The sequence below is a fragment of the Glycine soja genome, chromosome 3 (assembly GCF_004193775.1).
Source record: "Glycine soja cultivar W05 chromosome 3, ASM419377v2, whole genome shotgun sequence".
Lineage (NCBI taxonomy): Eukaryota > Viridiplantae > Streptophyta > Magnoliopsida > Fabales > Fabaceae > Glycine > Glycine soja.
Genome location: NC_041004.1, coordinates 47370066 through 47513000, shown reverse-complemented (window position 1 = coordinate 47513000; position 142935 = coordinate 47370066). Strand labels below are relative to the sequence as shown.

Here is a 142935-nt window from a genome sequence, read left to right as displayed (position 1 = left end):
TTAAATAACGAAATAGCAGTAGCAAATTAAATTTAATTGACAACGCACGAATAGTTCATTATAACATACAATAAGCACAAGAAAGAAAAATTAAGGGAAGAAAGATATAGCCTGGGTTGAAGCGCGTAAACGCTATCCTTAAAGAGAAAACGCTCCCACTGCATGGGTAAGAAATTCTGATTGCGCTCCTCTCCCAAGATACGACAACCCGTTGGTTCCGATCGTGTGCAGCGAAAGGATCCCCGAACCTTATGAACACCAATGCTCTTGCTCTCACAAAAATTAAGTTTTGTATAGGAAAAGAAAGAGATAAATTGTTGGCAGAAAGAAACCAGAGCTCTCAGTCTGTCTTTTCTAGAAAAGGGGAAAGAGATATATATAGGCATTTTGCAACAACAAAATATGACCGTTAGAAATATGACCGTTGAAAAACCAACTTACAGTTGTCACAACAAATATAACAAACTAGTTTGACTCATTAAAACAAAATCTTAAGAGAATCTAAAATAAATATTATTTTATAAAATAGAATTAATATATATTTATAAATTTTAAATTAAAACACAAATATTTACCAACATTCCCCCACATAATTTAAAAATTTTAAAGTATATTTTCTAAAAGATAATTTGTATAAAAACATAAGAGAAAGAGCATGTGATATTGTATTTCGGTATAAGGAACCTTCCGGGTTTGAGCCTTATACCTAGTGTTTATGAACTTCCATCCAAGAAAAATGTAGTGACTTGATTGTCTTGAACTACATATTCTTTAACCGGACTTTAGTACACAACCCCTACAATATTGGTGTTCAATTAGGTTCTAATCAGTGGTAGCGCGTTACACGGCCTTGCGCTTGTATCTTGTTTCGTGAGTGTCACTTAGAGATTAGCCCATATCTCACAGTGGCGGCCCCACCACCACACTCACTAGGTGAATCCTCAAAGAGTGAGTTGTGACCCTCACCCCTACAATAATTGTCATCGGATTCATTAAGAGGTATTTTTTTTTTCTAACAAAAAATACACATATATAAATACCTCAACCTTAATATTGCCACAATTTATAATACACCTCGTCATAGGAATGAGAAACGGAACAGCTCCGTCAAATTTCATTTTGGTGTACTTTAGTCAACAAACAATTTCGTTGTTACCCGTTGAACTCCATTCATGGGATCACCAATCACACGGAGACGGGTGTCCATTGTTGTAACTAAATAATGGGCTTTAATCCCATTCCCCTCGACGACTCAAGTACTTGTTGACATGTCAACCTTTTTGTAAGCGGATCCGCAATATTATTTTATGACCTGACAAAGTCAAGAGAAATGACACCATGAGAAATCAAATTTCTAATAGACTTATGTCTCACTCTTAAGTGTCTTCTTTTTTCATCAAAATTTTGCTTGTTACTTTAGATATAGCAATTTGACTATCACAATGCATTGGAATTGGAGGTATACGCTTATTTAACAATGACAAATCACATAATACATTTTAAAGAAATTCAGCCTCACTAGTAACAGTATTTAAAGCAATAATTTTTGCTTTCATGTGAAATAATAATTTGTCTAATAGATTTTCATGATACTGCACAACCAGCTAAAGCAAAGACATGACCACTTGTCAATTTTATTTCATCAAAATTAGAACTTTAATTTTGTATCACTAAATTCCTCAATTACTTTCCAATCTACCAACTGCATGTGCAATATCAGACAGGCCTAGAAAAGTTTGTCAAATGCAACAAAGAACCGATACTTTGAGAATATTTATGTGAAGAAATTCCTTTACTCAAATTTTTCTTTAACTTGATGGATGAGTCATAAGGAGTAAAAACATGTTTCGCATCAAAATAATTAAACTTCTTCAATAGCTTTTCAACATAATAAGATTGGGTAAAAAATCATACCATCATTTTTCTCTATAAGCTTAATACCCAAAATCACATCTACACAACCAAGGTCTTTCATATCAAAATTTCTAGACAATAAAAACTTCACATCATTTATGAAATTCATTTACTACCAACTACCAATATGTCATCTAGATATATAAAATGACGCATCCATTATCATCAAATTGTTTCACATACACACATTTATCACTAACATTAATTTGAAAATCATACAAAAGAATAACTTAATCAAACTTTTGTGTCAATGCTTTGGAGCTTGTTTCAAACCATACAAAGATTTAATAATTTATTTTTCAAGAAAAAATATTTTCAAAGAAAGTCACATCTCTAGACTCCATAATAATACCATTAGAAATTTCAGATACTTCTAAATTAATAACTAAGAATCTATAAGTAGTATTATGTAAAAAATATCCAACAAAATATAATTAATATTTTTTTTTCAATTTTCCTTTTCTTATTAATAGGGATATTAACCTTTACTAGACACCCCCACACTTTAAGATATTTCAGATTTGATTCTCTTTTTCTCCATAGCTCATAAAGATTTTTCTTTTGTTTATAAGGTACTCTTTTAAGAATATGACATGCAAAATATAAAGTTTCACCAAAGTGTTTATTTTATTATTTTTGTGTGTTATATTTTCACAGGCTTATCTCTTATCAATGAGTTATAAATAAAGAAACAATCAGTTAACATGTAACAACAAAATATTTGCAGTAATAATAATAACGTTAAACAATAAAAATTAAAAACCAAACAACAAATGTCCTGATTTTAAAAACTTGTGTTCACATGATCATTTGATCAAGTAAAAGATAGTTTTCTAATCATATAGGAATGAAATTAGAAGTATGCTTTTAGTTTTTCACATAAACTAATTCTAAAAGCATTTTCTCTTCAAAACCATCATTAATGAAGAAAATATATTTTAAATTTTAAATTATAAAAAAATATTTTTCAACAATCTCTCACTTATGTAAAATTTAAGGAAATGAAATACTATAATAAAACATTTTTAATAAAGCATAATACATTGTGTCTTCATCCATTAATTTTTCAGACTTACTAAAAAGGAACTCAATCATATCCATTATAGATATTTTGATACAACATCATGCTACTGTAGAAAAGACTATGCAAGAAGAAAGTGATAACGCTTTTTCTCTCTAAAACATTTTTCTCTCTAAGACTGTTGGAAAATAAAACAAAAAATGAAGGAAAATAAATATTAATATGAAGAAGATGCACAGTCTTGAATTAAATAACGAAATAGCAGTAGCAAATTAAATTTAATTGACAACGCACGAATAGTTCATTATAACATACAATAAGCACAAGAAAGAAAAATTAAGGGAAGAAAGATATAGCCTGGGTTGAAGCGCGTAAACGCTATCCTTAAAGAGAAAACGCTCCCACTGCACGGGTAAGAAATTCTGATTGCGCTCCTCTCCCAAGATACGACAACCCGTTGGTTCCGATCGTGTGCAGCGAAAGGATCCCCGAACCTTATGAACACCAATGCTCTTGCTCTCACAAAAATTAAGTTTTGTATAGGAAAAGAAAGAGATAAATGGTTGGCAGAAAGAAACCAGAGCTCTCAGTCTGTCTTTTCTAGAAAAGGGGAAAGAGATATATATAGGCATTTTGCAACAACAAAATATGACCGTTAGAAATATGACCGTTGAAAAACCAACTTACAGTTGTCACAACAAATATAACAAACTAGTTTGACTCATTAAAACAAAATGTTAAGAGAATCTAAAATAAATATTATTTTATAAAATAGAATTAATATATATTTTTTCTTTATCAAGCAAGTTGCAAATTTCCTTAACTGTTGATACCATGTTGTGTATTCATTTTGGTGTGATACGGGATAATATATTTGGATATGATGCTTCGGATCCAGCTAAATCAATGGGTGCGGCATTTGCACCTGCAATTGCATCATACATTCCTTGGGTAGCTGTTTTGGGCAACCATGACCAGGAAGGATCCCTCTCTAGGGAAGGGGTGATGAAATATATTGCTGGAATGAAAAACACTTTATCTGTAGTCAATCCTCCGGAAGTACACATAATTGATGGTTTTGGGAACTATAACTTAGAGGTTGGAGGAGTTGAAGGCACTGATTTTGAAAATAAATCAGTGCTCAATCTGTACTTTCTTGACAGTGGAGATTACTCCAAGGTTCCTTTCATTCCTGGCTATGGCTGGATCAAACCCTCTCAGCAACTTTGGTTCCAACGAACGTCTCAAAGCTTAGGGTACTCTTTTACCTGTTTCATTGACTAGCTATATTTTGGCTACTGTACATTGCATCCTAAGATCCACTAAACCATTCATCCTGTTTCTCTCTCTTTTTTTTATTTTGTTTAATAGCTGATTTTCAGTTATTTCCCTTGATAATCTTTGGATTACCTACTTACTCTTTTGTTCTGCAGAAAGCATACATGAATGGACCAGTGCCTCAGAAAGAACCTGCTCCTGGACTTGCATACTTTCACATCCCGTTACCCAAATATTCTAGTTTTGACTCATCAAACTTCACAGGTGTGAAACAAGAAGGCATAAGTTCTAATTCTGAGAATTCTGGCTTCTTCACAACATTGATTGAAGCAGGAGATGTGAAGGCAGTTTTCACTGGCCATGATCATGTCAATGACTTCTGTGGCAAGCTAACAGGTATACATCTTTGTTATGCTGGGGGATTTGGATATCATGCTTATGGAAAAGCTGGATGATCAAGGAGAGCAAGAGTGGTGGTAGTTAGCCTGGAGAAAACAGAGAATGGCCGTTGGGAAGATGTCAAATCAATTAAAACATGGAAGCGCCTTGATGATCAAAATCTAACTGGTATTGATGGTCAGGTCTTATGGAGCAAGAGCTTTGGCAGTAAGATATCTCTGGATTCTGGAATACTTGGAGAACTCTTTTTCTTGATTTTAAACTTGTGCTACAGACTGATAGATGAAATCTATATTACATATCTGAGTTGATAAAAAGATACCAGGAAACAAATAACTTTTGCTTCTTATTTAACTATCAAATTAGCTTTCTAATTACTATTACTTGATTGCCCTAGATGATGTCTAGCATAAACTACTTCAAAGTTCAGTTACTCATAGGGGTAGAATCTGTTGGCTATTAGAACACATGTCAATTAGTTACTGTCACATGGAAATATAAACAATAACTTGCATAGAAATGAGAAGGGAGGGTGATAGGATAAAAATACCAAATAGAAGAGGAAAGAAATAAAAGGAAATAGAGTGAAAAATATGTGTTGGTTGGATGGATAGAAATTAAAAGGAAAGAAGTGGACAAATTTCTCTCCATTTGTTTGGATATTTGGAAAAGAGAATGGAAAGAAATTAATAAGTTGTATGGAAAAAAATTATACTAATTAAAAAAACTTAATTTGGTTATTCCACTACTTTATAACAAAATTATTTTTTTCCAATTTTTTTATATTATAAAAAAAATTCAAATTTATAAGAAATTAAAAAAAAAAGAGGGATGATTTCTCTCCCATTTTATGTCAATTTGGGGGAAAATATTTTGGCAGGTCCAACGGAACTAACTTCTTCATTCTTCCCTCAAATAAACAATGGAAATTTAATATTTCTATCTTCATCCTTTCCATTTCCTTCCACTCGGTGTCTATAGAAACAAACAGAGGGTAAAGAGTTCGAACAACTTTAAGCAAGTGAAAAACGGTTGATATTTTCTTTTGTTTGAGGTAGTATACTAACTATGGTTTGTGTGTAACTTCATGCTTTCCGTTGCAGGTTCATCTCCTTTGATTTATTGTTTGTTCTGGTTTTGATGTAACAGGCAACCGCAGGAAAAAACAAGATGGTGGCTCTGGAGAATTTGCATGATGCAGAAAAACGTTAGTACCATGAAAGGTTATTTTTGAATGACTAATTAAATTATGTTTTATCCACATATATTTATCAAATGAACCTGTTTACTACACGTCCTATAATCAAGATTCAGAATGCAGCAATACAAAGTAGCTGGGGCAAAAGCAATATATAAAAGGGACAGAAGTTCATTAATGTCTGTTCACTCATGTAAAACCATGATGACCATGTCTTCAATTTGTTCTTACGTGCGGCCTCAACATGAAAGGTTTCTTTTAGAAGATTGTAGATGTAATGCACCATGAATTGAGAGTAGATTTCTACTTTTTTTGTATGAATATTTGTGCTTACCTAATAGTCAGGGACGGACCCACGCCTACATGAGGGGGCCTCGTCCCCTGATTTCTTCAAATTAGTTTTTTTTTTTTTTTTTTTATATTATGTCATTTTTTAAAAATAATATTAAATATTTTTTTTTTGTTTTGGAAATTTAAATATGTAAATAATATTATTTAATTATTACTTATTATTTTATATTTTAATAAAATATTTTATTCTTTTGTAATATTTATCGTAGAGAATAGAGATAATTGAATTTTTGTTTTTTCTAGATAAAACATTTTAGTATTGTTTATTTTTCTTTTAAAAAGTTTTCTTTTTATAATATGCTATTATTATTATTATTACTTTTAAAGTTATAAATAGTTGTAGTTTATAATCCAATAATTTTATTAATATTTATCAATGAGTCAAACTTTACAAACACTATATATAAGGTTGACAACTTAAATTTTGTAACACATCAAGAAATATTTTATCTTTTTATCAAAATTTTGTACCATTATGAGGTTTCAATGTGTTTTCCATTCTAATGGACAAATACACACCTACGTGCTATGTAAATCCTAGGAAAGCAAATTAGATATCAAGTTGCACTAAAAATTTGTCATAATTTACTTTTAAAGTTGTAGTCTTTGTTACAAGAAGTATTTTTCTTCTTCAATTTTTCAACTTTTTGAAAGTAAAATATTCTTCAATGGTTGTGGGTTATTATTGTCCTAAAAGATAATTTAGTGTCAAATTGAGTAGATTTTTGGAATATGATTAATAAATTTTTTCATAAGAAAAATATAAATAACATAATATAAAAAAATTATAAATTTAATTCATTAAATTTTTTGGTGAAATATAAAATTGTTCATTGTCATTTGTAATTTAGGAACTTGAAAAATATGTTTAATATCTTCTATGTAAATATATTCTTTGTTATATGTTTTTAAATCATTTAAAATATATATATAAATATTTTGTATGAATTTTAATGCTTATATATTTTATTGATTTTGGCCCATAATTGAATCTCGAGTTCGCCCCTGTTGATAGTGTGATAAAACGTTTGCTTTATGCAATTTAGCGTTTATTGCCAAGCTTGACACTGGTTGAATCAGAAGAGAAACATACTTTCCTTTTTGCACCAATGTTTGACGATGTTATAGTTGTTCAAAATGAACAGAGATAAAGGGACAGTAAATTGGTTTAAAGAAAAAAATGTTATTTAATTGTTTTTCTTGTTAATGATTTGTTAAGAGAACTAATAAAAACAATTAAATAGTGAATGTTATATTATACTGATAAAAAAAATAGTGAATGTTATATTATTATTGCTTGTATCATAAGGAATTATTTTCCTTATTAAAAATAAGTATAAATGTAAAGTAAAATCATATACTGTGTAAGAATAAAAAGATTGAATATGATATAAGTGAAGATAAGATCCACAAGTTATAACATTAAAATTTTAGATTAAAATATGATGTCAAGTTCATTTGTTTATTGGTATAAGTCTGTCGCGTTTATTTCTTTATTCTTATTTTAAAAAAAATCAATGCAGTATTCAAATATAAAATCAATAATTTTTTGTATAAAAATAAATATATTATAATAATCAAAACATTTTATAATTTATTTTAAAAAATATTATTAAGAATCTTACTCTTAAACAAATAATTTTATTGTGAACAAAAGATTATTTTTAATTACAATTAAAAAATTTCTGAAATATCTCACTTAAGATTATGTTTGATTTAGAAGATAAAAATAAAATATAAAAGGTATAAGTCTAAAAAAATATAATTTTTTTTCTAATATTATTTCATCTTTAAAATCAAAGTCATGTGAATTAAATGATTTTATTTATTTAAATGTAATTTTGATCTTAAATTGATAATTTGTATCCAGCTAAGATGAATAGTCCCACAAAATGTTTCTGATTGGTGCGCAGGGAAAATAGCAAATAAGAATATCCATTTCCAGGTAAACCTATCCAATTAGATTCCCACAAGCCACATGGCAACTCAACATCACACTCCTATCCTTTAAGATAAGACCCTGCTTTGCATTAATCATCATACATCAAACATATACACAAAAGAGCACTGACCAAACCATTTTATTTTATTTTTGAATCAAGGGTGAGGGCCTTCCATGGCTTCCGCTTGTGCTTCCTCTGCAATTACAGCTGTTGCCATCTCTACGCCGAGGCAAGTTAATTAGTTTGTCCACTTTCCCATTTGATTTATTTGCAAATATCTCTATTTTATTTATTACATGCATGTGTACAGTTCCGGGCAGAAGAATGGATCAGGAGGTTGTTTTCTTAGTGGAAGGAAATTGAGGGTGAAAAAGGAGAGAGCAGCAATTGGAGGACGATCGATGGGCACTACAGTGTGCGCAGTTGCTGAGCCTGACAGACCTCTATGGTTCCCAGGCAGCACCCCTCCTCCATGGCTTGATGGCACTCTACCTGGAGACTTCGGCTTTGACCCTCTTGGTCTTGGTAAGTCTAGTATGTCTGAGAATGAATTGAAGTTACGTTGATGGAGAAATTAAAGTGGAATTTGATTGATTGATTGATAGGATCTGACCCGGAGAGTCTGAGATGGAATGTTCAGGCAGAGCTAGTGCACTGCAGATGGGCAATGTTGGGTGCTGCTGGCATTTTCATTCCAGAATTCCTAACAAAGATTGGTGTCTTGAACACTCCTTCATGGTACTCAGCTGGAGAGCTGGAATACTTCACGGACACTACTACCCTCTTCATAGTTGAGCTCTTTTTCATTGGCTGGGCCGAGGGTAGAAGATGGGCTGACATAATCAAGCCAGGCTGTGTCAACACTGACCCCATCTTTCCCAACAACAAGCTCACCGGAACCGATGTGGGTTACCCTGGTGGCCTTTGGTTTGACCCCCTTGGTTGGGGAACCGGTTCTCCTCAGAAGATCAAGGACTTGAGAACTAAGGAGATCAAGAATGGCAGACTGGCCATGCTTGCTGTCATGGGTGCATGGTTCCAGCACATCTACACTGCCACCGGTCCTATTGACAACCTCTTTGCCCACCTTGCAGATCCTGGCCATGCTACCATTTTTGCTGTAAGTTTATTCATCACTACAACATCCTATACTAACCATTCTGCGTTTTTATTTTCTTACTCACTTTTTCTTTATTACAGGCTTTCACCCCTAAGTGAAAAGGCTAAGATCAACAATCAGATTACCAGCTGTTTGGGATGAGAGGAGTGTTTATATATGTCTGTAGAAATTAAGCTTGTAATATGGCTACTTCTATGTCATATATGCACATAATATCATAATCCAACGTGCCGACACCTATTTAAGTTTTAGATGCCATGAATGTAAGTTCAGGTAATAATCCCATTTGTGCATAAGATCATAACCCACCTTGAGTATATTAATTTCATCATTCACGGCAAAATTAATCTGAGAAAAAAAAAAAGAAGGACATTTTCTTTATTATTTAAACCTTTCTTTTTAGTTCATTAAAGGCTATTAATTAGAATTTAACCCTCTAACGTTCACGACCGACCTACTAAATATTCAATTGCTAATATTGTAGTTGGTAAATGTCACGAGTCACGATGATGGAAATCGCATCGGAATTAGCAATAATAAAAAAAGTTTAAGCAGTTGCCACTGTTTTTTCAATTTCTCAAAAAGTAAAACATTCCTTATTTCAAAAACTACATACTACAGTACAGTACAAACATTACTGTTTGGAATAGTCTCTTTTGTCATTAGGCTAAATGAAATGATAATTTTATACTTTTTAAAAAATTCATCAAACTCGTTCAACTTTTCTGATAAATAAGTTTAAATTCTGTCACAACTCATTCTTAGACTGTGGTCGGTGCATAGATTAAAATCCCCTTGGTCTGAAAATAACTAAATGGGTTACGAAAGATTCAGCATAGTCTCCCTTAAAATTAGAATAATCCATAAATCGTTTCACATGTAAAGATCAAGTTGGCTCGTGAATTTCAAGTTTACAAGGCTATGTTCAAAACAATTTGGGCTGTCAATCCAGCAAAAATGGTGTCATTCACATGGAAAGCATTTCTAGACCGAATTCCAACTAAAATGAACCTTTTTCTGATAACTTAGAGAATGAATTTGTAGATCATATGTTGTTCTCTTGTAATTTTGCATATGAAATTTGATTGAGTTGTTACTCCTGACTGGGTTTCTCAATGGTCCTACCAAAAAATCATTTCATGTTACATTCTGGTATCGAAAGGGGAAGAAGAAAAAAAAAAGGTTTAGAACATTTATTTGGTTCGGGGATCAGGGCAATTTGGCTAAGTAGGAATTAAATATGTTCTTCTTTTTTTATGAACGAGTCACAAATTCAATTAGGTACGTGTTTTATGATAGGTAATGGAATGCTATTGCTACCCTTTCTGATTAGTGTTAAATATGGGACAAGAAACTACGCTAGTTTTATTCTCTGAAAAAGGAAAAAATACAAAGTTGGATGCACAAGGCCTCCGGCCGGTTGACTGAGAAAGACAACGTACAGGAATATAAGTTTGCTTAGAGTCCTGGTTTTATGTTGTATAATCGTGTTCGTGTCATTTGAAATCTAATATAACTATATGTTCAACCCTTATGATCGAGGAGAATCTTTGAAGTCAAATAATATCATTTTTGAGTGTTTGTGTGGCTGACTTGTTGGAGTATAAGTGTAAAGTGAAATGTTATATCTTATATCGAGTACAACAAGTTAAAAGTTGAACACGATATGACTGAGAAGAAAACCCATAAATATAGACCTTAAGGTTTTAGGTTAAAGTGTGGTATGATGTTTTCTACTTTAGTTCCAAGTATAAAGACTAAAAAAAATTTAAGTTTAAGAAACTCTCTCATTACCTCACTTGTAAAGTCCCACGTTAGATAAACTATTATCTCCTATTCACTCACTTTGCTAAATAAAAAGAAGGCTATCAAACACCATAACCATCCAAAAAGATAGATCTAATAAACAAATGGGCTTAATGAAAAACTTTGGGCCTGTACTTAGTATAAAATTTCTCATAAAGCTTATTTGGTTTTTTTATTTTGTCAAATTTCTCATTTTGATTTATAAATTTTTTATAGAAAACTTGTGATTTTGGTTCAATTCCTAATTCTGTCTGAATTTTTTTATAAATTTATTTAATTAAAGTATATGAATATATTAAATATTTTATTAAAATTATCATTTTTTTTAAAATAAAGACTAGAGAGACTAGATGTCTATTTTTTTTTATGGATGAACTAAAATGGATTGAGAAAAGAATATCAAAATTTTATTTAAGTGATTATTTTTCTCTTTTTTATTAGACTTATTATTATCTGTGTTAATTATTTTATATTTTATTATTATATTATTACCACATTCTAATAATAACAACAAAATGACTTAATTTAAGTGCGACGTATTATTAATTATTATTACCCCATGAGACACAGGGAGAGGGCCCAACTAGTGACAATATTATATGCTGGATCTGGAGGTTCAGAAATAACATGTTATTCGATGAAAGAAAAAATAAAATTAATATTATCAATTTTTAAGATGGCATAACTTAGATGTCATGCTCCTAGAGGTTTCTATGTGTTTATAAGTTCATCATTTACCCAGAAAAACAAAAATCTCTTATTGGGATATGCATGTTGAACACATCTTCATAACTAAGGAACTTCTCTTCTTTTTTCTTTTTTTACCGTAAAATGCTTATCAAAAGGTTGATACAAGCATGATGTCAAAGGAATGTGAAAACTTCTCTCTTAACTATCTAAAAGTATCATCTTTCTATATTAATGACCACATGACCATTAATTATTTTTCTTTAAATTTTTTACGTTTCAAATATAATATAATATTCTTTATTTTATATTTATTATTTCTCACAAAAGAATTTTCAAAGATTTCACTTGTGATATTTAATATTATTTTTCATAAGTATTAAGCAATAAATATTATTAAACATCATATTTGTAGGAGTAAAATTACTTATATAAATAGTGTAGTTGTCATTCAAGTTGAAGCGCCCCAAAAACAGGACAATTTATAACTCACGTGGACACTGGAAATATGAGACCACCACGTTCCACGTACGTCCCAAAGTTACGACATAGATGGGTACCACTAGAGAAGCTTCGTACAGATTAGATTCTGTTGTTCCTTTCAAATTCGGTGCAATAAAACCAAAACAGACAAAAGAAGAGGAAAATACAACAAGACATGTGGACGGTGTTGGAGATAGATAGCCAAATGATCTTCATGTAACTTGAAACTAGTTTGGGTTTGGAATCAAATATACAAAAGGGTTACGACTCTCTCTCTGTCAGTGATCACTTACTATTACGGGGCCACCACCACCTTCACAACATATATCATGCATGGACATGGTCCTCAACCGCATTTATTGTGCATGCACCTCTTCCGTTATCTTATCATTCATTTTTAATATACATAGAAAACCAGCGAAACCTACAGAGAAGATCTGCCATTTTTGGGGATTACTTCTGCCTTGACTCTCCCATTCTTCAACCTGAGATGGTCCATCCTACATGCTTTTGTTTCCTATAAATATGTATTATAAATTTAAAGTAAGTTCTTCTAAAAAAGCCGAGTCTCTAAAGTCTTTTTCTGTCTAGAATATCGCATGCAGATCAATCTTATCCTCTTAATTTGTTTAATTTGATAATGACCAAATAAATATCATTAGCGATATCCGCACCGTAATAGGTCTTCTTATTTAATGTATAAATACATTAAATGATGAATCCATGCTTTTTTTCTGAGAAAAGAAACTAATATAATTCATAATACAGCTGCAACGCTCAACGCTAAAATTTTACTTTTTCTAAACTTGTAATATATCCCCTAAAACCCTCAGCCCTGATGAGTTCATATTATTGGTCTCATTAATAATATTAGGTCTTTAATATCGTAAAAGAGGGAGATTTCAACCTTTATCTGCGTGGCGTTTTTTTCTGAAAAGGTTATCCCATTTTAAGATTACAAGAGCATGTCAAATCTAAAACTTCTGTTTTGACGCAGTTTGATTTTATAGGATGAGTCAGTATAATTTTGTTAATTTGGATGTTAAGAATAGAAGTCTAAAGCTTCTATCAAATTTTTCATCATCTTAGTCAGCAATCGCTTTAGCTAATAAAGTTCATTTAAGAAATGCAATAATTTAAGGGGGGAAATGAAATGTTCCTTTCCAATGTGAAACTTTCACGAACATAAAAAAAAGAAAAGAGTTTTAGCAGGTGCTGACCATTAATATTAGCACGAACAGCTCGATCATATGGGCAAATCCTCCAATAGTACTTTCTCATTCAATTTGTTTTCATATAATAATAATTAAAGTAGTGTTATGGTGACAAAACTAAATATATAAAGGTTTATGTATTATATATGGTGAAATGGATGTGGTCCATATACATGTATATATATTGCGGTTTACTAAAATTATATATACAATGATTTGGATTGATCACTGATGGACACTGCATGCGTCCAATGATCCAATTTCCGGTTAATTAATGGAAGGCTCACATGAGAAGTAAAGGCGGAAGAACTGCCTTTACGGTACAATCAGCTGCTTTATGTTCATCGTAAATAAAAATAATAATGCAACCCCCGTCCTCCTCTTAATTAGCCCTAACGCCTACTTTTTATAGGGTGGGGGACCCTTCATCCAAAGCAATTCTAGATCTAGGACTACTAGCTGATCTTACCCATATATCCATTAGGCTAATTATATAATTAAACAAAGTTTTTACATTATTATATTTTTTTGGATAGTTATATAGTGTTATATTATTATTAATTTTTTTATAATTTTGTTACAAATAGTATTTGGTCTTTCGGCATTTTAATTGATTCGGTTAATAATTCTTCTTAAATAGGTACGAGAATTATTATATATATATGCATATATATATTCCTTAAGAAAGTTTTTATGTAAGAAAAAAAAAAGTTATAGATATTTAAGAGGGGAGGAAAAATGGCATGTGAGGACAACGAATCTCTCATCCAATTAGAGGCCTTCTAATCTTAAAAATTAAGAAAAGTATCAAATGAATTATGGGTTTCCAGTCGGTAAGAGAACGTTTTAGAAAGGAAGAATGTCACCTAGATACCTACTCTAGCTCATTAAAATATGTTATATATGTAATCCCTCAGATATAATTATGTGAATAACTACAAAAGAATTAACTTTATCTCTTCATTCATATCCAACACTTTTTTCCCAAAGAAAAACAATAATTAGAACTGCGGCACACAAATGTTTGATTATTTTTTTTTAAAACAAAAGGAAAATCAGACAACAAAATTATATGTTTAGTATTCTGGAGCGCCATGGGTCTGGTTCTTCCCATAAATGCTTACCTAAGTATTGATCACTCACAATTTTATTGTAAATACCGCAAGACTATATATATAAGGCAAGGATGAAAACTATTTGCATATGGGGGTAAGGATTCACCATATATTATAAGATATCAAGACACACCCCCCGGGGGGTCTTCGAGCAGATAACGATGTATATAATGGGAGGTGACAAGTAGCTCTAAGAAGATGAAAGAATTAATAGTGAATAGATATTCGGTGAAATTGATAGCTAGTTCAACTTTCATTTCTTGCCAAGTGTTTCATAGAGATTAGAGAACATGAAAATATTAAACTTGAGTCTGGAGAATTGAAAATTGATTTCTATCCGCCACATGAAAAAAGATAGGGCGAAATACTACCATATATAGCCGATCTTTTCACTCAAAGTATTAATTTATAATTAAAACAAAAGGGTATAAACAAGGAACTTTTGTTTTTATTTTACATATATTCACGATAATATGTCATATCCGAAAATTCATGATGATATATTAACTTTTGTACCCCATTTTACCAATAAATTATGGTTAAAAAATATAAACAAATATTTGAATTTAATTGAATGGTTAACAAAGGATAAAAAGGATCCTAGGAAAAGAAAAAGAAAAGGATTAAAAGGATGAATTAGAATAAAGTTTAAATTACTTATTTGATCTCTAATTTTGATGATTCTTATCTTTTTAGTCTTTATAATTTAAAAGTAATTTTTTAATCCTTATAATTTATATTCTAAAAGATTAAAAAAAATATTTTTAAATTACAAAACTAGAATTAAAATATAAATTATAAAAATTAAAAAAATTATTTTTGAATTAAAATAAAAAAAAATAAAAAATATGAAACTATAAGTAACAAATGAGTATCCTTCATATCCTCCGGTAACCATTCAGTTAACATAGGTTACTTAGAGGCGTGAACATTGAACCTAAGTAACCTATTCAGTCAAAAGTCAAAAACAAACTGTAGAAATAGACAGAAATAATATTGCTTCAAGAAATAGACAGAAATAATATAAAAGGTATCGGAAAACTTCAATACCGAAGATTTTCAGCATAAATTGCACAAAGTATCCGTTTTCGTTACTTTTTTATTTGTTTCTCGGGCATGTTTTCTGGCAATTTCGCTGTTTGTCCAGCCATTCGTTTTTTTTTTTTTTGTTTTATGGAATTTGAGAAAATATATAAACGTAATAAAATAGTCTCTGCTGCTGTTTTGGTTTGAAATGGTTTTTCATTGATAAGACAAATTAAATTGAAGGGGGTTAAATTAATGGATTTAATTTTAATACTAATTATGAAATTAAAATATGAAATAAGGTAGTATTCCTGCATAATTAACTATTACTGTAACTATTACGGTTGCGAGAGAGACAATTACTGTTATATGTATATATATCTTTGCAAAACCAATGAACTCATTAATTTCCATATATTCTTTTTTTAGAAGAATTTCCATATATTCTAAAAAAGAGAAAAATAGAAAAAAGAAAACAATTTGACCTATCCTCTCTCTCTCTCTCTCTCAATATATATATATAATTCCTGTAAATTAAAAAAATATATCTTTAGTCTCTCATAAATATATTATTTATTTTTTTATTCCTCCTTTATAGAATGTGTTTGGTTCTTTTTCACAAAAAAAAAAACAAAAATAGTGATTAGATGAAGAAATTTATTTTTTAGTGATTGAAGTAAATATTGTCTTATTAAAAACATATTTAAATTGTGATCCATCAATTCAATATTAAACATTAGGCATCAGTCTCTATAATATAGATAATCAAAAGTCAGTTTTCAAAAAAGTTAATAATAGCGACGAAAATATTTAATGAAGTTAACTAAAATAAATATACTCTTGCTATATAAATATATATGTTCAAATGGAATATTTCACAAAATTAATGAAGTTTTATTTACTTGTTTTTTTTCCAATAATAACAATGAAGTTTCAATCTAAAACTCCATGTTATAATTTTGTTTTCTTCCTTCAAATACATTCAAATGCAAATATTAACCAAACAAATTATATTACTAATAAAATTTACGTTGTCATAATTATCATACTGACATATATGGGGGGTAGGGGTTACTAGTCTAGTATTAGTAGTTTTTGAAAGGCACCAGTACTACCATTATACAGCCTAACTAATTAATTAGTTATATATGTTCCAAGGATTAGGATCCTTGCAGTTTCAAAATGAACTGCATGATGTGCAATTCTAAATCTCACCATTAAAATTTATTTAATTAAATTTTAAAAGATAAAATTACTATTTAATATATATATATATATATATATATATATATATATATATATATATATATATATATATATATATATATATATATATATATATATATTGGATTAGCTAGTGAAACGTTTTCATGGATAAGATCTTTTATTAAACCAACTATTTTTGGATCACTGCTTTTAATAAATTAACTATATTAGGACATCTGAAGTTCACATGGAAGCACAACCAACACATAATATATACATGACATTTCGAGCATGACAAGTATTCATAAAAATTGATTACAAGCAATCAGCTATGTATCTCTAAATCAACATATTCAGATAATGAATTCAAACTCCTGGGAGTAACATCATGGTTTTGTTTCTTTCTTTTTATTTACACTCAAACGAAGTTCTTAGTACTATTTCTCAAAATCATATTTACTATTCTTCGATATTATGCATGTTATAGAGGAGTTTTTGTATAATTTTAATTTATATATGATTCGTATGCAATAGGTAATTGAGTTAATACCTATAACTGGTTAAGGGAAAATAAATGCATTATGGTGAGGCTTGCACATATACTTTTCTAACCTGTCACAAAGAAAAGGTTCTGGAATGCTTCATTGAAAAATAATACATGCTAATTACATCAAAATTACTTATTTAACAGATATAATTATATGCATTTTCTGAAGATATATTATAGAGTAGTGATATATATATATATATATATATATATATATATATATGCGAGGCAATATATCCATTTTGCTCCTGGATTTTAGACTAAACATATATTTGAGTGCAAAATTATATATTGATGATTAATGCAAGCAACATATATTCATAACTTAAATGCTAGTGACGGAAACCTCTCCCTGAAGAATAAGCGCATGTATAGATATTGAAAAATCATACCTGCTTGGCTAAATATTCCTAAATCGCACTGATGAAATGACGAGGAACAGATCTTTAATTTATCATCGGTTAAGAAGGTGTGGTTGGGTGTTGCTTTTATTTTTCCGCTAGCTTCTGCATAAATGACCCACAGCTATCAAACATTAATAGGAAAGTAGATGAATGAATTAACATAAGGGTACCACAGTATACATCACAAGCATTGCTTCCATTCATGCACGGAATTTCAGTACGAAAGAATGGCAACCTTTATCATTGTTAACCAGCAATTTTAATATATAAAATTAATTCTATATGCATGCAAAATCCCACTATTTTATAATCAATATTAATGCAAAGTGGAAGCATAATACTTGGGATTAATCCCACTAATCAAATTTATCTCTTTAATATGTCAATGAGTCTAATTATATATATGCTCTAAATCATGTTTGACGAAATTTTTTATAGTTTATAATTGTGCCATGCCAATCCTGAAAATACTGTTATCATATTCATTCATGTTTTCACAAGTTTATAGTTAACTATCTCTTAAAGTTAACAATCAACTTAGTTATATTTCCAAAACCAGTTTTGCTAATCATTATCCTAATAATAATGGTTAATAAATTAAAGTTAAAGTTTTTTAATTGGAAATTAATATGAAGGTAACTATTAGATTTAGGTCTACCAACAATGTCAAACATAATTGGTATAGGATTGGTTAGTTTTATGACTTTAGACTAAGAAATATCTTATTTTTAGAAGGAATTTTTTTTAACTCTTTTAACTATCATTTTAAAGTCAATAGTTAACAAAACCATTTGAAAATAGGCTACATAACTGCCTAGGTGAAACTAAAACTTTCCCCTAGAGAGTCTTCAATGGTTTTATATATAACAGACAACCATGTTACTAGACATTAGCGTGTAAGTTTTCATGCATGTAAGGATACGGAATCATATAAATATTGTGGTACTAAAATCATTTCAAAATATATAGAACATACTCAAATAAGCAATCTTCATAGTGACTCTTTATGACTTAAATTTGATTCAGTTTGTGTCATTCTTCTTGAATGTCATTTTGTTTTCCTTAATATGATTATTTAAGATCATACATGACCTAACTAGGATAATCGGCGAGTGTGTAAAACAAGCAAAGGGGGAGGGAATTAGATAACTTCATATATGATGATATTTTTTTATGTTTATTGTCTGTTGGAGTTAAAACACATTAAATTCGATTATTCTAAAAAAAGTATAATTTTTAGTCTCTTTCGTACTTTATTTTCCAGCAGTTTCGATGAGTTCATCATGGATATTGACACTACCAAAGGATCTGAGATACTCTTACAATTTGGACAGAAAAGCACCACGTTCAAGTGTGTGTAGCAAAAGAAAAGTCCTACTCCTTACAGTCTCCTATATTGCTTTTGCTTTCAATTATCACACTGTGAGAACCTAACATTCCGTTTAATCTCTCCTTTTTATGCTATGAACAGTCCATTTATAATAAATGCGAGATTAATATTCAAACCTAGATAGAGACTTTAACTAATTTCCAAAAATCTCTTACACTAAATTTAAAAAAGAAAAACATGAATGAATGAAGCATATACACATATATACACACCTATACGATGAAATGCATATGCACGTGCATCCTATGAATCTCAAAGCATAATGCATCATATGGCCATTAAAACTAGCCAGACTCAACAGTGTCTAACCAGATTTCTGAGTCAAAATAAAATTTCAAATAATACACCATATATCTCAAGAAATAACGTTCCACACGAAAAATAAAACTAGAATGTTTTATTATTATTATTATCACATTTTCACTATAAATTAAAACACATAAATGAAAACCTGATATATGATCAACTCTCCAAATTAAGTTCCTTGTTTCCACACTTGTCCGAAAGTGTCAACAGACATTCTATGGTGTAGGTAATTAAATTACAAAATTGTATTTAAGTAACCAGTGACTTATCTACTTAGACGACATTTATGTGCTGAAGACTAGTCAATTAAACATTTAAATTAAAAAAGAATCAAAATCCAGAGAGTAATATAACCGAAGTCTCTTGAACAAATATATTGTATCTCTACAATTATGATAGGCATCAGAGATCAGAAACAAGTCATTGAATCCCGCTGCAAGTAATAATTAATGCGAAAAATTAGTTTGGAAAGACTTGAGATACTTACTCTTTTAACCCTTGGGAGAAGGCTAGGGGAAGAAAATCCCCACATAAGCACATCTATTTATCCAAAACCACGTTCGTGAGCAGTGCTGATGCGGACGAGAAAGTTCAAAGGGCCGGAAAGGATCATTAAATATAATATCAATACCGTAGTAAATAATAATAACAAAAAAGTAATGGGGAAATAATATATATTAATGGATGGAGCTTCAAGAAGAATAGAAAATATTCACCATTTAATTTACAGCTGTACAACTTTCTGCTCCTTATCTGCAAAGCGAAAATGCGAACTAAGAGCAGCAGTGTTGCGAACGGCATCAACCCAACAAGGCTAACAGAAACATTAGAGGATAGAAGAAAGCAACAAGCTTTTCTGTGTATCATTAAATGCAGTGAACGGAAAGAGAGAGAGTACAGTTAACAGTATGTATATACCAATGCAATATAAAAAGGGGACAGGAACCATATATATATATATATAATATTTATGATAAATTATAAATATAATATATATGTATTGTATTATACACAATTGAAAGGTCTAAGGGAGATAGCATTCTGTCTCTTGGTCATGAAACGATTTTTCATTTCCTTCAACACTCGAATCCCCAGCTAATTAATTAACGCTTCGTGCAGTTCAAAAGGTACCAAGAAGTTCAAATGCTAATTACTTATACGTACTAATTACTGATAAAAAGAAGAAGGAGGAGGAGAAGAAGAAAAACAAAGTTTGGGAGCTGATTCCCTTGTAGCCAGACGGCCAGTTGTTGAGAGAAAGAGTAAGTAAAAATGCTGCAAAGGAGAGGGTAGCTAGCCCAACTAACTTTGAAACTAAATCTTCAATTCTCCATTCATTATTGGTGGCGTTGAATATTTTATTTGATGGATCAGTGGCGATGATACTGCAAAGAGGGATCCAAATCAAACAGCAGCGAAGTCCCAGTACTGGCCCCTTTGTGATCCCCAAACCTTGCTGCTGCTGCTGCTGACGACGAAAGTGGATCTTCAAGTGGCACTGGCACTGGCACCCTCAAGCGCTGATGATGAAGAGAAGAAGAAGAAGCAGCTGTCGTCACGTGTGCTGCCGAACCCGAGGACAATTCTTTGGAATCTTCTGCCGAAGAAGCGCATTCCATGTTCACCCCAAATAGCCTTAGTCGTTTTCCACTACAATTAGTACCACCACTCGTGATGCCCCCATTCCCATGGCGATTGTTGTTGTGATGAGCAACGTTAACCGGCACAGAATCAATGATCATGGGGACAATGTTGCTCCCTCTCCCTTGCAAGTTTTGATCACCACCACCCATTGACATAGAGGACCTTAGGTAATAGAGTGAACCAGATCCCGAATTCTGGTAACCATAGTTGTTGTGATGAGTGGTAGTGGCAGCACCAAGCTGCTGGTACTGGTGTTGCTGAAAAGTGAAGAGGTTGTTGTAATTGAGATGGTGGTGAAAGTGATGATCGTGGTGGTAGCGAGGTGGCATGGTGGGAGGGAGAGAGTACAATCTGATAGAGGGAAGAAACAAAGGATCGTGATGATGAGGTGGATGAGCATGAGCATGATCGGGCCTTCTCTTCCAATCTATATACAACCGATGTCTATACAAATCCCCAAGGCCACGCTGGAAGGAGACAATGTCACCGGCATCCAGCTTCTTCTCCTTAACAAAGCGGCTCCACCCTTTTGTCATCACATAGCTCTGGCTGCTGTTCCAATAGGAATACCTGAATCGCCACACCTTCCCATTCCTGTCCTCGAAATTCAGGAGCAGACCCTTCTCGTTGGTTGAGGAGTCAAGGGGGAAGTACTTCTCCGCGTGCTGCTTCGGTATCACCAGCCTGTTCAGCTTCCCTACGTCGCTCGGTGTCGCCACTTTCTCAAACATGTGTTCTTTCTCCACTACTTGGTGAGCATGATGAACCACTCCTCCTCCTCCTTGTTGCAAATTCCCTTCCTCTTCCTCTTCCTTGCTGCTCCCTAGTGACAAGTCCATCAAGTCTAGCTTCTTTCCAAAATTGGATGCTGTATCTTGTTGGTGTAACCCTAATTAATGCCAGTGGGTGAATTGTTAATGGCATCTAGCAACAGATTCATGATGGGGAATTAATACTTATCACAAGAAAAATTGAAGAAGAAGAAGATGGTGATGATGAGATAATTAATTAAAGAAGGGCGTAGTGGTATGGTATATATAATTAATTTGTCGTGGATGGAGAAGACATTAAAAGGGATAAGGTAATAGAGCTAGCTTACTGCTGCTTTCTGATTCCCTTGTGATGGCTGCAGCTTCCTCTTCCTCCTCTTCCTCCCTGCTATCAGAATAATTACCTTTAACTTGTTGCATCAACTCCATGGACTTAATTATGGCTGACCTACCTTGAATTCTGTTAATAATAACCTCTGGATCTCAGCAAAAACAATGGGAAAGAAATAAAGAATAAAATAAAAATGAAGAAATTATTAGAATAAAGCGATCGAGGAGAGGAAGAGGGCAGGGAAAGTAAATATAAATAATAAAATCAAATATGAAAACAAATGGGCGGGTGTGAATTAATTAGATTACAAGGTCAAATAAATAAAATGAACGTATAGCTCTAGCATGAGGAAGATATTTTACCAGACCAGATTGCTGAGGCTAGCTCTAAAGAAAAACAAAAACAGGCTCGCTCTTAGTACAAAAAAATTAAAACAGTCGGTGCCTTCTTATTTGACCGCAAGCCTCCAACTCCAAACCCTAAAAGACAAGCCATATTGGAATGAATATGGGGGATTCAAAAAGGGGTCATGTTATTGTTACTGTTGACCTACAAACCATAACATGTGGAGTGAGATCGAGGGAGAGAGAGAAAGAAAGAAAGAAAGACGGGAAGAGAGGAAGAAGTCGTGCGGATTTTAGCTATAAGTATAGTTACCTCACACGAAGGTTCTTTACAACTAGGAAAAGAAGCAAAAATATTTCTTGCAACCCAGTTTTATTCTTGGGAGAGAGAGAGGGGGGGGGGGGGGATTACTACACTTACGTGGGGGCCATGAATAATGTGCCTATTGTGGCCATGTGAGCAACTTGTCGTTTTCATCATATTTGGTATAATCTGTACAGTACATATGCTTCCCGGTTGAGACCAAAAGGCCAGTTGTTCCGGAAGCAATGAGCTTAACTTAACTGTGTTAAATTTGCCCTTGCACCCTCATTTTATTGCCAAAGCAGAAAAATATATGGGGCAATGATATTGGTTAATTAATTTTTATATGGGTAAGGGCTTAACTAAGGCTAGCTAGTTATAGCAGAGAAATGCCAATATGGGGGAGAGTGTACACTTATTTATTTTTTTGACTTTTAGTGCCATTGATTGAGTGTGTTGTGGATGGTCCCCGGCCGTAAGGTAAGAAAAAGAAAAGCAAATGGCTAAACTAAGAGAAAATGAAAAACAGACCACCCTGCCCTGCAGGCGCTCTCCTGCCACTGCCTTCTCTCTATATAATATAACCTCAGCTGCCCTTACCTTCCCTTCAATTCACTTCTTTTTTCTCCTAAACAATCAGTATCTTTTAATTCTCACCCAATTATTTACTATAAACAAATGAGAGGTAATAGGTAAGAATTAGCTATCTTTTCCATGCCAACAACTTCTTCAGCACCTTAGTTCCCTTCATCTAAGTCAAGACTAAATGGCCACATTATGACCTTTTTGCCCTAGCTTTTAAGGTTATTCCAGTCTCTACTCACCATTGTACACGCGCGCGTTTCATATTTTTTTATTATGATATGAATTTTGTATTTAATAAATAAATATTTAAATTACATCATTTAAATTTAAAAGTTATAATCAACATACCCTGCATAAATGAATATTTTATTCATATATTATAAGTTCAATGATTGACTAATGTAATCATAGTCGGTTTTTTTTTTTAATTTTATATATGCCTTTGAATTATTATTTTTTAACTATTCTTGGCTCCCCACATTCTTTGAGATTAATCAATACCTTCAAACATGAAGAAATATGGGTTAGGCCCAACCCTTTGGCCTAAAAATTAGGGCTCTCAAAATTGTGGCTTAAAAAAATCAGACAAATTTGGCCTAATTAACTTGATAGGCTATGCTCAACTCAAGAATTATAAGTTCAAATACAACAACACCTATATATTTTGGTTTGATATGTTTTTTTTATATTTATTTAAATTTTAAAAATACGGTCAATTTGACCTAACCCAACGAGTTACCAACTCATAGTAGACAAATATAAAATGCAATACATAAGAAATTCAAGTAAGGTCGTGATGGATCACACAATATATTTTGACACCTCTATATAAAATAAGCATTAAGTGTTAATATCTATATATAAAAAATAACATCTCTAAAGATTTTATATAAATGTAAAAAAAATTTACCTCGATCATATTTTAGAAATTCTTATGAAAATTGATTAAATTTAGAAAACTAAATAAATTAAAAAAACACTGTATTATTTTAATTCTTTTCCATTAGGTTAGGGAAGGGGAAAAGGATTGAAGAGGGGAAAGGAAGAGAAAGGTGATATTTTGCTATATATAGCGGGATCGAACTTGTGCTTTTTTTAGGATAACTTGTGCTTGAAAGCTTATATCCATGGCTAATTAATTAAAGTGGAGTATATGATACAAGCCAGATATTTAATGTAGAATTTTAAAACATTCACCCAGAAACAGACACACACTTATGTCAGATCGATATTACACGGCCAAATTTTTTCTCTTTGATTGAGTAGATCGCGTTTAAAATTATTAATTCAGAAAAAAAAACAAGTATATCTTCATCACATTTAAGCATGGTCATCTTATTGGAAGATATACTTACACACGTACACATCGAATTATGGTCTGTAGCTATCGATCAAGACTTTGAATAGCTTAATTTCAATTATTGTTTAAAATTCCAAATGAAATTTTTTCTGTTAATTGATTAACCCTCTTTGTGCACATCAATTTATGTGTATAATAGTGTATTTAATCATGCAAAATATACTTTAATTTCCAGGCTAAATGTAGAGTCTATGCTCATGTGAAATGGTGGTCATTGATAGAAATAGGTTGAAACAACAATAAGAGGTAGTTTATTGGCGTCCTTAATAGGAGTAATTTCAATTCCTTTGTCTATCATGATCGATATGAACTGAGTGGAGTAATTTCGAACGTCGTCAGGCAGATAGAAGTTAGCCAAAGACATTATTGAGACAATTAATAGCCAGTTGCCTTCTTACATATGTAGAAACACGACCAGGTGGAAAAACATGTAACATAACCAAGAAAAATTAAGAAGTCATAAATACATTATTTGTGAGAGAGAGAGAGAGTAGTAAGCTACGGACATCCATTTGGGACTTGTTTGTTTACGCTTTGAAATGATTATATATGTATAACATGCACTGATCGAGAAAGTAACTGGAAACTCTGGGAATATATAATTAACTAATTACTACGTTAGCGCACTTCAATTTCTTTGTTTTCATTGTGCAGATCAGAGAACAGCTAGTGAAACATCCGAAAACCACAAACCCGGTTTGGATGTTTCTACTTTTCATCCTTATGCTTCTCGAAAACAGAAAAATTAGTATTATCCATGATCCTTTGATGGTTGCTTACATATAGTTATCCACCGTACAACTAATGGATATATTACATGATATCGATCTATCTAGCTCTACACATGATGATAGCTGGCTATATATGTTTATGACCAGCCATGCCAGTAATATCAAGTGGTCCAGTACTGTGCCGGTATTGTATTTCTTTGGTTGGATGGAGCCTCCAATCACCATAAATTACATATTTGCATCTATGATATAGACAAGCGAAAATATTAACATTGTCATACTCAAGTTTTAGAGATAGAATAGAACCAGAGAAAAGAGGACCAAAAAAATTGCCTTCGCCTTGGCAAGATGAATGGTGTCTAGTCACATTCCAACTACAATTCTATGCACTGGCAGGTGTGGCAGCTCACATATATAAGTGTGTGAATCCCTTTGTTGTCTCTTTTGGAACTCTCATGCTAATATTTTCAAATTAATGAAATACACTGTCATTTCTAAAGCTTCTGCTAGCTACACATAAATTAATAAAAATAAGTACTAATAACATCGTGAAATCACGTGAAAACTTGTCAATTAATCAATTAAAATTCCTGTTATCTAAAAAAAAACAACTAAAAATCCTCCTTTTATTTTTTCATTTTTATCCCTCTCATTTTATTCTTTTCAAAAGAGCTCCACTAACGAATGTCTTAAGGTCATCTCTAACATAAAAGCAATTGTGAAGCAAATACCACACCTAATGCCACACAAGAACAACGGTTCTGCACATAACAACTCTTCCTTTTCTGGTTTCACCAATTTTTAATTTATGTCGTGTGAGATGAATAGGAGATAAATAATAAAATATGAAAGTATGGAGTAGTTTATAAGATACATTGAAGAGACTTTTATAGAGTAGGAATAAAAGGTTAATATACTTAAAATAGTGAAAATGATGTGACATTAAAAAAAAGTGTTGAAAATTATATAATATAACTTTTAGTAACTCGTGAGAGTTGTTTAAAAACGATGAATTAATATAAACATGTATCTTTCATCTTCTTTTTTTTTTTTTACTTTATTTCTATTTTTTTATTTTTTCTTCTCTTTTCATTTCATTTTATTTACCACATTTGAATTGCCACTTTTTATTTCTCAATTTTTTTTCTTCCACCCCGTACATCCCACTTTAGAGTTTACATTTATCATTGTTCTTTGATTAAGTTGCCTCGAATGTATTGATTAAGAAATTAAAAATAAAAAAAATTATTAGTAATTACAATATAATCTTAATCAATTTTTTAAGTAATATAAAATTAATTATTTTTACTAAAGGGAGTAAAATGTATTGATAATATTAAATATTAATATTACACGCACTTTTATGAAAAGATAAGAAAAAAATGATCTGATTTCCTTAAAACATCAAATTAGTTGGCATTCTTCTTCTCGAAATAACATTGGAATCCCGTCTTTAATTTCCACAAATGGGATATTTGTTTTGAGAACAGAACTAGAATTAATGCAATAGAAAGAGCTAGCAACGTGAAAGACTGGTCTCATTTCTTTCTTTCCTCCTTTCATTAAATAAGGCGTGCAATGGAAAGCGGTTGAAGCCCTAATTCACTAGTCTGAATCTATTCAATTCGAAAGAGAAAGTAACAATTCGAAGGAAATATATTTCATACCAAAAATAATGAGCTAAAAGTGACTTAATCTGTTCAGTGCTTGATGTCATTAGTAATAGGTCACAATGCTTCTTTTGTATGATAATTAATTATAGCAACCTTGAATAATTTTTCCTTTCCCTTTTGTTCCCGTCTGTTAGTTTCTGGTATGAGACTGCAAACAGTTAGTAAAAACACATACCGAGAATTTCCGAGGAAATGTCACACCCCACATGCATTTGCATGCCTAGCTAGCTGCTACCTTAGCTAGATTCCGGTTAAGAGATAGATAGAGCAATTAGAATTTAGGAGCAAGCTGATGCCGCCGCCCTCACGCTTCTCTTTTTTAGTTACCAACACAATTCATTTTTAAGCCTTTAGCCCCACAACCACAACACATGTAAGAAAAATAAACATGTAAATATTGTGTCTATCACGTTTACTTATTTTATTTGTGTTACTGTTTGTAAGAAAAAAAAATTACCGCTTCAATTTAAAAAAGCAATTATCAAACTAATTAAAGAAAATAAAATTACTTTCACAAGAGACGAGATGGTGTAACATTAATAAGGATGACAATAAATTAGCAGTAGGTGGCAATTGTTGTCTTTTAAAAAATGTATATAGCTTTCTTTAATTCTCTGTATTTCTTGCAATTTGGACCACATCTTTTTTATTTTTTTATCATGATATTATTACAAAGTAATCTTCATCGAATGTGGTGATTAACTTTCATCCGAAACTTCAAGCACCATAATGTGAATATTTTCTTCTAATATGATTTCTTTCATATTCAAAGGTGAATCAGAATTTAAATCATTAATCATTTGCTTAAGGAATATAAGTACTACCTCTTGTATCAATGGTTCTTAGTCCACATTCTTCTTTATTGTTCTATCTATCATAATTATGAAAAATGGGAAAGGCATTACTAATTTAGGATATAGAGAGGTGGAACTGGAAAGAAAAAATGAGATGATAAGTGATGTCCAACCAAACTTATGGATCATTCTATTGGGGGAAAATTAGGTAATTGATTTGAGAAATATTTTATAGAAAATTAGATTTAAAAAATGAACTGACTGGATGTAACTTAATTAGTTTCTATGAAGTAAAAATAATGGCCCAAACCAAGTTAATTTGAAAGAAAGAAAAAACTTAGAAGAGGACAAGCATTTTTTTCAAAAAAAATGTCATGTGAGTTTGTGAGATTATTTTATTCAAGTTAGAATATCCCTATATATACTCTATTTATCCATAATTTTTTTCTCACAAAAAAAAGAATGTAAAATCATTAAAAGTCAAGTTTAATAATCAAAAGTTTAAATTAACATCAAAGAATTGTGTGATATACTATCTATGTATGATTAAAAAATAATAATAAAAGGCTAATAATTATTTATATATTCGTACATGAATCTTTGTTTATCTCATAAATTAGTTTTAGTTGAATTAAGAAATTATTTTTTATTAAAAAAAATCTGTTCAAAACGTTTTCTATTATCAGTTTTGGATCATTTTACCAATTTTTTAAATTGCTTAGACGGGTAACTCAACCGATTCATCTACTTTCAGACATATTAATCTAATTCAATTTTTTTATCAATGATAGTTGGTAGTTTCCTCACAATAAAATATTTTAATTTTATATAAATTGACTTCGTATATATGTATAGTCTCCCCTCTCAGGGTTTACTATGATTTTGGCTCTATATGCCAAATTTCAATACCATCCCTGTCACTTTTGTGTCCACGTTTATTCCAATTTCTGAAAATAATGTGTTCCGAATCATATGCAAATCATATTTGCAGCTAGGTCTATTCAAAAGAATTAAAGTAGACATCCGTTAATTAATCAGAAAAAGAAGTAGACATCTGTTAGTATTATTACAGCTATTTTTTTTTTTTTTGACAGAAGTATTATTACAGCTATTAGCGCATGTGGTATTTGTTAGGATATAATTAATCATATAATAAAACATAATTTCTTTATTAAGAAACACTATTCTAAAAGCTTTCACTTTATAATTATAACTTAGTCTTTTATATCAAAATAATTCAGAAACCGTGGAATCACTCTAAATTTCTATATTTTCTTTGGTCCTTAAATTTATACATTTTTAATTTATAGATTTCCATTTTGGGGTGAGGTGAAGGACTGGACCAGTTTCTAACAAGTCCTGTAAGTGCTTTAAATTGAAGGAATAAAAGGAATTAGGACACAAACCATAAATTTGTCTTGTAGAGACCAGAGAGACAACTACATATGTCATATCATTACACCACAAAAGTGTATATAGCCTGGCTAAACCAACCTGAATTTAGACTTCCTCTTCCCTTGTTCTCCTCATTTATTTCCTTCTTTTATGGACGAGTACACTCTCAAAAGTAGGCGCATTATCAGTTTTTTTAGGCGATCGTTTGCTAATAATTAAAGCCAATTATTTAAAAGTTTTAAAATTGACAGTGTAGTAATATTTGGCTTTTCTTTAACATGTTGAAAACGACCAAATTTGGTATGCTATAACGATAAATGCTGTGTAATTTTCTTAATTGGTATGCGTGTTAAGGTACGAAAGATTAATTAGTAGTAATAATCTCCAGTCTCCACATTATGGTTTCCGCTCGAGCATCAATTTTATTTCTACCACCTCATGTGCCCTAAAGTCTAAGGAATATATAGGGCTTAGCCATAGTAGGTTAACTTTGATTAAAATAATTATATACATCTGATCTCAGTTGAGGATAAGCTAGACAAATATTACTTCTTTTTCATATAATTTTTTCATTTCCCCCAATTTCCATCGTAGTAGTTTGTCCAGAAAACTTATAAGTAATGGCTAGTTCCAAATTAAATCTATTGGCTGTGATTCTAATAGTACTACTTTGTGAGTTTTTTTAAAGAATTGAACACACTAGTAGATGAACTATGTTACATGGAGATGGTAAAAGGCCTAAGATATATTTGTACGTTTTGTATCCAATTAATAGGTGGGTGGATTTTATGAGAGGGAGAGAAAAAAAAATTTTGAGATGAGCCTCCTAATTAAATGACAAAAGTATATATCAAGAAATAACAAACTTTAGTGAATATTAATGGCAAAAAATTCAACTCTCCGACATGGTGGTCCAGTCTTTCCATTTGAGTTAATAGCAAACGCTATTTTCCCACGTAACTAAAATAGTGTTGAAAACGTACGTTTTGTCAATCCATCGATCGAGTGAGGCATACGGGGATTGATTAACTGGATATTTAATTTTCTTTAACAAATTTTTTAGCATAATATCGAAGCCAATCTGGTCTTAATTCTTATGTATGATCGATTGATTGATATGTAGATATGCAAGAAAGATTTGGTGGTGGGAAATTTACTTACTATTCAAGAGAGAGAAGATAGGTTACCAAAACAGTGAAAAACTATTTAGCACAGATCAGCAATATATATACAGTAGATAGGACAAAGTGAAGGAAGGGCATGGGGAGTGTTATGAATCAATCTATCTATCACAGAGTCTGCTACCTTCAAGGAAGGGATAAAGGGAGACCACAGAAATAGGAGTGGGACCATATGTAAGGGAATGGGGACACAAGCAATTATACAAATCAACCAGATTGCTGGAAAAGGAACTTTATTCAGTGGTGGCGAGTTTACCCAAATAATTCCATTTGAGATGTATATATATAAGGGGCACAGACACAGTGTGCGTGTGTATGGTAGGGGAAGGAAGAAAGAGTACAATATATTTGCAATAGGCCAAATAATAGCAGCAGCATGCAGCTGGGCTAGGTAGCTGTAGAAGCATATGTAATGTATGTAATTACAGTTCCTTCCTTCCTTTAAAATACTAATATGTATCTACCCTCCCCTCCCTCCCTTCAATTCTAAATGAAAAAGAAACCCCACACTAGGAGTCTAGTCTCTCATTACATGGCCCTCACTACTACTACACTACCCTCGATCTGAGAAAACCGTTGGGCTTTCTTCCATGTTGGGTCGCTTTCCAATCTTCAATTGCATATAACAAGTTTAGGCCACTAGCTAGGTGCTACAGTCCCCCTTCCCTCCCATCTTCTCTATTATCATTTATTCATGTATATATTACAGTGCAGCTAGCTTATGTTGCTTTTGTTTGTTGCTTTCCACTGCAAAATTATATGAGTATAATTATGGTGGAGCCATCTGCTGAGCTGTATTCTTGCCAGCCCCAGTGCTCCTGTGCCTTTGCTTTCTGTTTCCTCATTAATATATACTTCAATATCATTTCCCTTAGCTAGCCACACCTCCAATTTAATACTATTAACAACTCTAGATGTAGGTCAATTTTCATACACACAAAAATACCATCGACCTATCTGCCTAATTCATCTTGAAATACTATTAAAGATTCAGTTCTTTCTTCACTTATGATTTCATCTTTATAAGCTGTCATTACGTTTTAGCTAGCCGTATCTGTTAAATTCATTAAGATTATTTGGTCATAAAACAGATTCAATAATTTGCGTTATTATATTTATTTTTGAGATTACTTATTTAGAAGGTACAATTTCAAACTAAAAAAAAAAAAGTTTATGTGCAGCAAATGTCATTCATAAACCAACAAAGCTTGACACAAATTATGATAGCCATTTATATTCCTAAATCAAATTATTCAAAATTTAAATCCCAATTGCTCATTGAATATAAAATAAATTGTAACGAAGATTATAGTTTATATTCCTGACAAACATCAGTCACTTCTTTTAAGGAAGATTATAGTTTATACTAATACCATGGCAGTAAGCAAAATGTCATTCATGATTAAGTTTTACGCTATTTTAATTTTAGTGGACAGATTATGTTAGTAAATAAAGTAACTCAACCCTTACTAATGGACATAATACTTACTCATGGTAAAAAAAAATTAGTGTATAACCCTTTAATCTTTGAAACTTCTAATATTAAAATTTTATTTTCTAATTACTAATATTATTTCTATCACTCCCTTTAATTAGAAAATTTACAAAAATAAAAATTTTAAGCACCAATCAAGTCGTACTCTACTCTTCTAAATTTTTCAAACTTGAGACACTTCGTAAAAATATCCACAACTTGATGTTGTGTCTTCATATAAACTAGTTTCACCTCTTTCTTGATAATGTATCCTCAAATCAAATTATTCCATGTGCCTGCTTGCTTCATTCATGAAATTGGATTCTTAGCTTGGTGGACTTATTATCAATATATAAATCTTTGTATACTCTCGTTTTGGTTCATGTTAAACTCCTTGAAGGAGTAGAAAGCTTACATGGCCTTGATCATTTTCTTCAAAATATGAAAGAAAATCATAGCTAGGTGTCCTCGTCTTTATCCTAATTTTATTGTATGCTTTCTTCATCAAATACTACATTTTTATTTACAGCAATCTTTCCATTGTTTAATGTATATAACTTGTAGGCTTTCGTACTTGCATCATAGTTAGTGAACTAAAATATATAGAACATACTAAAAGGACTGAGTTGAATAATGTTGTTAGTGAAAACTTTAAACCTTTTGTCAAATATGGAACCTTTTCAAAAACAGCCAAGGCAAAGCGCTTGAAATTGATCAAATTAAAGATCGTCTAACACAGTTTTAATTTGGCTCTAAGTTTAGTAAAGTAAGGTTTTAGCCCGAGATTATCCAAATAAGCTTAAAACAATTTTCTATAAAAAAAAAAATATAACTAAAAACTTGTGGATGTGTTAAAATGAACTTAATAGAAAACAAGTTAAAGCTTTAAAGAAAAAGTATAAACACTTATTTTTACACTGATTTACCCAAACTCTTCAAATTTAAATTCTTGAAAGATTCCTCATTAATTAAAAATTTATTACAAAATAAATATTTTATTCTATCACTTTTGGTTTACATAATATTTTTTAGGTTATCTTACACACCCTTAATCTCTTCCTAAAACTTATTAATATTTAATATTTTTTTATCGTTGAGTCACTTTTTGATTTTCTAAACAACAATTTGAATGAAATATAATTTTAAAGAAACTTTCACAAAGAAAATATTTACAATTAGATCAGATTACAAATAACTTTACAAAGTAAAAGATAATATTTTCAACACTTATGGTTGATCGTCCATAGACTTGTAAGTATTGGAGCAAATTTAGCTGCACTTCAATATCTCAGAATACTTCATTGTTGTATGTTATTCTTTATGCTTCTTTTATAGGCTTCAGAAAAGTAGTTGTGAGATTATATAGCCTTCTCAAAAAGTTTTCGTTTTCTCATAGCTAAAAAAGTTACAACGTGACAACTTAGGGTGGAGAGAAAAAGGGGTGGAGAGTGAATTTTTTTACCTACCACCAGATATTTTTTGATCATTGAGTCACTTTTGACTTTATAAACAACAATTTAAATGAAATATAATTTTAAAGTAACTCTCACAAAGAAAATATCTACAATTGAGATCAGATTACAAATAATTTTACAAAGCAAAAGATAACATTTTCAACACTTATGTTTGATCGTCCATAGACTTGTAAGTATTAGAGCAAATTTAGCTGCACTTCAATATCTCAGAATACTTCATTATATTGTTGTATGTTATTCTTTATGCTTCTTTTATACTTCTTTTATAGGCTTCAGAAAAGTAGTTGTGAGATTATAGCCTTCTCAAAAAGTTTTCGTTTTCTCATAGCTAAAAAAGTTACAACGTGATAACTTAGGGTGGAGAGAAAAAGGGGCGGAGAGTGAATTTTTTTACCTACCAGATAGTTATTTTAATTTTTATATAGAGAGAATATTGTAAAAGTTATTTCGTCTGTTTCTTTTTATTTGCCGTTTAAAATTGTTATGTAAAAATCAATAAATATAATAAATTTTCTTGATATATTCTAATAAAATAGTGGTGGAATTTTCTATTTTACTCATTTTTTTTCATTCCATAATAAATGCATGCGTAAATTAATTAAAGATTAAAAAATGAATGAGGGTTTAATTGATAAAGGAATAACCAATATGATCTTGAACTTTATTAATGATAGATAAATAAAAATAATTTTTTTCCAAAAATACGATAGTTGAAAAAAACAAAGGAAGTATATCCTATTTGTTATATTATTTGAACATATATAGATTTTTTTTACTTATAATGTATGAAAATTAAATTTTAAAATTAATAGAAGCTATAGTAAAAGAAATCGATGACACAAAGTTAACGTGAACATATGCATATTTATAATAAATAAAATAATTTTTTCCACTCTCAAAATATCTTAGAAGTTTCTCTCATGTAACCAATATATATATATATATATATATATATATATTTCTTACAATTTTTTATCAGTAAACAAATGTAATAGCTTTACAATTATCATAGCAACGTACTGCCTTTTGATGAATGTTCGGTAATTTAGTCTATTTTCTTTCCCAATTATTTATAAGTTGAACCCCAATACGGACAACCCAACCATCGTCCGACGACGGGATGATTATAAATTTAAGATCTTATTTTAAGGGTAAAAGTCAAATTACACTGTATTTTATAACCATTATTATCCTGTATATGTTTGTTGAAAATAAATTGCTAGTACTTACTTTCATCGAAAGGCTATGACAAGTCATGTATATGTATAAATTGCAAGAACTTAAAAGTTATTGAACATTATAACTTTACATGCCTAGCTATCTAACTAGACTACTCCTTTAGTTCTTTGGTGTCCTATGAATTATATATATATATATATATATATATGGCTTTGCTTTTTATTCAAAGATATAATGATCGAAAACTATCATGTCAGATAATGGTGGTCCAACAAATGTGTATAATAATGTCACACATAGAAGGTGACCTTATACATAAATTATTGCACTACACGAATTTATTTATTTATTTAAGGTTTTGGGGGAAAATTTTGTATCCGTGACTCAAGACATATGGGACATCATACAGAAGTTGAAACATAACCATCTCAAAGATAAAGGCTGCATTCAGTTATTTTAGTACTTAAACAAATCAAATAAAGATTTTTTATGGGTGTACTAGCATTTCTTTTAAAGTTGTCAAATGAATATCCACCACTGAACTAGTGCAAGATTAAAAAAAAATAATAATAATAATAATGGGGAGCCACGCGGACTTGCATGATAAACGTACTCAAATATTGGCTGAAGATAATATACTTCATCGATCATTACGTGCTTTTTTCCATGTAATTTTATTGCAACAATATTTAAAGGTTTGATAGTAGTTCTAGGGGTGGATTTGACAGATTGCGGTGGATAATGGTAAACTCGAGACAGCAACACTTTGATAGCATGCAGATGCAGACAAGGAGCTGGCCGGAGGAGCATTTGTGGATGCATCTCTGGGTCTGCCACTGATCATATATAGAGAGTTTTGTTTTGTGGGTTTGGGTAGAGGATATATAGGTATTTTCTAAGGGTGGGTACCCTTCTACCCATGTCACATATCCTCTATCTTAATGAAAATACTTTATTTGCTAAATTCATGGATTCCTTTGTTCCAATCCCCACTTGTGTATTTTTTTTTTTACATGATATTATGTTTTTTTCTTCTTTTATTCTATTCAAAAAAATCTAAATCTCACATTAATCAAAAAATAAAGTTATATAAAATTATATATATGACAGATAATTTTCACCTTTTAAATTAGTTTTTGGGATTGAGTTAAACCTAAACTCACATTCTAAGATTCTAAGATATTTGATTCATAAAACATGTATCTTTATTTATTTATTTGACTTATTTTTTTCCTTATAAAATTAAAATAATGACTTAAATATGTTTTTGGGATTTTTTTTAGTTTTTTAAATTAAATTTTGTATTTTTTTAGTCTCCAAACTCGTAAATGTTTTTTAGTCCCTCTTAACCAATTTTTGGCAGTTTAAATGTAAATTTGTGACAATTTTTTATCACACGAGGGGTTAAAAGAATTAAATTTAAAAAAGATAAATTTTTTAATTTAAGAGACTAAAAAATTATTTAAATATAAAAGAATTAATATTGTAATAACATGGACATGTTTAATCTACCTACATGCATGTTGCCACATATATAGCAGACTATTGAATTAACAATTTTTCTTATTTTGTAGCATTCCAATTGATGAAATAATGTGACAATGATCACTTGGACTTGCGCAAACTTATAATAGTATGTTATGTAACAAATCATATGAACTCAACTTAAAGGAAGTCTGATTTTGGCTATTCAAATTTTATTAAGTCAATTATGTTGTTTTATTTTTAAAATTAAAAAATCTGGTTTTATTCATAATTTTCTTGTCCCTTCGATCAAGGGACATATTTGATAGGAGAATTTTCAAAATTGATTAAAATTATGTTTGCTTAGTTATAAACATTCTTAAGAATATTTACAAATGTTTCTTTGGAATCAAATATTTTTATATTTACTTTCAATGGAAATTTTTTAATATATAATTTTTTATTCAAAAATACCCTTTTAGTAAAATAACTTCATTATTAGTTACAATACTTTAAAAATTTATTATTTAATTTTTTAAATAATATCTTATCATAAGAAAATCTTTATTATTTCTTAAATAAGGAAAAATATGAAAATATTTTTTTGTAACTTGAACCCGGTGTTTTCTTGGTCCTATACTTATTTTCAAATGCAATAGAGAAATCAAAATATGTTTGAATAACTTTTGTTTTGTTGTAGAAATAGTTTTTATAATTTGAAATTATGAAATATACTACTGTGACTATTAATATTTTTATGTAGTTTTAAAAATGAACAATTCTTCATTCTCTTTACTTTAGATTTCTTTTACTCTTTCCACTTAAATATTGTTTAAACCTTGAGACAATACAATAACCTTAAACAATTTGTTAATCAATGCTTTGATTATATATCTTCAAAGAATTAAAAATAAAAAGTACTTAAAAAAATACAATGTTCGATTTATTAAAAATTAAAATTAAAATTTATAAAACAATTGATATTTTAAAAATTATAATAATTGTATTGATAATATTTATTAATATTTTATCCCTAAATTTAATTATTTATTATGTTTAATTGGAAATGTTTCAAAATTCCATATAATTAGACGAGCCAGTAAAGGTATTGCAATTTTGTCTTTTTTGGATAAAATTTGATGATTTGATTATTCAAAACAATTTGATTAATTTATTTTTTCAAATTGAAAAAAAATGAAATAAAAATTTAATTAAATTGAATTAATAATAAAAAAATTATACTGTTATTCAATTATGAATTATCATATATTATAACATTGTTAACTTTTATAATAATTAGTTAAAAACCTTAAGATAATATATACCAATTAACCTCCAGTAGCCACATGAATATTGATCAAGAATCATAAATAATATAGTTGTTTTAAACTATCTAATAATCCCTCAAATCATTAACTCAAAATTTGTAGAATTAAAACTTTAAATAATTTCTTTATTTATATAATATTTAACCTTTTCATTAATATTTAATAACGTGAGAATTCACACTTCTAGTATAACAAATAGATTAAGGGATGAATAAGTGATTGATTGATACGAAAATTATACTTTAATTTGCCTGATTTGTTTGCGTTTGGTGTGTGGATGATATTAAAGCATAGTAGACATGCAAGTTATATTAGGTAAATAAAGTGAGAGTGAGACCATCAAATGCCAAGTGTGCAGTGCAGAGCAGGGAAAGGGACAATATGCATCATGCATGGATCGCCGACCACCTGATATATATACATCAAATAAAACTTTTTATGCCATCAGATGAATGCGTGATCCACATGCACTCTCAAAATTATTATGGCTTTCTCTCTCTTGGACTCACAAGTCACAAAATCATGGCATTTTCAACTATTCAGATTACATGTTTTTCTTTTTATATGTTTTTGGCCTTTTTTTACTTTTGCATGTGAATTCATGTTCCCATTGGAATTGGATTTATACAGTTCCTTGTCTTTTGGGGAACTTCTAATAATAAAGATAAAATTTTGTACATGGGTACCACTCCTTCATATAAAATGCATGCGTATATGGAATTAGCACATATACCCAGTTACATTCAATTATACTAGGGGAAGAGAGGCACGGAGTGGCTTCCTAAAGTTTTTAAATAATAAAAAAATAAAATTTAAATACAGTTAATAAAAATGATAGAATAAAAAATAATATAAAAATAGTGAGAAATTAATGTAAGTTTAAAAAATGAAATTAATTTAAGAAATCATTTAAGGATAAAATTATCCAATAAAATACCAACATCAAATAAGATGATTCTCACTATTAATAATAATTATAGATAACGCATTACTCTTAAGGCAAATTAAACACGTAATAACAAATTAGCTAATGTGAATTGATAAAAATACTTTTTCATAAATGGACGTGGTAGTCGTATAGCAATTTATATAACATTTTTTTGTTTATCTCTCTTCCATCCTATAATTCTATATATTACATTTTAGATTCAAATTTTTTTTTTTTCTCTCAATCTCTTGGTTGTACAGTTACAAGTATAATTCTTTCATAAATATCTTAATACTATAATTTCTCTTTGATTGTGTGTGATTTGGATTTGTCAAGTTTTTTTTTTTAATTTAGTTATTCTATTTTAAATTCAGTAAGGTCAGTTTATTTACAATTTTAAATTCTCATTTTTCATTTGCATAGTTGAGTTTTCTCATAATTGTGGGACTCGGGAACGCTCATAACTCACAAGTCAAAACTGAGTGATGTTGGGTTGGGGCCCATTATAAAGCCTGTGGAGTGGAGAACACACCATCCGTTTAATATCTACTGGTGGCAATTTCTATATACACTCCCTACGATTATTAAATATACTCCGATTATGTGTTGCAGAAACAGAAGCATAAATTATTGAAATCCAGAAGGGCAAACCTTTTGTTCTAGCCTTTGATTGTTCTGGCCTGTCATGTCATGTTTTAATTTGGCACTTCTCTGTCTCAAGGTTGGTACGTGGTGATGATTGGAATGGATGAGTAGAGTATTTGATTTTTTAATGGAAACTATAAAATAGTCAACAACATATCAGTATTGGGTACTTTCCCATGTGTACCTGTAAGGAGTGGTAATTAGTCCCTTAAAATAAATGGCATTAGTATTAGGAGAAAAATCTAAAGTTGAATTTGGAGGTCTGGTATGGCGTTGTAAACCTGTTGGAAACAGACACCGTTCACATTACCTTAGAAGTCACATTTTATTGCATGTCATTGTTTTAAATGTGAAAATATTGTCACCTTGTACTTATTCAAGTTGTAATTTAATCTGGTCCTTCTAGTACCAGTAAATTTGATTAAACTGCTAGCAAGTCTGAAAATTGGATATGGCATATTCTCATTTTTTATTTACCATTTTGGTTTGTAGTTGTACACTGTTCTGTTATTTGTGATACAAGGCTGGTCCACTATCATATAGTCTTGGCCTTACTTTGCCAAAGTCATTCTACAAGTATCCCAAATGACATATGAACAAAGTAAATAGAAGCAGTTAAAAGCCAACAAAACAGTGAAAACGCCAATTATCACTCCCAAAGTGCAATAAAATTAAGAGTAACTCACTCAATTATGTAATGCAATATGTTTTTGAAAAATCAGGAAACAATATTCGCATCGAGTGATTTGATGGCATTATTCCACAGTCCACAAAGACCATGACCATGACCAATGGGTGATGCTCTCATGCCAACACCCACTTGCTCAGCGCTGACCCTAAGAACAAAGGCAATCACCCACTTGTCAACCAAATATGCCACCGTGAAATTGTTGTGACAACGATTCCAATTAGTGCCCATTCCGTTCTTCAATTGTTATTCCTATTTGTTGATCCAAAGAAAGACATCAGTCAATTATTCAACTTCATCATTCTTTCTTTTACATGATATAATATTCTTCTAGAATTATACTTATTGTCACAAACAATAACGAATCATCATCCTCATTCAAATTCTAAACAACTCATTGATTTCTGCCATGTTCATATCCGAATTAATTGGCCATGCTACCATTATTATTTTATTATTCTTAATCATAAATTATTATGCTTAGTAGTTGTATGTTTTTATGTATTAATGCATTGTAAGAACACTGGTCCAACATCTCAAAAATAAATTTATATCACATTTTAATCAAAAACTTTAAAACTTAAATTTATAAATCTTTTTCTTATTTTCTCATTTTTACCAAATATGAGATTTCATTATATATTTATATTCCAACACTTTTTTTTAAAATTAATTGATTTTAATTTTACAAGTCTAGTCTTTTCTGTTTAAGTTTAACTATTAATGTTATTTCTTATTTAAATTAACCATACATGTATTTCCTTTAATTTTAAATATTTTTTTTTACATTTCAAAATTTCATTTAAATAAAAATGTGTTTTATTTATATTATATATATACTGATCACTTACTAATTATTATAAATATGTTGAATTCAAGGGCTTAAATTTAGTAATTAACTTATAATTTTTTGGAAGTCTATTAGATTAGATTCATATGCAGGAAAAAAATAGAACACATTCATACAAATGAATTAGATTAGTTTCGACTATACATATTTTTCAGCTGGAGCTAATCGGGTGGACGATACCCGACCCATTAAAATAATCATATCCGGTAATGGTGGTTAAAAGAACATCTAAGCTTAAAATAAATCTCTTAATCATTAATGGATAATAAATTAATTTGACCAAAGTTTTATCTTCTATGAATCAAATAAGGATAGATTTTTTTTTCTTAAATATAAAGGATAGAGTTTTCTTCCCTCCCATGTCCTTTCTTTTAAAAAAATATTTTCTTTTCGTTTCTTCTTCCTCTATTGAATAAAATAGAATCTTAAAGAAAAAATAAATAAAGTGGTTGACGAAAGTCATGTCATATCTTTCGTATAAATATTTTGTGAAATAAAATTGTATTAACCAGTATTTTTAACGAGGCAGAATCTTCTCTTGAATGAGAGGATATTTATCATTTCTCATTTATTTTCTTTCTTCGTGATAGATAACTTTATTCTTATGATATTATAAAATTTTATATTATTAATTACTTAAAAATACATTAATATTATTTTTCATTAAACATTTCCTTTCTAAAATAAATTATCATTAAATTTCTAAAAAAACTATCTTTAATCTCATATTTAATTATTTATATTTTAAAAATAATTATTTTTTAAGTTTTTAATCAAACACAATGACATCATATAATTTATGTAGCTTTTATTTAATGAGACAAAACTTTGGTGTTGTATAATTTGATATTTTTTATTCAAGTTTTAATTATTTGTGTTATTTATTTAATTAATCGCATACTATTTATTTTAATATTTAAATACTTATTAATTAGTCGTTATTTCGAGTGGTACTGAGTCAAAATCTTAACGAAAATTAATTATTGATAGAGTTGGTGCACAATTCGTACCAATATGATTAAAAGAAAATTAAATATCTTTATTAAAAAATCCTCAATTTGAAATAATAATTCCTTCTAAACCTAGAGTAAAAAATCAGATTATATAATAATAATGCCAACTATTAGAAATCAAGTATTTTCATGTAAAAAAAAGAAAAAAAGAAATCAAGTATTTTTCCTACATCAGTATTAGAAGTTAAGTAATTATTTAAACGTTAAAAAATCTCCATCTTTCAAAAAATAAAAATCTTCAAATTGGTTGTTAAATATTAGTAAAATATATCACATAAACTATTTAAGAAAAAGAGTAATACTTAAGAGACTGAATTGATAATTTAGTTTTTAAATTTAAAACATATTTACACATTTACATTTATATAATATAAAGATTAAAATTTTAGTAATTTTCAAATTTTTTGAAGTCTCCATTTATCGTACTAGATTAAATTAAAAATTTTAGACTATAGTAGTATTAGATTAAATAGTAAAGTAAATTATACTTATTCTCATGAGATTTGTTCTTATTAATACATCCCATTTTCCTTATTTTTTATATTATTTTGTGTCCATAAGAAAAAGTCACCGTAACTTTTTTACACCAAAGAAAGAGTAGTCATTGTAACGATTTACACTTAAAAGGCTTAATGTAAACAAATCTAAAAATTATGGAGTTTTCTTAAGATTAAAAAATAGAAAAACATCTAATGTAACAACGACAAACTTAAAAGAAGTTTGTATAATTTATTCTATACTAGATTTTAAATCAATGCGATGCACAATGTTAATTTTAATTATATATTTTATATTGATATTCAATAGTGTTTTTGTAAAAGAAAATATACATAATAGAAAGCACGTAATTTTAAAATATATTTTTACAAAAATTTTAAAATATTTAATAGTATATTATTGATTACATTAAAATGAGAAAGACTAATATTACTGAGCAGAATACATTAATGAATTTTTTATGGTTGTAAAAATGATTAATTAAATTTGTATAAATGATGATATGTATTTTAATTAATTTTATTTATTACGTGAAAATATTAAATATATTCACAAAATGTTGATACACAAATTAGTTATAATTTAGTCCTAATATTTTTAGGACTAATTTGTGTAAACATATACTTTTAAAAAGGTATATTATTTTCACATGTAAAAGAGTTATTTAAACATATTTATTTAAATAAAAATGACAAATTTTAAATTTATTATAAAATGTTTTTGAAACTTTTTTGTATAAACAAATATTCTAATAAAGAAAATAAAAGTATAAAATGTATTTCAAAGGTGCTTACGTAAATAAATGTTCCAATAAAAAATGAAAAATTCTTAACTTATTTAAAAATACTATGAAAAAATAGTAAATAATCATTGTTATTTAAAATTTATTTAAATAGTATAAAAAGTTAGCCGTATGCAGAATTTATTTGTAAATATTAAGAAAAAAAAGTTGATTTCATATTAATAAATAAATAGCACGCCATATTTTTAATGAGAGAGAAAAATATCATAATAGATTGTTCAAATATCTTTTGTACAATTTACATATAAATCAAAATTCAAATAAAACATTCACACAATGTGAGACAATACAAAAATAATAAAAATGAGAGAAAGGAAAAAATTAACCAGAGGTTCTCAATACTAAAATTGTCACGCTTGCCTATTATTAAAATGGTCAAATCAAATAAGTCTAAATAAAGTGTGTGAAAAATGCATAAAAAACAAAGAAAAAATATGAAATATACAAATAAATTAGATGAAAATTTTTGCATGTAAATAAACCATGCAAAGTATTGAAAAGCCAATAAGATAAAAAAAAGTATTCAAGTGAAAGGTTCATATTAAGCAAAATAAATGTGGGACAATAAAAAAAATGATGGAGAAAAAAAAATTAACAACATGCTCTCAGTACTGAAATTATGACACTGTCTATTATGAAAGGATCAATACAACAAAACAAATAAGTCAAAATAAAGTGCGTGAAAAACACATAAAAAGACAAAGAAAAAAGAAAATATGCAAAGAAAATAGTTGAAACATTTTATACCTAAATAAACCATGTAAAGTGTTGAAAAGAGAAAGATAAAGATGAAAAACTAACAGAGAAGATTGAAAATATAAGAAATTTGAGATTAACATGAATCTGATTATTGAAAAGAGGAACAAATTTGAAACAAAAGAATACTTCATTTTCTTTTTAGAGAAAGATTTCAACGTAGGAATAAGAAGAGAGTTTAAGAGTGAGAATATTGGAAGCAAATGTCATATTGAATTGACAGTATACAATTACACAATATAAATGTGCAATTACTAAAATTTCTCTCTAAATTGTATGTGTTGTTATTTTTTTCTTTATAATTATCATTTAATACCGAGTTTGAAAGACTCATAAATATATTTCAAAATTAATGATTCTATAAAAAAATATTTTATTATTTTTAATGAATTTTATTATTATTTTTATTATATGTGATTCCAACTTTCCAACTCTCTTCGGACCTAGATATTTTATTTTGTTCTAAAATGTTTTGAATCACGTGTTTAAAAAATGATACAAATTTAATTGATTTTTTATACATTATTGATTGAATTAATATTGCATTAATATATTATAATATTTTATACGTTATTATTAGTGTATTAATATATTGATTGATTCAATATATTTATAAAATATATTAATTGAATAAGAAAAATAATTAATATATTATATGATAACGGTAAAATTTAGATTTAATTGATAATCAATTTTATCTATGGATGATTAGAATTCTTTTAGTTTACTATTGTTTTTAATAAAATAATGAGAAATTTAATATCATGTTAATTTTTATCGAGAGAGAAGTAAATTATAAGTGCTCTAGAAAAAAAAAATTTGATGTAAAAACTTGAAGAAGAAGTTGGAAGAGGGATAGCTCTCTTAGCGCACAAGCCAGGCTTAACGCACCTTCTCGCTTAGCGGTCAAGTTCAAACTTAACGTGAAAAAGACCCACAAAGGTGTGTTCAGCGCGAAATCTCGTGCGTATGAACGCCTCGCTAAGCCTAGATATTGTCGCACTCAACACGTGATTGTCCCGTTAAGCCTAGCGCTGAGTGCGAGGTCGTATGTATTTTTAAGCTACCTTGAGCCTATAAAAGAAATAAAAAGCAAAGAAAAAAAAACCACCCAGACTTAGAACTCTCTATTGAATATATCTAAAGTCTGATCATCTTCTTCTTCCATCCACATTAGTCCAGTGTAAAGTCTCTCATGGTAATGACAGACTAAACCCCCATTATAAAGAGCTTAGTAGCTAAAGGTCCTTGTAATTGCATTGTAATATTTATTACTATCTATTTAATGTAATGTCAACTTCTATTGTTTCTTTTATGTGTTTTATTATTATTGTATGACCTGATCATCCATGTATCTGTTTAGGGGTTAAACACTAGAAAGTGTTTAATTTTTGAAGAACTAAAAAAAAAAAACTCATTGTTAGGGATAGAGTGATCTTGTTTAGCCAATGCATACATCACAAAACTTCATGTAATTTATTGTTTTATCTCTACAAAGGGATTTGAGTAAGAATAGATGAAAATTGAAATATCATTAAATAGAGAAACATATTAATATTGCATCTAGAGTGGTTAGACATGTTAGCCCCAATATATTTAAATTATGAAGTTATCATTTGCATTTAATCTTGTTTATTTTTCTTGTCTTTTATTTTCCAATTTTTTTTTCTTGTTTTTTGCTGTTACAATTTCTTATCTCTTGCTTACAAATTGAGAATATATCAACCAAAGTACAAACAAAATTCACGTGGACTCGTCACTCAAACTTTCATTTTAACTTTAATATATGTGACAAATTAGTATAGTTGCCAACAAGCTAACATTAGACTTATACATATGTATGATTCTTTTGACAAATTTTTTGAGGGGATACAAAATCTTAATTGTATAATATATACAAAATCTTCATTTTCCCCCTCCAATTGTTTCAATTCGTCAATAAATTATATAAAAAATAAATAGTATATTAAATGTATTTTGTTGATAAAAAATTAATAATTTTTATTGTTGATCGCAATCGCTAATCTATATATCATTTATGTGAATAATTAATTTCTCTATTAATTTTAAATCAATCCCCTTTAAAATAAAATTATTTTGAAATATTTGTGCATGCTAGAAGTTTTTTTTTTTTTTTTATATTGAAAGATGTCAGTAATAATATATCATATGATTTAAAATATGTTAGTCGTTTATAAATTATTTTAAATTATAAATTAGTTACTTTAAAATATATAAATTTAATTATAAATTATATTAAATTTAATTACATGTTTATAAATATATATTATAATATAGTTTTGATCAATAATATATATTTATATATACATATTATTGATATAGATACATAGGTAGATATATTAATTTATAAAAGTAAAAAATAATTTAAAAGATAATTTTTTATTTTTAAATTGATACTAAACTATTTCTTAATTATGCAAGTTTGTGAAGATTTTGGCTACGGGTAGCAAGATTAATTATGCAGGAATATTCTGAATTCAGAAATATTTAGAAAAGATCTAGGGAAGGGCAGAGACAACTGTAGGCTAAAGTTTGATTTAATTAAAACACTTGACAATAAGTATTTTTCCGTGGGTGGAGCACACCCGACCCATGAGTGTACCTGTACCTGCCGAATTTTCTTAAATCGTATGTGTCTGGGATTTTGCTCTGTTTCTTCTGTCTCTGTGGCTGTCTTTGCTTTGCTTTGCCTTTTTCTCTTTTCTGCATAAATAAAAAGCAGAAGCATAAGCATAAGCAACAGCAGCAGCAGCGGAAGAAGAACAAGAAGCAAAATTCAGAATCGCCTATTCACTATTCATTTGGGGGTTAGTTTACTTAGCTCGCTCGAATCGGAAAAAAAAAAAAAAAGAAAGAGAATAAGCGTTGATAAACCGCGGAATCTCACAGAATCACACTATCTACAGGGTTTGTGGTTGTAGTTGTACTTGTAGGTCCCTTTTTATCACTGTCTCTTTTTCCTTCAAGATTGATTGCTTCTACTAATAAAGAGTTTTTGTTTCTAGCATACATCGAATAAGTTATTATTATTGTTATGGAGGATGGGAGCAGGGTTCCGGCGGGGGATGACCCCTCTTACTGGCTGGATGCGTGTGAGGACATATCGTGCGATGATTTCATTGATTTTGATGTCTCTTCCATCGTCTCTGACCAGCCCGACAATCCTTCCAATCAGGACTTCTTCGGTGGCATTGATAAGATTTTGGACAGCATCAAGAACGGTGCTGGTCTCCCTCTCAATCATGCTGTTGAACCACCCAATAATAATGGCACTGCAGCAGGAGAAGTGTGCTTGCCTTCCAATGCCACTCTTGAGGATGGTGCTCCTGCTGCTGATGCTTTTGACCATTCTGGTGGCGTTGCTCGGAGTAACGGCTCCAGTAAGCTGTCTAATGGGAACGAAACAGGAGTTTTGGTTAATTATTCTCAGGAAAGAGGGGCACCCCCTCTGAATGGAGGCCACGATTTTGATGGTGAAGAAAGGTGCAGCAAAAGGGCTTGGCTTGGCGGCTACAATAATGAGAGGCCTTATTATTGTAGAGGGAATTATCAAGGCAAGGAGAGGGAGAGGTGTTTTAATAATAATAACAGGAAGAGGCCACGGGGTGATAGGGATGAAATTGACAGGAAAGATAAGGATGGTGGTGGAAGGAAAAGAGAACATTATGGTGCTGTTGCCAGGAGGGATGTTAGAGATAGGGATTGTAGGGATAGAGAAACTAGGGGTTACTGGGAGAGGGATAAGTCAGGTTCCACTGATATGATCTTTCGCACTGGCGCTTGGGAACCTGATCATAATCGAGATGACAAAATGGTGATTGACACCAAACTGGAGAACTATGGAAAGCTTGATAAGAAGTCCGAGGATGCTATTGAGAGGGTTCCTGAGGAAAAAGCTAGACAGTATCAGTTAGATGTTCTTGAGCAATCAAAAAGGAAAAATACCATAGCTTTTCTTGAAACTGGAGCAGGGAAAACCTTAATTGCTGTTCTTCTCATTAAAAGTATACAAGATAGTTTGCAGAAGCAAAATAAGAAAATGCTTGCAGTATTTTTAGTTCCAAAAGTTCCACTTGTTTACCAGGTAATACAGTTTTTTACAATTTATTTATTTTTAAATGCTTTTGCTAGGAGACAATATGAGATTTAAGTAATGCAACACAAATGGTGTACTGCCCATTCACTTGTTGGGGAAGTTCTTGTAGTTCTAATTCTTTGTATAATTACAGTAAGCTGTAGTAATTCTAGTTCTTTGTCTAATTACAGCAAGCTGAAGTAATTCGTGAGCGGACTGGTTATCAAGTAGGCCACTATTGTGGAGAAATGGGGCAGGATTTCTGGGATGCTCGAAGGTGGCAGCGTGAATTTGACACCAAACATGTATGTTTTGGAATTTCTATTGAAGATATGCTGGCCTGTGCTTGCTGTCACTTTGTGTTTTTCTGTTTCTTCGCTTGTGTTTTAGTCTATTGATGTGGTATCCTTTTATATATGGTTATTCTGTACAGTATAGCATTTTAAGAATTCGGATTCTGTTTTCTTCTTCATGTTTGTCCATATTTTCCTCACGTATAGAGTTGGCTACTGGTCAAGTGTAACTTTTGTTCCTATTATTATTGAAACAAGTTGTTCATTTATGGCCAATTCATATGTGTTCTTCAAATTGAAGGAAAGTCTTGCTTGGATATCAAAATCATAGCACATGCAGACTTTTTTTGTAGTAAATGGGTCATAGCTAGTTGTGTAGATTTTTCGTACCTAGCCTGCAATAGCACATGTATGGAAAAAATTGTACACATTTGTTCAGGTTTAGAAAATAGAAGATAGAACCTATGGTCGTAACTGGAGTTGCTCAAAGCATGAACTCATCTTAGATGATGGATCATGCAAATGGAATGCTTTTTTAGTTTCTTTGGGTAAAATAATTCAGATTTCAAAATGTGTGGGGATGGTGAGTATACTTTTTGATGATATCATCATTATAGGGAATGATCATACTGGGATTCAACATTTGATGGGGCATATATTTTGTCACTTTGAAACAAAAAACTTGGTTCCATTGAAATACTACCTCCTTCCCATATCTTTTGATGTTTTAGCTTTCTATTTTTCCCCAAAACAAATGATGTTTTAGGATTTCAAAGTCTAATTAATGCATTTTTCTCAAATATACCCTTATTTAATACCCACTACTAGTGGTGCAAGTATCAAAGATCAAGGTATTAAATAAGGTTATTTTAGTCCAAATATAACAATTTTTAGTGCCATTAAATATTTCTTAATCCATGTGCAATGACCTTAAACATCAAAAGATATGGGAATGAGGTAATACTTTCTAGGAATTACGTTTGGTTAGTCAAAGTCTTGAATTACCATATCCCTAGTCAAATACCTAGAAATTTGTAATTATTGGCTAGTTTTTCTTAAGCTCTTGTACTTTTTTTGTATATGAATTTAAAGTTGTATTGGTATTTGTTTCTGCAATTTTTATTCTCATTATTTGATACAAGTTGTAGGAAAATTGTTTTTCCGTAAACTCATAAGTTCCCCCTCCCCCTCTCTTGCCCTATTCATATTGCTACTGTTCTTCCTTGGTCATGTCCAATTACTCAATTGATTTTTCTTGCTGTAGGTTTTAGTCATGACTGCCCAAATTCTTTTAAACATTTTGAGGCATAGCATAATAAAAATGGAAGCAATCAATCTCTTGATTCTGGATGAGTGCCACCATGCAGTGAAGAAACACCCATATTCACTGGTGATGTCCGAGTTCTACCATACAACACCCAAAGAGAACAGGCCATCTGTATTTGGAATGACTGCTTCTCCTGTTAACTTGAAGGGTAGTTATTAACTGAACTTGGGATCCTGTACTGTTAGTCTGTTACTAATTTTTTCAAGCTATGATTTGTGTTGAAATTATGGGACTTTTTGGTATAAGAGGGAGAAAGATAGATAGAAGAGGATGAAACACTAATTTGATATTAACTGATATTTATTGCAATGTATTCATGTGTTTGATGTGTTCATATAACCTACAATACTAACCCTCTATAAATCGTAATCCTAACTAATTAAGGAAACAAATTAGGATATGGTAAGGAAATTTGGTAACTAATTCTAAGAGATAATGAGGAAATAGGGAAACTAAGAATAATCTAAGATATAACAAGATAATTTCCTATAACAAATTGCTTGGAGTTTGAAACCCTTGTTCAACATTTTTTTTAATTATATGGATATTTTCATTGCATTCTTGTCAAGTCAGCGTTGCTTATGCTTATGGTATATTCAGGTGTCTCCAGCCAAGTAGATTGTGCAATAAAAATTCGTAATCTTGAAAGTAAGCTAGATTCTATAGTTTGCACCATTAAAGATCGGAAGGAGCTGGAGAAACATGTGCCGATGCCCTCTGAAGTTGTGGTGGAGTATGATAAAGCTGCCAGTTTATGTTATCTACACGAGCAGATAAAGCAGATGGAGGTTGAAGTTGAAGAAGCTGCAAAATATAGTTCAAGGAGAAGCAAATGGCAGTTTATGGGAGCTAGAGATGCTGGAGCTAAAGAAGAGCTGCGCCAAGTATATGGCGTTTCTGAAAGAACAGAAAGTGATGGAGCTGCAAACTTAATTCAGAAGTTGAGAGCTGTTAATTATGCACTTGGTGAACTGGGACAATGGTGCGCTTATAAGGTACATACTATTTCTTGGAGAATGATGAATCTTGAGTTTCTTAGCCATCTTTATAAATTCTCCTTCTTTTGACAGGTTGCACTATCCTTTTTAGCAGCTTTGCAAAATGATGAAAGGGCCAACTACCAGCTTGATGTCAAGTTTCAGGAAACTTATTTGAGTAAAGTTGTCTCGCTTCTGAAATGCCAACTGTCAGAGGGTGCAGCTTCTGACAAAAATGCTGGTATTGATGACTCAGAGAATGGTGCAGCTCAAAGTGGGTCTGAACATGAAGAGATGGAAGAAGGAGAGCTTCCAGACAGTCATGGTGAGCCTGGTTGTAGAATTGAAACTTTCTAATGGCTCGAATTTCATGTGTTGAGTAGTTCATAGTTTAAATTTGTAAATTATCCTGATAACCTGTATTTGTTATACTTTAATTTGGTAACTTCTGAAGAGTATATAAGAAATTGGACTACTAAGAATTTTAACAAAATATTTTACACATGAAAGAGCATTCATAATTCATCATATATATAATTTATGCAATGCTTTGTAAAGATATTCAAATTTAAATATTAAAATACCAATGATTGAGATGGAATGTAGTTGACACATTTTTGCTTAGTTGTCTCTGGCGGGGAGCACGTGGATGTTATTATAGGAGCTGCTGTGGCTGATGGCAAGGTGACCCCCAAGGTGCAGGCACTAATCAAAATACTTCTCAAGTATCAGCATACAGAAGATTTCCGTGCAATCATCTTTGTTGAGCGTGTTGTGTCTGCATTAGTTCTGCCCAAGGTTATATTGACACATTACTTTTATACTTCATTTTGGTTGTTTCAGTTGCATAATCAAGATCCCATGGCTCATTGTGTGTCAATACTGGCAGGTCTTTGCAGAGCTTCCATCACTTAGTTTTGTGAAGTGTGCAAGTTTGATTGGTCATAATAACAGTCAGGAAATGCGAACTTACCAAATGCAGGATACAATTGCCAAATTCCGTGATGGACGGGTAAGATTTATATCTTGCTGGTGTGGCTCAGCTATCAGTTTCAGAGGGGTAGAAATATATTCTCTCAATCTCACTAATGTACTCATTTGTAGGTCACATTGTTGGTTGCCACTAGTGTTGCTGAAGAAGGACTTGATATCCGTCAATGCAATGTTGTTATTCGCTTTGACCTTGCAAAGACTGTTCTGGCATATATTCAGTCCAGGGGACGTGCTAGAAAGCCTGGATCTGATTACATCCTGATGGTTGAGAGGTGCATGATATGGCTGTGTTAACTGTTGTCAGTTTCTTTTGTGTTGTTATTCAAGTATATTTTTCTAGAGATTTAGTAAGCCTAAGAAATGGAATCTCTTTGGCAGTGAATTTATTATGTTTGACCTCTGGGTTTTCTCCTTCCTTGCATGACCTGTTGTTATCTTACTTCTGGTTTTCATATACTTAAGTTATGGCCTGCTTTAATGACATTAGCTCTGTCATTATTAATTGAGTGATGAAAGGTTCACATGTCCCCTTCAATACTGCAACTAAGATAATATTTTTATTCTTTCTTGGGTGCTTTTTAAAATTATTATTATTATCATTCCTCCTCCAACCATTGATTTTAAACAAACCTTCATTTTAGTCCTCGAAATTGTAAAGCGTCAGTGTTGTAAGTCCCTGACTTCACAAAACCCTCACTTTAATCATTGACTTTGCAGAATGTTATTTACTTTGGTCATTTTTTATTTTTTTTGCAAAACAACAATAATGAAGTAGAGAATGGACTAAAATTAATGACTTTTTGCAAAATCAAGGACTAAGTGAAGATTCTATGAAGTTAGGGACTAAAGTCACAGATACTTACAATTTCAGGGATTAGAATGAGGGTTTACTCATTGATTTTCTTCCCTTTTTGGTTGATTTTTAGTTTTGTTTGTTGGTTTATGTGGATTCCTTATCCTCCTTTCTCTCTATGATTCATTCTCTGTCTTAAATAATTCTTCTTACATAATTGTTATTATTGATACTCTTTTTGTCATTTTTATTTTTTTGACATTTGACTTGGGAGGTCCATAATGTGGTGTGGGGAAGGTAGGCTAAAGTTGAGGCAAAGTGACCTCGGTAGGATTTGAACATGAGATCAAGTAATCTCCTAAGAAACGTGTTGCCACTTGAGCTAAGGCTCTTGGGCTAATTGGATTTGCTATACAACATACTTATTTTATATTTAGTGTCTGTCATTTAATTGCAAAATTTGTTTTATATTTTTCAATCAATAATGAATTAAGCTGTGGAACTTTCTGCTCTTCCTTGTCTGATTGGCTTACAGAAAAACTGACGCTGTGAATTTTTGTTGGATCTGGCATTAATCAGCATTATGTTCCTAATTTTACCTAACATACATGGTGTTTTATATTTTAGTTGATGCTGAGTAACTGAACTCTTTCCACCCTCTTCCCTCCTTGTGACTGGTCTTGTATATAGGGACAATTTGTCACATGAAGCATTCCTAAGGAATGCCAAGAACAGTGAGGAAACTTTGCGCAAAGAAGCAATAGAGAGAACAGACCTTAGTCATCTGAAGGACACTTCAAGATTGATTTCTGTTGACACCCGGCCCGGAACAGTTTACCAGGTGAAGTCAACCGGTGCAGTTGTGAGCCTAAATTCTGCTGTAGGTCTTATCCACTTTTACTGCTCTCAGTTACCTAGTGACAGGTGATGCATTTCGGCTTGAGATTGGTGGTTTCATTTACCAGCCTTTTTGTTAGCTTCTAATTATGACTTGGATGTTTTCTATCCTTTGTCTAGATATTCAATTCTTCGCCCTGAGTTTATTATGGAGAGGCATGAAAAACCAGGAGGTCCCACGGAATATTCTTGCAAGCTTCAACTACCGTGTAATGCACCGTTTGAAAATCTTGAGGGTCCAATATGCAGTTCTATGCGTCTGGCACAACAGGCACGACATCATTTATTATGAATTTGATTGATTTCTGCTTGTCTTTATCAAGAGCTGTTGTTTAATTTGGTTTTTGCAGGCTGTTTGTCTGGCTGCTTGCAAGAAACTGCATGAGATGGGTGCATTCACTGACATGCTATTGCCTGATAAAGGAAGTGGGGGAGAAAGAGAAAAGGATGAACAAACTGATGAAGGAGATCCACTTCCAGGGACTGCTAGACATAGGGAGTTCTACCCTGAAGGTGTGGCTGACATACTGAAGGTTGGTTCTTTCTGCAAGTTATGTGATCTAAGTAATCTTTTTGTGAGGGTTTTGTTGTATAGTTGACCAGTTCACCATTGTCATTATTCATTTGTAAAGAAAGCTTGTGTATAATACCTTTAATCAAATGCAATGATCTTGAAGGCTTTGAAGATGGTTATTAATGAAACAAAGATAAATGGAGAAAAAGTGCAATTTAAATATTTCTGATTTAGGAAAAGAACAGGGATACTTCTACATAATGAAAATTCACCAAATCTGTATATGTGCTATAAAAACATGCCTTTTTAGTCTTTAGTGACAGTAATTGTTTTGTTCTTACCTTTCTGTTTTTTGTCATGCGAATTTGAGTTTGTTTGACTTGCCCTCATTATTGCCTAATGCTATCTGGACTTTCAGGGAGAGTGGATCTTATCTGAAAAAGATGCTTGCAACAACTACAAATTACTTCATCTTTATATGTATGCCGTGAAGTGTGAAAATCTTGGCCATTCAAAGGATCCGTTCTTGACTCAAGTTTCAAATTTTGCAGTACTTTTTGGCAATGAGCTGGATGCAGAGGTATTAATTCCTATTTGTGCTACCGCTTCTAGTTCATTTAGTGTTATAAGCTCATTTACTCCCTCTGATTGTATTCATTTTATAGGTGTTATCGATGTCAATGGATCTATTTATCGCTCGAACTGTGACTACAAAGGCATCTCTTGTCTTTAGTGGGTTGATAAATATCACTGAGAGTCAGGTTGACAAATTAATCATTGTCTATACTTGTTTTAAATGTTCATGTGTTTTAAAAATTTTAGTTTCTGGTATCTTGGTAAAACCTAATTTTTTATGACATGCAGCTGGCATCCCTGAAAAGCTTTCATGTAAGATTAATGAGCATTGTCTTGGATGTGGATGTTGAACCATCTACCACTCCTTGGGATCCTGCAAAGGCATATTTGTTTGTCCCAATGGTTGGCGATAAGTCCGTAGATCCTATGAACCAAATTGACTGGCATCTGGTTGAGACAATAATTGGAGCTGATGCATGGAAGAATCCCCTCCAGAAAGCTCGACCAGATGTTTACCTTGGTACTAATGAGAGAACATTAGGTGGAGACAGAAGGGAATATGGATTTGGGAAATTGCGTCATGGCATGGCTTTTGGGCAAAAATCACATCCTACCTATGGAATCAGAGGAGCTGTGGCCCAGTTTGATGTGGTGAAAGCTTCAGGATTGGTTCCTAACAGAGACGCCATGCAAACACAAAAGCACATCAATATGACTACCAATGGAAAATTAATGATGGCGGATATCTGTACTAATGCAGAGGATCTGGTTGGGAGAATTGTAACTGCTGCTCATTCAGGGAAGAGGTTTTATGTTGATTCAATATGCTATGACATGTCAGCAGAGAACTCTTTCCCTAGGAAAGAAGGTTATCTTGGTCCTCTGGAGTACAGTTCATATGCTGATTACTACAAGCAAAAGTATGATACACATTCTCTTTAAGATTATTATAGTCTCCTAGTTTTTTCTCATTTGTTTTAAAGGTTTTCTTTTCCCATCCAGCCAAGCCTTCCATATCCAATTTTCTGTACCCTTTTGTTTCCATGTGTCTAGAAAATTCTTACCAATTACTTGTTAGCCACGTTGCACCACTAATGTTGTGCAGGAAGAACAGGGGGCTAATCTTAATCTGTGAAGGAATCTTCTGTTGTCACCTCTAAATAGCAAGGACTTTATTGAAAGTGACAATAACTTCCATTTCCTTCCAGATTAGAGAAGCTTTTTGTCTCTTCTTGCACAACTGTGGGTGCACATGGCTACTGGTTCTTTTTTATTGCTTTGGTGTAGGTATGGGGTTAATTTGATTTACAAGCAGCAACCTCTTATAAGAGGGCGTGGTGTATCATACTGCAAGAATCTTCTGTCTCCTCGATTTGAGCACAGTGAAGGTTTGTTCTCATGATTTCTATCCTGGAATAATTATGCTTTGCAAATTTGTAGATTCTTGTTTAATGGGAAATGCCTTGTCATTGTAGCTCATGAAGGTGAATCTGAAGAGATACATGACAAAACTTATTATGTTTTCCTTCCTCCTGAGCTATGCCTCGTACACCCACTGCCTGGATCACTTGTCCGTGGTGCCCAGAGGTTGCCTTCGATAATGAGGAGGGTTGAAAGTATGCTACTTGCAGTTCAGCTTAAGAATATGATAAATTATCCTGTCCTGGCTTCAAAGGTATCTTCTCTGCTCCAAGTATTTAGCTTTTAGTTCTTGTTTCTGCTGTTAACCCATGCCTTCTATGTGAACAGATCTTGGGAGCCTTGACTGCCGCCTCTTGCCAGGAGACATTCTGCTATGAAAGGGCAGAGCTTCTTGGAGATGCTTACCTGAAATGGGTTGTTAGTCGATTTCTTTTCCTAAAATATCCACAGAAACATGAAGGTCAACTTACTAGGATGAGACAACAAATGGTCAGTAACATGGTATTATATCAGTATGCATTAAGTAAAGGGCTTCAATCATATATTCAAGCAGATCGTTTTGCTCCATCCAGATGGGCAGCTCCTGGGGTGCTGCCTGTCTTTGATGAGGATACCAAGGATGGGGAGTCATCTTTGTTTGACCAGGAGCGATCCATTTCCAAGATCGAGAGGATGGATTGTCACACGAATGGATATGAGGATGAGATGGAAGATGGTGAGCTTGAGAGTGATTCAAGTTCTTACAGAGTTCTATCCAGTAAGACACTTGCAGATGTTGTGGAAGCACTGATTGGGGTATATTATGTGGAAGGTGGTAAGAATGCTGCCAACCACCTTATGAAATGGATTGGCATTCAAATAGAGTTTGATCCTGATACAATGGAGTGTACAAAAAAGCCATTTAATGTTCCTGACAGCATACTTAGGAGTGTTGATTTTGATGCTTTAGAAGGTGCTTTAAATATGAAGTTTAACGACAGGGGGCTGCTGGTAGAATCCATAACTCATGCCTCCCGGCCATCTTCAGGAGTATCCTGTTATCAGCGGTTGGAGTTTGTTGGCGATGCTGTCTTGGATCATCTTATTACCAGGCACTTGTTTTTCACTTACACAAATCTGCCACCGGGACGTCTGACTGACCTTCGGGCTGCTGCTGTAAACAATGAAAATTTTGCGCGTGTTGCAGTTAAGCACAACCTTCATGTGCATCTCAGACATGGATCCAGTGCCCTAGAAAAACAGGTCTTGTTTCTTTCTGATACTTGGAGATGAATCATAGGAACTATCCCTAATATTCCTAATTTTTTTAAGCAAGTTGAGTTTTTGTGGTCATCATGATATTGTGCTTTTGGTTTTCTACAGATTAAAGAATTTGTGAAGGAAGTTCAAGTCGAATTGTCAAAGCCAGGTTTTAATTCCTTTGGTCTGGGAGACTGTAAAGCCCCCAAGGTCCTTGGTGACATTGTTGAATCTATTGCAGGTGCCATTTTTCTTGACAGTGGGAGGGACACTACTGTTGTTTGGAAGGTTAGTGCCTAGCTTTTAAGGATAGACCATTCCTTCCTATATTCTTTTACAAAATGGAGGGAAAAAAGAGAAACTGATGGAGAATATTCTCGGTCTCAATTTTGCCAGGTTTTTCAGCCTCTTTTGCATCCTATGGTTACCCCAGAGACTCTGCCGATGCATCCTGTGCGTGAGCTGCAAGAGCGATGCCAGCAGCAAGCTGAAGGCTTAGAGTATAAAGCAAGTCGTATTGGCAATTTGGCCACTGTTGAAGTATTCATTGATGGGGTCCAAGTAGGGGCTGCTCAAAATCCACAGAAAAAAATGGCGCAGAAATTAGCTGCAAGAAATGCCCTTGCTGCTTTGAAAGAGAAAGAGGTGGGAAAAACTCAGGAGAAGAATGATGAAAACGGGAAAAAGAATGGAAACCAGACATTTACTAGGCAAACATTGAATGATATATGTTTACGAAGAAATTGGCCTATGCCATTCTACAGGTATGGAATTATGAAGTTACCTATATAGTATTGCAAATGGATGGTCACTTGAGCTAAAGTTTACTTTTTTATTTTTTTTATACTGAAACTTGTAGGTGTGTGAATGAGGGTGGTCCAGCACATGCAAAGAGGTTTACATTTGCGGTGCGTGTCAATACTACTGATAGAGGATGGACGGATGAATGTGTTGGAGAGCCAATGCCAAGTGTCAAGAAGGCCAAAGACTCAGCTGCTGTTCTTCTCTTAGAACTACTGAACAAATTATACTCGTGAAAGATGGAGTGACTGTTATGCACATTCTATCTTGCCAAAATATTTAAACCATTCCTGTGCATCAGGTATTGAACCCAGCATTATCAACTCGTTCAAACTATGTCTCAATCAATGGTTGAATAAACAAGAAACAAGAGATGTTACGGTTTACAAAAATATTAAATATGTATCCAATTATGTGATTCCGCTGATAAAATCACAAGAGATATAACTTCACTTTTTTCGTTTTTTTTTTCTACTGGCATAGGAACCTGAGACCTTAATTTAATGTTCACGAGCACTCACCATGACTAGTATTTGTGACTGGGGATAGTGGTACATAAAAGTTGCGGACCAGAATTTCAGAGGCCAGCATTAGGTGTCTTGTTGACACTGCTATTGAAGGTTAGGGTATACTATTTTGTAGCTTGTATGTATTCTAGAAACAGCTCATGCAAATTATTGAATTACGCTACGATCTCATTATAACCTTTTTCAGAATCGTCCGTGTTGCCAACATACTTTGTTAGAAAAATAAGATAAAATAATAGAAGCAAAAAAATTGCAGAACAATCACATAAGCTATGTGAAAGCAAGAGCAATAATTTTCGAAATAATAAAAAAAAAAGTGAATAACAAACAATAAACCAAAGAAAGAGTAAAATTAAATTCAGAAGATGAGTTTAGAGTAGCCTGGACCGATTGTGTGCAGCTAAGGAAGAACACCACTGCTCCAAAATATATGTTTTTTTAATGGCAGTGGTATTATTTTTAAAGAGAGAGCGCTTTATCTGTACGTGTTACTTGTGAAAGCTAAATATATATAGGCAACCAGCCACAACGTGCAGCAACAAATACGTAATAAAAACTCCCTAACGTGCCAAACCTTCCTATAAAGATATATGAAACACGAAAGATAGTGGGAAGCTTTTTAGTTTTACGAAAAACTAATTATTAATATTTTATCTTAAAACAGTAACTGATTAAAAAATTAACTTAAATTTGAAATTATAAAATAAATATTTATTAGCATACTTCACGTAGTCGGTGCAAGGGTCTTTGCACTTGGGAATTTTAGACGTTGTTGACATAAGAGTCTAGGATGAAGGTAAGAGTACGAGAGAACAATAACATCGATGAAAACACGTTGGCAAATCATGGCTTGGAAACTGGTAATTAGATATAGTTAAAACACTTCAACTTCGATGAGTATACATGAAACATTAAGCATTATTACATTAAGAACGGTTAATAAAACCAAACAGGTGGTATATTATTTGACTAAATACAAAAACGATGAAGTATAGATACGGTTGATTAAATTAAAGTAATATTGTAGTTTTGGCTTAATTATTCTGAAGGAGATGGTAGAATAGCATTTTGTCTATCGCCTCAGGGTGTGCAGAATATACTCTGCGTAGAGATCCCTGCACCAAATCCAAATGAGAGGTAAGGTAAGGTATTAGTATTAACTTGAAGACATGTACGTAGCTCTTAAAAGTGAGTTTACTTACATTGAGTACTGGATGGCATCAAGAGCAACGCTTGCAGGTAGAAAATCATTAACTGCTACCTCCTTGTGCTCATTCTTTTTGTCTTAGAATGAATTATGTCAAGAAACAGCGCTAATGAACTAGTAAATTTAATATATAAAACTAAGACGAAGGATACAGTCTTCAAAGAAGCGTCGGATCTCAGAGATGCGATGAGGTGCAAGTTCTCTATAGTCTGTAAAGTGTTTATATTCTGGGTCATCAGCACACTGCAATGATTTTATCATCTTTCTCTCCCTGTATTGTTTCAAATGTCAATACCACATTAATTTTATTTGTTAATGTGGGAATGATTGGTTGGTTTTATTGACTAAGAAATCAATGAATTCAATACCCCGTCAATCATGGGCATAAGTCCAATGGCCCGGGCTCGCAGAAAACATCCAGGAAGAACAGGCTCCTATCAAAACAATGCAGAAAAAAATTCTTAAATAAATAGTTATCGCCTATTCAATAATTAAAATAAAATATTGTACACTGGATTTACCTGCATGAGAACCAAAACATCAATTGGATCATTGTCTTCACACAGTGTGCGAGGGATAAAACCATAGTTATGAGGATAAACAACTGATGAATACAAAACCCGATCAACCTATGAATTATTCAAAAATCGTAAGCATAAAGATAGATGGGTATAGGAAACAAATCATTTGGCAGTAAGTAGAGACTTCAATTCCAATAACCAGGCAATTGGTTTTGTACCTTTATCAATCCTGTCTTCTTGTCAAGTTCATATTTGACCTTGCTTCCTTTAGTGATCTCCACAACCTACAACCATTGAACAAGCAGAAACTCCCCTTTACAAGAAAATTAATTGCAACTCAAGAATGGAATTAGAGGTGTGGTGTGATCATGCAATTGCTGTATGAGTTATTAGAAAAAGATTCAGTAACACCTAGTACAGTATTATTGCGCACAGACTCTCTGTTATAATAAATGTTGAAAATAATATATAGCTTCATCTTTAACGCATTAAGAGTGATAAATGACATAATGAGGTAACAAGTATTCTTCCAAAGCAGAAGAAGAGAACTTACACAATTGAAAATTTGAGGAGCCTCAGGTCCTGCAAATGAAAATTAAGTAATTTTGAAATATTATTTAAATCTTAATTATACTATATGAACAAATAAACAATAATATTGACAACAGTACCAATTTCAAGATCATGCCAAGGATGGGCAGCTACTGATCTTTTTGACAAAGATGAAAGAATTCTTTCGTTCAAACGGGGAACTGGACGATTTTCTCCTGCCTCTTCACCATTCTCACTCATCTTTAAAGATATGGTATAGAAATAGAAAAAAGCAAATATGGGATGAAAAAATGATGCCAAACTTGATGCATGAAACAGTACCAAATATGCTACGAAGCAATGCAGATTATAATAAGCGTTGAAACAAACAAAACTCGTACGTACCTTGACCGAGAGTAAATAATATTAATGAAAGAAAGAGTAAAGGGTTGAGAAGAGAGATCCAAGTAAGTGCTACAGTTTTTGTATTTTTATATATATAGAGAGAGAGTTTAAGGGAAGAAGAGAGAGAGAGAGAGAGTGAATTCCTTAGAGCTTAATCCTCGGGTCTTTTCGGGAGACATGTTAGCTTACCACTCCACATGTTTTGTGCAAATTTCAAAGTTCGTTATCTGTTTTTCTTTTTGGTATTAACCTCTAGACTCCCCGAAAGGCAAGTTAAGCAAATTAAAGCCTGAGGTTTTTATTGGCACTTCTTGACTTTTTTCCTGGTATAGTCTTTTTTCTAATTTGGTATCCTCTTTAGTTTTGGTTACACATTGTAAAAATGATATATTCTTTGGTTAATTAACTTCTAGAACAATGGTCAAATTCACACGTACTAGTAAAGTTCCACCTTTTTTTTATTAAATTAAAACAAAAAATAATAAATAAAAGAGGGATTTGAGTTGGCAATGGTATTGAAAGAAAAATAATAATTAAAATAAGAATTGGTTGGAATTCAATGATTGATGAAATGCTCTAGCCCAAGTATAATCTTCTCTTTATTCTTCCAGGTTGATCAAAGACACACTTTCCCCTTTTTTTCGTTCCAAGTTAAGACTCTCCTTTTGTATTTAAAAAATAATGATAAACAAAAAAATTATAAAACATGCAATTTTTTTATAAAAACATGACTAAATATTTTAAAAGCAGGCAAAGGAAATTTATTAGAGTCGGTCTCATAACGAGAAATTGAGATAGATACACGAGGACATAAGTTTGATCCTCATAACTATCATTATACCAATATTAATTTATAACATTCCAAACCACCCATGTATGAAATTGGAGCTATATTTGCATGTTACGCTTTGGGTTTCTTATAGGAAAAATCAATTTTGTAAGAAATGAGACATAGAATTACTTAAACCCAGGTAACATTAGGTTGTCAGAGCCGCTCTGCTGCTTTTCTTTTTAAGTAACATTTTAAACTAAAATTATTTAAATAAACAATTTAATCATCCAATGAATCAGAGCTGCAGTGCCCATCTTGTATATACAATAAATTAAACATTCACAATGCAGTTATTTGTCGCGAAAATTTTCATCTATATATATACCAATAAAACTGAAAATGATTCCCACACATTAACAATAGCAGTTGATTAAATTTATTAAGTAGCAGCTACCAAATACACTTGCTTTGTACTACCTTAGTGAAGTATGTCAGAACCAGAATATTGGATTCATTGCCCAATGTACAGTGGCAGGGGAGTTATAGTACACACATGCAAATACAATTGTGGTTGTTTATCTTCTTTTGAAAGGACTGACAACAAACTAAACTGACTGGGACATAAAATTCAAGGGACATTCATAGAATCAGGAGACATTGATATCATCTGAAGAAGGCTTGAATTTGAGAATGTCTCCTCCAGTGCAGGTCCTTTCATAATTCCTCCATCAAGACTTTCTTTAGTCATGTGTACTAACTCCCTCACAACATCAATCATTCCTAGCCTTCCATCTACACCAAATAACAGGCACCTTGTAGCAAGATCTGCAATTATTTGCATTTGCTCTTGCCGATAATGTGGCTGTTCATCATAGCAAAGAAATGGGTCCATAATTTCCTCAAATTTTCCAGCCCTTATATGCTGTAAGGCCAACGTTGGTGAATCCAACTGATTTGAGCCTGAGATAATCTCAAGAAGCAACACACCCATGTCATAAACATCATTTTTGCAGATGCCAAATCCTTCACAGTTCTTTTGTAAGTTAGAACCATAGTAAAAATTGGAGTTGATCAGGCCAAATCCTGCAATCTTGACAGAATAATCATCATCTAGGAAGATGCAGGCAGATTTAAGGTTATGGTGAAGTATGGGAGGATTTTTCTCGTAGTGTAAGAATGCTAGAACACTAGCTGTTTGTGCAGCAATAGTCAATCTACTATACCAATCTAAACGAAGTTGTTGTCCTTTGCTTTGATGTAAATGTTCCTCCAGAGTACCATTGGAAGTATACTCATAAACTACTAGAGTGTTGCCAGATTCAATACAGCATCCAAGAATTCGGGCCATGTTTCTATGCACAACAGAAGATAGAACCTCGATTTGTGACAGGACTTGGATTAAGTCATTCTTCTCACACTTTAACTTGTGGACAGCTATGTGAGATCCATCCCCTAAAACTCCAGCGAAAATTGTCCCATTATTGTCATGCATTAGTTTCTGACCCTCTTCAAAACCCTTAGTGGCTTCTTCTAGCTCATGGAGGCTGAATAACCGAGTTTTACAAGCTTTGGGGATTGTAATGTTTTGATAGTAAGCCTGCTCTGTGTCAAACATCCCTGGTTTTGTTGGCCTTTTAAGAAGATAAAATAGTGCAACCAGGGAGGCAACAATGAGAACTGGGCCAATGATTCCTGCATTTTGAGTTAAGGATGCCATTAGATTGACACAATAAATGTTAAGTATAACTGAACATGACTACCATATTATATAGATGAAGGAAAATGGTGAAGAATTGAAAATAAATCTGGTAGTCATGAATCCTTTAGGTTGATGACGTTGTAATTTGTGATTTGGCACCCTCAAAAGAGTTCAGGAAAATTAATAAAATTACTTGAATTTTACAATGCTCTACTACTTACCGGCAATCATAACAAATTTCCTTTGATCATGTCTTTTGATATAGCAGTCACTTCCATATGCTTCCTTTCCATCCTTTATGCAGGCTGCCAGGAACACAACAACCAGAAGAAAATGGTCAAACGTGAATGGAGAACGTTAATAAGTCATAAAGTTTTATAAGCCCAGAGCCCAGAAATCCATTTATATGCTCATTAATATTATCTTAATAGACATGTGAGAAACTATAAGAGCTATACTATTATTTCTAGTTCTACAACCTGCTGCTGGCGTTTTCTATGAGCAAAAAAGGCCAATGTAGATATTAAAGTACAAAAATGAGAAGCAGAAAGTCGAAATTTTTAAAGAATTATATCAGAGAGTATTACTCACATGCATCACATTTCCTTTTAAAAAATAGAAACAACACAACTGTAAATATATGATGTTAACAAAAGAAATACTCTTATTTAATCTTGATTATTATGATGAAAAGTACTGACCCTGCAAACATCCAGTTCCATTAGCAAAACCATCACCAACATATCCATTCTGGCAGACACATCTGACGCCTCCTTCAACCGCCGTAGCATTGGCCATGTTAGCATTCGTAGCACAAACATGAGTAGAGGAGGAGTTCCTGGGAAGTGCCCATTCCAACTTGACACCACGTTTTCCCCAAGTTGAGCCTCGCAGAACAGCCCAACTAGAAACCCCTCTGCATCCAAACTGAGAAAACACCGAAAAGCCATCTCCAGCATGCCATATGGTATGGTCAGAGAGTGGATAGCAGCAGGCAAGGGAGCCTCCACCCTTTCCATCACAGCCAGGCATGTCAATGGTTTCACAATCTGCTTTGCACAGAGAAGAATCCTCACAGTCATAGAGCCCAATAACATTGTCAACCGACACTCCAAACATGTCCTTATTATTCCCTGCAAAGTTTCTGCCAAAAGAGTTCAAGTCATTGTACAGTCTACAGGATGATGAGCCTGGAAAGTCAACCAGCACACCATCTGGGAAGAATTCCAACACTGTGTAGCTCACTGACCCAATTCTGAGTAAAAGGGCAGAGGAATTTGAGCACGAGAGATGGAAGGCACTGGAAATTGACTCACATGAAGTGTTGACATAGAATGGAAAGGGAACATGGAGGTCCCCGCATGTTTCATTGCAAGAGTAACAAGAAAATGGGAAGCACAGAAGAAGCACAAGAAAAGTGAGGAGGACAATAGGTGACATTGTAGTGTACAATATATGTTGGTTTTGTGAGGAAGAAGAGGGAGGGAAGACAGTGTAGTAGTAATAAATAGCCCAAAAGGGAATGGAAAGTAGTGATGAGAAGGTACAAGAGCTCAAGAGTAACGTGGCGAAATCAGGGAGGTGATAGTGGGTAGTGTGAAGAAGGCATAGAAATTGGAGAAGGAGGAGACGATTGGTCTGAGGAATGGGGTACATTTCGTATATGGGGGCGTGTGCTGAGCGAGCGTGGCCAAGTTTGTGAGCATTTCAAGCTTGTTGAATTCCACAATGCTTAATTACGTAGCATGAGAATCCAGATTTCAACCGATACTTCATTTTAAATACACTACCCACTATTTATACATAGATATATATTTTAGCATAGTCCATAGCAACTTCCTTGTGCGTACTACATATATATAATAAAATAGTTTAAGGATTAGGGAATGTGAGATCTGTGAAGAATGAACAATGGATAAGTAGCTTAGAAAAAGAGAAAGAGAAAGCTAATTAATTTGCTTGTATACCTAAAAGTGAAGTGACAAAATTTGCTTGTATACTTAAAATTTTAAAAGCAGTCTCCCTCTTGCTCTCCCTACACCCAACCCATCCATGGCTGACTCTTGGTTTTTCGTCTCTTTACGCCACACCATCAAGTCCTCCTCGTTCATCCCTCCATTTGCGATGTCTGAGTATGTTGATTGAAAACGGGAATTCACAAACTGTTCCATACCATTTTATTGGCCAAGTTAGTACTACGTAACTCCAACAAAAGAACACAAAAAGTGTTGTCAACCAGTTCAGCCATTGTACTTAACTGCATTCTAATTTGGCTACACACAATAAATATTAGCACATCTAATTGCAACCATGTAATTATGTTCGTACCTCTAATTCTCATCATATAATTATTTCTTTTGTTTTTTCCTCCCCTGTGACTAGCACAATTCTTGTATGTAGAGCCAAAAGAGTAGTGATTAAGGTTTACCTTTATGAGTTAGGTGAGAAGCAAGTGGTTTCTTTCTTTCGGATGTGTAAGTTGAAAATGCTCCATTCTATGACAATATATTTACCTCAACAAAGTTATAAATAAAGAATAACTATTATTTAATCACAAATTATTATATATATATATATAATATTTATTTTTATAAAGTTTAAATATTCTTTTGTTCTCAATAAAATAAGATATTTTTTATTTTAATCCTTTTAAAAAATTAATCCTTTGAAGATTTGAAATTGTATATTTTAATCTTCCTGTCAAGAAGTGTTAACTAATACTAACAATTCTTTTTAAACAAAATTAATATTAATAATAATGTTGATGGTCAATTAACTTAAACAATCATATGTTATTTTTTATTTATAAATTATGTTTTAAATCTCTCATCAACTTCAACTAAAATTAAAAAATATTGACGTCAATATCAATATCACATTATTATTTAACGTTATTAGTAGACGGAATTAAAATAAACATAAAAAAAACTTTAAAAGATTAAAAGAAAAAACTCTCTATTTGATAGGGAGCAAAATGTTATTTAAGTGTTTTATTAATGATAATTTTATAAGTTATATTAAAAATATTAGACTCATTAATAAAAAATAGAAAAAGATACGAAAGTTTGTATGGAGACGTTGGACCACAAAGACTCACCGATCATGAGGCAAGGTTGAATTTCAGCTCACAACTAATTGAATCCAATGGATAACCTAGGATTCCAATTCGCTTAGAATGATTTCAAGTTCATTCTTCTTTCGTTAGATTAATATTAATTTTATTGTTTCATGCAAGGAATGGATTATTAATATTAACGAACTATGAAACCTAGATACGGGACACTATACGGGTATAATACGACATGGATACAATAATACCACATTTAAAAAAAAATTAAGAATATGATACATCTTCGATACATTACTAAAGAATTATTAAAAAAATATGTGTATACAAGTATGCAGATTTATGAGGGAAGTAGAGTTTTCCCCCTATTTTAGCATTTTTTTAATTTTAAAATTTCAATCTAAAAATATTAAAATTAAAAAATTCAGAAGATGACTGAAGTCGTATTGGAGTCATGTCCCAGTAAGTATTGTATCTGTTATCTTTTATATAAAAAATTTGTACTTCTTGAATACGTATCAAGACAGTATCAGTATCCCAATACGTTGGTCATTTGGGAGTATCGGACTTCACAGTTAAGAAACATAACCAGGCGTCGCAGTGAAGGTGGCGTAGTTGTGGGGTGTTGAAGAGGGAGGATAAGAGAAGAAAAAAGAAAAATTCTTAGCCTGTCAATTTTATTTTTTTTTAATAAAAGAAAGTTTTGTAGATGAACACACCCACACCTCTCTCGAACACAACGATAATCAAATGGCACCAAACTTCATATAGCATCCTTCACAAACTAAACTAGGAGTTTCACTTGGCTTACTTTTTTAACATTCAATTTCTTTAATTTAGAAGATTCTAGGTACTACCTTTCTATAATGGACGGCGATGTAAAAACCTTTTTCTGAGTTTCTATCAGGTCTTTAAAGAGGACTAATATGGAAATTGGAGTTTCAAATCTCGCAAGGGATCCATCCTGCTATGGTCATGGAATATTAGAAAATTCAAAAAGCAATGAACTTGTGGCATTAGCAGCCGTGCGTTTGCTGCCTTAAGTATATAAAGTTCATGGAATTTCCTCACTCCGTCCTTCGAACAGGTTATATTTGTTTGCGGCTTTGTGCAGATCCTCAGAGCTTTCGCATGAAAGGTTGTTTATACAAGTCTTGCATCCTTAACTGCGGATACTGAGTGGCGTTATCCAGTTCCTTTCAGCTAGTTTAAACTGCTGGCTTTATTTCTACAAGTTTGTAATCTATACAATGCTATAATGAAAATAGTCATAATTTCACTATTGCGATACCCCAAATCATTTACAATGTCTAACTGGTTACAAAAAAACACTAAATTTCTGCTACTATTGCAAGATTTATCCCTCATATTTGACATTAAAAGTAGTTCAGTTGATACCAAGAAAAAGGGAAAACAATATAATTAATCATAAAGTAAAAATAAGTCCAAAATTTGAGAATCATACGTGTAGTGCAAAGTAACTTTCAAGAAAGCAGTTGCAAAAAAGAAAGAAAGCTTCCTTCTTCAAAACCAATATGTATGTTGATCACCACAGCCAACATACAAGCACATTCTGTCCGAGAAGTTTCTGTTCAACCTGGGCAGATTTTGTTATAGAGGAAATAGTTCACAGATGCCACACAACTAAAATTAAAACGTGGGAAGTGACTGAATGAAGCATCATAAATTACTTAAATGATCAAATGCTCAAACGGTACTTAATGTTTCTTGTCTAAGTCTATTTTAGAGGAGTTTTTAACTGCAGTAACATCAGGCCAAGAAAGTAAAAAGTGTGTATGTAGTAATTTAATATGGTACACAGACCTACACGACAAGTTTCGTGAGCTGCAGAATTAGAAAATAAGCAATACAGACAATGAACAAGGAAACTTAGAAATATATGCAAAACTAGAGATTTTCTTTGTGTGGTTGCATGGGAATATCAGGCATCAAGTTGAAGCCTCCCCATTCAAGCGTAATCTCTTGGGACCTTTTTCTTCACCTTGGATGCAGGCTGTTCCGATCCTGTTTTCATTGGCCTCTACCGAACATCTTTTGTAAGGTTTAAACCCTGTTCGACGAGTCTTTAGCTTTCCTGGTCCAAGACCTATGGTTAGCAGTCCCTCCTCCTCATTGTTATCTTTGACAAATAGCAGATTTTTCTGCACCCCATCACAAATAGAACTGCATTTCTTGCTTTCAAGGTCTTCATCTTTGTAGTCTGTGTTTAGCTCGTTATCCTTGATGCTATCTATCTGATTATCTTTATTTATCAAATGATGAGTAGGTGAAAAGCTTTGTGGCAACACCTCTCTGGAGAATAGAGCCTGAAAGGCAAGCCGCCCCTGAAAATAACAGTGGCATGAGGAAAGAAGCAATACATCCGTACATTACATTAACATTTCATCATAAGATATGCAATCATACCTCTTCAGAGACCTCCTTCCAAGAATCAGTAAGGTTGCTAATGCTTCTACTTCGACGATTACTAAGCTCGGTATCTAAAACGTTCGCATCAGGTGTTTTGGGCTCTTCCTTTTCTTTCTCATCCTTCTCTAGTAACTCAGTCTCTTCACTGCTAGAGGTTGTGTTGGAACCACATGAGGAACGGTCTACAGGTTTTCTGCCCTTCATTTTGTTGGAATCGGGGTTCTCAGAAATTGCTTGGTTCATCTCATGATTAGTAGCCTTTGGTGAAGTATCTAAATTGGCATCTCCCCTATCCTCAGATTTGGATGAAGAAACAGCTGGTGACTTAGGAGCTGAATGTTGAGCTTCCGAGTGTTCTGGATCCGGTATCTGATCTTGCAGAGGAGGATTTTGTGGTTTAATCTCTCCTCGTTCTGTTTTTTGTGGTGATTCATCAATAATCATTGATGGAACTGTAGTTGCTGATGCAGGAGGACAGGCAAAAGCTGTATGGAGTGGACCACATAAAGGAAGCAGTCCATGGGCAGCCCACCATGCAGTTGCAGCAGCTACTGTAGCAGCTGCAATAGCTGTCACACTTGGAGGCGAGCCAATTTGTCTTGATGGAAAATCTGGAGTGCACACGGGAGAATCTGCAGAAGTTTCTGCATTTGCATATGGCCAAAATGTAGCAGCAAAACTCGCTGCAGCATGGGCTGCAGGGTTTTGCAGCAAGGTAGAGACAATAAGACTTGAAAATGTGGAGGACATGTGAAGAAATGAATGATAATCATCCTGTGCGAAAGGAGGACTAGGAGGAAATGATTGATGAATAGAGGACCGTGCGGCGTTGTTTTGACATTCACTTATGTGTGATGTAGCAGAATTGGTGACAAGGTTAGGTTGCCTATTAACCCCTCCCTTCGGCTGAAATATGGAGTCTTGAAACACCATATCTGGGGATAGATTTTGAGTACTAGTTCCAAGGTTCCCATCAACAACGTGCACAGGGACATGTCTTGGGTAATTCTGATTGCCTGGCACCCCATCTATTGTTAATGCACAATTACGACCATCTGTTTTCTCAGTTTGAACCAATTCTGAAGCACCAGAATTCTCCAACTTAGAGACTTCACAAGTGTCATTAGTCTTTTGTGTGTGCTTGCCATCATCTATCTCCAACTTCTGATTTTCAAGCTCATCAGTAACAAAAGATTCGTTGGTTTCATCTCGAGTTATTACCTCTTTTACCGAAGGTATAAACTCCCTTAGGGCACATGAATTTCTCAGTGGCACTGATATTGATGTTGAATTCTTGTTGGCGGAAGATACAGATGAACAGGGTGCCTCTTGGATAATGGTAAATACGTTTAAGCAGCTTCCGTCCTTATTTTCTTTTACAGTCGTTGGCCTTAGGTCGACATTATGCTTCTAAAGGAACAGGCGGAATGATTTCAATGAAAGGGAAAAAAGCAGAAAATTTGAATGACGAGTAAAATATATATAAAAAAAAAATATAACCTCTGGAAGTGGTTCTTTCTCCAAGTCCAGTGCTTGTTTACCATGTGAAGATGCAATTGAAATGAGAGACTTTCCATGCTTTGCTTCGCTATGTAATGTTGGGGCACCAACATTGGTCTTCCGGGGATAAGGATTGCTTGGTTTTCTTTTTGGCCGTGGAGGGGGGATGTCTATATCAAGAGCTTGTCCTATTGGAACACCTTTTACAAAGGCCTCTTTCTCCAACTGAAAGTAAGGATTGTAGTATTCTCAGCAGGTGGAAGTTTCACAAAAACTATTTAAAAAACATTAATCGGAGCATTTGAGCATCATTATTTTTTTTTTTTTTGTGGAATTGTCAAAATACTAATTAGAGAATTGTAATACCTCCATCAGTGCCAGTAACATTTCAGTGCATTCAATAATAAAGTATAATGAACTATCTACATGGTTTTTAATAAAGTACAATCTTCAAAGAAAACACACTGGCTTTAAGTGATGGTTTGATTCTTCCTGTGGAAAGATCGTGCTAGACTGCTAGCTACATCTCTGGGAATTGGATTTTTTTTCAAAACATTATAGGATTTTTCTTAAGCATTTCACAAAAAGTTACCTCTGATTTGACCTTTCTTCCTTCACACTTTACATCACTATTTTATTCCTATGTTCCATTCTTCCTTTCCCCTTAACCTTCCTAGTTCACATTTTCCAAAGTTTTATCTAATTTGTTACTCTGTTGATTCTTTGTATAAGAAACAAATGAGAGCAATTTTTTATCCTAAATATAAAAATAAATTTATTTTTGAATTTATTAATTAATAACTTCTTTTTATACCCTTAAATTATTATAAAATCTATCTATGATGCATTTACTCATTTCTCATAGAAATGAATATATTCATTGAGCTATTAATAACAGAGAAATGGGCCTGCTTGAAAAAAATAACTTAACTAAGATCATTTTCAATAATTTCTTATTATATAAGAACTTATGTTATGAGTGCTTAAATTTAATGGGTTTTTTTGATAAAAAAATTCAATGGGTTATTTCTGTTTGGATATACATGTCAATAAGCGCTTACACAATTATAAAATGTTTGAATGCATATCTACATAATAAGCACTTAAAGGATATTGTCTCTTTTTAAAAATTAATAAATAAATCAATTTCAAAATATATTACAAAATTATAAGCCAACTAAATAATTAATATAATCACATTATATGTGTGTATGTATCACAAAAATATTAAAAATAAATATCACCAATCACAATTTTCCTACTTTTAATTTTTAAAATAAATATTTAAGTATCATAAATTTGAAAAAAATAATTAAAATATAAATTAAGGTGCTAAAATTAAAAGAATTATATATATATATATATCATAAAATCATTATATAAATTTTAAAAAAATCACCACTCTCATGTATAAATATGTATATTAGAATAGTATACCATTATAAAAAACTTCACCAGTACACAACATTGTAGAAGGAAACATAAGAAAATTACTAACGATGTATAAAATGAATTACTAGCAACATATAAAAATATAAATTTATTTAATTAAATTATATTTAGAGAAAAGAAGGAAACACTCACAAAAAAAATTATTAGCAACAAACAATTATAATTTGGTTTGTGTAAGAATTAATATTCATATTAATTTTAGTTAAGAAACGAATAAAATAAAATATTTAATTTGAAGGAAGAAAAAAATATTAAAAAATACGTGTACCTAAGCTATATTTGAGAGCTTATAAAAATATGCAAAACATCTTATAGACAGATATTTTTATAAGCTCTCCCAAATACTTTCGTAAGTACATATAACATAAGAGAATACAAATAAATTGTTGACAAGCTCTTCCAAACGGCACCTAAATCATACTCATTTGTTGAAAAAATTATTTATTGACTTACGTGTAGTACCATTAAATATAACTACAATTAAACCATTTGGTTCTATGAGTAATTGTGAATAATATTTAAATTTATGATATTGATTTAAAAAAAAAATTAATGTACCATGATAGCTCGTTGCTATGCAGAGCTACGTGGGGAAGATCATTCTATGAAGTGTTATCCTTACATATATAATATCCTTACATATATAATTATGATATTATTAATTAAAATTAACTAATTTTAGTGATAATCGATGAATTAGATAGTTATTTATATGTATAAGACTGAGGTGGTATATGATTTTTAAAAAAATATTTAACCGTCATCTTTAATTTTTTTACTTCATAACTATGTTGTTATTACTCCAGATTGATGGTAAGTGCATGTAAACTGTGACTAATTATTTATCAATTTTTTTAAAGCTTTTATATGTGTAATACAAATTATTGGGTGTGGTTAACCATTATCTTTAGAATATTATTGGTTCAGGAACTAAAAGAAAAAATCATAGGAGAACTAAAAATAATAATAAATAATACAATTTTGCACATTTCAATAAAAATCTTTCTTTTTTTAATTAAACTAATAAAAATCTTCTTTAAAAAAAGTATTAATTAGCATTTGCCTAAATTTTACGCATCACAATTTTTCTTTTCATTATTTTGATGTGATTCTATTTTATGAGATATGACACAAATAGTAGTCCAGTTGAAAAAAAAGAGAGGAGAGAATTGACTTCACCAAACAGTCATTGTGACCACTTGGCCAAACTAGTTCCCCTTATTTTTTAACACTTTTATCTTCTTTAAAATCAATTTGTTTTCATATGTCTTCATTGCATTTGTGTACTCCACCAAAGCATTGAACCCCTTGTCTCTTCAATATAGACAATAAAAGGGTTCAGCACGAAAACTGAATCCCAAATAGTTATTTACTTGAACTTTATACAGAAACCATAGATGCAACAGAAGAGGTAAATCACTTGAATGCCTAAGTCTGATGTTATATCCTTCACATTCTCTTCACCTAAGCTAAAAAGTTTCAGCTCATTTTATCATTAGTAAGGGCATGTACTATAATTCTAGCATTAGTCAAGGTAATAGTAAAGGCCGTAAAAAATGAATAAGAGCCTCACTCTTATCAGTGGTTCAAGTCTTGTTAACTATTTCCTCATTACATATAAGCTTTATTGTATTATTATACTCTGGCTATACTCTATGATAATAGAGAATGTTAAGATGAATATATGGCCACATAAAAAAGGACAGGATACAAAATAATTATACACGAGAATATATTGGTATAGCACCAATTAAGAAAAAGATAAAAAAAAAAAAAAACAGTTAATGTGGTTTGGATACACAGAAAGCCACTGAAAGCTCCAGGGAAGACTGAGGAGAGAAAATGGCATTGTTTATAGTCGTGTAAAAAGGAGAAGAGAGAGACTAAAGAAGAACTTAGGGAGACTAAAGGAGAATGTTACGAGAGATCTCATGGTAAACAATAATAAATTGCATTTTGTTCATATTGATACTGTTGCAGCTGGCGAACAGCCTGTAAACTCTTTTATTATCAGCATTCAATTATTATAGAAAGCCCAAATCTCCAAACAGTTTACTAGTATTTAGTCTATGACCGGACATAACTGAATCGCCTGCACACCCAAAAAGGTGTGAACTCTAAATCAATACTCAAACCATTTTACTTAAGCCTCCTACGGGATCGGGGTGGTTATTAGTTTCTAATTTTCTGTTTTAAACGAAAACATGTTTAGTGAAAATGAGATTGAGTTGATTTTTTGCTATTTTTCAAAACAGTTTTTATCCCATTTTAATAACAACAAAAATAGATATGTGTATTTTTATTGTTGGTCTCTCTCAAGCTATTCTCTCTCACTTTGCCGGTAACGGTCTCCGATCGTCGGTCGTGGTCGCCGGTAACGGTCGCGATCGCCGTTCGCCGGTAATGGTCGCAGTTGTGGTCGCCGATCACTGGTCGCCAATAATGGCCGCGATATTGTCGTTCACCGGTAATGGTCACGGTCGCCATTCGTCAGTCGTGGTCGCTTATCTCTGATTGCCCGATGCAGTCTCTGATCGCGGGTCACTAGTCATCGGTCCATTAGATTGACCTTTTTTAAAATTACAAAATTTTGATGTTGAAGATAAATGAAAGAAATTTGGCAATCATTTTGAAATTGATTATGAAGTTACTTTTCTATTTTGCAATAGTTTTTAAAATCAGTTCAAATTAAAATTTTATAACGAAAACTGGGTTTGATTTTCAAATATTTCAAAATTAAAAACGAAAAATCACCCCAAACGGGACATAAGAAACCTAAATTCTTGAAAACCATAGAAGGTTCCTAATCAATTCTACATGAAACTCTAGTAGTCATGCCCTAATGGAAAATCATGCCACGAAACTTCTTTTCTATAGATACAATTCCATTCTAAAGATCTGGGTACTTGGAAGCATTTCTTAGATATTGACATGGCATGGGACAAGAGTATATTTCTTTCTCAAGGAAAGTATATCCTTGATTTGCCAGTCCAGAAAGTAACAGGTACTGCAGGAGCCAACCACGTGAAACCTAAATGATTTCTAATGGGAAGCTTTCAGCATATGATGGTGATGAATGAAAGAAGCTGGTTGGTAAACATTATCTGACACTACTCTTTCTCTATACATGTGATCAGACAGTTCATGTCTCCTCCAAGGGACACTCATTAGGATATTCAAAGGAAACTCCTAGGTAAGGCATAAGCCATAATATATAGTGATATATATACACATCAGGCGAGGAATAGGTAAGTGTTTTGTATTTGTTTTTGTTTTTTATTTTAGAAACCAAACCCCGATATAGTTTGAAATCCACCAGTTCAGATACAGAACTATTTTCTGCCATTGAATGGAAATTTTATGAATCAAACAAAATACCAAATTGATTAATAAATCAGCAGCAAATCAAGATGAAGCATAAATTTGAATTATAGGACCAAAACTTTCAATGTATAATCCAAGGTGAGAAGGTACGGATTTACCTTTGTAAAGAATTTCTGAGCATGACTCCTGATTTGTACAGCAGTCTTTGTTCCTATATGCTCTGCACAACAAAAGTAAAACCCCCCAAAAAGGGTCAGGGGGCGTGAGAAAAAACAGTAGTCCTATTCCTATATACAGATTTAATCCAATAGAGAGAGCAGTTTCTATCATTTCCTATTAAGATATTCGAGTATGCTAGATATCATGATTATTGGGCAATCTAAAATGCATTTATGCATCTGAAGATATGAAGTATATATAAAGTATTAATGGTGAGCAAAATATTGCCTTCTATGCGCTGCCATGCTCGCCCGTATAGCTTCAAGGCTTCTAGAAATCTGTTATGTTCCTCCTCTGTCCATCGTTCTCTTTGCTTTGTGATAGTATATGGTTTTCTTGTCTGCAATTGCCAAGTAACCACTCAGAAGATAATAATAATTCCCTTTGGGGTATCGAAGTTTGCCATTAATCCACTACAATAAAGTACTTACTTTAATAACCACTTCTTCTCCAGAGGAGTCGGCGTCCATTAGAGGACGTGTGCTGCTAGCGCTGCTTCAGATCTTCCCTGACGAGGAGTGGGTAAAAGGAATATCTCCTTTCGTTTTTTGTGACATGGAACACACCAAATAGTAAAGCCGTTTTGGTGAAAGCAAGCTGAAGCTGATGATACGGTGATGCTACTGCAAAAGAAATAGAAAGGTAGAGATCCGTCTCTGTTTGGTAACAAAAAATATAACTCTAAGCATTCCAATCACAAGCCACACGCAGGATGATACTAATAGAGATTAGAAAGAAAAAAAAAGATTTAGCAAATTTTAAGAATCCACCGCAACAGAGAGACAGAGACGCTTCTCCGAAAGAATAAAAGAAAACTCTTTAATCAGAATCCTCACCAAAACGAACTCCACGGCGCCAAAACCTTTCAAACGCGGAAACAACTACAATTAGTGTATATATCACAACAACACTTCAAAATTACTATCTCTGCCACTATACTCCAATTTCCGTTCTCCTATTGGGTTGCCGAGAATACTTAATCACACAGAGCAAGCAGAGGTTAACTCAAAGTACCTGATATATACAAATCCGGAAAGTTATTCAGTCGTTTGGCAGTTTCCGGCGATTAAATTTTCTCGGTAACCAAAAAGAGGGGAAACTGAATAATTTTGAAAAAGGAAGCGAAAAGTACCTTGAAAAAAAGCCATGGAGAAGAAGAAGAAGAAGAGAGTTGAAGGTGCGATCATGCATGTGAAGCGAGGGAATTCACCTAACACTCGCAGGAGGAGTCATTTGCGGCAATGAGGGATCGGAGGAAGAAACAGTAGAAGTAGCAACGAAAGAAGAATGAGGGGAGCGACTTCAACTACAACAAAGGAAGCAGAAGCAATATCAGCCACTAGAATTTGCTGGCATTTTTATTTATTTATTTTGGTGAAAAGGAAGGCGACGTTTTAATTTGAGGCTGCTAAGTGTGGAAGTGTAAAACTGCAAGGGATTGGGACAAGTGGCATCAATTCAGTGGCTGGTGGAGCTAACGCAAGCAAATCCTTGCACTCTTTAATATTGTTTTTTGGGGCCTTTTCCCCCTTAAAGTGAAATCTCATCCACAAACTCCAACGCCAGCTGTCACATGTGGGCCCCTCAAGTTGCCTCGCCAACGTGGCACCTCGCTTTTCAGAGACTGCTACGTGGCGCTCTCTTTATGGTTCGTTACTTGTTGTGCGTTCCATGACTCCCTGTGACATCCCTTCGATTCTTCCTGGTGGTTTTTTTCTCTTCAGAATTTTATATTATCAAGATACAAGTACTTTTTTTTAGATACTATACCTTTACGGTATCATGAAGCATGTTAATTGATTAATATACAAGGTTTTCATTGAACGCTTATAAAAACCAAGGGTTTTCTCTACTAAATATTAAATATATAGTTTTTAAGTGATTATTAAAAAATAAGTATTTTTAATAATATCACACTTTTTTATTAAATAAAAGTATTTTAATGAAGTTAAATTATAATAATTAAGTTACACGTGATAACTACACTTCCTAATAGTATATTTTATTGTTTCTGGGTTGACAAGTATATTGCTATTTTAGTTGGCCACAACTTTAAGGCTTAAAGCACAAATATGGAAACCTTTTTGCAAGAAATGAACATAGTGGATGTAATAATTTGTTTTTAATATTTTCTTTCTGGAACAAAACTGGTTTTGTATTTTTGTGGTACAGGAGTTGCCATGTGGCATCTAAAGGAAGGAGGTGAGCAGAGTGTGTTAGGTCTTGTCCTGTTGCCCATTTCTGGATGATAATAATCTAAGCAATTTAGGGGTGGGCATGGGTCATTTTGGATCGAATTTGTGGTCAAAAGTAATTTTGATTAATTTTAATTGATTTGGATTAATGAAAATTTTCCTAACTTAAGTCTCTAATATGATTTTAACTAACTCCATTATAAGCGGCTTGAATTGGATTTAAAATAAAAATAAAAAATGATTTTTCTTTAAAGTAATTTTTTTAAAATATAATTAGAAAAGTGATTTTAATATTATGCAATTAAATACATTTAACTTAAAAACTATTTTTTAACTACTAGCTAGTCCAATACAAAACATGTTATATTTCAAGTTAAAAATTAAACTATATTTTATATTATAACTATAGTAATAATTAATCAATATCCTTGGAATAAAATAATATAATTAAATTGGATTGGGCTAAAAAGCCTAAACTCTAAAGGTTAGAATAAATATAAAAAAAATAATAAATAATCGGGTGGATCAAATTTGATTGGATTTTCAAAAATAAAATCCAAGAACCGATCCAAACTCATCTAATTTTCAATTTTTTAACCTAATCCAGATCAAACTCGTATTTATTGCATTATTATCTTATAATAATAATAATAAGATGGGAAAAATTATACTTAAATAATAATAAAATATTTACATGGATTTTAAAGATATTGATAAAAAAAATTATTTAGATACATCTTTTTTTGGTAGCGAGATACATTTTATTTAATATGTTTTTTGTTATAAAAATAATATTGAATAATTTTATATTTTTGATAATATATTAATTTTTAATAATTATTTAATTAATATCCATAAAATTATTATTAAAATTTATTTAAAAATATATATACATATAAATTACTGTGAGTAAATGTTTTGGTTAGGAGAATGGCATTATGTTGATTTCTTTTATTTTTTGTTAGAAGGAGGGCCTGAGGCCCAAACAAACAAACATTAAGAAGAATAAGCAGAAGAGAAGAGAAAGTGCCACAGAATAGGCTTCTCCTAAACACACTTCACTTTTCACTTTTACACCCTCTTTCCCTTACTTTCTAACTGTTAATTGTTTGTGCTTGGGTAGAATCTGCTTTTATCATTTATCAATACAAATGTAAGCGTATATTGTGGTGAAATTTCCGTCGTGGGATTGCCAGCAAATGAATGAAACGGTCGGGCCCAAGGTTCTGCTTAGATGGGGCAGTTTCAATTATTTCGATACAAAAATATTTGGAAAAAAAAAAACTAATTACTTATATTGTTTTGCTGAATTCATTTTAAGGATAGAATAGTAATTTATCATTTAAGTTTTTTTAAAAAAAAAATGAAAACTCATTTTTCTCTATTCTGTCATTTATTTCTCCCATTAATTCTTTCTCCTCTCTCCCCTTTGGTTTTTTACCTTTTTACGTCATTCTCACTACTTCTGCACAAAATTTTCAGTCACCTTCTATGCAAGTTCAATCTTCTTTATGTTTTAACACCACAAGTTCTTCCTTTTCAAATACAAGTTTGATCCATTAAATCATTCTTGAGTAATCAGATTCATTTTCTCAATCCAGATCATAAAATGCTCTCGCCGTTAAACAAATTAAAATTCAGAATATGAAATAGAATTTCTCTGTTTTGCAACACATAAGATTAGATCCATGGTAGTTCAATAATTGAAAAAGAAAAAGAAAAGTAGGAAAAATCATTGAATCCCTGTCTGTACGCCACCCAACACCCATCATTTAGGGATACTTTTTTTTATTGATTACAATATCTTAAAATAGAAATAGAAATATATATTTTTATTAATAATAGTTTAATTAATGAATTAAAAAATATATTTTAAAAAATAAAATAGAAATATATATTAATAATAGTTTATTTTTTAATTTTTATTCTTAATAATTTTACTATCTATTACATTTAATAAATATAATTTTTAATATTATTGGACGGTCATTGCCAAGAATGGAACTAATATGAGGTTTCACGTCTGACATAGGCACCTCTGTCGTCATCATTACGAAGAATGAAACTAATTCCCACAGTAGGGAATTGTATTAGCTGTATTTGCCAACCAATGAACGGTTGTTTTTTTTCCCTAAAGTTTTGTGTTTGGACAATGGAATTTAAAATTACGAGAAATTTTAAATTTTAAAAATTTTAAATACTTTAATTGAAATTGTTTTATTTTTAAAATTTTATGTTTGGATAAAAAAATTAAAAAATATGAAGGTGAGAAAATAAATACAAAGAGAACAGAAAATATGACTTATGTGCCTCCAAAAAGAATATGACATGAAAAGTCAAGTGGGAGGACACATACTAGTGTACACCACTACACTCAACTTAAGCATTCAGTCAACAATATAAGGAAAATGTGAGGGTGAAAAAATGAATACAAAGAGAACACAAAATATGACTGATGTGTCTCTAAAGAGAATAATAGTGATTCGGCATGAAAAGTCGCAGGACACACATTAGTGTACACCACCACACCCAACTTAAGCATTCAGTTAACGATATAAGGCATGACCCAGGTCCTCCGTGCCAACGAGCACCTCCGCTGCGTGATGGGTAGTGATGGGTGCTCCCCTAATTGGGGGGTGCAGTTATACGTGTCCCTCTACGCTCACACCTAATTCATGCTTCACGAGCTCAAGTAATATTTTTTGAAGAAGAGAATCATTCACATTTTGGAAGATCCCACATTTTTAGTTTTAAAATTCTATTTTAAAATTTTAAAAATTTAAATTTCATAAAGAAATATCCAAATAATAAGTTTTATAGTACATACATTAAAATTCTCTGATAAATTAAAATTCTCTATCCCAAACTATATATAAAAACATATCAAAAGAGAGAGAGAGTTTGAATACCTGTTATTAGCAATATAGAAATTTTAAATTTTTTCAAGTTACTCCATTCCTATAAATGAAGGCTACATGTATACTTAGCTAGCTACATAGGGAACAAATGGCCGAAAAGTTAGTGCTGGTATCAGACATGGCTTCCACTATGAAGCAGGTTCCCTCTAATTTCATCAGGCCACTCGGTGACCGTCCAAATCTTCAAGGCGTCGTCCAATCCTCAGATGTTTGCATTCCTCTCATCGATCTCCAAGACCTTCATGGCCCCAATCGCTCCCACATCATCCAACAGATTGACCAAGCTTGCCAAAATTATGGATTTTTTCAGGTATGTAAACTTCATCAATTATTATATTCACACATTTAACCTTAGGCTTAAATAAAATTTTCAATCTCTTGTTATATTATTTATCCCACTCTGATCGTTTAAGTTTTAAATTTTTTATTTTTGTCTCTTAAAATAATATCAATTTTGATTACTATCATATATGTCATGACATATTTCACAATTTGTCTGGTGTGATAAACTAACAAAAGATTTTTTTTTTATACATGAGAAAGCAACCAAAAAAAAAACACAAAACACAAAACACAAAACTATCTAAACTTAACTATACCCATAGCATCACTCAAACAAACAAGACTAAGAGGATGAGGGCAGGATGACCAAATTAAAGGAGCAAATTAAATGCTGATTGGTTGAAGCTCCATTTTTAGCAAGCCAATCAGCAACTTTATTGCCTTCCTTATAGGTGTGCTTAAAGACCACCTCCCAATCAAAGTGATTGAACTGACGAATTTTGTTAATGACAGACTGATAAGGATGAAACCTTAGTTTATCATTAAAAACAAGATCCAAAGCCATCAATGCATCAGACGATAATTTTCTTGAGACCTCTACTCTAAGCAATTTGAAGACCATGGAAGATTGCCAAGACCTCAGCATGAAGATTAGAAGTAAATCCCCAATGGTCTGAAAAACCAATAATCCACTTACCAATAGAATCACGTAGCACTCCACCGAAGCCCAACGCACCATGATTACCTAAAGAGCTCCCATCCACATTTAATTTGATAAAATCGTGATTAAAACATAGAATTTAAGTACTAATTAATTAAGACAAAAAATATAAATAAAGAACTAAAATTTATTTTAGCTTATGAACTATTTTGACCTTATTTTTATCTCACTCTTTAATTTCTATTATATTATTTATTACATCTATTACTTTATCTCTCCTTCTTCCACTTAAATATCCGAAAAATTGGTACGTTTAAGAATTTTCCAAGTTAGTTAGACTTTTTATTCATTCGTGCCTTGATCTGCACGATTGATTATACTGTGAAGAATAAAAAGTAAAATAATCTATTAACATGATTGAAAAAAATATATTTTTAGGTTGTTTATGAAAAAAAAAAAAAAGAGTAAAATTCTCTCTTAGCATGATTGGAAAAATAGAGAACAAAACAAAGCATAAAGAAAAAACTTACTTTTCCTTAAATACACTCTTTTATGTTTTAAGATAGATATGATACGTGGCTTGTCCTAGCTCACACATGCATGCATCTTCACAGATGCAACTAGCTAGTGCCATTCAATTGACACACAGAGAAAGAATTGGTGATTAACCTTACGTTTGTGTAAAATTTGAAATGAATGAAGGTGACAAATCATGGAGTTCCAGAGGGTGTGATTGAAAAGATAATGAAGGTGACAAGGGAGTTTTTCGGTTTACCAGAGAGTGAGAAATTGAAGAGTTACTCCACTGATCCATTCAAGGCAAGCAGGCTGTCCACTAGTTTCAACGTGAATAGTGAGAAGGTTTCCAACTGGAGGGACTTCTTGAGACTTCACTGTCACCCTATAGAGGATTACATAAAGGAATGGCCCTCCAACCCTCCATCTTTAAGGTAAGAGAAGGTAATAGGCATATATAAAATTAAAGGGTAGGCCATATATAATTAATTTTGGTATGTATATATATGGTGAGCAGAGAAGATGTTGCAGAATACTGCAGGAAGATGAGAGGAGTATCATTGAAATTGGTGGAGGCAATTTCTGAAAGCTTAGGTTTGGAGACGGATTACATCAACAGGGTAGTTGGTGGGAAGAAGGGGCAGGAACAACAGCACTTGGCAATGAACTACTATCCAGCGTGTCCAGAGCCAGAGCTGACATATGGGTTGCCAGGGCATACTGATCCGACGGTGATAACCATACTCCTCCAAGATGAGGTACCGGGATTACAGGTTCTCAAAGATGGCAAGTGGGTGGCTGTGAATCCCATCCCCAACACCTTCGTAGTGAACGTGGGTGATCAAATTCAGGTGATAAGCAATGACAAGTATAAGAGTGTACTGCATCGAGCAGTGGTGAATTGCAACAAGGACAGGATTTCCATTCCAACATTCTATTTTCCCTCAAATGACGCAATCATAGGACCCGCTCCACAACTCATACATCATCATCACCATCCGCCTCAGTACAACAACTTTACGTACAATGAATACTACCAGAATTTTTGGAACAGGGGACTTTCCAAAGAAACTTGCCTCGATATCTTCAAGGCCTAAGTTTGATCATTCCAATGTATGTGTGGTGTGTTTCTTTATTTATGATAGAAAAATGAGAAATAAACAAACTCATTGCAAAATAAAGTGTGTAATTTCTTATGGGACATAATTTTGTACCACTAGGCTGGGCCAGTTGTTTGATGATTAAGGCACTCTCAATCTTAATCATTTATGCTAAGGCACTCGAGATTGTGAGATTGTGCTTTTTTTTCTATCGACAATATTAATTGTTAGTTTGTTTGAATGAATAATTTGTTTGAATTAGATAAGATTCGATGATTTTTTTTTCTTGAATATTTAATGTAATCTCATTTTTAAGATTCAAACTTAAGACTTTAAAGTTGGTGGAATTTCACACCAATTTTGACCTATGTGTTCAATGATAGGCTATAATATTTTTAAAATAACTATTATATATAAAAGTAAATAAATTTAGCATGGATAATAATCTCTCACTAATATATATTTATATGATTTAAATATGACTGTTTTCTCTCACTATATTTTAAATTTAACATTTTTTGTCTCTCTAAATAAAATTTAATTTTTTAAATCTCTCAAATTTACGAGTTGCTTTTTTTACTTCCCTTTGGCTTATTTTTTTTATCTTTAAAAATATCATTTATGATAGTTTTTAATTATATGAGAGACTAAAAAATATTTTAAAATTTGAAAGGAGTAAAAAAATGCTAAGTTAAACAATAGACTTCTATATATGAGGATTTAAGTATTGATATTTGTCCATCCATCGGTCGATTTATGATTTATGTATCTATCTACCTGCAACGACGCATCCTTATGAAAAGGAAATAACAAAATGATATTGATATTTATCAATAATCTTTTGTACAACGGAAGTATATCAGCCATCTCAAACAAAATGATTGGTTGTGATTACCCTACCAATTGTCCAATTATCAAAATAGCTAGTTTGATACTCGTCCCATGCAAGGGTATACATGATTTAGTTTTTAAATTAATATAGTGATAAAAAAATATTTGGAAAAAAAATATAAAATAGTGTGTAAAATTTTGTATTAAGCAATAAAATCTAAGAATAAAAAAAATTGTTATGAATAAATATCTTATATATTAGGATAAATTCTCAAAAAAATTTCTATATAGAATATTAATTATATATTTTTTAGACATGTTCTCATGATTTTTCAGCAAAATTTTTAATCTCTCTAAAACGTACTCTAGAAAAAGCTTTGTGGGTATGAAGAACTTTGTTAAAATTGAACTGTGCAGGAAAATATAGTAACTAATAACACGTTAATTGATTATTTAAAAAAAAATCTTTCATAAACAATAAGATTTCCCAATACATTTCAAGCTTTGATTAATATCCTTTGAAAATAATAAGGGAACATTATAAATAATTATATCCTCCGATTTAAAATTAATCTTTGATTTATCTCCTTAAATAATTTATAATAACAATGGTTTAAATTTTATAATTGTTAATTTGAATAATTATAATTAATGATTTTATCTAATTTACTAAATCATTGCTCCATTTTTAAATTTTAAATTATTTTATTTATATATTTTAAATATTTATCTTAGTTTAAATTAATCTTACGTTCCATTATACAAATATATATACAATTCTTTTTTGACCAAATTCCAGAGTTAAGTCTTGTTTGTCACTAACTCACTATAATTGAAATTGATAACATGATAAATGAAAAAAAAAATACTAGATTTTTAATACATTGGTCCTTCCAATCACTCATAACTTTTGAAACTGACCAGAGAATTTTTTTGATAAGGTTAAATGTTTAAAAAAAGTTATGCAAATGAAAAAAAAAAAAACATAGTTGAAATTTAGAGGAATACCAATGTCATTTATGATCTTTTGTTTTGATACAAATAAACCTGTCTCACAATTGAATGTATGAGACCCCTGCAGAATTAGAGAATGAATGAATGATCCAAAGAGATGTGTATTCGTAAAAATTCCATAATTGAATTGAATTGAATTGGTGGGAAAATGTATGATAACTATAATTTAATAATTTTTTATAGCCTAAATTAAATTTTTGATTTGATTAATATTTAGATTTGTTTATTTTTTTTTATATTTTATGATTTTATGTGAGTTTTAATTGAATCAATGTATGTCACGACAGAGACACAATATAATTGTGTTTTATATAATATATTAGATCGGAGAATTCTATATCCCCTTCCCCTGCTCATTCCCAGCATAGTAAATTGAGGTATCAGATATTTTGTGCTGCCGTTTTTTACCCAGAAAATAGTCAGAAAGCTGAACTCAAGTGTCCAAAAGAAGAAGATACTTTTGCATGGTTAATTTTACCCTTGTAAGAAATATATAAGGATCTAGAAAAGTTTTGATTTCATAAAGGGCAACAGGAACCTAATATCCAATGAAAAACCATAAAAGCCCTATCTTCCAGCCATGTCATCACACACTATCTAGAATGAAAAGAAATGAGTGGTTCAGCAATTGAAGCTGTGGCAGATTATGAAACAGCATTGACATTGATAAGCCAAGAAAAATTAGAAACACACAGGGAAAATAAATATCTGGACAACATAATCTATATTCTTTCCCTGGGGGCCTCAGAATCCTTAACAGAACAAGTTGCAGGGATGGCCTCCACTCTCTCTATATCCTCTTCATCCACCCTTGTTGATGCCAAGCCTCCAACTCCAAGACAATGCGTCACCCTTCCCACTCTTCCCCCTCCACCTTTTCACTCTCAGACTCGTCCTTGGAAGACCACTGCTTTCTGTGAGTCAATCAATTTATTACAGATTAAAAATAATAAATAAAAAACCTTTTGTCGTCTCATAATTCGATTCTTTCAGGTCGTAGGCTTGCTCGCAATTTTATGGCAATGGCCACCACAAGAGAGGCAGCCGCAGCAGAAGTTGCCGCCACAACTGACCTCTCTATTGCCGAGACGCCAGAGATTGTGAAGACTATTCAAGAAGCTGTAAGGATCAACTAATTAATGTATATATCGATCTCTGTTGTTAGTTGTTACTTACACTTACTGTGTTGCTGCTTACTTGGCTACGTATAGTGGGACAAAGTTGAAGATAAATATGCAGTGAGTTCACTGGCCGTTGCTGGTGTGGTTGCATTGGTGGGCTCAGCTGGGATGATCTCAGTACGTTATTTATTTACTTTTTAAATGCATTATCTTATCATCATTAAGTATGTATAGAATACTTTGTTGTTAACATTAATGATTGTCACTCATAACAGGCAATTGATAGGCTTCCTTTAATTCCTGGGCTTCTTGAGGTCGTAGGCATTGGCTACACTGGGGTAAGTCCATTCAATTTTACTGTTTCCATTAACTGCATCAGATACTTGGATAATAACACTTTCCCTTAATTAATTTGCTTCTTACATAGTATTCTATATTTTAACTCTCGTATGATAGTATATATATTTACATTGTTAAATAATCAGAGTAAGGCAGAACTGTTTGTTTACATGAAAAGGAACACTAGTAGTTTATTTTATTTATTTTTTTAAAATAGATTCCTGGGGTTTAGGAACCTCTATCTATTTATTCATCTGCAATTTGTCTTTCTTTGCAGTGGTTTGCTTACAAGAACTTCGTTTTCAAGCCAGACAGGTAGAGCCGAATTACGTTTAATAATTTACTGAAATTTGGTTCAACGAATTAACTTCATGATAAATGTTTAATTTCAATAATTTGCTTACAATTACAGGGAAGCTTTTCTACGAAAGGTAAAGGAAACATATAGCGAAATACTTGGAAGCAGCTAAAAGAGTGAGGAATTGATGCTTAGATTCTGTTCACACAAAAGAGATCTGTCTTTCAGTATTTTATTGAAGATGCAACCTTGTCGCAATAAGCTTCCTGACCATACTTTATCGCATGTGATGTAATCTAGCCTGAAAATAAATGTAACTCTTGTAATAATCATTCTACTTCAAGTAGATATCATTTCTTCAATTATCCCTTTGTGGTTTCAAAGTTAAGAAAAAACATCTAATGCTAGCATGGATGACTTCATGAATTTGAAGGAAACCTTATCATTGTATATATTGATCTATTTGATTTTCTTTGGGAGCTAGTGAGGATCTCACTAAAATATATATAACGTGTAAATTAAAAAAGAACATCAACACTATCTTAGTTGCTTAAGAGATAGAAGCAATGTTGGAGCATGACAACAAGCATCTGCAGAAAGGGTATAATTTGGGAAGGAATTGATCTTGTTGATTTTAATTTGAGGGGAAAACCTAGGAGAAAAGAAAAGAGAGAGACAAGAACATGAGTTTAAGTTCGAACAGCTAGCACACTTTTTATTTATTTTATTGAATAAGTCTCATATTTAAATATATTTGAATAACTCAATAAAGATCATTTAAAATATATCAAAAGATGAATAGAGAGACACTAGACGTAAGTCCTATCACTCTTGAGAATTTTACCTACTAAGAGTTTCAATTTCAGAGTTATTTAAAAAACTTATTCAGTACCTCTCAACACGAAAATTAGTCTCCTAAATGACAATTATGCCGGTAAAAAACTCAATAAAAATAATTGAACTTGAGCTAAAAGGAATATTGAATTGAAACTAACAGCTTCGTTAAAAACCGTAAAATGGAATGACGTCACCTGTGCCTTTGTATTCTTTGCACGTTTCGACAATTCGACCCTGGATCGAATATCAATTCTGTGCAGTGCTGCGCATAACCAAAAGTGATTCCCTCTACCAACTACTATTTCTGGTTCTTCATTCCACTAAACACTAGTCAGTCAAATCATCCACTGGCATCACAAAAAAGGGATTCCATTACCCTCAGAACAAAGCTTCACTCTGAAAATCAAACTCCAACAGAGGAAACTTCATAGATGCGATGCCCAACATTCAGTGTTGATTTATCTGTTAATTATTATATTTTTAATTGAGTTAAATACTTATGTACTATTGTATAATTTTATACTATTATTTAATCATAAATAATTATTTTAAAAGTCAATAAACTTATCATAAAATCATAAAATGATTAAACTTTTTGCAGATATATAATCTTTTTTTCTCTTTTTAATTATACTTTCATCTTTATCTATTATTTCCATTTCTTTTCATTTGTAGCTTTTGAAAAAAAAATATTATAATTAAAATTCTTAGTGAACAAATATTTTCTAACATATAAATTATATTCTTAGATTTATAAAAAATATTTATATTTTGATACAAGATTATTTTTAATTATTGATAATTTTTTAAAAAATATATCAAAATATAATTTAAAAATAAAGATGAAAATGATAGTTAAAAGATATAAGTAGTTAAAAAAATCAAGTATACGGATAATGAAAAAAAGAAAAGTGATTTGAGATGGAAAAAAAATAATTTTTTAGGACTAGTTGTTAAATCAAATCAAATTTAAAATTAAAACTAAGAAGCATATATGAAAGAAATAAAAAATTACAAACTAAAATAAAATGTTCAGTACATGATATTATTATATGACATGTGACTCAACAAGCGTGATAATAATTTTTATAAATATTTAATTTAATTTAATAAAAATTCTAAAAATGTTCTCGTTGAATAAAATTTTTAAAAATATTATCATTCAATATGTGAACTTATATTTAAAATATAAAAGTATATATTAATTTTCAGTTTCTTAATTATATCTCATAAAAGGAGAAATAATAAATTTTAAAATATTAAATAATAAATGAGAGGGATATGAGACATATTAAGAAATTTGAAATAATTTTAACACATATAAATAAATAAATCACCTTTATTAATATGTGTGCTATAACCTTAACAACAAATAAAAGAGACGTGGAAAATAATTGTTAAATATCTTATATACTTATCATAAATGAAAGAAAGAATAAAAGTCGTTTTAGAAAGTTAAAAAAATAATAAATAAAACAAAGATATTAATTATATTTCGTTATTCGTCTACTGTTTAAAATAGATAAATAAAAAAGAATAATTAATTATTCATCAATTATTTGATCATCTCATAAGCGGAGGAACCATGCGAATTTCTAAAAACCGCATATAAGCAACAGAGCAATTCATCGGTGGAACTACTTTACTGCATTAACTTAACGGATTTTATTATAAGGTAACAATTGATGCAAATGTTAAAGTGTGGACCAAATAAGTTCTAAAGCGTGCTTCGTGTGTGTGGGGTTATGAAGAGAAATGAAAATGTTGAGTGTAGCGTTTACTTTAGTTTGTTAAAATGGATTAATTAAATTAGATTTAAGCGGTTTATACAAACTTGAATTGATATCAATTAATTTCTTCTGTTAGGACAAAATCGATTAATCCATTCACACATTGCCTACAAATAAGTTACAGTTTCTTTTTCCCTTGTAAATAAATATATATCAAGAAAGGAGTGAAAAAGGGATAGAACAAAAGCATAGAAATTTGTGGACGATGCCTTACACCCTGCGTTCAAACTCACAAGCATGGACTCCACGTACACCCCAGTGGCCAAATGCAAACTCACAATATATAACATTATTACAGACAGAAACAAAACCAGATATTATATAAATGATAATCATAGATGGACATGGCAGGGTGTAACTCCCAGGAGAGGAACTTGACCCACCAACCCTTTCTTCAAACCCATCAAAACATCGCACTTAACGTACAGTCCATAGTGCGCAGTTTTGATGGCCCCGGCCTTCCACCTCACTCTGCCCTCAAATATCAGCCTCAGACCCACCAACCCATAAGCCTCGTCCACCGCCAGCCCGTCAGACACCTCCACCGACACCGGAAGCGCCGTGCCTCCCATCACCGGCGACACCGACACCGAGCTTCGCTTCTCCTGGTGCAGAGGCGGCAGCAGAACCTGCGGCGTTATGGCCTGGTTCCTGTACGAGACAAAGGCGGAGAACCTGTCGTAGTAAATGGAGACACGCCTGTTCGGGTTCTTTATGAGGACGGAGAACTGCACGGTGGTCGACATCAGCGGTGGGGTGGTGGTGTTTAGGTCGTAGACGGCGGCGCCGATTACTGTGAAGCGCGGCTTGTGGGGACGGTAGACCAGCCAGAGGACTAGGAGAGTGACGCCGGCTAAGAGGAGGAAGATGGTGATGCCTGTGCACACTGCGCGTCTTGGATCACCGGAAACTTTGTCCTTTGACATTTTTTAGTATTTTGCTATGTCGCTGTGTGTTTGTTTAAGAGAGATGGGAGGTCAATATAGGAGAGGAATCTACGAGGAAACTGTTACATAATTTTACTTCACTTCACATTTTTTTGCATATATACACGTGTTGCCGGGTCTCTTTTTCTTCTTTTTGTATATATATGGCATTTGTTTGTTTAGGCAGCTCTTTCTCTTTTCTACATTAACTACTTTAATCGTGTAACTCTTGGCGAAAGATGCTGTCGTAAGATCACCAATGTCACAAAGGAGAGTTGGACTTGGGTCACTTGCTATAGGAGCACTTTTATATCTCTTTCACTCTATTTTCTTTTCTTCTTCTCTTGATTTTACATTACTTATATTATTATACTTTTCACTTTTCTTTTTTCTATCTCTTACTATACTAAGTATATAAGTCAGTGAATGTACATTTTAATTATCTACTCTATTTCTTTCTTTCCTATCAGACAAACGTAAAATCTTCCATAGAAAAAATTGCATCTACACTGTATGTGCAAGGTTGTCTTTTGACGAAAGATGAAATCTCATAATGACTCCTATATAGAAAAGTAAATACAAGCTATTTACAATGTTTAACATAAAATTTCGTTCCATAATAAAAATAAAAGTATAAAAATATATTATTAATAATTATATCCTATAATTAGCTATCCCCAAAACAAAAGATAAACCAATACTAATTCATTAGTAACAATATAAAATCTTAAGTTTAATTAAATCAAGTGCCTCATTTAATTTCTTCACATGTAAGCTATACAATTAGCTTTCATGCTGCTTATGTCAGATGATACCAATAGTCAAACCTATAATGAAAATCGAATGTGGAACCAACAAAGTTCACCCTTTCCTTTTGCAGTTTGTGTTTAAAAACAGAGAATAATTTCCTTTTTTTATTTTGGCATGTGGGGCAGGTGATGATGCTTTAAAAAAAAATTATCTCGAAAATAAATGAAGCACCTAAGAAAACAAAAGTAGAGGAGGAAACAAAAACTAAAGAATGAGATGTGGCTCAATTTGACTCCTTTGGCCGACATATGGATAAGCTTAGACTAGAAAAATGAACAGTTTATGCATGCAATGAAAGAGAGATGAGATAACAAGTGATTATGTGTTTTCACTTCCATTATACAAATGTTTGGTTCCGATTGGACCATATGCCTCGTCAGATCCTACAGCAAACTCTTCATACTGTTTGTCCCACAACTGGTATGCACGCGTCACATACAATTTAATTATACACATCACGCTTGTTCACACTATTTATGCATTCGGTGCAAAACCGCTGCCCTGTTTTCATCTAGGATTACTCTTGTATAATATATGGATATGGATGTATTTGCAACCGGAACCAAGTGTTCTCCAAGTTCCAACAAGCCTAGAAAATGCTTTCTGGAGTACATCTCACTAACACTCTGCGTTTAGTTAACACGCTTGGCGATCATTTCAGATGGAATTAATGAAACACGTAGAAAGAGAGGAATCAGGAAAAAGAAAAGTGAAGTACATGAACGGTCAGGGGGGACCATGACCCCATAACATACAAGTACTTTTACAAATCATAAGGGAACTTCAGAGGCCAATAGTTTCAACGTGCAATGTTCCAGGAGTCTTAAGTAGTGACTACTTCGAATCTCATACATATTGCCAATACACTGATGTTAACTAGATTCTCTGGATAGTGCAACTAAAAGGATGCTCAAATGATCAATGTAAAGATTAAAAAAAGATCGTTTGCTTGCAAACCAGAGATGCTTGCCGAGATAAAAAAAAAAAAAAAATTCAATCTTTCAAGACACAAGCATACTGCCTATATAACGATAGTAGCCCTATATTAGTATTCAATCAAGAAAGCATATACACGAGGTAAAATCAAAACTTCAAAACAAACCTACAAAATACTTACAATCCTACATTCTAAGAAACAGCCAATATAACAAGCCAGAAGAAAATACTAACAACGCTAAGAGGAAACATAATTTCACCAGACAAACTAGACCCTACAGTTAATCCTTGTCGAGAAAGGCAAATCAGATTTGGAAGTCAGACTGTAATTCAATGATGAAGGTAACTTGAAACAAAACAATTTCAGGAACCACCACCCACATCTGCTACTGGATGATCATCTTGTACTTGGCGAACAAACTGCCCTTTCACCCGGGGGCGCTGCTCTGCCAATCTCTTCCGGCTTTGATATCGCACCTGTGCAAGAAATTTGAATAATGAGCATTTGAAAGAATCTTCCAAATATGTATGTCTAAGCAACTAAGACAAGAAACTAACCAGATTCAAGATGGTGAGATTTTAAAAATATGCTACAGGACTTTCCAAATTGACTAAAACCACTGATTGCATTAATCATAAATTAATGAAGTTTCAAATCCTAAATTCTGGTAATTTCAGGAATACATGGCACCAAGTAATTGCATGATGCCCCGATTATACATTTACCCTTAGAGCTACTACCATAAATATTTTCAGAGTAACTCTTTCAGAAGCAGTGATAGCACGGTTGCAATACCTTTTTCTCATAGCATCTGTCTTTCCGCTTCAGTCGAAACTTTGTCAGAGCTGCTTCTCGGTGGCTTGTGCGATGAGAATCTGTCCCTATGAATCCATCATAACTGCAGTGACCACTATCAATAAAACTTCCATGGCTCTCCTTGGCTACCTTAGCTGAAGTAGCATTTCCATCACTTCTGCAGCCCATGCTTCTGTATACACCGCTACTATTATGATTTGCTGTGTCGTGGAAAAAACTAGTACCAGCACTCTGACTAGCATCAGGAGAGTCATGTGTCTCACAATCCAAATTAATTTGATCATTTAAATTTTTATCAGAAGCATGGGTTGAATCTTCCGACCAGAGATGACATTCTGAGTTGTGACTTTGAGGATTGGACTGGGATGAAGTGATTGTGGGAAATGGAGAACTTTCTTTCTGGCACACTGATTTTGGAGTCCATATGGGATGGACACCTGATTCTGCATAAAGCATAGAAGGGAAGACATTTCCATTTCCTGTAGACTTGTGATCAGAAGTAACCCCTGTAGCAGGAAAATATCCAAGTTGACTGTTTGGTAATTTTGGATCAACTTGTCCAGACTGACCAATGACTGGAGTGATAATTTTCTCCTGATTTTGATTTTTTCCACCATATTGATGAGAAGTAGATGCATTTTCTGAGAATTTATGGGATTCATGAGAACTCAGACTGGAATTTGTTAATTTAGCAGAGATAGTTGATGGTGTTGGAAAAAGGGGCTGCAACAACTTACTACTACTATACCTGCAGATAAGGATTTTATCACATCAGAAATTCTCTAACGTATTTTTGAGAAGTGCAATAGCAAACATGCTTTGGAATGCAAGAATTGATACTGATTTCTTGACCTAGAGAAAAAGTACAGTTATGTATAGGTCAGCACACCCTCCTCCCCTCCTCCAAAAAAAATTCAGGCTTTCAAATTTTGTGAAGTACTATTTAAGTTGCTGATGACTGAGGATAAAACACAACAATATATCTGGTGTCAATTGTTTTAGTCCATATGATATCACCATTTAGTCAGCTTTTAACACCATTAGTCCGACATGTAGAACAACATAAGCAAAAATAAGAAAGACACTAGAAAGAAGATGTATAAAACAAATTATAGAAACCAAAGATAAACTTCATTTTGCTGAATGTTACTTTGTTAGAACAAGGAAAGCTTTGTACAACACCAATCTTCAATACTTCAATAAGAATTAAAAAATCACAACCAAATAGTGAACTCACCTAGAAAAGGCAGAAGCATTTGAATGGTTCAATAATTGCCTTTCCTCAGATGCAGCTTTACATGAGCTTCCAGGAAAATCTCTTCTTCTTAAAGAAAGTTCCAATTGTGTATCAAAATCAAACTTGGCAGTGTTACCACTACTGAAACTACATTTTTCATCAGTGCTCTTTGGAAGATTCTTGAATGTAGCAATCAAGTCAATGGCCCCGGTATAAGGATCTACCAGTTCATCACTGCATCCATGAATATCTGTATTAATTTCAGGATTGGATTTGATCAACTCTATTTTTAGAACTACATCTTGATTTCTCGTTTCACAGCATTCATAGCCTTGACCTAGCCTTAAACCTGTTGGTTTAAAAGTTTTGTTGCACCTTGAATCTTCTGATACAAACAGTGATTTCTCTGCAATACAAGCTAACTGTCACTAAGAAACAAAATAAGGGTAAAAAATTTGAGCAAAAGTAAGAAATAAAAGAAAGTTGCACACCTCCAGCTTCATCATTATGCTTATCTGATTCCCTTTCACATTTGGTAGAATTTTCATGCTTCACCGTGTCAATATTGCTCAAATTTGAAGACCTCTTCAGCTGCGATATATCCTGCATATTTTCCAAGTATGTACTCTCAGCTTCCAAAAATGGCGATGTACAAGTGCTCTGCACAGGAGTTGGCAAAACATGCAGTTTCTATGTGAAGTTTCATGAAGCCAGCCTAACCTAGAAAGGAAAATTTCCCTAGTTGGGAGAAGATTGGCATCATATTGTACAAGGGATCCTAGGTTTATGTCTTTGTATGTTTCTCAGGTCAAGCAATGAAAGTGTAGATAAAACTTCAGAAATTAAATCAGGACAATTAAAAGTTAACCGCTGTTTCACACCTAACACGCTGAAATCTGAGAAATTGACATATCTAACATTCCAGTGAAGGTTTAGGGGCCAGGGGAGGAAAAACTTACTTGAGCCTCACTTGTTTTCTCGCTGCATTCACCATTTTTTGCTGTAGAAGCCACAGAACCACTAGAGTCATTGCTTGCAGCATGGTTTTCTGCAGCAAAACCAATTTCAATCTCTGGTAGTGTAAAATTTTGAGGAGGCCTGCTTATCTGTATAAAAAATATAAAATTAAAATAAGAAAAGTAAATATAAGTTACTAACAGACAAAAGAAACATCAGAAGGTTGCCAGAATAAAATTGAAGCATATGACATACGGCGTGCCTTCTCCATACATGCTGCCACAAGTTTCTTAGCTCATTCCTGCGAACAGGTTTTATAAGAAAATCAGCTGCACCTTTTAACATGCATTTGAGTACCATGCTAACGGAATCATGAGAAGACATCACTGCAAAACCATAAGGAGTTGAGACAAATTTGAGTCCATTAGCCACATCTAACTACTAATAATTAAGGCTACACAGTACCAAGTCAACACATACTTATGACGGGAATGTTTTTGCAAATGTCATGCTCCATGATTAAAGTAAGAAGTGAGAATCCAGATATTGATGGCAAATCCACTTCTGTTAATATGAGATCTATGTCAGATGGTTTGTTCTTCAATGTCTCCCATGCCTTTAAGCCGTCACAAAATGCGACAACTGCATGTAAAAATTACCATTAAGAAGTTCATAAGCATCTTGAGCTTAAAGATAAATTTATCTTTCACACACTAGCTTGGAAGGAATTAACATATACAGTGCCTACACTACGCAATACATAAATCAAACACCACACATTTTCATGAGCAAAGCTACCCATAATATTTAATTAAAAAACATTATTTAGTGCATGTGCACTGTGATTAGTTTTTTTTTTTTTTTTTTAACTTAAATTAAGCTTCTAGGTCGAAAGGTCATTTTGAAGATTGATTTTCTCATAACAAAGTGAAGGTGGATCATGTTCTTCAGCTAATGCACGCGTGAATTACTTGGCTAAGCTGGGCATGCTGGAAAACGACCACATAAAGCTGTAAGTGGATCAAACCAGATTGATAGCCAGTTAGATCAAACCTCTAAAACTGTAAGTTCAGAAACCCTCTCCAACCGTTCCTTTCCCCTGATTAACGAGTGCCGTTACCTTGATCCTCGTCTCTCGAAAATAACGCTGTTGGGGTTTTATCCATTTGTTGCTGTTATGTTTGACTTACCAATTACTATATTTGTGATGAAGCAATTTGATGACGTTAGAGATACATACATAGCCTCAATGTTTTTCTCCACGATTCTACTTTACATGCATGGATAACAAAAAATGCAGTTCGATGTGGAATGACCTCAAAAACAGGAAACGCTGCTTTCCTCGTTGAAGGAGAAGTGAATTTTTGAAAACGTTGTTATTGAATTAACTACTTGTGTTCTATTATTAAACATGTTTAAGAGGAAAGAAAGGTGGTTTATATTTCCTTCAGAAACATATTTAAAGAAGAAAAGAAAAGAACCTTTGTAACTGCATTTATGGAGAAGTGCAGAAATGATCTGTCGAGTAGAATCATCAGCTTCGACAAGCAAGACCCGAAGCACCATCCGAGGCAGAAAGCGTTCCCACTGAACAGCGGAGGCATTGTCGCTCTGTTCCTCTTGGGTCTGCATCGAACCCTTGTCAGCCGCCACTAGACCCATTTTCAAACAAGTTGCGGCTGCATTAATCAAAACACCACACTATAACAGCAAGAAATGTCAAAGCCCTAATTGGAGGCCAAGAAAAGAAAGAAGAAGGAAAAGGCACCTCATGCTTAGTCTTAAGTTGAGCAGTGAAAATATCTGAAAAGTTGGCTGAATTGAGTGGAGGCAGAGAGAGAGAGAGAGAGAGAATTTCGCAATTTTGAAACGGCCTTCAACCGCGAAAATCCTAGAAAATATCTTGTCATGTGAATCTCATGACTCTCACTCCATTCCGTCAAAACAGCGGAGTGCAGACGTGTCCCATTCTCCGCCATGGGTCCACTCAGCCAATTAGATATTTATTTTGCCCAGGAATGCCACGTCATTAATGCGCTACCACATTTCGGAGCTCCTGGTGTCCACTTTGACACGTGGAACGTTCCTGATTCTGTGGCTCTCCCACCACCGCATCTTTTTCTTCAATCATGCTCTCTCACATTTGTCTCTCCTACCACTTTTTTTCTTTTTTTCGCCCAACTTCTAACTGAATCTACGTAACCCTTGTCCACCTTCTATTTGACTTTTTGTGTTGAAATTGACTCACTTGACAAACAAATGTGCAAATCGTTTCTTGCCAAAATCTCATTAGTGGTCCCTTTATGGTTTCTTCAATGAGACAAATTGTTTGGTAAAAAACCATTTATTTGGATATAACAAAAATGCTTAAATTTCTTAATCTACTTTAAATATATATGAAATGTTTAAAGGTCTTTTGTATTTGTATTCTAAAGTGACTTTTTTTTAATGTTATTTAAATTATATTACTTACTTGATTATGTACTTATTTACTTAATCAAATCTTCGAATGAACTAATCATCACGCTCAAAGACATAATAAAATCATGTTGAGCGGGCACGGCTAAAATGCAGAAAAAGAAAATATAATGATTTAATCTGTGTAATAGTTTACTTAAAATTTAAAATATACAAGAGGATGACAAATTTAGCCTTACTCGCGAATATCCAACAACTTATCCCACCTTGGACAATGGACAAGTGTGCTTTCTCTCCACTCCCAAAAATCTTTGGAAGAGTTGTACCACATGTTTTGTGAGATGCTAACGATCGTTATTTGTTAGACTTTGTACAAAGAGTTTATTAAGACCATTTTTGGGTCAATTCTTTTTATTTTACTTTGTACCCCATTTGAAAAAAACGTCTGACTTAATTTTATTTAAGCACTTTATTACTTCATTTTTTAAAGATTACTTGATTAATTCTAGATAAAAGTGATGGAATTAATTCCATATATTTTAATTAGAAAAAGTGTTTGTGTTTCTAACATACTCCTATTAATATATTTTTATTAATTAAAATTGAATGAAATTATAAAATAAATAAAAAGAATCATTAAATAGAATGAAAACATAAAATTTTGTAATTTTTAATAAATATTAACCCATATAAGATAATATACTTAAAGGAGTGTGTCCAAAAGGTGTGTTCCTGGCTATATTTTTAATTATAAGAATAATAGTTTGTTTTTAAAACTGTAACTGGTTAAGAAATTTTGGTAAATGTCACCATTAAAAATACTCTGAAGTGTCACCGTTGTTGTACCCGTTCATTGACGAAAATATTCTACAAATTGGGCGGGCTTACTTGTAACTTGTTAGTTGATGTTTGAGTGTACCTAGAAATACAACATTAAATATATGAATTCTTAGGAATCGAATCTTTGTGCTCATCACTTAACTAGGTTAGATATATTAATTAAGGATTAGGTACACTAATTCATTTGGGAAAAGAAATTTTGACCTTAGAAATTAGGCTTAATTTAAATTAAAAAAATTCAAATTACAAACACAAGAATTGGATTTTAAAAGACTGAGTTGTTGCTTGTGGTGAAGAGGAAAAGGATTCCTACCCGGTATTAATTGGTTCTTGTTACAATACTTTACTCTCCATTATTGTTAGAAAATCAAGGATAAATATTAAGAAAATTTACACCAATAAATTATGAACAATTAGATAAGTAAATTTGATATCACACTGATATATCTTAAGAGTTAGATTTATGAATTTTTTTCATTATTTATATAAAATTTAACTTTTTTATTTTTATTCGATATGAAATTTCACTTTACACTTATGTTTCAACAACTATTATCCATTTAACATGACTAATATTCCAACAAAAGAAAATTAACACCACTAATACACTTGATATTAATTGGTACTTGTCATAATTCTCGGTGAGAACAATATTTTACTGTCCACTATTATTACATAATTAATTGGTGCATTTGTCATGATTGATGGTTAATAATATTTTACTACTATTTTTTTATCCTCAAAAGCCAATGCAAACATTTGGCTTTAGCAGGTTTTGGTTTGAAGGAGACATGAATAAGCAATACTTTTCCTAGTGCTACCATGGCCTCAAAGGATTAAGCCAAACCCAACAAGATTTTTTTGGAGTATTTAGTTGTTCAATTCTTCACCAAACCTGCTCTCGTCCCCTGGAAGCTCAATATAGTTGGGATTCAATTTTTTTTTTTTTGACGACTACATCTCGCCATTTCCAAAATAGAAGAAGTATGCTTTAACTTTGCTTACTTCAGGCGGACGCCAAGTATAAAGTTTATATCATTCGTAATTTAAAGAAAGCTCGTATCAGATTCTTCTTGTTGAAGACAGAAAAAAAGTTTAATTTGTTTTATGAAGGAATTGCATGTTGATTCCTATGATGTCATATCGCCTATGGAAAGCTCACATGTCATGCTCAATGCTTGATTATGTGAATATATACTAAAATGAGAGGCAAACCAGGCCATTTTTTGACGGGAGTGCATGAAGCACTGTTTCTTCTTCTTCTTCTCCACAACATATAGTGTATGTTCAAGTCAATACTCACTCAATAGTCAATACCTCTTTTCATCATATTGCACCTTGTTAGGAGGATATCTTTGCATCCTGCAACCAAATGAATATTTTGTTTCTCAACATTTCCACCTCAATATATAAAAAATTTCAACAAGATCAACCTAACTACGTAAAGAGTGTGACAATTACAAACAACACCTATGACATATACGTATACATAGATTGGAGACTGGAGTTTGGACCACAAATTTAATCAAAGACCTCTCTCATTTTAGACAAAGTTTTTCCCTTCCACTCTTGAACTTTTTCTAGTCACAATCTCGAACAAAATTAAAACTTGAAATTTCTTTCCACCTGTCATAAAAGAAGGCCTAAATATTATGCATCACTCTCCACCACTGCCTCTATTCCAATAATGATTTCAAGTTCATTTACTCGAGCAATAGGCACTTAAGGCTACACTCTACTGGAGGGAAAAAACTTTAGCGATGATTAAATTAAATATTTGGGTTAATAGCTGAATTTATCTCGAGAGTACAGGAATGAATTCATCTTTAAAAGATGAAAAATAAATTTTTAATTTTTAAATGTCTAAAAAAATATAATATATTAGTTATGTTGTTAAATCTATAAGAAAATTTTATTATTAAGTTGTAATATTTATGGATCAATTTAATAATAAATTATATTTTTTAACTATCAATTTAATATTGATGTTATGTTTAACTATATAAAATTAACTGTTAAAGTAATTGAAAACTATAAAATAAAAAAAAATAATAAAATTATTATTTATTTAAAAAAGACAAAAAAAATAAATATATGAAGGATAAAAAAAAAATAAAAATATATATATATATATATATATATATATAAAAACTAAAAAATTATAAGTTAATATTTGAAAAACACGGGCGTTTAGAATACCTATTAGATAACTATTAAAGTTAGAAACTAAATTATCATTAAATTTTTATTGATCATTAAGAGATTAAATTTAAATGGTTGAGAAGAATGTGAGTATTTTCTTAAGCAGAAAAGCAAGTAAAAGAAGGAACCCATTGTTGGCCTGTCCCCTTTCCAGGGAAAGCGAAGAGATGCATAGAGCATTTGTTCGGTCCAAAACCCTAATCAGCGTTGCTTCCAATCGCATCTCGTCTTCAGGACCAACATCGTTGAATCCATGGCAACCCCTTTACTTGTATAGGCAGAAGCAACAAGAAGCTTCCCACTCCTCCAGCTGCAACAGCGGCAACACCCCATTCGGGTCACCAACTCGAGTCCAGAAGCTAATAGCCTCCCAATCAGACCCTCTTCTGGCCAAAGAAATCTTCGACTTAGCCTCTCGCCAACCCAAGTTCCGCCACACTTACTCCAGCTACCTCATCCTCCTTCTCAAGTTGGGTCGCTCCAAACACTTCTCTCTCCTCGACGATCTCCTCCGTCGCCTCAAATTCGATTCTCACCCCATCACTCCCACCCTCTTCACTTACCTTATCAAAGTCTACGCCGAGGCCGATTTGCCCGACAAAGCCCTCAATTCCTTCTACACCATTCTCCACTTCAATTGCAAGCCTCTCCCCAAACACCTTAACCGCATTCTCGAGGTTCTCGTTTCCCACCGCAACTTCATTCGTCCCGCGTTCTATCTCTTCAAGGATGCTCACAGGTACGGCGTGGAACCCGACACCAAGTCCTACAACATTCTCATGCGCGCCTTCTGTCTCAACGGGGACATTAGCGTTGCCTATTCTCTGTTCAACAAAATGTTTAAGAGAGATCTTGTTCCGGATATCGAGTCTTACCGGATTTTGATGCAGGCCTTGTGTAGGAAGAGCCAGGTGAATGGAGCTGTTGATCTTTTGGAGGATATGCTGAACAAAGGTTTTGTTCCGGATTCTTTGACTTACACCACTTTGTTGAATAGTTTGTGTAGGAAGAAGAAGCTCAGGGAGGCTTATAAGCTTCTTTGTAGGATGAAGGTCAAAGGGTGCAATCCTGATATAGTTCATTATAATACTGTTATATTGGGCTTCTGTAGAGAAGGGCGTGCTCATGATGCTTGCAAGGTTATCACTGACATGAGGGCCAATGGGTGTTTGCCTAATCTCGTGTCGTATCGTACTTTGGTGAGTGGTTTGTGTGACATGGGAATGCTTGATGAGGCTAGTAAGTATGTGGAGGAAATGTTGTCCATAGATTTTTCTCCTCATTTTGCTGTTGTTCACGCCTTGGTGAAGGGGTTTTGCAATGTTGGTAGGGTAGAGGATGCTTGTGGAGTCCTCACCAAGGCACTAGAGCATGGGGAAGCTCCTCATCTGGATACTTGGATGGCCATAATGCCTGTAATATGTGAAGTGGATGATGATGGGAAAATCAGTGGTGCTTTGGAGGAAGTTCTCAAGATTGAAATAAAAGGGCATACTAGAATTGTGGATGTTGGCATTGGTTTAGAGAACTACTTGATTAGGAAGATACGAGCCAGGTCAAGAGCTTAGTAAAATGTCTGTAGGACTTGCAACTTACAAGTATGCTTTTGTCATCCATGTTGTATCTGTGAGGTGTGAAGTAACTGAAGTTGCATCTATTTCGATAACTAATTCTTAATTGAACAACACCACTTGCATACTGCACAAGTACCACTTATATAACGATTAAGGGCTTTAGAATAACTTCTGCATGCGTATCAGGAATCAGGAAATGTTGTAGAGCATGCAAAATATTTAGATCAGTATTGATTGCAGAATCAGAATGCAAGTCCACAATAAATAGTTGAGATTGTGTACAGCTTTTATAATAAGATATCCGATTTCTAAGCCAGCATATTATTTAGGCAAGTATGAGCACTTTTAATTTATAACCATTTATTTGGCATAAATAAAATCCATGGTTGGTGTTAAGTCCGGGAAAATTGGGGAACAGGTTTATAATATTTACAAATAGTTACCCAAAAGAAGTAAAAAAAAAATTATAAGTTTTGCTAAAAGAATTTCAACCCGAATTTTAGTTCAAGAGTCCACCAATATCGGACCCTGAGTATTATAATTCTTTTGTTGTGATCAGTGCTCCCTTGTTCCTCCATTGACTCTGAGGCTGGCCATGGTATGCAGGCGGTTTGAGGCAGTGAAGACAAACTGTATTGGTTTTGGTTGTGAATGCTAAACGGTTTAATCTGGTATGTCGTGACTCGTGTGTGGAGGAGGACTATGGCAAGCAGAGCCAGATTGGAAGTTCTTTCTTCTTTGAATATTGCCTTTATGCCCATTTGCAAATTAGGCTGCACCTTCATATGTTGTAAAATTCCTTGCAATGTGTTTTACTTGGCAAAGTAGGTTATGGTGGAGCTGATGAGTCCATGAATGCTAGCGGGATTGGTAGGGGTTTTAGTTTGGTGGTTGAATAATATAGCTGCAGTTTATAGTAGCTCTGTTTTTTTTTTTTTTTAATAAATTGCAGTTTGGTTTATATAGCACCATTACCTCACGAGATTAGAAATAGGGACTCCAAAACAATCATCAATCTTCCTTGTTCAATGTTTACGCACTACCGATACTCCATGAAAACTATTTTTTTTTTTTTGGATCACCATCCATATCAGCAACAAGTGAAGCATTGCAATTTTAATGGACTTTTCACAGTAGGTCAACTCTGCTTGCTGACATTTTCTAATTCAGGAATGTTCTCGTCTCGCATCAATCTCAGTTTGGTCAAAAGGAGCTTATAATTTCTCCAAAAGCCTTACCAGTTACCAGAACATAGAGCATCCTCCCAAAACAAGCAAAATTGCAACAATCTCTACGCAAGAAAGACCAGACCAGACGGGGTATCAGACACAAGTCAAGGAATAGAAATAAGAAGCAGAACAATGGAAAATGGCATACGCAGATTTTACTGTTCCACCGAGCGACATTTCTGCATCACGTTCTGCGATTCCCTTTTGAGAGGCAGAAGATATGAATGAAATAGATGCAGGGAGTGGAAGTGAGTTAATAGATGCCATTGTAACATAAGCACTCCCTCTACTTTCACCAATCACGCGGCATTAGCTGCTGCCATCACTGCCATGTCCAAAAGCCGAATCTATCCATTCAACTTTATCTTTCTCTTCTTCAAATAACAATTTATTAACTAATTTATATGAAGTAATATTAACTTTCTTCTAAATCAATTATTCTTAATATTAATAACACATACTCTTAATTATTTTTTAATTTGAAAATTTTTATTTTCTCTCTTCGTTAATATATTCATTAGTCTAATTTTAATTGACTATGCATATAAAGAACAAAATAATATTTTTAGAATGTTTCTTATACAAAACAAAATTAAATTCTTAAAGAACTTAAGATATTTATATATTTTATCTATTATTTATTTAATTTATAAAAATAACTCATAATTAAACATACTTTAGTACATATTCTTTTATAAGTATATATTTTTACCATGTAAATTGGGGATGAAATAAAATGCCCCTAATAACTCAAATAAAAACGTCCGTCTCTTTGTAGTTGTTGTTTCAGATCTGATCTGAATGTGATTGATGATGGGTGCTATTCCAGAGGCCAACGGAAATGTCGCCGACGAAGAAAACGGGAGCAGCGTTGGTGGATCCATCGATTTCGGCACGGCGGAGGCCGTTCAATACGTCCGTTCCCTCACCGACGTTGGCGCCATGACGCGCCTCCTTCACGAATGCATCGCTCACCAGAGAGCGGTGGACGTTGAACTCGACGAGCTTCTGTCGCAGCGCACCGACCTCGACCGCCATCTCCTCCAGCTCCAGCGCTCCTCTGACGTCCTCGACATCGTCAACTCCGACGCAGACTATATGCTCTCCAACGTCGCCTCCACCTCCGACCTCGCCGACCAGGTCAGCCGCAAGGTCCGCGAGCTTGACCTCGCCCAGTCGCGCGTCCGCAACACGCTCCTCCGCATCGACGCCATCGTGGAACGCGCCAACTCCCTCGAAGGCGTCCACCGCGCCCTCGAGGCCGAGGACTACGAATCCGCCGCCTGCTACGTCCAGACCTTCCTCCAGATCGACGCCCAGTACAAGGATTCCGGCTCCGATCAGCTTCAGAGGGATCGCTTGTTGGCCGCCAAGAAGCAGTTGGAAGGAATTGTAAGGAAGAAGCTCTCCGCCGCCGTCGATCAGCGCGACCACCCCGCCATTCTCAGGTTCTCACTCATGGATCTATAAGAGTAAATAGTAGTATATGCACTATGAGTGTAAAGCACTTTTACACTAAATTGTTATCTATGACGAGTTTGTCGATTTTTACATTTGCTAGCTACTTTAATTAATAGGCATAATGCATACCTTCATTTTTCTAATTGGATGACAATGTAAAAAAATATTACAAACTGAAAGTGCATATATATATATATATATATATATATATATATATATATATATATATATATATATATATATTATGTTAAGAGTTAAAAAAGCTTGTGCCACGATGCTCAACCTCGATCCATCATTCTTCAGGTTCATTCGGCTCTTCACACCGCTGGGTGTGGAGGAGGAGGGTTTGCAGGTGTATGTTGGCTACTTGAAGAAGGTGATTGCGATGAGGTCGAGGATGGAGTTTGAGCAGTTGGTTGAGATGATGGATCAGCAGAATGTGAATTTTGTTGGGTGTTTGACCAATTTGTTTAAGGACATTGTGTTGGCGATTGAGGAGAATAGTGAGATCTTGAGTGGTCTTTGTGGGGAGGATGGTATTGTGTATGCCATCTGTGAGCTTCAGGAGGAGTGTGATTCTCGCGGTTCTGTGATTTTGAACAAGTATATGGAGTATAGGCAGTTGGCTAAGTTGTCCTCTGAGATAAATGCACACAACACCAATTTGCTTGCTGTTGGAGGAGGTCCTGAGGGTCCTGATCCACGGGAGGTTGAGTTGTATTTGGAAGAGATTCTCAACCTTATGCAGCTTGGTGAGGATTACACTGAGTTCATGATTTCCAAGATCAAAGCACTTACTTCTGTTGACCCCGAATTGCTCCCTCGCGCCACCAAGGCTTTCCGGAGTGGCAGTTTCAGCAAGGTGGCGCAGGATTTAACAGGCTTTTATGTCATTTTGGAGGGATTTTTCATGGTGGAGAATGTTAGGAAGGCGATAAAGATCGATGAACAGGTGCCTGACAGCCTTACCACTTCTATGGTGGATGATGTGTTTTATGTATTGCAAAGTTGCCTGCGGAGGGCTATATCCACTTCCAATATCAGTTCTGTTGTCGCAGTTTTGAGTGGTGCTAGTAGTTTGCTTGGTAATGAATATCATGAAGCCTTGCAGCACAAAACTAGAGAGCCAAACCTTGGTGCAAAGTTGTTCTTTGGTGGTGTTGGCGTGCAAAAGACGGGGACAGAAATTGCAACAGCTTTGAATAATATGGATGTTAGCAGTGAATATGTTCTGAAGCTAAAACATGAAATTGAAGAACAGTGTGCTGAGGTGAGTGGTATATTTTTTTTTGTACCGTAACAGTTATACTGACTGATGAAATTCATTAAATTTGGAATTATGAAATTAATTGTAGCAGTAAGTATGGTTGCCGTACTGTTTCCCTATGCATGGTGTGCCTGGGGTCCCATTATAAGGTAATTTGAGATTGCTAGTGTATGGATCATTCATAAGAGAATTTTGATTTTTATTGACAATCATGATGAAAATCAATAGAGCAATTGTTTTTGGCATAAGCATGTGGGTGGAGTTTGTGTTGTTTAATTTGTGCAGGATGTATGTAATTCTGAACTGTAATAACATGGTTTAGAGTTTTATGTGATATGTACAAATAAGTCTTGGATAAATATATAAAGACAACAGTATAATAGAACACACCAATTTCAAGATTTGCATTTTGGCAATTTCAAAATCACAGATTGAGGATGTTACTGTCCCCTGAATGTTGTGATGAATACATGGTCAAATTTGTAGTAATACTTTTCTTGACATAATATATGGAGATGATTGATTAGGGAATGTGCTCAACGTATGCGTTAGAAATTCAGAAATTGTAGTATTGATGATTTCTATCTATTTACTTATGTGCTTAGTGCTCTAAGTATTGATCTAATTCCCCTGAATGCTGTGATGAATACATGGTCAAATTTGTAGCAATCCTTTGGTTGACATAAATATGGAGATGTTTGATTAGAGGGATGTGTTTGAAGTTTGGTATAGAAATTAAAAAATTGTAGTATTGATGATTGCACTGTATGAACTATGGACTTAAATGCTTAATGCTCAAAGTATTGATGAAATTCCCCTTAATGTTGTGATGAATACATGGTCAAATTTGTAGCAATTCTTTTGTTAACATAAATATGGAGATGATTGATTCAAGGAATGCATTTGAAGTATGGTTTAAAAATTAAAAAGTTGTAATGCTGATGAATTGATTTCACCTTATGAACTAATAGGGGAAGAAAGGCACTCCATGCCTCTCTAAATTTTTTAAATAATAAAAAAATAGAAGTTAAATACAGTTAATAAAAAAATGAGGATAAAAAAAACTAATAATATAAAAGTAGTGGGAAGATAATATAAGTTAAAAGAAAAATTTAAAATTTAAGAAATGCTTTAAAGATAAAATTGTCCAATGAAAGTGGAAAGTGGTTAGTGGGTGGTTACCTAATTTTGGTTGGTGGGTCAGTTTTAATATGCATAATTAAAGAGGATTAATTATTGTTACAACTTTAATATTATTAAGAATAAGGATAAAATGGCCTAAAAATTGTAGAGACCAAAAATAGTTATGCAAAGTTGTATTTCCTTTATATATTGGTATAGAAGTACTTACATGCTTAATGCCCTGATTCTTTATGACCCCAGAAAGAACTCTGATTCATCTCATTATGAAATCTATAGTTCTATGTATCCATATAGCAAAGAACTGTGTTTGTTGGGAAGGATTTTTTCCATTTTAAACTGGTGCAAGTTTGCTAATTAAATATGGAATATTTGTCTTTAGCTTCATCAACTGCTCCCCCTTCACTTTTAAATGTAAGAATGTAGCTGGAATAGAGTTACAGATTTATTTATTTTTTTGAAGAATTGTCTCTCAATTTATATAGCTCTTTGTCGGTTGGTCCTCTGTGGAATCATAAACTATAGCTCATATTTTAATTTATGGCACTTTGCTTTGCCTATATAATAGTATATATCATTTTAAAATTGCAGAATTAACTGACTGAATTACTTTATGCAGGTATTTCCTGCACCGGCTGATCGAGAAAAGGTAAAATCTTGTTTGACTGAGTTGGCAGATAGCAGCAATGCTTTCAAGCAAGCTTTGAATGCTGGCATAGAACAACTTGTGGCAACCATCACACCTCGCATAAGACCGTTATTAGACAGTGTAGGAACAATCAGCTATGAGCTTTCAGAGGCTGAGTATGCAGATAATGAGGTGAATGACCCATGGGTTCAGAGACTTCTCCATGCCGTTGAGTCAAATGTGGCATGGCTGCAGCCACTAATGACTGCTAACAATTATGACACGTTTGTTCATTTGATTATTGACTTCATTGTGAAAAGGCTAGAAGTCATTATGATGCAGAAAAGATTTAGTCAGCTAGGTGGTCTTCAGCTTGACCGAGATGCTAGAGCTTTGGTAAGCCATTTCAGTGCCATGACACAGAGAACTGTTAGAGACAAGTTTGCACGTCTTACTCAAATGGCAACAATTCTAAATTTAGAAAAGGTTTCTGAGATTCTAGATTTCTGGGGTGAAAACTCTGGACCTATGACCTGGAGATTAACTCCAGCAGAGGTTAGGCGTGTATTGGGTCTGCGAGTTGATTTTAAATCAGAAGCAATAGCTGCTCTGAAGTTGTAATATCCGTTTATATGGTCTCTTCACATTCTTCTTTTTATTGGGTTATTACATCTTCATTCTTACTATTTTTGGTGTTTGGGAAGTGAACATACAGTTCCATTATGCGATTTGCATAAACAAAAGAATAAGCAAGTGTATTGTTCAGATTTGTCACCCTAGAGGCCAAGATAGCACGCTTATATACAGAGCATCATGTGCGAAACGGTCTTTGTTCCTCATTAACCACTTTCTAATTTTTATTTTTGTAAATCGTTTTTGAGAGGTTAATGTTTGTTTGGTAAGTTTCGTTCATAGCTCGTTTACTTCCAAACTTATTTATCGTGTATTTCGCTGTAGAATATACGATTGCTGTTATTTGTAAGATTAATTCTTATTTAAACAATAATGCTGGCTAAGTCCAAAGCATCACTTGTATATCGACGCCACTTTGCATGATAACTTCTGCAGGCACATCAGGCATGCTGAAAATATGTTTAGAAACCCGTGTCAAACTGGGGATATCAAAATTAAACACTCTGCCACTTTGGTATGGAAAGTTGTCAGCATTGTTGAAGCTACCAATTCTTGTTAGTCCTTTTCTTTTATTATTTGAATTTATTTATAACCCAAGTTTCCAATAAGGATAGTTTTCTAGCATTTTTTTTCCTAGCATTCTTTTATTATTAGTCCCTCATTTTAAGTTTTAATATTCGTATAAAGTAAACTATTAGTTAAGTTTTGGGAGGGCATGCCATGGTGTTGGAATTCAGGGTTTACAATGTAAAAAGGTCAAAATCATCTGAAAAATTAGATTAGAGAAGTGCAGTAGAAGCATAGATGATTGTCATATTTGCAACAATTGACAAGTAGTTTCATGAATAATAATATATAGGCATATTGTAAATTTGATCTCCCTTTTGTTTTAAAATTCGATTTTGATTTTTCTATAATTTAATTTACGAATTTAATCCTCCAGTTTTTTCAATCTCGTTATTTCAATTCTCAGTCCCGAAACGTTGACGGTTACTTGTCAACATTGATCGTATCGTGCTTTTATTGAATGTTGACCGTCAGGATTGCAAAAAACTGGGAAACTAAATTCATGAATTAAATTATAGGGGGCCAAATTTGCAATTCTGAGACAAATGAAAGACTAAATTTACAATTTTACCTAATAAATATAATAGAAGAAAAAGAAAAGTGAACCTAAAGAACAAATCCTCCTTATATTTTATGAAGGGCATTTTGTCTGTAACGTTTGATCCTCTAGTAAGTATAAGAAAAAGAACATGAATCTAAAACTGAAAACTCCAAACAGATAGATGCCAGATGTCAGACATGAAAAACATTAGACATGCGCCGTGCCTTGGGTGAATTTTGGGTCCTCACATCTGTACTTGCCATCGGGTCCAATTCCAAAACCTTTTGGATCAGCAAAGACATTCTCTAGAAGCTGGCTGCGGGGTGGATGAGGGCTCTCATCCGCAAACTCAACAGCATCCTCAACAATCTCCTCTATCTTCTTCTCTATGGTCTTCAACTCTTGTTCACTGGCTAATTTGTTCTCAATCATGTATTTCTTCAGTGCAGAGATGGGATCCCTACCGGCATAATGCGCCTTCTCAGCTGTGAAAGCACAAGCAGATCACGGTGAATAATAATAAATTTATAATGAACTTGGTTGACACACAAATAGAAGATGTAAAGAAAACTATGGCTAGATATGACTCATTTGATCATGGCACGAATATCCTGACTAGTTGAAATTAGTAAAAAAAAAAAATAGTTGGGGAAATCATATTACTATTGCTGTAAGAATAACGTAGTTAAAATATGCATAGAAAATGAAAACATAGATTTAGCAGGACAATTTAAAAGGGTGAACAACCAAGCTAGATTTATCAGCCTACATATTAATTAAGCGACTAAAAGCTTTGCAGGGAAATTTGAATTAGATCACCATGGTTAAAGTACTTGACTTTCACATTTTTTAACACATTGACAGGCAAAAAATATATCCTGGCTAAAACATCTGATATCAAACTATCAGAAAAATGAAAAACATTCAAAACTTCAGTTTATGAAAATTATCTGTAAATGATAATCAAACCATTGGCTTTTATCTCTTCATATCAGGCACCGTGATGTTTTGCACTTGCCGCCAAAATGCTTAGAAAAGTTACTTTTCAGAAAAACAAATCAAGAAAGTGTAGTATAGTGTAGCTAAGGTCTCATACTGAACCAACTCTCAACAATTTTTTTGTTCAATCATTCCAAATTTGAGGATAATAGCTTGAGCTTAAAAACATGTAATTTAGGCTAGAGAAATCTTCACTTGCTGATTAAAATTTGACGTCTCTATCATGTTGGCATGATTTTGAAGCTTATAATGCAGTTATACATATTTACATTACCAAACTATTAAGTGCTGCACTTTTACACCATTAACAGGTTTAGATTGCACCACTACGAGTTCAATTCCTTCAACATGCAAGCTAGTCAGTGATCCAAATCCATGATCTAACTCTTACTATCCACATCATTGCAACTAACATCCAGAGAAAAGTGCTCCCAAGATTAACTACAAAGTTAATGCACAGGAAACCATATAGCAGAATAAATGTACAAGGATTGTGAATAGTGCCACTGAAGACACCATCAGAAATACAAAGGAACAGCAACAACTTCAAGGATGCGTATTTCTATAGATTTGGATGAAGAATTGAGGGATCAACCTAACATAAATTTGGATGATAATTTCTAGAGGAATTCCTACAGGAATTTGACAAATACTTATTCATATGCATGCTTGGAAAAGACAATATGTGGCTCAAATTACTTAAATGATTGCAGAATGATGATTACTGTCAAAACAATTTTTTCATCAAATTCAATCTTGAGGTCAAATATTTGATATAACTTGCTGCTATATAACATGTAAAATATATGCTGAGATTTTACAGAGAAAAAAAAATCGTATTAAATACTATGTACAAAAAAATGCTAAGTAATTAAAAAATAAATATGATCCCCAGGCAACCCAGAGGTTCAAATCTAGTTTACTACAAAATAAACAACATAACTGAAGTAGACTCTAAAAAAATAAAGCATAATGTAAAGGCTCACCAGGGTCACGAAGCTCATCAGGATCAGCCAATGAATGTCCTCTAAATCTATAGGTCTCGCATTCTACTAAAGTCGGTCCCTCTCCTCGCCTGGCTCTTTCAATAGCCTCCTTTGCCACCTCTCTGACCTTCAAAACATCCATACCATCAACATGAACCCCAGGCATTCCAAATGCCGGACCTTTCTTCCATATCTGAGGATCTGAAGTTGCCCTGAGATGTGACATCCCAATAGCCCACAGATTGTTTTCCACCACAAACACAATTGGCAATTTCCATAAAGCTGCCATGTTTAGGCATTCATAGAACTGTCCATTGTTACATGTTCCATCTCCAAAAAAGGCCAATGTCACATGATCACAATCTGCCTCTTTCAACACCTCCCTTCTATACTTGCTGGAAAATGCTGCTCCAGTGGCCACAGGGATTCCTTCAGCAATGAAAGCAAACCCACCAATCAAATTATGCTCCTTTGAGAACATATGCATAGATCCACCTTGACCTCGGGAGCATCCTGTGGCCTTCCCAAAGAGCTCACTCATTACAGCACGTGCCGGGACCCCCTTACTCAGTGCATGAACATGGTCCCGGTATGTGCTCACTACACAATCTTCTTTCTTGAGAAAGTTGATGAATCCAGTTGACACAGCTTCTTGGCCATTGTACAAGTGAACAAAACCAAACATTTTGCCTCTATAATACATCTGGGCACACATGTCTTCAAAGGACCTGCCTAATACCATGTCTTCATAGAGCTGCAAGCCTTCCCCTTTCGTAATAAGCTGCACACACAGATACAAACAAAAAACAATAGTCTCAAACACTCGTTTCCAAAAGACAGCAAAACTGAAGCTAATTGGGCAGATGGCATAAGAAGATCTCTTCTTTCCTTACTGTTAATACAAAATCTATACCATCAAATTGTGAAGTATCAACGCATTTGCAATAAAATATTGAATCATGAAGCTTACTTATAAACTAAAGTTTAAGTTTTAAGTACCTTCAGTGTAACAATCTTTACATTGTCAAATCAATAAAAAATCATACATACTAGGAATGATATTTAAGGTAATTATTGTTAAAAATAACAAAATTATCCTACATAGAAAATTCCATTTAGTTGATAGTGTAAAAACACTTTACACAGTGAGTCGACATACTATTTACTCATCAACTAGTTGGGTAGGTTGAATTAAAAGGAAAGTTAAATTATTTAAAAAAAATTAATTCTCAGAAACCCATTATGCAGGATCCATGTCATGCTGAAGAAATAAACAAATCTTCCGAATAAATTACTTGTGGAAAGGGATAAATCATTGATATGAAAAAAAGAAAAGAGGGAAGAGGGTACCAGATTGGTGGTTGATTTGGGCTTGTTGTTCTTGACAAGATTGGAGACAGATACAACAGTGGAATTAGAGCGAGGAGCATTGAGCTTAATGGGGGAAATGAAGCGAAACTTATGAGTGGATCCAAGGAAGAGGGTGCTATTGGATCTGTGATGTTGGAGAGGAAGAGGCTGAACCAACTTGGGTACGGAGAGAGACATTGAGATTTGTTTGTGAATGAATGAGAAAAGGTTAGTTATTCTTATTGAGTTTGAGAAGAGCAGAAAAAAATGGGAAGGGGGCGGAGGAAACAAGAGGCTGAGGGAGGGAATGAATGAAACGTGGAAATCAGCGTCTTGGGCTATAAATCATCAACACACTCTTCAAACGACGATCACAGAGACGATAGAGGGAGGCCACCAATACACAACAAACTTTTCCAGCAAATGCTATTTTTTCTTCTTTTATGTTATAATATTCAAATAATTGTTCAACCTATTTAATCGGCACATAACTTCTATTCTATACCACCTTGCAGCTCCTACAAAATCACACTACATCAACCAACCAATATAGTTAAGAGGTTTGAACATCATGCAGGTTTTTCTGTATAAAAAAAATATTGGTAAAGGTTAACTTCTTAAATAGATCATAATTTAGTCCTTCTCTTTTGGTTAGAGATATTCTAAATTCACCGAAAACAAATTATAAATTTGATAGTTTCAGTTGTTAAAGTATTATTTTCTCTTCTTAATTAAGAAAAACTACTTAAATAATTTTAAAAGTATTGAAAAATTCTTCAAATTAATCTCTAAACTTTATTAAAATACATTAACTTAAGAAGTAAATTGATGAATATCCAACACTTTAAAATTCATTTAAACAACTATTTTATGTATTATGTGAGATAGAGAGTTTTTTTATTTGTATAAATTAATAATAGGTATTAGAAAGTTTATCACAACTCATCCACTGTAATCAATCAATTGCTTTAGACTTGTTGGTGAAAAAGAAAAATCATTTGAAAACAAAATTGACGGTTAATTTTTTTTTTTACTTCACACATAGTTCCTTTTACAAAAAAAAAATAATGACTTAATTACTTTATTATTCCAATTTTTTTCATTTTGGCAAATTTTGTCAAAGACAAATTAATTTGATGTATTTTATCTTTAATTTTTAATTAAATATTTTAAAATTGTATATCATGTTAAATAATAATAATAATAATAATAATAATAATAAGCTAACACTAATTATAGTAGTAGTAATCTTAAAAATGATTTCTAATAATTTCTTAAAAATGATTTTCTAATACTCTCTTAAAAAAAACGATTTAGTTTCACTTAGATTTCACACGCTTTGGTTTGGTCGTTGCGTTACATAAAGTTGGGTGTGGATGTGGACAAATTTCATGTTTTTACCTTCGTCAAAATGCTTACGCCAATACCAGAAATATTAATATTTAATGGCATTCTCAATATCAAATGGGTCCATAGCTCAGTGGTAGAGCATTTGACTGCAGATCAAGAGGTCACCGGTTCGAACCCGGTTGGGCCCTTTTGTAAATTTATTTTTATTTTCATAGTTCTTTGTACATTTGAATTTTCTCTTCTTTTTTTTTGGATAACCTCCGCTGTTAGGAATAAAGTAATGAATTAAAACAAGGAAATAAAAATCAAAATACAAAGTATCCAAAGAAGAAAAAAAATACAATAATGTTTCTTGTCACTTGAAAGTAATATATATAATTGAAGATAAAATGATGGTATTTTCAATAAGAATAGTTAAGTAAATTAGAACAATATCGCCTGAGTTCAAATTTTTCCTTCAATTTTTTTGAATTAGATTTCAATAGTAGTTGAGTAAATTTATTTTTTAAGACTACATTATGATTTTTTTAAAATAATTTTCACGCCTTTTCAAACACACAATCTGAGGGGAGGAATCAATGTTTTCAAAATGTAAAACTTACAAATCCAACCGTTGAATTATGAAATGTTATTTATCTTCATAAACAAACACAAAAATTTTAGAGAAATTAAATTTCCATTCTTTTACTGCATAAATATTGATTACCTTGATAATTTAGATTTTCCTGATTACCCTAAAAAGATCAATTAGTATCATTATAAATAAAAAATAAAAAATTATTCTTCCCGTCTTGTAATAAACAGCCAACAAAAAATTCAAGGATCATGTTACTCAACTTTCATAATTCCTAATATTAAGTAGCGTGGTTATGATTGAAGGTAGATTAACTGCTAATAGAAAATATGTAATTATTTCATGTTACACAGAATACAGCAGCAACTCCAATAACATTGACATATTGCTTTAAAGTTAAACTGATTGAATAAGCAGCTTTCCCCTGATTTGGCATAAGGGAAATATTCAACTGGCATTACTACAATGAACATACTTATTCTCGTTCGAGATTTTGGCAGCGGGTGGACTCAGAACAAGAACAAACGCTTCCGCCGTAGTAAGATGTATAAATGAGAAATTCCCATTCAGTCAGGTAATGCCTAAATTTCCATTCCGGTAACAGTGGCACTTAATCAAGAATATACTATGTTCGCTTTACTAGATTTCAAGGGAAGACTAAAAAGCAACGTTACATGGTAGTTGCAACTTGCTACAATTTCTTTTCAACAAAACTTAATTAAAACGAAATCAAAAGAATGGACAATGAAATTAATTTTACCCAAAACATTTCAGCAGTGAAACCAAAACTGGTTTATATAGTAAATCCAACCTCAACAAAAACATCTTGCTACTACGATCAAATACCACATGCCAACAAGCCAACGTGGTAATTTAGCATAAAATGTCGGTTAAAAAAACCATAACAATGTGAGACAATAAGAGACAACGGTAAAGAGATACAAAATGAAGAAACAGAATATAAAGTAAACATTTCTCCCATCCGAATTCTCAAATGGACATAAAACCCACATTCCGAAGTTCATATAACACTACAAAATCAAGTCGTATACAAATATAAATAACCAGCACAAAAATAAAACCTACAATATCCAGAGTAACCTTAAAAGGTAAAGAACCACAAAATTTAACCAAATCATTGAGAATGTCCCTAATCAAACAAGCCGAATCCCATATCATCATCACTCTCTTCTTCCGGTTCTTCCTATAGAATTGCAACAAGCAGATTTCCATATTAGATACATATAAGCTACCACAAGGCAGGATTCAAAAACAATAGCAGGAACAACAATTTCACCAGAGGGTTACCTTCTTTTTCTCCTCAGCAGCTGGAGCTGCGGCAGCAGCACCACCAGCAGCAGCAGCAACTGGGGCAGCTGCAACAGCAACTGGTGCACCACCGCCTGCCGCATTTGCTATCAAATCGCCAAGATTTTTCTTCTCAGCAAGTTTAGCAAACAAGGTTGGCCAATAAGAGTCTACTGGAACCTTTGCAGTTTTCAACAAGGTGCTGATCTTGTCAGCCTATTTACGACTTAAGGAGTAACACACCATATCCAAACAAATTCATCCACTATTTCTCTCCGGAAAACCAAAAACAAAAAAAAAAACGTTTTAGCTTAGACCCACTTTTTTCAAACAAAATGTTATCAAAACCATGCGACCCACTTCCTCCAAAAAAATCACGTTTCATCTTGTTTTAACCACAATTGCACAGCTCTTCAATTGATTCAATAAGAAATCTACAAATAGAAAATATAAGCTGAAAGCCAGAAACAAATAAATGCAACCACATTTAAATTGTTTACAAATGAATCTCAACAACAAAATACAGGTTAAATTAAAACCACATTTTTCAATAAAAATTACGTCACAGAAACCTTTTTTTAGTTTTGATTTAATCCCAATTACTCGGTACTTCAATTGATTCAAATCTAAACTAACACTAGAAAACATAACTCGAAACAAAGAAAAGAAATTATTTCGAACATTCACTCACTATTCGTTAACGCAAAACCTAAGGGCACAGAAAAGGATACAGTTACACTAATTCCATCTTCATGAAGGATGAGAGCTGCGTATGAACAAGCAGTTTCTCCGAGCGACATTTTCACACTGCAAAACAGATAATTAAAGAAAAAATCAGAAGAACAAAATCATAAAGGGTATTCAAAAGACAAAAAAAATGAAATAAAATCGCGAAAAGTAATCGATGCGAAAGGGGTTACATTCAGAGAAAGCAGATCGTAGACAGTCGAAGAACGAAGAGTGCTTCTCTACTGCAGCCGCAAGTGAATTGCGACCCTGGCTAGGGTTTGAGGGTTTAAAAGGTGAGAAACCAGTTCATGGGCCTTGTCGTTTCAGGGCCCATATGTTTAAACCTTAGAGCAATTTCATTTTCTATATTATATCTTCTTCTTTTTTAAGCATTTGGTGCACCTTATTTATGATAATGCCAACTCTTTTTAAAAAAAGCAAAATTCTGATAATGTCAAACAATACAATGGATTATCCAAGTTTTGTTTTCGCAATTCAAAAATATTTTATACATTAATTTTAATCAGTGCATTACTTAGCATAAATATTTTAATTAATGCATTACATAGAATAAATATTTATTTTAGATGATTAAATAAATAATTGTAAATATATAAATTATATAAAATTTAAAATTTGTAATAAATATTTTTTAACTATAAATTATGTTTATAATTATGATAAGTAATTTATTGTGAATATAATATTTTAAAAAAATATTGACACTCTCTTTCAAAAAAAAATAGAAAATCCAACATAGAACAATATATTGAAAACAATATATTTAAAAATATAATAAGTAAAACAAAAATTATATAAATTCTCTAATCAAACAAAAACAACTAAAAACGCTCTCATTCAATATAATTATTCAGAATTATATAAAGAGATGTTTGAATTAAATACTAAATTAAATTTAGAATAAATATAAAAATAAAATCCCAACAAGAATGATAAAATACTCCTTTCCAACTCAAAAGTAACTAGTTTCACATTAATTAACTAATTTCACCAAAAAGAATATTATATAACGAAATATGAGTTAATTTAATCAAATATAATAAAACATTATTAATTATTATCTAATGCACATACCCAGATACCCTAAGGGGAATTTGGTAGCGAATTGGTTGGCTTCCCATGCTAGGGTTTAGAATTTTTATTCACCTCGCCTCATTTCTTTCTGATTTAAAGAATTCATTCCATGATTTGCCAACAAATCTATCATTTAAATTGTCCCCCAGGAGACATGCTTCTAAATGTTTCTCCCACTCTCACTGTGATTATGAATATCATTTATCCTTTTCACCAAAGAGTAGCAAGGATCCTTTTCATTAGATCATCATAAATCACATTACATGTACAATACTTTCGTCTTGTTCACAATCCTGTATGTACGTAATATGTCCAATTTAATGTGAAAACTATAAAATTAGATTAGACTATCATACACAAAATTAAAAATTATTATCATTATTATTATTATTATATCTAATGACTGTGCTAAAACCATATTATTATTGTTGCTGTTATATTAATGTTTTTAATTTAAATTTTATTTTTCATGATTTTTGCTCATGTAATTTCTGTTTAATATGAAATAAAAGAATACATAATTTATGGAAAAATTGTTGTTATTTTTGTCAATAAATTTTCTAGTAAAATTATAAATTAATAACATCTTTTAAAGTAGCAAGGAAAAATAAAACCCCCCAAAATTAATTTTACTTTTTAGAAATTTAAACTAAAAAGTACCCTGGGTCTTTGGTGATAATTTCCAAAGGCTTAAAACTAAATATAATTACAAGAAAATTACGCAGTATGCTGCTTAATGCTTGTAAGATATAGATAAACACAGACACATGAATTGATAAAATGTCAAAAAAGTTGGCTAGTTAGTAGTTATCGAAATAAAGGGAGTCATATGGTGGTTTGGTGGTTGGAGGGAGGGAAATAAGGGTTGAAATTATAAGAAGGTGATGAGTTTGTATATTTTTACTAACATAACCTATTAATTATATACTAACATTTCTTCATGAAAAAAAAACTGACAAAAATAAAATGATAATCAACTGATAAATTAGAGGTTGTTAGTTTGATGTAACTTACAAATAAGTTATAATATAATTTTTATGTATTATCCAATTATGTATTGTCACATCACTTATATTGTCATCCTAAAAAAGAAGATTGATAAACATGAAAGAGAATATTAGATTTAGAATTAGGAAGAATAGGAATATTAATCAGGAATAAAGTATCTTTTAACAAAAACATTAAATTAAAAAAATATATAAAAAATATCAAATAAAAAAATCCTTTATACTTTAATCAAACAAACAAAAAATTAAACCGAATTATCTTATGTAATGGTATGACTTATTTTTAAGTCACACTGAAATAACAACCTAAATTAAAATCTCTTGTGAGACTGTGATAAGTTAATGGTACCGGATTTTAGAGGCTAAAATATATAAAGGAGTTCTTTCTTCTGAAGAAAAAGTTGGGGGAGGGGGATTGTTTAGAATCAATTGCAATATGTGTTTATTTATAGAATCTGTGTATATATGTTACATTTGTATACGCTCTGCTTTTGGTATTCTATAACTTCCATCCTGGTCATGAAATTAAGACATTAAGCTGTTATCTTAGTAATAATTATTCAAAACCCAAAAGATTGACAATCTCTATGTTTCTGATGAAACTAGAAACACAAAATAACTCTTTCAGAAAGATATGGTATATTGGTATAACTATTCATCATTCATCGCTGTTTTCTTGAATTGGAGTTAAACCCCGTTCCCTTGAAAACATGTGTGCCCTCTGTGAATCATGCCCAGCACTAGCAGCAGCAGCAGCAACAACAACAACACGAGCATGAAACCTTCCTTTGGAGCATTCTTGAACGATCAAACGGCCTAATTCAGAATTGCCATAATTATTGGTCATATCCACCTTCTGTGTTAAATCCATGAGTTGGGCTTTGGTCATTCGCACCTTGATTGTCGTCACGCCTCGAACCACTTCAGGGTGCACCACTGCCTTTGTGCTTCTCTTCTTCCCAAACCAAGCGTTACCCATTATTATTGTGTCTATGTCCTCCTTGGTGAAAATTTACTTCATGGAAAGCACACCGTCCTCTTTAAATAAGAAAACCTGTGCAACAAACAGAAAGTAACGTATGAAGCTAAGACATTATGGTTGACAATTGGACATAAACATCATGAGCCTCGCTGAAACCATGCATGGACCAATAGGACCATTCTGCCGAACAAAATAGAATTCTCCATTGCCCTTATTTATTGCTCCGTTTTTGGTCAGCAAGTTAACGTCTTTTTCAAATCTTATTTATTGCTTGCTTCTTTTCTTACATCATTTCTTTTCCTACATGTCACATGTGTGTATGGGCATAGAGACAATTCATTTGGGGACGCCTTCGATACAACTTATAACTATTCATACGTGTGAAAGTGATTTTTACCTTTTTTTTAAATTATTTTGGACTTATTTTAATGAATTTGGTTTAAACCATTTATATTTTTAGCTTATTTACTAAGCTTCACAATTTTATAAGTTTTTAATGAGTTACCATGTTACAAATTTAGTGTGTGTTTGGGCAGCAGTGTAATCAAGTGCTTATTTAATGAACATATACGTCGTGAGCTTCACTAATAAAGTTATATAATTCAGTCATGGCAATATTAAATTTTAAATATGCCTTTATATTACACTTCATAATATCAGCAATACGTTTTACTTATTGTTTTTGTTTCAATGATTTTCATTTTAAAGTATTTTTATAGTTTTTATTATATTAAGAAAATAAAATAGCGCACTGAATATTTATCTATTAAATTAAAAATCAAAATATTAATCATAAATATAAAATTTAAAATAATTCGTCGTCATGAAAAGAATCTGTAGATATTGAAAATTGCAGACTCGTGATCAGATGGGAATGGCCACAATAAGCTTAAAAATTAAAATTCACCGTTATGACTTCTGGCAGTGTTCCCATTTTCCAGACAGTTATTTTTGCAGATACTTTCTACGCAAATTAAGTACGTTAAATTAAACAGAAAAAATACATAGTTATTTATTTATTGAATAAATATATGAATTTTATTTATAACAATCAAATTACTTATTTTTGCAGTCAAAAAAAATATTTATTTCTAATTAATCTAATCAGCCATGATTAAGTAGAGTTTACGAAAGTATTTTTGTTTGGCACGCAAGCGCAGAGAGGTTGACGTCGTCGTTCTAGTTTTTGTTCTAACTTCTAATTTGAGTAATTTCTAAATGTTAAAATTAGTCGTATTATGAAATGACAAAGTCCTGGTTTCAACTTGGTTTATTGTAGTCATTCATTGATGGTGCCATGGTGGAAACCATGATGCACGATGCATGCTCAGGCTTCATTCTTAACATTGCGTATTCTCCCGAGCCTAGCTATCACAACCAGGTATTACATTTAACACCAAACATGCATAAAGTGCTCAGGAAAATGTTAAAGCATGCACCTCGAACCTGAATTTATATATGTAAATTAAATAAATAATATAACAATTGTGAATATATCTGCGGAATATTTGGTTTTCCTTCTCCAGAATATTTGGCAATTAAGGATGTTCTGATTAGGAAAATCTGCGGATTAATAGTCCAAACAGCAAAAAATTGTCTCATAGGAATAAAAAAGTCCCCACCATTGTTGATTTATGGTCATGTCAAGGTTTATGCAAGAGAAGGGGGATTATCTTTGGTTTCAAATCCGTTGATGTCTCCAACACCATCATCCTTAAAATTATCCTCGTTGCTAAACCATGTTAGTTTCGGATTAACCATGTACTTAATTATTTGATAGCTTCCACAGCCCAAATGATTTTTTAACAAAAAAATATGTTTTACGAATTAATGGCTCACGCAAGAATGGAACTTGTGAATTAATGGCTCATGTTTTTAATTTTTTTTTTTAAAAAATCGTTTGAACCGTCTGTATGAGACGTACAGATTGAGCCATCCGTATCTGCTTTATGGAAGGATAAAATTGGAATTACATTATTCTGCTGGGTGTACCAATAATTGTGTTAGGTGCACAAAGCAATGCCCCGAAATTTTGAAGTAAGCTTTGAAGTCCATGGGTCAACATGCACGTTTAGCATGGCCCTGGAGAAGTCGAACACCTTAGCATTCACATATTGCACTTGCACCATTCGGAAATTAATTTTCAGATAGGGGTATTCTTTTGTGAGGATACCAAAAATGGAGAAGAAGGGCCGTTTAGCAATTTTGAGAGTGGTACATTTAGTATCAGTTTTTAGTCCAAAAAAATCTTAAGTGATGGACCCCTATATGACCACTCATTGTTGCCTATTTCAATTGGATGACTTAAAGTTGAGGCCCATGGGCCTCAAGAGATAAAGCAAATACTCAAGTAATATGTTGGATAAACTTTTTAATAAACACTTGAAGAAAAATATAAAAAAAATGAGTTTTTTATAAATTAAAATTAACTTATCTGCTTATATTGATTTAATAAAAAGTGTTCAAGCCTGTTGTAAACATCATGGAGAAATTATTCCATAATTAGAAATACGTTATACATGAGAGATTAATATATAATTGAGAAGAATATCATTACGCCCCTATGGTATCTCCTATCTTATCTTCTATAAATCGAACACTGATTTTACCGGAAAGCATTTGTTTCAACTTTCAAGTGAAACATAAGAAAAAGAATCTGCTAAAAGCAACTTTGAGTTGTAAAACAAAAACTAATGAGTGATTAGGAAAAGGAAAAAGAGCTTTGTCTCTCACAACAGACAATTGGAACATAAAAGTTGTGCGTTCAATAACAATTGAAATCAAAGTTATTTCAATTTTTCGTCATCTCTTTGCGCCTATTCTTGGCCATTAATTCTATTAAGCTTTTAATGTTCTTGTCCAAAAAAAATATAGAGTAACTTCTTTTAATATATATATGCATATTTTTGTTTTTAGGGTAATTTAATTTCTTAATCTATTCACTGTTGAAAAATAATTTTAACTAGTTATTTCTTAAATAATTTTAAATTATATTTTTGCTAGCTACTTATTCATCTTTTTAACACAAATATCTCTTAATCAAAATTTTATGATTAATATTTTAAAGTACTGGTATTCAGTTAAATACTTAGGTAAACACAAAATTAACACGTTATTTTTAGACACAACTAATAAAATTTTTACAACTAATAAAATAAAATAAATAAAAAATCAAAATGTCAAATAAAAATAAATTTGATATTGTTTCTGTTTTTTTTCTTAATCTTCTTCCTGATGTTTTGGTAAATTAGAGACAGATTATGAGAAAAACTTCTAAAATAATAAAATAAAACCTACAAAATCATTTTGTTATAAGAGATAGATTGGGCAGAAGTCATTAAAACTTCTTCTTTTATAATAAGAAAAAGTCTAAGTACGTAGGCAAATAATGTTCTAAAAAAATTCATAATTTAAATTTTAGAAACGAACACATAATTTAAGTAAATAAATTACAAAGTAAATGAATTATAATGACAATAAATTAAAATAAAAAATTTCTTCAAAATTATTTTGTTAATATATAATATTAAAGGTAGGTTAAATTTTTAAAGAAATTTGATTTTATGAAATGTACAAGATACATGAAATAATAACAAACATATATATATATATATATATATATATATATATATATATATATATATATATATATATATATATATATAAAACAGCGTAAGACTTCATTTTGCTTATAATTGATATAATAGGTTACTTCACATTGAGAAATTTTTTTCCTTAATTTTAACTTTTTATTTTAAAATTTATTAATTATAATTAGAGTTTGATTTTAATTTTAAACTATTGATATATTGTATCAAACTCAACATGCCTTTCTTTTTTAAATATGCCGAATAGTAATATTACAGTAATAATATTTATTATCAATCTTAATTAAAATTATATTCTAAAAATTAAAATTATAAACCCAACAACAACAAAGTCTTACAATTGCTTAAAACCAATGTGTTTTTTATTTACATTAATAAAGTTATTATTTAAAATAAAATATTCTATAGTTTTACACCACAAAAATATATTATTTTTAAATTTAAATTATATATTCTAAATTCAAATTACAATCTTGTATATGTTTCAATTTCAGTCTAATTCTTTTTAACCATAATATTGATACAAAGTTATCCCACCGAAAACATAACAATAAATATTTATTGGAAATTTTGAGTGCACATAAAATGAGTAATATTTTATTACATGATTTGTTACATACTCAAGAATCAATCATTATTCAAACTCTAAACTATTTAGTTAAGGAATACAACAAGTGATCACCATAACTTGTGTGTCAATTATTGTTGATAATTTCAATGCAATTTAGCAAAAAAAACTAGGAAGAAGGTTATAAAAAAATAGAAAGAATATCAAATTTAATTTTACTTGATATTTTGATTTTTAATTATTTTATTTATTAGTTATAAAATTCTTATTGGTTGTGCCGAATGATGTGTTAGGCTGGTGTTTACGTAAGAGTTTTTTCGGATATTCATTAAAGAATTTGATATTTTTTTAACAAATATTTTTCGATATTGATGGACCAAGATTAAAAATGTACATGTTACTATTGTTTGGGTAAATTTATATATAGTTTATTGCATATGTTGCTTACACGTGTGAAAAGTATGCACATTGTTCAGCAAGAAAAGAAAGTAAAAAGGAAAGAGTCCATGATCATAAGTGAAGCGTCAAATTGTAATCAAGTACGTCAAGGGGCACATGTGAATTTGGTCGTCATATACATCAGTCTTGCTCACTTCTCAATCTCATTCTCTTCTACATATATAACTATAATTTGCCAAAAATAAAATCATAAACATTTGTAGCTTCATCTTGAAACTTCCACAGTACCCATTAATATTCCTCTTTTCATGCCAGTCGACGCCACATGGCCCCGTTGCCCTTTCCATGAATTCATCATACGGTCCATTGACCATGAATCCATCTTCTGTCAAACGTTGTTTGACATTATGCATGCTTCTTAGTTCTTATCCTATGCATTCTACATCATATCATATTGCCCAGCCCATTTTTTCAGAGATTGTTGCAACTATTATACGATTAAGTTTTAACTGATTCAACAGAGGATATGCATGCAAAAATAATGATTACAGATGGTAGCAATTATTTCAAGAATATTGTTGATTGAAAAATGTTAAATACATCTTATTAATTATTTTTAAAAAGTCTTAAACCTTCTACATTTCAATATTCATCAACCGGTGCAGCATTATTTTAGTTTGATAAGTTATTTCGAATTCAAATCTTAAATATTTAAGTGGGTCCGTCCCCCAGTAAATTAAAAACCATGGAACATACAAAGATACCCCGAAAGGTTCGCAAAAAAAGAAGAAAGGAATTTGATGCTTTATGTGTCGGCTAGTTAATTATCCTCCAAAACCTCCTCCCATATACAAGAAACCTTGTCAGCTGCCACCGTTCGCATCCATCAATGGGGAACTGTGCGTTCAAAGGGATTAGCACAAGTGAGGGAGCTTCTGATGACAAGATGGTGAAGGTGGTGACTCCAAACGGAGGCATCATGGAGCTGTACACCCCCATAACCGCGGAGTGCATAACCAACGAGTTCTCCGGCCAAGGAATATTCCGAAGCCGCCGCGACTTGTTCTCAGAGCAGCTGCACCACGACGAGGAGCTTCATGCGGGGGAGCTCTACTACCTCCTCCCTCTCGACCCTTCTTGTAGGTTGTCATCGACCAAGAACATCACCAGACAATTATCCAACAACGCTGCCACCCTAACGCCGTACCGAATGTTTACATGCGACATCAATAACAATAGGATGTGGTCGGAAGCAGCTGAAGTGTTTCCAAGGAAGGGAGTATGGAAGGTGAAGTTGGTGATAAACCCGGAGCAGCTGTCGGAGATTTTGTCGCAGGAGTCGCGGACGGAGGCCTTCGTAGAGACCTTGAGGACGGTGGCAAAGTGCGGCAATGGGATGCCGTCGGGGGCGAGTTCCGATCACTCCACTGTATCCCCTGTGACTCAGAATCAAGGTTAATTTAGATGGTTAAATTAATTAATTAATAATTTGCTCCTTTTGTTATTTACAGTAATTGATAACCCAGATTATCTTTATTTCACAAACTCACAGCTAGTTTTTAGTCTTTTACCTTTCTTTTATTTATTTATAAGATAAGAAGATAATTGCTGTAGTAATAGAGAAAAGAAAATAGTATACACACTCGTAGTCTAACCAATAAGTCTTTGTATGCCTGATCTCGACTTGGTTTTCTTGAGTAAAATTTCGCATTCAAATTTTATGATTGTAATTAAAAAAAATAATTGAAAAGGAAGATCTCATAATATTTCACACAAAAAATAATATAACTTTTTATTTATTTATCAAAAGCTGTCTAGTTTTGGTTTAACGGTATGCGTGTTTTATTTTAAATCCTATGCTACAAAATTAAGGAGAAATAAAAAGGGAGGATAGAGAGAGATTTTATCAATAGTAGCGTTAAACTAAAACCCTTATTCATTTAGGAAAAAAAAACTAAAACCGTTAATTTTTTATTTTTTATATAAACCCTTTAAATTTCTAAGAATACAGCAAATTCTCTCCTTCTATGAATCTAAATATATTGTACATAACTATACACCGACCACCCCTAAAAATTTCGTATGTATATATGCATGCAAATAGATTAATTATTTCATGTTGGATTTTAGAAAACATATATATTATTTACGTATATAATCGATTTCATGATATAGATTGCCCCAAAAAATATCGTATGTATATATGCATGCAGATAGATTATTTCATGTTGGATTTTAAAAGATATACAATGGAAACATAATTATGTTATGTAAGAGGGGATGCAAATAACAAAAATATATTTTTATTGAATATTTTATATAATCAAAACATATTTTCATTAAAATTAAAGGGTATTTTGGAGATAAAATTTTTAAACCACGTGAGGTGTAAGTAGAAAATTTGGATTGAGAGTAGCAATTCCCCTTCAAGTATCAAGCCCTCATGTAATATATATAAATTGGATCAATGGTCAACGAGAAAATGGACCATATTCAGATAAGAAAAGGTTGGAATGGTGTTCCGAAAATAAAATAAAAAATAAAAAGGTAAAAAAGGGCAATATAGTCTAAACATTTTATGAGAAGGCAATTTTGTGTTTAATGTCTCAAGGTAATTTAAGTTATCACAATACTATTTTTTTAGTAATCTCTTGGCATAAGTTGCTGAGTTTGAAGATTGCAGTTAGAGATTGTGGGTTGCTGGCCTCTGTGTCAAATATGGCACTGATTTAGAGAACTGTTGGCATGTGCTAGTGGGATGCTCGTTTGCGCGTTCATGCTGAAACTATGGATCAAGATATCGTCTTTTGTAGATTGAGCGGAGGCTTTTAAAGACATGATTTTTGAGCTGTTAAGGAACCTCAATGAAAGTGATAATATAGATGTTGCTTTCTTCAAAGACCTAAAGCGTTGGGGAGTTAGCATGTGCCTGCGTGATGAAGGAGGAAACTTCAGAGGAGCTCGAACCATTTCAAAGGATGGTTTGCCTATGGTCCATGAGGAAACTTCAAGGTTTGCTACATCTGAAGACAAGCTACTCATGGCTTAGCTAGGCCTCTAATTTGTATGTTGGTGTTCACAATTATCATTATATCCCTACTTAAATCAATTCTTGAAGGAAATAATGAGTTGGTTACTATAAAAAAAATAGTAATCTCTTGGCCACAAATACATAAAAAAACATTTCACTGAATTTGTCATCATTAATTTTGAAAATATTAAAAGTTTTGTGACACAAAATGAATCTCTCTTTTATAACATTATTTTTGTGTGGCCCATGGTGTCAAGGATGTAAAAATAGACTTTTAACATGCTTATACGAAAAATCAAAGATGATTCACAATTTTTTTTAATTACTAACCTAAAAATGGCTGCAAAAGAATACAATTAATTATTTTGCTTAATGAAAATTCATGATGCAATTGGCACAATAATAATTATCTATGTTCATGGAGTTTGAAGATTTATGAATTTACTTAATTTAAAAAACTAGAAAATACAAGAAAAACAAAAAGTCACAAATTCAACAACTCTGTCAACATGTTAATTCATAAAAACAAACTCAAATGATAAGAATGTAAAAAAGAAAAAAAAACAACACCAAGAAAATTGAAAATAAAAATAGGTTGATATGGATTGACCTAGTTCACTCAAGGGTTATTCTAGAGGTACACAATATTTTTATGGGACACCCAGCAAAACAGTAAAAGGACAAAAATGTCCTTCATTTTTTCACAGATCGCCGATTCATAATAATTTTTAAAAATTTTTACTATCACGATAGTATATAAACTAGGTCGTTAAGACGTACTTTTGTGGGGTTTCATAAATTTTGTAAACAATTTTTAAAAATCTAGTAATTAAAAGTTGATACTAAATTAAGGATATTTTTTAAAAATGTATTATTTTATTTTCAAACAATATATATTTTAGAATTTTAGGTGTCTTTTAAGTGTAATTTACACAATTAGTAGTTGATTATTAGATTTAATGGGTATTACTTTTTTTAAAAAAAATAATAGTTGATTTTGTATTGTAAAGTACAAGATTACTAAATTTTAAACATATTTGAAAAATATATTTTATATATTAAAAAGCTCATTATATAATTTTTGTGTTTATTATATATAGCGACACTATTTATTTATAACATAATATGTCTATTAGCTTAGTTGGTTTGAGTGTTCTATTAGCTATATTAGCCTTCGTATATGTTACTTTTCAGTTACTTCTCGATGGACCCAGGATTGAAAAATAGGAAGTCAATAATGACAAATTTTCTATTTTTTTATTTGTTACTAACAATCATTAATTAATAACATAAATTAAGTTAAAATAATTTTCAGTAAAAAATTGAAATTAAAATAATTAAATTATGGATACAAATATTCAAATTAATTACATTTTTTTACACATATAATGCAAATTAGCACATGAAAATAAAAAAAAAACTTTATTTTATGAGATAAGAAATAAACATAACTATCAAAACATGATTTTTAATACTACAATATGAGAAAAAGAAATATACACTTAGTGAAAAATAATTTTACATAATCATCTAATCACACATTACTATCTATAGTAAATTTGTTAAATTTTATAATGATTAACTTAAAAATCATATAAAGAGCTTATTAAAAAATAATTAAATCTGATAAAAAAGTATAAAATTAAAAAATTCTACCACAAAAAAATATGTTAAAACTATATAAAATAGAAATAATGACACAAACATGTAATTCATTCTTTTATTTTTTTAAGATTGAAATATCTAATTTTATTCAAAGAAGCAAATCAGTGTACATCACGTTCAATTAGAGGGACAATTTGATGGGGAACTTCCTCCTCCAATATGTCTCATGAAATGAAAATGCCAAAATAGCAAGCTTATCAGCTGCTTTATTGCGAATACGAGGGACATGCAACAAAGAAGGTAAAGTGTTTTCACTTGCTAGTTTCCTACAAATAATTACAACTAATGTTTTTCACATTATGATTTTACCTAGTCTTGAGTTTCTGCTTCAATATTCAAATTGTATCAAATGAAATAAGACACAATTAATCTTATGAACATTTCTAGTTTCAGAATTTGTTAGAACTCCACGTAACTATTTTCAATTGGAACTTCTCCAACTAATTACTTTGTTCTAATAAATAAAGGATATGCTACAATTTGGATATGATACTCGATCATAACACATTTTTCCCCATTTCCAGTTCCTTACTATTAACTGTGGAAATACCAATTTGTTTCCCCATTATCTCACACAGACAATGAGAGAAAGAGTGACATAACAAGAGAGAGAGAGAGAGAAAGAGAACTCATAGAATGACCAAGGCAATGGCGAGTAGCGATTGGTGAACAACTAACGGCAGCAGGGTTCGAACGAGAGAGAGAGCACTATTAAGGAAAGCAGCGTCAAGGGGTGAAAAGGGTTAGGCAACGTGACTGAGGGTAAAAATAAAAAACTAAACCAAAACCCAATGATCAAATGACTTATTTGTTTCAATTTTGTTCTTTATGTTTTAAAAAATTATAATTATTAATGAAAATACATGTTATTAATAATTATAAACATTAGCGGCTAAAAACGATTAAAAATGTGCTTGATAGTTATTCTTTCTCCGTCCTCTTCTTCTAATTATTATTAGCACTATAGCTCCATGTGGTGGGACCACAATCAAGCTATAGAAGTGTCGAAGAAGAAGCTGAAGTTGTTGCTCATCATAATGCGGGAGAGTGCTGTGACGTCTTCAAAATCATCACCAACTATGCACGCACTGCTGTTGACTAAAAATATGCATGATGTGAAAAATAACAATTAGACTAAAAAAAATACAATTAAAATAATAAAATTTAAATACAAATTATAAGAATTTAAAATTAATTATAAACAAATTCTAATTACTCCAAAATATTTTTTATATATAAAATAAAATTAAAAATTATATAAAAATATTGTATAGATATGTCTAGCTATTTTTGTATTATTTCATGTTTATCAATTATTTTAAAACATAATTCTATCAAATATTTATAATTTAATAAATTAGTTTAATAATTATATTACTAATTAGTTAGATTGTCAACTTTCAACTAAATTTTCAAATTTTAATTAATTTTTAAATTATTTTTGTCAAACATAATTATTATGAAATAAATAAATAAATACTATTAATAAATATGAGGTGACTAACCTAAGCACGTGATATTATAGAGAGAAACTTTAAATAGAATATAATATATTAATGTCTTACTTGTATGAACTGAATACATGCACGCCATCAACCTTCAACTGTTCAAAATAGAAAATTTGCTTACTTGTCATTATGAGACCTCGGCAAGTTGGCATATATTTCATATATACGGGGAACTTATAAAGAAGAGCAAGTAGATTAATTTAATTTATTATGGCATTCTAAGAAAATGTTTAGAAGTTTTAACATTTTTGTCAAATTCAGTATGTTGCTCATACCATGACTAAGGTGACACGGTTGAAAGCTAGCTTCAAAATTTTCAATTATATTTCATATTGTATTCAAATGTTATCTTCAATGAAATGAATTAACTTTGTGATCTTAAAAAGAAGTAAATTAATTTAATAGCGTAATTTACATTATAATAAAGAATCCTAAGCATTGCAGAAGTGTACCACTATGAGTTGTCTTCCTAATTGATAACTTGAGGTTGAAGGGTGAATTACCAAATCCACGTGTTAAATCCCATATCATGCCTAGTAAGTATAATTGAGTCAGAAAGATTTTTGTAAAGTTTCAATTTTCAATATTATACATATAAAGTCAAACAATTATTTTAAAATGTCTAGGTTAAAAATATACTAATCAAATAATTAAGTATATTTATTTATGTATGACTCTAACCATCCATTACCATTCCGTCTAAGAGCCACAAAAAATCCATTTATGTGCACGTGATGCCACCTAACATCCCACTCACGACCAATAATGCTTCTATTGGCTTGTCGTATATAATGCTAAGAGCCTAAGACAAGGGGTGGCAATTGGGAGTATCATTATTAAGAAAACCAAAATGGCCACTAGTTTTTGGCACGTTACATGATTTATTGTTATGGACTTAAGGTCACCAGTATTTGAATTGTCCGTTTTGACTTCACGTGGGTCTTATAATCTTATAATTTTATAGATCAAAAAATAACACCCAATGGTAATAGACACTTAAAGAGATAATAGAAGAGTGGGAGAAAAATATAAATAAGATAGATAATATAAGGTAAATAATGTAATAAAAAAAAATTAAGAGTGTTAATGGAGTGTTTGATATATTTAAGAGTGTCTAAATATTATTATTTTAATTTTACCTTTAAAAATTTCTTGTGGACCTATAGAAATCATTATCTTTAACTTTAATTTTTATCCAATGTAAAAGTTTTTCGATGTACCAAAACAATACGGCCATTAAAGATTTTAAACCATCTATCCTTTTTATAGTATAGTCTTAGCAAACAATTTAATTTGAAGGACAGATATTTAAAGCGCCCAAAGTTCTGCATATATATATATATATATATATATATATATATATATATATATATAGTAGAGCAATCACCCAAAATTTTGCTGAGAAATTAAGCTGCAATGAAGTTGCCCGAGGAATCCCGAAAAATTCGATCATAACCTACGTACAGTATTGGTGTCCGTATATATTGACTGATACATCACTATTATTTTCGTTAAGTAAAAAAATTTCAATTTGGAGAATATAGTTGTTGGAAAAGGGTAAGTGTAAAGGAAGGGGCAGAGACCGTGGATTTGATAGATATTTTTAACAAAAATTAATAAATTAATATTTTTTAATATTTTTTTAAAATTTAAATATAAATATAAGTAATTTAAAACTATGAGAAAAAAAATAAATCTAAAAAATTGAAGAGAATAAATTTCAAAATACTATAATACTTAAGATTTAAAACGAAAAAAATAAAATTAATTGTACTGGATATTTAAATTTTTAAAATCATAACATAAAGAATAATTTAACATAAAAGAATATTTAAATTTTAAATAAAATTTAAATTGTTAATTATTTCTGAAATAGGACATTTTAGAAATAATTAACAATTTAATTTTTTTAAAATTATTTTCAAAAATAAGCACCAAATAATGGTAGATCGATCATGGGTTACAAAGAAAAAAAAAGAATAATAGCTAGAGACGCACGTGATCTCATTGAAAAATGGAACCTTAAATTTATAATATAAAATTTAATTAATAAGATTATCAATATGTAAGTTGCGACTGTATTTAACTATTTATCATAAACTAATCACACGTCTAAACCTCGATTACTTGACTAATTGACTAAGTCTAATATTTTGTTAATAAAATAATATGAGATCCGAAGATTCTTGGTTTGGTGGTTGAAAATGGAAAATGATAATTGAGATTTGTTTGGTTGAAATTTTATTTTCATTTTTATTAAAAATATTTTACCAAACGAATTCAAAATCTAAAAACAATACAATCTTCAGTTGAAATTAGGAACATGTAAAATAAAAATACAATTGTAAGGAATTTAAAAAAATAAGTTTTCTTTTTTTTTTAAAAATGTATTTTCACAAATTAAACATGTTTTTAAAATTTTAATATTTTAAAAATGAAAATAATTTTTAAAAAAGAAAAACAAAAAATAAAAATACAAAAGTGTGTGTATTCTTGATGATTATAAAATGGAGATAATTAATGTTTATCTTAGCCCATCATTGGATCATGCACCATGCATTCAATTATTATTATTATTATGGGACGGTCGCATCCCTCCCACTATATAAACAGCATAATGCAGGGTAAGGGTAAGAAGATAAACGTACAGTTTTAAGTAGCTATGACTATGCCAATTTCATCAACTAAAAACAGTTTTCTTATCTTGTTCGTATTTATGATCTGTGGAGGAGTGATTGCAACTCCTCCAGAGGATCCAATTCAGTGCTCTTCAAAGAACACAGACTGCACCATCACCAACACCTATGGCGTCTTTCCTGACCGAAGCATTTGCCACGCCGCTGAGGTTATTTACCCAAACACAGAGGAGGAGCTCATATCCGCGGTGGCCTCAGCTTCGAAGAACAAAAGAAAAGTGAAAGCCGCCACACGCTTCTCCCACAGCATTCCCAAGCTGGTTTGCCCTGATGGCGAAAAAGGGTTGCTAATAAGCACTAAGAATCTAAACAAGGTATTGAAGATTGACAAGGAGGCAAGGACGATGACGGTGCAGAGTGGCGTGTCACTGAGAGAGATAATCAGCAAGTCTGCAGAGGCTGGATTGGCCTTGCCATACACACCATATTGGTGGGGTTTAACCATTGGTGGACTCATGGGTACAGGTGCTCATGGAAGCACTTTGTGGGGCAAAGGAAGCGCGGTTCACGAGTATGTGCTCCAGATACGCATTGTTACCCCAGCTGGACCTGAAGATGGATATGCTAAGGTTCGTAACCTTGACGAATCTCAACAACAACATCTCAATGCAGCGCGAGTTTCTCTCGGGGTTCTTGGAGTTATTTCCCAGGTAATTAAATTATCCACAACAACTTTGTTTTCACCTTTCTCATTTCTGATTTCAACCGTACCAGGTAAATTAAGTAATTTTATACTCAACCAGCTCAAACTCTTTTAAATCAATGTAATCATTTTTTAATAGATCTAATTACTTTACTGCTCATCCTTTCTATGCAATACAATTATACAATACTAAATTTTAACGGATCCCGGAAACACCAGATGCTTGAGCTATCGGTTTTAATTATACACTTTAGATAATTAAAAATAACAATAAGACATAATAACATTCAAATAAAATATACATTCATTTTGAGAGACAGATAAATTAAAGAGTGGATTTCTGCAATATCTCGATCTGAGACCTTATTAATTTAACAATGGCAATATATCCTTTATTAGATAGCTTAACAGACTATGTAACTTGACTTGGTCAACAAATTTCAGAAGTATCCAATTAATTTAATTACATGCAATTAATTAGTTGGATACTTTTGAAATTTTCTAAATATTGCTACATGTAATTAAACCAAGTAAAACTACCTTTTAAAAAAAATAATCTAAATTGTGCATATGTAGCAATACTTTTATCAGAAGAGTGAAAATATTTTACTAATCACACACATATAGAACATAAATAAATATAAAAGGACTGAAATTTAGTTATAAAACTAAAATAAATAATCAAAATTAATTTTAAATATAAAATTTTAACTATTTATATATGGCTATATAATTAAAACTGACTTTTTTTTTTTCTCACACTCATTAAATATGCCTGATGTACATATACTTTAGAGCCTTTTTCTTATCATAGAAAAACCTTATTCTATAGACGTATTTATATATATATATATATATATATATATATATATATATATATATATATATATTTTTTCACATTTTAATGATTTAATCTCATTCCTGATTACTTTAGTTTTATATATACACACAGGAACACGGTTAAAAAAAATAAAAAGAAAAGTAAGGCATTTCAACGTTCCAATAAAATATACATTTTGAGATTGGAAGAGTAATTTTATGTCATTTGTTAAAAAAACAGTAATTTTATGTCATAAAACTTCCCTTCCAAATGGCATTATCTGGGGGAGTTTATTAAATTAAAAATGCCAATACCGGTTAGTAGGTAGCTTAAGATTGATTATATATGTAACTTCAACTTGAATTAGTCAGCATTTTTTTTTTGTCAAAACTTGAATTGGTCAACAAATTTAAAAAACAACCAACTAACAATAATTTTTTTTTATAATATTTTATGATTATTTATAATTAAATAAAAATGTAAAAATGTATTTTATTTACATGTATATACCAAGTAAAAACCTTTGTTAAATAAAAAACTGTCTAATTACCTAAAGAAAATCGTCTAATTATGTTGCAATACTTTTTTATCTTGACGGATAAGAGTAGTTAAAAGCAGACATTTTTTTCTTTTCTTGAACTAATGCAGCACAAATAAATGTTAACAGAATGAATTGGTAAAATGAATTCCTCAATTGAATTCAACAATAGAATAAGAATATATACAAGTCATTTGACAACTTGACAACTATGCTAACAGCTGTACTTGAAACTAACTAACAGTTGTACCAAACATATTTACAATAAATGATAGCGAATGAAATATATTAACAGCCCCCTTAAGCTGGCTCATGAAACATTGGATTTCGAGCTATTTTGATGGTTGATTGGTTGTCACAATATAGAATAATCGACAAAGAAGTTTCTTGATGCATATCAATGAGCAAATAGCTTAACCATTGGAGTTCACAGGCAGTGATTGTCAAGGGCCAATACTCTGCCTCTGATGATGATCTAGAAATGGTAGGTTGTTTCTTTGATTTCCAAGACACAATAGAGGAACCAAAGAAGATGGAAAAATCAGTGATAGATTTCCTTGTTTCTGGGCAAGCTGCCCGATCTAAATCACTAGAATCTCGAAGCTTGAAGTCACTAGCTGAAGAGAAAAAAAAAAAAAAAACCTTTCCCTGGACATCCTTTGATGAATTTCAGAATGCGTCGAGCTGCATCCATATGTGACTGTGTCAAATTGGACAAACATTGACTCAATTTTTGCACAGCAAAGCATAAATCGGGTCTGGTTTTAGTCAAATATATTAGCCTGCCAATAAGTCTTCGATAACTTGATGGATCGGATAAGAGAACACCAACTGTAGCATAAAGTTTGGAATTAGGTACATGGGAACCAAAATAGGCTTGCAGCCTAACAAGCCAACATCGGTTATTAACTCCAAGGCATATTTGCGCTGAGATAGAACAATTCCAGACTTGGATCGAGCCACCTCTAAGCCAAGAAAAAATTTAAGTTCTCCTAGATCCTTGATCCTAAACTGTTGGTCCAAAATACTCTTTACATAATTAATTTCTTCAAGATGGTTACCAGTCAAAACCACATCATCAACATAAACTAGGAGAATGCTAATATGAGAATTCTGATTCTTCACAAACAGAGAATAATCAGAAGAAGATTGATGGAGACCCAAAGAAATGAGGGCAGCAGTAAGCTTAGCATTCCATTGCCTATTTGCTTGTTTTAATCCATATAAAGATTTTTGGAACTTGCAAACTAGTTCATAATTAGCAGTGGTAAACCCAGGAGGAACTTTCATGTAAACATCTTCTATCAAATCACCATGTAAAAACACATTATTAACATCTAATTGATGTAAATGCCAATGTTTTGTAGCAGCTAAGGCAAGCACTAGCCAAACAGAAGTAAGCTTTACAACAAGTGAAAAAGTTTCATTATAATCCACACCCTCTAATTGAGTGTACCCTTTGGCAACCAACCTAGCCTTAAATCTTTCATTGCTACCATCAGATTTCCTTTTAATCTTATAAATCCATTTGCAACCAACAAGTTTCTTATCAAGAGGTAATTCAGTGAGGATCCATGTGTTATTGTTTTGTAAAGCTTCAATTTCTTTATCCATTGCTTCTTGCCAACTAGGATATTTCACAACTTGTGCATATGTATGAGGTTCAGAAATGGTGGACAAGGAGAGTAAATATGCTGCATGTGGTGATGATAAATGATGAAAGGAAGTAAATTGAGAAAGGGGAAAGGGTGTACCTGAAGATGAATGTGCAGTACTAAGAGTATGTAAAAGATTACATTGATAATCCTTCAAATAAATGGGTGGATTTTTAATTCTGGTAGATATTCTAGTAGGACCTGAATCAATAGGAGAAAAAGCAGGAACAATGGAATTAGAAACAGAAATTGTTTATGAGGTAGAGACAGGAATTGAACCCGAGTCTGCAGAAATTGTTTCTGAAAGAACTGGGGCAGAATTAGGTGTAGAATTATTTGATTCTGTAGGATTGGTTGGTAAAGAGGACAAGTCCGAACCAGTATGAAAAACAGGGAGAGGAAGTGTAAACATACTGTCAGTAGGAGAAGGAGGAGGGGAGGTAGTATGAAATGGAAAAATGGTCTCATAGAAAACATGTCTTGAGATTAAAAGTTCTCTTGCTTGCAAATTATGTAAGAGATAACCTTTGGTGCCAAATGAGTGACCAAGGTAAATGCATTTTTGAGCTCTAGATTGGAATTTGGTTCTATGAGATGGAAGGATGGATGCAAAACAAAGAGACCCAAACACTCTTAGGGATTGAAAATTAGGATTGGTATTATAAAGAAGAAAATGAGGTGATTTAGATTTTAAAATTTTGTATGACAACATGTTTAGAATATGGACAGCATGTGCAACTGAAAAAGACCAAAAAGAAAGAGGGAGATGAGATGGAAACATCAAAGACCTTGCAATGTTAAGAATGTGTTGGTGCTTTCTCTCAATGACTCCATTTTGTTGAGGAGTCTCAACACACAATTTTTGATGCAAAATTCCCTTTGAATCATAAAATGAAGACATGGAAAACTCAACACCATTATCACTTCTAATAATTTTGATTGTTTTGTTAAATTGTGTTTGAATGAAAGACAAAATTAACAAGGTGCTGCCTAGTTTCAGACTTAGTTTTCATGAGTTTCAACCAAGTGAATTTTGAGTGTTCATCTACAATAGTCAAGAAATATTTATGGCCTTGTATGGAAGGAACCGAGTAGGAGCCCCAAATATCAACATGCACTAGATCAAAAACACAATTAGTGATAGTAGTACTAGATAAAAAAGGTAAGTGCCTCTGTTTAGAGAAATGACAATTGTGACAAGTTTTATTAATAATAGATGGGATATTACAATTCAGCTTCTAAATATTATCATAGCGCCAAGATGAAGGATGACCTAATCTATAGAGCCATACATTGGAAAAAGAAAGACTGTATGTGTAGGTACTAGTAAAATGAATTTTAGGAACAAAATTAGAATTAGAATAACCAGATTGTACTAGCAGTGCCAATCATCTTCTGGCCATAAATCTGCTGCAAAAAACAAAGCTTGTGAGCGAAAATAGTTTGGCAATCAAGACTTTTAGTGAGTTTGGTAATAGAAATAATGTTGACTGAAAAATGTTCAATAAAGAGAACATCATAAAGAATTAAAGAATTAGTCAGCACAACAATGCCTCTAAACAAAGCAGATGGAAACTTGCCATTAGGTAATGCAACAAGAATTGGTTTAATGGCTCTATAAGATGCAAAAAGATTCAAAAAACAAGCAAAATTATCAGTAGCACCCGTATCTAGGATCCACGAAACATTATCTGTATCAGGCTGAGTAGAAATGTGATTAGAGCTAACAAGGTTGGAAGAGCCAATCACATTTGAAGAGCTGGTAGCATCGGCAGTAGGCGTAGCAGATGGCAACAAGGCAAGCAAACTCTGAATTTGATCCTTGGTTAGGCTAGAAAGAATGCCACCAGGGTCTGAATCATCCTCAGGTTGAAGATTAGCAATTGCAACATCATGCACATATTTCTTTGATTTCCATCCAGGAGGAAATCCATGCTTTAGAAAGCATGTGTCAATGATGTGATTAGTCCGATTGCAGTGAGTGCATAAACGAGCATGACCTTGTTTGACAAAATTGAACTTGAAAGGAGCCTTGCCACGACCTTGTGATGCATTTGGTGGAGCCTGAGCAGTGAGAAGAGTGGGAGTAGGCAGAACACCAACATGCAATTGACGTTCTTGCTGAAGAATCATTGAGAAAACCTGATCCAAACTAGGAAGAGGATCGAGCATCAATATCTGAGATTTTGCAAAAGCAAATGGCTCATTCAATCCGTGAAGAAAGCATAAAACAGTATCACAATCACGATACTTCTTGAAAAGCTGAACCGCTTTGGAAGAACCAACAAGAGTCGCATCACAGGTAGGGATTGGACAAAAATTACACAACTTATCCCACAAAATTCTCAATTTGGTGAAATAGCTCGTAACAGAAAGATCACCTTGTTTAGTGGAATAGAGATCGTTGTTCAATTGTAGAATCCAAACGCAATCACCTTGGGAAAAATGGGTACGCAAAGCATTCCACACCTCAGAGGCTTGATTCGGCCAAAGAATGCTGGTTGCGATGTCAGGAGAAATCGGATGATTGATCCATGAGCGAATCAGGTTGTTACATCGTTTCCAAGAACTGTAGTTTGGATGTTGCTCATGAGGTTTTGAAATCGTGCAGTCCACGAAGCCAATTTTGTTCTTCATCTTCAATACCAACGTCATCGCTTGAGCCTAACCATCAAGAAGAGCAGTAATGAGTTTCGCAGAGGGATTCTCGTTAGGGTGAACATAATAGGCATTAGAGATGTCTTGAGGAAGAGGATTGGTTGTGGAGGAGGTGACCGTAACAGAAGAGTCAGAAGTCTCGAGAGTAAAAGCCATGAAAGAGATCTCCGATCAATGCAAAGAATGTTCTTTAACAAACTGATACCATGTCAACAATAAGATAAGAATATATACAGCTGCACTTGAAACTAACTAACAATCCGAAAAAGATACAAGCTTGATATATAGTTACCATTGAATACTTCCGTTAAGATTATATTGTTGAATTAAAAATATTTACATATTTTTTAATTTAAAAATTTAATGATAAAAAAAATAAAACTCAACTATTAATCAGTTTTATATTTTTCAAATAAATAATAATACATTAACCACTCTTCATTTTAAACATTTTTTAATTTCTCTTTCTATTATCTCATAAATCTTATTATTTTTTTTCTTTCTCTTTATTTATAGATGTAGGATAACATATATAGGATGTATACCAATCATTTTTCTTTTAAAATATGAAGTCTTAATATTAACTTGTTGAGTTAGTCCACACTCAGTCACCGAGAGTTGTTAGTGTAAGTGATACGTTTGGTTATAACTTTTGTACAGGTTACCCTGAATTTAGAGCCTCTCTTCAAGCGATCTCTTACGTATTTGATCAAAGATGATTCTGATTTAGGAGATGAATTGGCTAGTTTTGGAAGAAAGCATGAGTTTGCTGATGTAACATGGTACCCAAGTCAGCAGAAGGCCGTGTATAGAATTGATGATCGTGTCTCCGTTAATACATCTGGAAATGGCTTATACGATTTCTTTCCATTCCGCCCGACACTCTCCGCTGCATTAACTGTTGTCAGAGCTACAGGTTTGTGCATCTTTCTACCAAGATACATACATACAGTCATGATGTATTTAATATATACTATATAAAAAAGATGTTATAAGAAGATTTAATTTATATATAGTTATTGACATTGAAAATGTTACATCAAAGTTGGATTTGAATTCATGATCGATCGACTTTGACATTTTCTTCCTTATAACAGAGGAGCTTCAAGAAGCAACACGCGATGCTAACGGGAAGTGCGTTGGTGCAAAGTTGATAACAGCAACACTGTCAGGCATTGGTTATGGATTGACTGACAACGGTACTCTTTCTCTTAACGCATTCATACGAAATTCTGAGTTTGAATATTTCCAATTTCAATATAAAAATATTAATTAATTTCGTTAAACAAATAATATAGGTATCTTTCTTGGGTACCCTATTGTTGGATTTAGCAACCGGATGCAGGCATCAGGGACATGTTTGGATAGTCGAAATGATGGATTGTTCACAGCATGTCCATGGGACTCCAGAATCAAAGGGGAATTCTTTCACCAAACAGCATTCAGCATTCCATTGTCTGTTGTAAAGAACTTCATTGAGGATGTGCAAAAGCTTGTTGAGTTGGAGCCAAAGTCACTGTGTGGCTTAGAAACAGCAAACGGAATTCTCATGCGCTATGTTACGGCTTCCAGTGCTTACCTCGGAAAATCAGAGGATGCTGTGGATTTTGACATCACATACTATCGCAGTAAAGACCCATTGGCTCCTAGGCTTTTCCAAGACATACTTGAAGAGATAGAACAAATTGGATTGTTCAAATATGGGGGGTTACCCCACTGGGGTAAAAATAGAAACTTAGCATTTTTAGGAGCAATCAAGAAGTATCACAATGCAGACAAATTTTTGAAGGTTAAAGAGGAGTATGATCCACAAGGTCTTTTCTCTAGCCTGTGGACAGACCAAATGCTTGGACTTAAAGAAGGGGTGACAACATTCAAGGATGGGTGTGCGTTGGAAGGAATGTGTATTTGCTCACAAGATAGTCACTGTGCACCAAAGAAGGGATACTTTTGCAGACCAGGGAGAATTTATACGGAAGCAAGGGTTTGTACTCGTGATGTTAAGAAATCCAAAGAAGCAGATGATGTCAAGGACGAACTATGAAAGACCAGGGATAATTGTACTTTTTTTATAGTACTTTTTGCTTCTTTAGAAATAAAAGAATCTTATTTTTCCTTTAGAAATAAAAGTGTACTTGTTTGTTGTGTAATGTCATTTAATTTTTCATCATCATGTAATTTATTTTGGTTTATTATTATTATAATTTATGGATTATTAGTCAATCAAATGTATCGTGAGGTTTCTGAAAGAAAAAGACTATACAACACTCAATCAAATCAGATTTATTTATTTCGAGATCACTGTGTAACCAGTGAATTAGTAATCCACGTGAAAAGATAGATGTATGATTAATTTTCAGCTTCTAAAATAGCATTATTCTACTTATTGGATCCAAAAGTAGAACCCATTCAAATCCCATTTTGTCTAACACACAACACACATTCTCAAAAGTAGAACCCATTCAAAACCCTTGAAGTTATGCTATAAAGGCACTAACTTCATATATGTATGTGCATGAAGTTTAATGTTTTATTAATTAGATTTCAGTACTAAAACTTTTTTATTTTTAATAAATATTTAATTTTTAAGTTTAATTTATAATAAATTTTTGTTGTGTGCATGTATCTGAATTAATAACAAATGATTTTTTTATCAGAGAATATATATAAAAAAATTTAATTTATCATATAGACTAAAAAAATGTCAAAAATAAAAAATAAATTATTATTTTATTAGAAACTCAATGTAAAATAAAAATTTATTTAAAAAAACATAAAAATCATATATTTAGTAAGGACAAAAATATTTTTAAGCCTTGCATAAAAAAAGACTTGATCATGTTAATTTACCTTCTTAAATTTTTACTTACTTCTATCATTTTTGGTTTTAATAAAAACAAAAAAAAAATATTGAACAATCTAATTAATCATTTTTTATGAGATTGAGATTTGTAAAAGGATGAAACCAAATATCACTTAAATCACGAGACTTACTTATAGGTAAAGTATGAAGTTAAATACAACAATATTTTACAACAAATTGTACAGCATAGCCAAGTCAGCAAAAATTCAAATTTCAATAAGAAAATAACAAACAAAATTCCTATTTTGGCAGGTTAAAAAAATAAAATCTTACTTTGTAAAAAACATATTCTAGCAACCAGAAAAAAAAAAATTGTAACGAGAGAGCATGAAAGGGATTTAATGGTGGGTGCCTGTGTCTAACAAATAAAGGGAGAAGATATAAAACCATTGAAGGAGGGGGGAGAGCACGAGAAGGAAAACTAACATGCCACAAGTCTGGAATGTGTTTTCTATCTTTATCATTTTTTTTTTTAATTTTCAAATTTTATTTTATTTTGTTGCTGGATTTTTATTAAGATTTTATCTTTTTTTATAGAAGATTTCATCTTTTATAGAATTTTTTTTCTTTCTAAAATTTGAAAATTTTAAGCATAGTTTCATCCGGAATCGCCCAT

General features: G+C 32.2%; 14 protein-coding genes, 1 long non-coding RNA gene, 1 other non-coding gene and 2 pseudogenes across 28 annotated transcripts; 9 read left to right on the top strand and 9 right to left on the bottom strand.

The window, feature by feature from the left end:
• Positions 1-6221, top strand: part of LOC114407852 — a 7167-nt pseudogene extending 946 nt beyond the window's left edge.
• Positions 6222-8184: 1963 nt separating this feature from the next.
• On the top strand, positions 8185-9528 carry LOC114407851 (chlorophyll a-b binding protein, chloroplastic-like). The gene is made up of 4 exons (XM_028371124.1): positions 8185-8333; positions 8415-8629; positions 8710-9224; positions 9305-9528. Exons 1-4 carry the CDS (start codon positions 8278-8280, stop codon positions 9320-9322), a joined length of 804 nt encoding a protein of 267 aa, XP_028226925.1. The 5' UTR covers positions 8185-8277; the 3' UTR covers positions 9323-9528.
• A 2605-nt stretch (positions 9529-12133) lies between these two features.
• LOC114407850 lies at positions 12134-19871 on the bottom strand. The gene is made up of 3 exons (XR_003665686.1): positions 19554-19871; positions 17701-17814; positions 12134-12717 (listed from the first exon to the last, which is right to left on the bottom strand). It is a non-coding gene; the product is annotated as an uncharacterized LOC114407850 (long non-coding RNA).
• Positions 19872-20362: 491 nt separating this feature from the next.
• LOC114407848 (B3 domain-containing transcription factor NGA1-like) lies at positions 20363-23030 on the bottom strand. Of its 8 annotated transcripts, none has more exons than XM_028371118.1 (4): positions 22919-23030; positions 22516-22702; positions 22152-22298; positions 20376-21941 (listed from the first exon to the last, which is right to left on the bottom strand). In XM_028371118.1, exons 3-4 carry the CDS (start codon positions 22249-22251, stop codon positions 20779-20781), a joined length of 1263 nt encoding a protein of 420 aa, XP_028226919.1. In that variant the 5' UTR covers positions 22252-22298; positions 22516-22702; positions 22919-23030; the 3' UTR covers positions 20376-20778. The 8 variants fall into 8 exon arrangements, with proteins under 8 accessions (XP_028226924.1, XP_028226919.1, XP_028226920.1 ...); XM_028371119.1 differs by lacking the exon at positions 22919-23030 and adding an exon at positions 22811-22897 and having other exon boundaries at positions 22516-22632; XM_028371120.1 differs by lacking the exon at positions 22919-23030 and adding an exon at positions 22811-22897 and having other exon boundaries at positions 22152-22282; positions 22516-22632.
• A 23209-nt stretch (positions 23031-46239) lies between these two features.
• Positions 46240-58264, top strand: LOC114407847 (endoribonuclease Dicer homolog 1-like). The gene is made up of 21 exons (XM_028371115.1): positions 46240-47725; positions 47908-48021; positions 49274-49484; positions 49937-50331; positions 50407-50638; positions 50939-51111; positions 51203-51325; positions 51418-51578; positions 52790-53023; positions 53117-53267; positions 53347-53529; positions 53929-54090; positions 54176-54271; positions 54375-55006; positions 55374-55474; positions 55562-55761; positions 55836-56750; positions 56871-57035; positions 57144-57511; positions 57607-57849; positions 58032-58264. The coding sequence occupies exons 1-20, from the start codon at positions 46676-46678 to the stop codon at positions 57782-57784; spliced, it is 5844 nt and encodes a 1947-aa protein (XP_028226916.1). The 5' UTR covers positions 46240-46675; the 3' UTR covers positions 57785-57849; positions 58032-58264.
• A 638-nt stretch (positions 58265-58902) lies between these two features.
• Positions 58903-60940, bottom strand: LOC114405581 (annotated as a pseudogene).
• Positions 60941-61924: 984 nt separating this feature from the next.
• LOC114407846 (probably inactive receptor-like protein kinase At2g46850) lies at positions 61925-64942 on the bottom strand. Its single transcript, XM_028371114.1, has 3 exons — positions 63912-64942; positions 63432-63515; positions 61925-63203 (listed from the first exon to the last, which is right to left on the bottom strand). Exons 1-3 carry the CDS (start codon positions 64864-64866, stop codon positions 62140-62142), a joined length of 2103 nt encoding a protein of 700 aa, XP_028226915.1. The 5' UTR covers positions 64867-64942; the 3' UTR covers positions 61925-62139.
• Positions 64943-67946: 3004 nt separating this feature from the next.
• LOC114407845 (protein LHY-like) lies at positions 67947-76548 on the bottom strand. Of its 4 annotated transcripts, none has more exons than XM_028371112.1 (8): positions 76335-76548; positions 76039-76216; positions 75634-75858; positions 75431-75542; positions 75142-75203; positions 70208-70432; positions 68705-70117; positions 67947-68622 (listed from the first exon to the last, which is right to left on the bottom strand). In XM_028371112.1, the coding sequence occupies exons 3-8, from the start codon at positions 75670-75672 to the stop codon at positions 68227-68229; spliced, it is 2247 nt and encodes a 748-aa protein (XP_028226913.1). In that variant the 5' UTR covers positions 75673-75858; positions 76039-76216; positions 76335-76548; the 3' UTR covers positions 67947-68226. The 4 variants fall into 4 exon arrangements, with proteins under 4 accessions (XP_028226913.1, XP_028226911.1, XP_028226912.1 ...); XM_028371110.1 differs by having other exon boundaries at positions 75634-75825; XM_028371111.1 differs by having other exon boundaries at positions 76039-76064.
• Positions 76549-80321: 3773 nt separating this feature from the next.
• Positions 80322-83140, top strand: LOC114407843 (protein DMR6-LIKE OXYGENASE 1-like). Its single transcript, XM_028371108.1, has 3 exons — positions 80322-80625; positions 81961-82208; positions 82292-83140. Exons 1-3 carry the CDS (start codon positions 80404-80406, stop codon positions 82869-82871), a joined length of 1050 nt encoding a protein of 349 aa, XP_028226909.1. The 5' UTR covers positions 80322-80403; the 3' UTR covers positions 82872-83140.
• Positions 83141-85316: 2176 nt separating this feature from the next.
• Positions 85317-86956, top strand: LOC114407842 (protein CURVATURE THYLAKOID 1B, chloroplastic-like). The gene is made up of 6 exons (XM_028371107.1): positions 85317-85635; positions 85713-85840; positions 85931-86017; positions 86116-86178; positions 86457-86494; positions 86592-86956. Exons 1-6 carry the CDS (start codon positions 85332-85334, stop codon positions 86647-86649), a joined length of 678 nt encoding a protein of 225 aa, XP_028226908.1. The 5' UTR covers positions 85317-85331; the 3' UTR covers positions 86650-86956.
• A 2256-nt stretch (positions 86957-89212) lies between these two features.
• LOC114407841 (NDR1/HIN1-like protein 12) lies at positions 89213-90304 on the bottom strand. The gene has a single exon (XM_028371106.1). The coding sequence runs from the start codon at positions 90028-90030 to the stop codon at positions 89437-89439; it is 594 nt and encodes a 197-aa protein (XP_028226907.1). The 5' UTR covers positions 90031-90304; the 3' UTR covers positions 89213-89436.
• A 1443-nt stretch (positions 90305-91747) lies between these two features.
• On the bottom strand, positions 91748-96680 carry LOC114407840 (two-component response regulator-like APRR5). 2 transcript variants are annotated; one of them, XM_028371104.1, is made up of 9 exons: positions 96556-96680; positions 96269-96466; positions 95268-95429; positions 95043-95173; positions 94790-94936; positions 94322-94490; positions 93831-94236; positions 92573-93341; positions 91748-92253 (listed from the first exon to the last, which is right to left on the bottom strand). In XM_028371104.1, exons 2-9 carry the CDS (start codon positions 96447-96449, stop codon positions 92140-92142), a joined length of 2079 nt encoding a protein of 692 aa, XP_028226905.1. In that variant the 5' UTR covers positions 96450-96466; positions 96556-96680; the 3' UTR covers positions 91748-92139. The 2 variants fall into 2 exon arrangements, with proteins under 2 accessions (XP_028226905.1, XP_028226906.1); XM_028371105.1 differs by having other exon boundaries at positions 94322-94433.
• Positions 96681-100346: 3666 nt separating this feature from the next.
• Positions 100347-108426, top strand: LOC114407839 (conserved oligomeric Golgi complex subunit 4-like). Its single transcript, XM_028371103.1, is given in 5 exon segments — positions 100347-101802; positions 102272-102291; positions 103841-104498; positions 104815-105781; positions 107538-108426. Coding segments are annotated over 5 exon segments (3663 nt in total). The 5' UTR covers positions 100347-100414; the 3' UTR covers positions 108168-108426.
• Positions 108427-109236: 810 nt separating this feature from the next.
• LOC114407838 (pyruvate dehydrogenase E1 component subunit alpha-3, chloroplastic-like) lies at positions 109237-113137 on the bottom strand. The gene is made up of 3 exons (XM_028371102.1): positions 112623-113137; positions 111273-112053; positions 109237-109772 (listed from the first exon to the last, which is right to left on the bottom strand). Exons 1-3 carry the CDS (start codon positions 112818-112820, stop codon positions 109495-109497), a joined length of 1257 nt encoding a protein of 418 aa, XP_028226903.1. The 5' UTR covers positions 112821-113137; the 3' UTR covers positions 109237-109494.
• Positions 113138-114088: 951 nt separating this feature from the next.
• TRNAC-GCA lies at positions 114089-114160 on the top strand. The gene has a single exon. It is a non-coding gene; the product is annotated as a tRNA-Cys (tRNA).
• A 1332-nt stretch (positions 114161-115492) lies between these two features.
• LOC114407837 (60S acidic ribosomal protein P1-3-like) lies at positions 115493-116920 on the bottom strand. The gene is made up of 4 exons (XM_028371101.1): positions 116775-116920; positions 116586-116661; positions 115855-116070; positions 115493-115750 (listed from the first exon to the last, which is right to left on the bottom strand). The coding sequence occupies exons 2-4, from the start codon at positions 116652-116654 to the stop codon at positions 115697-115699; spliced, it is 339 nt and encodes a 112-aa protein (XP_028226902.1). The 5' UTR covers positions 116655-116661; positions 116775-116920; the 3' UTR covers positions 115493-115696.
• Positions 116921-125025: 8105 nt separating this feature from the next.
• LOC114407836 lies at positions 125026-127429 on the top strand. 2 transcript variants are annotated; one of them, XM_028371100.1, is made up of 2 exons: positions 125026-125696; positions 126997-127429. In XM_028371100.1, exons 1-2 carry the CDS (start codon positions 125132-125134, stop codon positions 127023-127025), a joined length of 594 nt encoding a protein of 197 aa, XP_028226901.1. In that variant the 5' UTR covers positions 125026-125131; the 3' UTR covers positions 127026-127429. The 2 variants fall into 2 exon arrangements, with proteins under 2 accessions (XP_028226901.1, XP_028226900.1); XM_028371099.1 differs by having other exon boundaries at positions 126926-127429.
• A 5642-nt stretch (positions 127430-133071) lies between these two features.
• On the top strand, positions 133072-141679 carry LOC114407834 (probable L-gulonolactone oxidase 6). Its single transcript, XM_028371098.1, has 4 exons — positions 133072-133792; positions 140117-140372; positions 140554-140655; positions 140755-141679. Exons 1-4 carry the CDS (start codon positions 133109-133111, stop codon positions 141498-141500), a joined length of 1788 nt encoding a protein of 595 aa, XP_028226899.1. The 5' UTR covers positions 133072-133108; the 3' UTR covers positions 141501-141679.
• Positions 141680-142935: the final 1256 nt, after the last annotated feature.

What these genes read in the sequence shown, in the direction of transcription:
- LOC114407848 (XM_028371118.1), bottom strand. Translation starts at nt 22,251, where the DNA reads ATGGAGTTGATGCAACAAGTTAAAGGTAATTATTCTGATAGCAGGGAG. An exon ending in AAGGGAATCAGAAAGCAGCA is followed by an intron (nt 21,942 to 22,151) that starts GTAAGCTAGCTC and finishes GGCATTAATTAG; the next exon opens with GGTTACACCAACAAGATACA.
- LOC114407846 (XM_028371114.1), bottom strand. Translation starts at nt 64,866, where the DNA reads ATGTACCCCATTCCTCAGACCAATCGTCTCCTCCTTCTCCAATTTCTA. An exon ending in TGGAACTGGATGTTTGCAGG is followed by an intron (nt 63,516 to 63,911) that starts GTCAGTACTTTT and finishes TGTTCCTGGCAG; the next exon opens with CCTGCATAAAGGATGGAAAG. An exon ending in GAAATTTGTTATGATTGCCG is followed by an intron (nt 63,204 to 63,431) that starts GTAAGTAGTAGA and finishes CTCAAAATGCAG; the next exon opens with GAATCATTGGCCCAGTTCTC.
- LOC114407851 (XM_028371124.1), top strand. Translation starts at nt 8,278, where the DNA reads ATGGCTTCCGCTTGTGCTTCCTCTGCAATTACAGCTGTTGCCATCTCT. An exon ending in GTTGCCATCTCTACGCCGAG is followed by an intron (nt 8,334 to 8,414) that starts GCAAGTTAATTA and finishes GCATGTGTACAG; the next exon opens with TTCCGGGCAGAAGAATGGAT. An exon ending in CTTTGACCCTCTTGGTCTTG is followed by an intron (nt 8,630 to 8,709) that starts GTAAGTCTAGTA and finishes ATTGATTGATAG; the next exon opens with GATCTGACCCGGAGAGTCTG.
- LOC114407843 (XM_028371108.1), top strand. Translation starts at nt 80,404, where the DNA reads ATGGCCGAAAAGTTAGTGCTGGTATCAGACATGGCTTCCACTATGAAG. An exon ending in AAAATTATGGATTTTTTCAG is followed by an intron (nt 80,626 to 81,960) that starts GTATGTAAACTT and finishes AAATGAATGAAG; the next exon opens with GTGACAAATCATGGAGTTCC. An exon ending in TCCAACCCTCCATCTTTAAG is followed by an intron (nt 82,209 to 82,291) that starts GTAAGAGAAGGT and finishes TATGGTGAGCAG; the next exon opens with AGAAGATGTTGCAGAATACT.
- LOC114407836 (XM_028371099.1), top strand. Translation starts at nt 125,132, where the DNA reads ATGGGGAACTGTGCGTTCAAAGGGATTAGCACAAGTGAGGGAGCTTCT. An exon ending in CCCTGTGACTCAGAATCAAG is followed by an intron (nt 125,697 to 126,925) that starts GTTAATTTAGAT and finishes TGAAGATTGCAG; the next exon opens with TTAGAGATTGTGGGTTGCTG.
- LOC114407838 (XM_028371102.1), bottom strand. Translation starts at nt 112,820, where the DNA reads ATGTCTCTCTCCGTACCCAAGTTGGTTCAGCCTCTTCCTCTCCAACAT. An exon ending in CCAAATCAACCACCAATCTG is followed by an intron (nt 112,054 to 112,622) that starts GTACCCTCTTCC and finishes CTGTGTGTGCAG; the next exon opens with CTTATTACGAAAGGGGAAGG. An exon ending in TGATGAGCTTCGTGACCCTG is followed by an intron (nt 109,773 to 111,272) that starts GTGAGCCTTTAC and finishes GTGCTTTCACAG; the next exon opens with CTGAGAAGGCGCATTATGCC.
- LOC114407837 (XM_028371101.1), bottom strand. Translation starts at nt 116,654, where the DNA reads ATGTCGCTCGGAGAAACTGCTTGTTCATACGCAGCTCTCATCCTTCAT. An exon ending in AAGATGGAATTAGTGTAACT is followed by an intron (nt 116,071 to 116,585) that starts GTATCCTTTTCT and finishes AGTCGTAAATAG; the next exon opens with GCTGACAAGATCAGCACCTT. An exon ending in CTGCTGAGGAGAAAAAGAAG is followed by an intron (nt 115,751 to 115,854) that starts GTAACCCTCTGG and finishes GCAATTCTATAG; the next exon opens with GAAGAACCGGAAGAAGAGAG.
- LOC114407847 (XM_028371115.1), top strand. Translation starts at nt 46,676, where the DNA reads ATGGAGGATGGGAGCAGGGTTCCGGCGGGGGATGACCCCTCTTACTGG. An exon ending in CCAAATTCCGTGATGGACGG is followed by an intron (nt 51,326 to 51,417) that starts GTAAGATTTATA and finishes ACTCATTTGTAG; the next exon opens with GTCACATTGTTGGTTGCCAC. An exon ending in TACATCCTGATGGTTGAGAG is followed by an intron (nt 51,579 to 52,789) that starts GTGCATGATATG and finishes TCTTGTATATAG; the next exon opens with GGACAATTTGTCACATGAAG.
- LOC114407840 (XM_028371104.1), bottom strand. Translation starts at nt 96,449, where the DNA reads ATGGGTCTAGTGGCGGCTGACAAGGGTTCGATGCAGACCCAAGAGGAA. An exon ending in ATGTATGGAGAAGGCACGCC is followed by an intron (nt 94,937 to 95,042) that starts GTATGTCATATG and finishes TTTTTTATACAG; the next exon opens with ATAAGCAGGCCTCCTCAAAA. An exon ending in ACAGATGCTATGAGAAAAAG is followed by an intron (nt 92,254 to 92,572) that starts GTATTGCAACCG and finishes TTTCTTGCACAG; the next exon opens with GTGCGATATCAAAGCCGGAA.
- LOC114407834 (XM_028371098.1), top strand. Translation starts at nt 133,109, where the DNA reads ATGACTATGCCAATTTCATCAACTAAAAACAGTTTTCTTATCTTGTTC. An exon ending in TTCTTGGAGTTATTTCCCAG is followed by an intron (nt 133,793 to 140,116) that starts GTAATTAAATTA and finishes ACTTTTGTACAG; the next exon opens with GTTACCCTGAATTTAGAGCC. An exon ending in TTATGGATTGACTGACAACG is followed by an intron (nt 140,656 to 140,754) that starts GTACTCTTTCTC and finishes CAAATAATATAG; the next exon opens with GTATCTTTCTTGGGTACCCT.
- LOC114407845 (XM_028371112.1), bottom strand. Translation starts at nt 75,672, where the DNA reads ATGGACGCCGACTCCTCTGGAGAAGAAGTGGTTATTAAA. An exon ending in GAGAAGAAGTGGTTATTAAA is followed by an intron (nt 75,543 to 75,633) that starts GTAAGTACTTTA and finishes TGGCAATTGCAG; the next exon opens with ACAAGAAAACCATATACTAT. An exon ending in GGAAGGAGGTCTCTGAAGAG is followed by an intron (nt 68,623 to 68,704) that starts GTATGATTGCAT and finishes TGTTATTTTCAG; the next exon opens with GGGCGGCTTGCCTTTCAGGC.
- LOC114407841 (XM_028371106.1), bottom strand. Translation starts at nt 90,030, where the DNA reads ATGTCAAAGGACAAAGTTTCCGGTGATCCAAGACGCGCAGTGTGCACA.
- LOC114407842 (XM_028371107.1), top strand. Translation starts at nt 85,332, where the DNA reads ATGAGTGGTTCAGCAATTGAAGCTGTGGCAGATTATGAAACAGCATTG. An exon ending in TGAAGACTATTCAAGAAGCT is followed by an intron (nt 85,841 to 85,930) that starts GTAAGGATCAAC and finishes GGCTACGTATAG; the next exon opens with TGGGACAAAGTTGAAGATAA. An exon ending in TTCGTTTTCAAGCCAGACAG is followed by an intron (nt 86,495 to 86,591) that starts GTAGAGCCGAAT and finishes TTACAATTACAG; the next exon opens with GGAAGCTTTTCTACGAAAGG.